The following is a 131,134-nucleotide window of genomic DNA, read 5'->3' as shown; positions in this document are numbered from 1 at the left end:
TGTCTGTGTGTGTCAGACGACTTCCGCGTCAGACTCGCTGGCGAAGGCTTCCGCACCGGGCTCGCCAGCAAAGGCATCCATGTCGTGCCTCGCGGATGAGCACTGCTTCGGCTGGGCTGGTTCATACATACATACTGTCTGGGAGTCTTGTTAGTTTGAAATGATCCGCATATCATCTAAATATGGCTCGAAACAATAGGGTAATATTGCCCTGGACACTTCACTTGATTGTGAGATCTTCTCTTCTTCGAAAAGAGCTTCTGTGTCAGAAGGGGCGTTTCCCTTAGTACGGTGACGTCACGGACAGTAGATGCAGCCAATATGGCGACCACTTGGATGTCGAATGACACTTCCGCAACTTTGCACATGGATGACGCACTTTCCACTCATGTTTATTTTTTGTATCGACATTCAAGTGAATAATGTTATATGTATGTTTCATTTCAATATCTATTTTAGAGTGTTTATAGGGATGACACTTGACCTTTAAGTACATACAATAAGAAATGTATCGCTGTGTGAAGCAATAGACGTCTACACTTGTGCAAACTGCACCCACAACAATAAGATTCCAACCTGCAGCGACGTCGCACATTGAATCGAGCAAAGGTTTCGGATTATACAATACAACGTGAAAAACCTGAATGCTTGCTTCCAGCCAAAGCAGGAAGCATTAGAGGGTGTGAGGCAGCCCACACACAACACCAACACACTTTAACCTGAAGAAAGAAAAAAAAAGTTCAGCGGAATGGCTATTGTGTCCTAATCTACAAACTGGATTTCCAGCACTGGGAGAAGTACAGACAGTATGTGATTGACTGGAATCCAATGTCAGTATCATTTGTAACAGTGTGAAGTTCTTTCAACAGCCTGAAACTGGGACAAACTTACTTCAATTAAAGCATGTTTAATTACAGTGCTAGATGTGAATGGACCATTGTCGGCAATGGCAATTTAAAACGTGCATTTTACCCAGCAGCTGATCGGGGCAATCCAAAAGCGTACATATGCAAGACAAAGTTGGCGCGAGAGAAAAATTCGACAAATGGAAATATGAAGTCAATGCAAAATTCACAAAAGTGCAAAAGAAAAAGGCTGCAAAAGAGCATTTCAATCCAAAACCAACTGCAAGAGATTTTCACCACAAAACAGAAGAGAACTGTGGGGATGGGCGAGCCCTATGAGACCAGACCTTCTCTATTTTTTTTTTTCTTTTTTGTATGTATAAAATGTCTTAAAATGCTGTTTGTGTGGAATAATTTGGAACAGTGCATTTGAAATTCCCTTTAATTCTTTCACAAGGTTTAGAGTTTTTTTTCCCAAAAATGTTCCAATTATACTTAAAAAGATGATGACTTGGAAACGATGCCGACTGTTGTTTGTATCGACTAGAGAGAAAAATCTGGGAAAACATTTTCATTATCATTTGGAACATAGTGTATTTTCCTGGTCAGGCTCCAATACACATCTGTTGTTGTGTCATTTGTGAGGTATGTCCTGGTGAACCTCAGAGTTCGAATGACTCGGGAGTCGTACAAATCGGACTTCAGTTAAAAAAATAAGTGTAAGAAATGCCTCGGAGTCCGAACACACGTGTAAAGCGGAACTCATGTTGATCGGGTCAGGACCGCTGAACGCACACTGGGCGGAGCCTAGACAAGCCTCCGCCCACTTCGAGTCAAGCAGGAAGTCGTAGTGTGAGCGTGCACATTTCTGAGCACTTGTCAAGGTCTTCATTTTTCAATTTCCAGCACTTTTTTTTTTTTGCCATGGGCCCAAAGAAAGACAGTAGTCCTACCAGCAGCAAAGGGAAAAGGGAAGTTGTGTGAATCGCAGTGGATTTAAGAAAGAAGATAATGTCAAGTACAAAAATGGAGTGCATATTTGGTACGGCTCTTGCTAACTAGCATCGTATGGCTAACTCTGCTATTTCTACTATCCTAAAGAATAAAAATGTAATAAAAGGCAACTAGTGTTGCCAAAGGAGTGACTAGCATTACAAAGCAAAGGCCACAGGTCACAGAAGAAATGGAGAAGCTACTGGACAGATCACCTGGGTGACTTTGGCCTTACCACTTCTTCCTTTCCTCTCAAGTCTGTCCGATGCTATCACACCATGACCAAAAAGGTAAATGATACACACTGAAGTTGCTTTAAGTATACCCATTTTTTATTATTTAAATACATGGTGTACATGTTTCTACATAAACGGGAATTTACTATTTGGAGATTGCAAATGTATTAAAGTCATTTACATTATTTCCAATGGAAAAAATGTTTCGGTGGTTGAACAAATCCGACTGAAGACTTCACCAAGAATGAATTACGTTTGAACGACAAGGTTCCACTGTGTATAATATGCTGTGATGAACTTTTTCAGTTAAGACCTTTTTTTTTTAACATAAAAAAAAAAAAAAACGTGATGCATGGAGTTATGTATACTGTTACTCAAACCATTGCCTGTCCCGTCGCTAAAGGTTTTATTGTGGCACTTTGAATGTGGAATGGATCGACTCTCTTCATCTATCAGTCTTCTATAGCACTTTACTTGTGCTGGACGCTATCCAGCCTGATTTTGAGCAAAAAGCTGGAATTGCACACCATGGAGTGGTTGCCAGCCAATTACAGGGGCACACATCGTCAAACAAGCATTCACACTCACACATAAGGACAATTTAGAAACCTCTCTAAACCGAGAATGCATGATTTTGAATGTTGGAGCAAGTTAGAATTACCAGAGAACGTACCCGAACACAGCAAGAACTTGTAAACTCTGCTAAGGCAAGATTTGAGATTTGAGCCGCACACCTAGGATTTATTTGTAAGGCAGTACAAACCCTTTGGACACCGCGGTGCCCACGGATCAACTCAAAGTCCATGATTTATTGTGGGAACAAATACTTGCGAGATGATTATACCCTCATGTTTCAATGTTTCCCGAGTCAAATGTTTATGAGAATTAGACAGCTCTCTAGCAACAGCAATCAAGATGTTCTGCCTCATAAACCCAAGCGATATCCTGTTGTTTTTGCTTGATTTACAAAATTTACTTCCATCGCAAACATTATTAAATGTAATCTGACAGATTTCCTCAAATGTGATCAGTTTCGGTGCCTCAGGATCTGGGCCTTTATGCAACATGTTGGGAGAACGAATCAAGCCAGGCTGACCTTAATAGCACACTGGATGGTGTGGGCCGTGACGTCAGTGACTTTGCGATTACAGTAATATCACTTAGTTTATGACGCACGAGTGTAAACGTGGTAGTTTGCACAGACGTATCCACAGCAGTGCCTACTTCATAAGTGTCACCACAATTAGTTTTTTGGATTCTAATACATTTAGTAATGCTTACACTGCATGGAAATTGCCATAGACAGACGGGCTAACGAATAGTATTTATGTGGCTGTGTTTTAACAGTTTAAGCAATAGCCATTTGAACAGAAAAGCTACAGCAACTCATGTAGACAGACAATGTAACAATTACCACAGGCATATATTCTTTGTACTCTGTGAAAATGCTACTGCAGTTTACTTAAGTTCCATGATGTTGCGAAGGTCTTGTCATTTCTTTTTCCATGACTTTATTATTCTTCCCCCTCTGGTCAAGTGGCACACAACAGAAGGAGTTACAAAGATTTCATCACGATGCACACAGTTGAATTCTTTACAGTCTATTTAATTATGTTATTGCTGTACGTGTACCAATTCATTTATTGTATCAATGTATAATCCTAAAATTCAACTGGATCAATCTGTGCTTGGCAAGTTTGCTTTCCGGATGTAAATATATTGTTTTTTTGTTGTTGTTTTTTTTTTTAAAGGTAATCAATCAATCAATTTTATTGAGAGTGGTGGGAAATACACTGGCAGGCTTTATATGGAGGTGTGTATGGGTGTATTTCCCAGAAAAGTGCTCATAATTCCTCTTACTTCGCTTGATTTTTCAGTCAGCCTACAGCAGAAATCCCTGGCAAGGCTACTTTCTTCTTTTTCTCCGTCCCAACTTTAGTCACTCCTTTCTGTAGTGCCCCTAGTGGTTAGATTAGACATGTATGTATGTATTCGTATGGGTCTTTTACATATTTTCTAGGTGTAGCAATGTGCTAATTTCTACATTGGAATGTTTTGCATCAATAATAATAAATGTTAATACCTGAAAAACAACACACTAAATTTTTATTTTTTTGTCCCTCTTGGACTTGCCTGTTGGCTTTTGCATTAATTCAAACAAACATTAGCGACTTTTTGTTAGTGCAAATTCAATCTTTGGTAGAACATTCTGTCAACCCTTTCCAAGAGATCAAAGGACATGATTATCTATGTAAATGTGTACTGTGGGTGTGGCAGCAGTGCACACACGGTCCCGTGTGCATAAACGCGATGACAGTCATCACCGTTCAAAGGTTGTGGAAATACTTATCTAATTCTTGTTTGGAGCCCCGTAACCACGTTGGTGGACAAATCCAAAGAGCCGAACGCAACTCTTATTTGACGTACATGTTAAGCCAAAGAATGGGATCTCACAACCTGTCTACGACCCCTGAACTAGGATGTGAAACATTGGGAACAGATGGAGGACAAGTTATCGCCACACATCAAATATCAGCAAATGAGAGAAATAATTTATGATTTGAATAAAGTGACAACTGTTCCTGTCTCGCAATTTTTTGTGTGTGTCAAACATGCACACCACCCACGCCATTGCTTTTTTTAAATCCGTTTTTAGATTTTACATACATGGGTCTTGCCTATTTTTTCTAAACATGCCATACTGTGGGGAAAAAAAACACTAAAAAAAAAAAACCAAAGAAAAGTGGCAAATTGGCACCATCCTATATAATCTTAATCTTAACATGGGTATGAGTTTAAATCACTGTTACCACATTATTCTCAAAATACTTTAGTTTTCTCAAAATATACTTGCATCTCGTGTTATAGTTTACCGTAATTTCTGGCCTACAGAGCGCACCTGATTATAAGCCTTACCCAGTACATTTGTAAAGGAAATATCATTTGGTACATATATAAGCAGCACCTGTGAAAAAGCTGCAAGCGCCCACATTGAAACCCACGTTGAAACACGAGATATTTACAAAGAAAGACGGTACACAGAAAAAGTTTTCAAAGTTTTAATACCTTAGCTGAGCTTAACATAGCAGCAACACGGTAGCACAAACAGGGCTGTTTAAAAAAAAAAAAAAACATACGAGTAAAAAAATTAAAATAAACAGCCGCAGCACGCAACACGGTAGCACAGCACTAACAGAGTGAGTTAAAAAAAAACACATACGTAAATCACTGAGATGCGGCAGTAACACAGCAGCAACACGCTAGCACGACGCTAACGCAAGCGCTGCGCTAACAGGGCCGGTTTAAAAAAAAAAACATACCGGTAAAAATCACTGTAACACAGCAGCAACACGCTAGCGTGGCGCTAACAGGGCTGGGTTAAAAAAAAAAAAAAAATACCGGTAAAAGTCACTTCCTCGGTGGAATCCTTTTCCGCCCGAGTGCCCCCATGCGGCAATTAGAAAAAATGCACAAATTAGCCACAAGATGCAGGGTTTGAAAGCGTGTGAAAAAAATCGTGCCTTATAGGCCGGAAATTACGGTATTTCTCATCACAGAGCTCTTCATATATTCAAGATGATAATAAAAGTAAGAGTTCTTGTCTCTTTACACTCATATTATTTTTCCACCTCCCCTAAATTGTATGTTGAAGAAATCCAGTGGTTTTCTCTGCCAAATGGAAGCTACATGAACATGAAGTCACTCTATTTGCTTCCGTGTGGCATATCTGCGCTGTTTTAACAGATTAAACCTAACAATGCCACTGCAATGTGGCACGGCTACTTTCTCAGGTGCAACAATAGATACGTGCGCCACAAAAGTGGGTTAGTGTACGTGCGTGTGAAGGCCTGCTGCTCCTGATGATGATGTGTTGTGAAACAGAAACCACACAAAAGGCTGTGGGGGGAATACGTTCTCTCTCCTTCACTTGACAGTGCACGCATGTTGCTTTGTCCCGCAGAATCCGTCTGTGTGGAGGCGCTAAAAATAACCGCATAGTCTAACACAGGGCGGGGACGAGTGGGAGAACGCCAGCAATTATCTGTATTAAATTCTGCGGTTTTGTTCCTTTTCAGGACAGTCGACACGGGGCTTGTCGCTCACGGTGATTTCTTCGATGAAGCGGCCTTGTTTTGGTTCTGTGGCGGTTAAAGAAAATTGTATCCATGAAATCATGGATACATTTTTCTACTTGTGCTGTCCCATGGTTGTTTTAGAGTTTTGTTGGCAAAACGGTTTGGTAAAAATTTTCCTTTTTGGATGACTGATGATGTGTTGCATCTCATCATCTCGGATTGGTTCCAGGACCAGTCTCACAAAAGATATATTTTAGATTCAAATTGCAAGTTTCCACACTTCAATGTCATTTCCGCTGACATTTAATGCACTTTCCAAGCTTTCTCTGCAATGCCCTCATGCACTCCTGGAAGGCTCCGCTGCAACTCCGTCATCACAGCCCGTGAGTTGTCCTGGCACTATTTCTCACCTCTGTGCATTCATTTTATCGGCACTCGTCACTTGACTAGTGGGTAGCACATCTACCTCACACTTCTAACATCAATGTTTCTCTTGCCTTCCTGTGGGAGTTTTTTTTTTTTTTTTTTTTGGAGGGGGGGGATTACTCCGTCTTCCTCCCAAGTTCCCCAAAGATATATTTTTGTTTAAAGGTCCACTGTCATGTAATGCAAGATTTTTAGTATGTTATTAATGAAAAAAAAACAGCAGCCGGTATGGACCCATCCGTTTTTTCACCAGAAAATATGATTTTGATGTATATGACTTTTTGTCACACCCGTCATGAAAATCCTCTCAAGGGATTTGTTTTCAAGAAGAATTAGGAAGTGACGTACAGGGCAGTAGCGCACTCAAGCTGGCACGTATGTTTCTATTAGTTTTACCTGCGAGAAGGTCGCTTTTTGTTCCTTCGTGTTAGCCAAAATGCCGGCTGGTTGTATTGCTGGATATTGCTCGAACACTCGGGAGGATGGATTCGCTCTTCATAAGTTTTCCTAAGACCCGGTTCGTCGTGAAAAATGGATTGCAGAGGTGCAAAGGACGAGAGCTTTGTGGGTTCCAAATGACAGGTAGGTGTCTATCCAGGTACAAAAAAAAAAGAAAAAAATAGTTGGGGTTTGGGGACATAATCCGTAAGTCTTGGGTGCTAAATGTGTCGATGTGCCACCCTAGCCGAAGCCGTGATTGACGGACGCGCCGCCGCCGGGGTGGCTCGTCGTGGCACCGGGCTGCGGTGCTTCATTTCCGCTGCAGAGGTGGATCGGACTGGGAGGCGGTTTGGCCGGGGCGGCGTCGTCGCAGCCGCGGGCAGCGTTGTTTTTCGCCACCGTGGAAGTGGATCGGACGGGGAGGTGGTTTGGCCACGCTGTCGTCGTCGCTCATGGGCGCTGTTGTTTATCCTCGCCATGGAAGTGGATCGGATTGGGAGGCGGTTTGGCTGCGGCGTCGTCGTCGCTCGCGGGCGGCGTTATTTATCACCGTCGTGGAGGTGAATCGGACGGGGAAGGGGTTTTGCTGCACCAACGTCGTTGCTCGCGGGCGGCATTGTTTATCACCACCGTGGAAGTGCATCGGACGGGGAGGTGGTTTGGCCGCACTGTCGTCGCGGGCGGCATTGTTTATCTCCGCCACGGAGGTGGATCAAACAGGGAGGGGGCTCGGCCACATGCGATTTGCCCGTAATCTGGCTCAAAACAATCGGGTAATATTGCCCCAGTCACTTCACTTGTTTGTGAGATCTTCTCTTGTTCGAAAAGAGCTTCCATGTCTGAAGGGGCCTCGAAAAATTCCGAATAGCTCTGTTGTCCGTCTCCCATAGTAGGCGCCACAGTATGTTTTCAATGGCGATTGTCCCAGTGTGACGTCACGGACAGAAGATGCCGCCAATTTGGCTACCACATGAATGTCGAATGAGACTTGCGCAACTTTGCGCATGGATGACGCGCTCTCCGCTCATATTTATTTTTATGTATAGACATTGAAGTGAATAATGTTATATTATGTATATATATATATATTATATATATATATATATGTGTGTATGTATGTATGTATTTTTCATTACAATATCTATTTTAGAATATTCATAGGCATGACACTTGAGCTTCAATTAAAGACAGAATTATTGTTCTTTTACACAGTATTTTCCTCACTTCTCTCCTAAAGTGAGCTTGGATCGGCTTTAAGTCATCCACAACCCTAATGAGGACAAGCGCTACAGAAAATGGATTAATGGATGATGTATCATCCTTGCAAATGTCGCGTAGTTATTGTGTCTCAAGCCTCTCTCACAGTGGCTTCCCATAAATTGTCGCAAGAGTAGTGCTCGGGGATTTACAGGTTTGCGAGTCCTTTTGGGACAGAACTATATCGTAGTTTCCAATATATGCACGACTGCAAAACCTCAGAAGATTGCAAATTTAATCTACTTCAAGCACCCCAACCCCCCCGTACTGCATTGATACTGTACTTAACACAGCGAGCTGGTAAAAAGTCGGGGGGAAAAAAACAAGCTTTGAGATAAGTGTGTGAGGGCCTTGAGTTATGAGAAGATGTAATCTAAAGGTGTCAGATGACCTTGAGACATGTTATATAATAATGTTTTGAGGCTGTACATCTCTTTCTGTTGCCTACAAGACAGCCAGTGCATATTGTACATACTGTTACCCATGTGTGCAATCCCAAAGTGCATAGCTCTTGATTTCATTTCATAGGAATGCATTGGGCACCATCATGCTGGAGCTCAAATGCCAAACCTCTTTAGTATTAGGAAAGATTATTCCGATCAGCTCTTCGTGGTCATCACATTTTTCACAGATGTGTACCTAGATTACTACCGTAATTCCCGGCCTATAAGCCGTGACTTTTTTTTTAACACGCTTTCAACCCTGCGGCTTATCGGGTGTCGCGGCTCATTTGTGTATTTATTTTTCTAGCGGCCGCAAGGGGGCACTTGAGTGGAAAAGGGAAGAGTAAGACCAGTGGAATATATGTGCCAAAGAAGTGACTTTTACCAATGTTTTTTTTTTTTTTCAACCAGCCTTGTTAGCACTGCACTAGTGTTGCTGCTGTGTTCCTGCCGCATCTGTAATTTTTACCTCTGTGTATGTGTGTATATATATATATTTTTTTAATTTATTTATTTTTAACCGGCCCTGTTAGCGCTCTGCTAGCGTGTTGCTGCTGTATTACTGCCACGTGTCAGTGATTTTTACTGGTATGTTTTTTTTTAACCAGCCCTGTTAGCCTTGTGCCAGCATTAGCGCCGCGCCAGCGTGTTTCTGCTGTGTCACTGCCGCGTCACAGTGATTTAGGTATGTTTTTTTTTTTTTTTTTAACCGGCCCTGTTAGTGCTGTGCTCCCATGTCGCTAGTGTTTAGCTGCTGTGGCTGTTTTTTTTTTTTTTTTTTTTTTTACTGGTATGTTGGGGTTTTTTTTAATAGCCCTGTTCGTGCTACCGTGTTGTTGCTCTGTTAAGATAAGATAAGGTATTAAAACTTTGAAAATTCTTTCTGTGTACCGACTTTCTTTGTAAATATCTCGTGTTTCAATGTGGGTTTCAATGTGGGCACTTGCGGCTTTTACACAGGTGCGGTTTATATATGTACCAAATAGTATTTCCTTTACAAATGTACTGGGTGATAATATTTATAATCAGGTGCACTCTGTTGGCCAAAAAGTATGGTAATCTTGACTACAATCTGTAATTTCAATTTTCATTTTGCCGACTGTGGAATTTTTGACTCCATTAACCTAACAGTGGTGCATTGGCAGAGGAACCTGTAATAAAAATGTGTGAGGGTTTTGTTTTTGCCATTACAGACAACAATTTTATACATCTGCACAAAAATTATGTAAGAAAAAAAATGTTTTTTTATTTTTTTTTTTATTTTGCCAGGCCACTCATTGCTGACGTCACAGAAACGTGTATACATATTTATTGTATGATGACCACCTCATCATACTTTTTTTTTTTTTTAACAAAGTTTACAACGTCAATTGAGATAAGCAGCCCCATGTTGTTGTTGTTGTTGGTTGTTTTGCACACACTTGTCCTTCAGTCTTTGTAATATATTGTGAAGTAGTGTATAGTTGTAAATTGTTCCTTTCCTATGTACTGTGGGGGGGGGGGGACCCACAGAGGGAATGTAGGTTCTTTTTGATCTCTGCAAAGTAAGTCAGGGACAAAATGTTCCGACTGGATTTTTTCACTGGATTACAAGTGCCACTGGGCCCATCTGTTTCAGACCACCAACCTTGACCATTGACTCTCAACATAGAGTACTTTATACTGTATGTTGGGAAAACTGCTTGGGAAGAGAGATCCAGACAGGAAATGACTCACTCACAAGGCTTGGATTCATGATCTTGTGACTTGCTCAGAGCCATTTTCGTTTTCTTTTCATTGCCATCACGCAGCTTTTCCTCCCTCAAACTGCTTTCCGTGGAATATCCCACCCCACAACACCCCCTCACCTGTCTTTATTACCCTTTAATACCTTCCCTGCAACTTAAAATGTGCCTGAAGTCCGGCAGAAATACAAAAATCCCCCTTGTCGGATCTATTGCGGATTACCATGACCGAGGATCGACACAGACATTTCGCGTGAAAAGAAAAGTACATTTTTTTTATGGACACTGACACAATAAAAGGGACCAGGAATTTGGCTGAACAGGAGCACGAACGTCCCACAAAAGTCTGGATCCTCAAATTCTAAAGTCATTACTGGAGTAGTAGTATTGTTATTAATACCACCACCACCCCCACCATTACCTCCTCAAACGAGGATGACACAAAACAAGAGGTTGCTTTTAATCACCGTTGGTGTCATGAGCAAAACTTTGAAGGTGGAGCCCTCATGACGAGAATCCTGGAATGTTTTAGTGCATAAATGGAGCCACCTTCCTCTTTGGAAAAGTATTATTAGTTTTCTTATGTATTGTATCTTTGATGACTTTTACATTGATACAGCAATTTGATACAGTTGCAGTTAATTGTCTTTTTTTAAGTACACCGGAAATAACATTGAGTTTAGATAAAGGTGCATAATGAGAAAATCTTTTTCAGTTGCATTTGACTGTTGGATTAATCTAAGTAAAATTAAAAATACCATTTAAAGCTATCCAAATATTGTAATAATTTTAAAAAAATCTGTTGTAATGATAATAAGACAAATTACATTTCTAAGAAACTATTTTAATTTTTGCAGATCTGTTTCCTGATCACTGTGAACTCTTGTTGTCCAAAGATGAAACCTTTTCATTTTTATTTTTTACCCCGTCTGTTTCACTTTGATACCAGGAAGTTCTCCGAAAGACAGGACATTGCCTTTGTATTTGTATTCTGAAATTATGTCAGTCATACTTCACCAGCTTTGTTTTGATTTCAATCACTGACAGGTTTCGTTGATAAGAAAGTAAGAATAGTTCTGATTTAAATGAATACATTTGAGTGGGTGTGGGATGAATCCAAGTGAGTTCCTGTATTGACTTGTGTGGCAGAAACTGTGATGATCATCAATTTCCTTCGAAAGTGTTGCTTGAACTTGCCTTTATGCCCCGTCATGCATTATGCTTTGGGAACACAATGGTTAGATGGCCATGATAAGAAGTCGATCTGTGTAACATTTCATGGCCGAAGTAGCGAAAGGTAAAAAAGACACAGACTACGCATTAATGGATTACTTGGGTATATTTGTACCTCCACGTTTGCAAGTGTACATTATCCTACCCCAGTAATAGGCAATCAGGGAGCCGTGGCCGACTTGTGTGCCACAAAAAAACATGAGGGCTACCACAGGGAATTATCCGATTGCTCTTAATTTGTCTACATATTATTAGCGTTCATCTGAGATGACACGCTGTGGTGACCCCTTACGGAACAAGCCGAAAGAAATACATACCGTAATTTCTGGCCTATAAGGTGCGACTTTTTTTCCGCACGCTTTCAACGCTGCGGTTTATGCGGTCAAGCGGCTAATTTGTGCATTTTTTTCTAACGGCCGCAAGGAGGCACTCGAGCGGAAAAGGTAGACACCAAATATATGTGCCGAGGAACTGACTTTTACCGGTCTGCCCGTTAGCGCTGCGCCAGCGTGTTACTGCCGTGTCTCAGTGATTTTTACCAGTATGTTTTTTTTAACTGGCCCTGTTAGTATGGTGGTGCTAGCATTAAACTCTCTGTGTACCGTCTTTCTTTGTAAATATCTCGTGTTTTAATGTGGGTTTCAATGTGGGCACTTGCGGCTTTTACACAGCTGCGGCCTATGTATGTACCAAATGGTATTTCCTTTACAAATGTACTGGGTGAGGCTTATAACCAGGTGCGCTCTGTAGACCGGGAATTACGGTACACATATATATATATATATATATATATATATATATATATTATATATATATATATATATGTATATGTGTGTGTGTGTGTGTTCATCCATTCCATTGACGTATCGTCAAGTTTGTCTGGACTGTATCGCCCTTTATCATATAACATCTCAAATTGTCTGATGAAAATTGGCAACAACCCCGAATCGAATCAGCCCAAATTGGAAAGGAACAATGCAAAATCTCATTTATGGAGAAAAGAAGAGACCATAAATCCTTTCAAGATGGCCAGTCTCCAATGGATGTCACATTTGTCACAGGTTATGGTTCTTTACAATATTAATTGAGATGAAATAAGAGTCCATCCAGGTGATGGCCCGTTTACTCAGAGGATGCACAAAAATTAAATGCCTTTTGCGTTTAGATGGCAGAAGGTACAGTAAAGCTCAAGGTCATTAATGTAAAATCAGGATTTATCTTTATTATTATTATTTGCAAATGTACAACACCAAATATTTTTCAGACTTCAAAAATTACAACTTCCCAATTTTGTATGTTAAAGATTGTGCATGAGTCTTCCAGTGATGATCAGCTTCGTGTTCAATTAAACAGCCTGATATTTCACACAGTGAATTACCACCTTGAGACTGCAACCCTTTACTGGCTTAATCACCGAACTTCTTCAACTTCAGTTCTCTGCTGCCATCTCCTTGCTGAGAGGATATAATGCAAAAGCCTTCATATGAATGCATTTTATCTGGCAGCATCAAGGGAGCTATATGCCTGTGATTATTTTTATGGTTTGTCTACACGTGTTGCAACTTCCTTTGTATCCAGATATCTGTCGCTGAAAGGATAACTGCACCACAGAATTCTCAATTGTTACTCCATGTGCCTCAGCTTGCTCATTGCAGGTTAGGATGAAGGTTGTGGAGTATGGGGAGACTTTGGTTTTTCAATTATTTGCACAAATATTCCCATAAAAATGGCTTGGAGTGAAGTCATCAACGGACATAACAATACTGCCACCTAGCAGATGAAGTTACTCTCAACTTCTGTGTCTTGAAAACTGTTTTGTCTACAAATAATAAGTGATGATAAATGCACACACAACATTGAAAAAAAAATGTGTGAATCTCTGATATTTCTGTGGCTGTGAAGCACTATTAGATTTGTGCATCTGAAAAACACGTAAATCGTGGATAGTTGTGGGTTTTAAAAAAACGTGTAACTCATGGATATACAATATTTTGGTAATCTTTAGGTAAAAAAAAAGAATCAGTATATCTTCACAAGTGGGTACTGGGTAGTTCACAGACGTTGCAAACCTTGTCAACAATTCTCTTCAAGCATGTATAATGTAACCTATTTTGAAACTAATAATAAGACTAATGAAAAAACTAATAACATTTTGCAGTCACCAGGCTGATTGTTGATAATGATGCGGGTAGGAAAGTATTTACCAAACTTCGCTGACCCCTCGTAGATGTAAGCACAATATATGTTCGTGTTGAACCGACAGGTATGCACAATTCCGTGTACTGCGCCTTTAAGACGCTGTTCTCGCGCGAGGTGCGGGACGTGTTTTGTTTGGCCTCTCCCGCCGTCGGCGCGCGCACGTTGACGCACGTACACGCGCACGCTCCCGGCGTCCACGGAGTTTGCTTCCTGTGGAGTGGCGGAAGATCGTCTGGACACAGAGAAGCCATCAAGTGGACGTTTGGACGCCATGGGGAGTGAGTATCCTCTTGCGACTTGACTTAAACATGCCGTTTTCTGCAACGGCTTTATCATAGGGCAGAGAGCGTTTTTTTTCTGGGTTTTTTTTTGTCTCCGTTTAGTAAACGATCACAAAGTCCCGCTGCACGTTAGCATGGTAGCTACTGTTATAAGCTACCTGTGGTTTCTAAGATGCTTTTTTAACGCCCTTTTACACGTTCCTTGGAAGCTTGTACGGTGTTAGTCCAACCTGTTTGATAAAACAACTTATTTACGGCTTTTGACAGATAATTTACACCGGTGTGCTGTCGTTTGTCTATCGGTGAACGTCTAAATGCTAACTTGTTAGCCACTCATTCAAATATTATTGTTAGTGATGACGACGCTTAACTCCGCCGACGTTCCATTCTTCATTTTTTAAAATGTTCATCATCCCATAGCTGCCGTAAAACAACCAATGCCACTGCAGTCGCTCTTATACAGTGCTATAAAATATCGGTTGTTTTGTTTTTATCACGTTTGTCAGCATAGTTTTCCTTGTAGCTGAAAGCCCGCCCCTCATTCATTGCCACGTCTCACAGAGGACCAGCTCAAATCATCTGAGACATAACTGAAATGTTCACCTTTGCCTGATTTCAGTCAAATTCTTGGAAGTGATAAAGCCGTTCTGTGCAGTTTTGCCAGAAATTCAAAAACCTGAACGAAAGGTATGTATTGAGTCAAAGACCAGAAGGCTAAACTAAACTCTTCAGATTGTGTATTTTAAAACATATGGTGATCTTTGTTCAGATCCAGTTTAGGGAGAAGGTGCTATGGACTGCCATCACTCTCTTCATCTTCTTGGTTTGCTGCCAAGTGAGTTCCCCCTTTTTTCTTTGTTTATCCATGACTGCTACATTTTTGTCACATTTAGCAAAATACATTTTATGTTACAAATAATTTTGCTCCGGTCAACATTTTCCACCCTTTGTTTGAGCCAAGCATCCCATTTTCATTAAAACATATTGAATGAGTAAATAATTTTCAGACAAATTAAGTGACATTCTTTGGCATCATTTGATTACACAGTCTTCTTGTGCCCCATATGCTGACAGAATTATTGTATTATTATTATTATTATTGTTATTATAAACAAGCCAATGAGCTAGGATGAACCATTTTACCTTAATTAAGATCGCAATGTTCAACACTAGATGACATTAATTTAGAATGTTTGTTTTTGCATTTTTATTCTAGTTTGCATTGCATCATGCTGACAGGTGTTTTACTCACACAAGAGTAATAGTACCAAGACTTGTAAATATGATGTAGTGTAATTCTCTGCAAACTACAGCTTTTGTGTACAATCAATGAATTATTGCCATTTATTGTCATTATAAGACTTGTACACTATATCTAATGACAGTCATCATTTTCATACTGAAAAGGAATTAGAACTAGGAATAACCAATTGAAACTGCCATTTTGCTGATGTTTTCCTTCTAGATCCCTCTCTTTGGGATCATGTCATCAGACTCTGCGGATCCATTCTACTGGATGAGAGTGATTCTAGCCTCGAATCGCGGTACGTGCCTTTGATGACCTCACATGGACCAGATGATGATGTACTGTTGTCGAGTGTATGACTGTTTTTCTGTGTGTTTTCCCCCCAGGGACGTTGATGGAGCTGGGCATCTCTCCTATTGTTACCTCTGGCCTAATCATGCAACTGCTTGCTGGAGCTAAAATCATTGAAGTTGGAGACACGCCCAAAGACCGAGCCCTCTTCAATGGAGCGCAGAAATGTAATAATAAGCTCCCCCGTTGACACTTGTTGACTAACGTCATGACTGGCATATAATTCTTCTTGTCTTTTAGTGTTTGGAATGATCATCACCATTGGCCAGGCTATCGTTTACGTGATGACCGGCATGTATGGTGACCCCTCAGAGATGGGAGCTGGAATCTGTCTTCTCATTATCATTCAGGTTTGACTTACTTAAAGATGAGGATAGTCGGGTTTTTGTAGTTCTGACTCACATTGATGCGAGCTATTTTTTTTAGCGCACTTTCATATCGTACATAGAGTTGGGAACGATAAACAGGACCAGCTATCACGTGGCTTTGAATCAGCTACCTGAGGCTTTGTAGTTTTCATCTCGTAAAACAAGCACAAGCGCTCTTGATCTGTGTGCCATATGTAACGTTACGACCACAACTAAATGTAGCAGTGTTGGATACTAGTGACACAAAAGTGTAACTACATTTCTCCATCGTGTAAATATCAAAGAGCTATTCAGTAGTTAACCTACTCCCGTACGATAGCAACGTACCGTTCCCCCGGGTGTTGTAAACAATGAATGCGACATCACGTTCCGTATCTTATCTCATGTCCGCATTTGACACCGGGGCCGGCGGCTAAACGTGCGCCTTAGATTGTAAACCGGCAGACAACATGGTAGAGGTAGCTACGTCTTTGGCAATTTCCTTGTGCTGTAATTCAGGAAATCAATGCTGCAGGAAGACAGTGCGTGTGTGCGGTGACGCTCCTAGCTTGAATGGGAGGGTGTGCAAAAGCACTCACGGCTCTTTAAATATTTTTTGTGGAGAGAGTCTTGAAAATTCATTTTCTATTGGAGCAATTATTTTGATATTTAACCCTTTCCGGGCAGGGGTTGCAAATTTGCAACAAGTTTAAAAATATCAAAACTTTTAAGTCCAGAGTATCATTTTCTGAAAGTATCAGAATTTTCTCTCTGCAAAATTTTATTTGGTCCAGAAAATAAAATTCTATCTTGCCATAAAGCAACAATGGTCAGGGTGAAGTGGTCTTTTACTGTACGTGTTTGATGACAAGGTTAGACAAATGTCATTTTATAGAATTGGGTTTAGTCAAATCAAGGTTCTTCATGATTAGCACATGTGCAAAAGTTTTACAGTCACTCACATTTGAAAAATGTACAGGTGTGGTTCGTCATGCTTCCAGATAAAGTTGCGGGTGTGATCAGGGATGGAATCTCAAGACCTAAAAAATAACTTACTGGATTAATATAACATAACTGTAAATTAAAAAATAAAATAAAGAAATGCATAACTTAAATTTCAAACTCAGAAATGATCATTTCCAATTTCAAAGGATATGAGTAGAACATGATGTAAAATGGTATTTAACATTTTTCATCAATAGAAATTCTTGATCTGAAGAAAAGTTAAATGCACTGGCCTGTCAAGGAATAAACACGAACGGTCTATACCCGCAATGTTTTGAAGATGCTGAAAGTTTAGTTCAACATAATCAGCGTTAGTGGCAACAACCTAGCGATACATTGGAACAAACATTCCTGTTGGCAATCGTGATGTATTGTTGGGTGGTGGGGGGGGGGGGGGGGCACGTACCACGGGACTGCCGTAAATAGGAGGCCGGCTTGCCACGCCGTGACACTGCCTCACGATCGACGAAATGAGCACCCTTGGTGTAACTGAATTTCTTTTGACATGGCTCATTATGTTGACGACTTTCGACATAAATGCGCTCGCAGTACGTGAAGCAGCTCTGAACGTGCGCTTTCGGCCCAACTTCCGTACATGCTCAGTATGGTTAACTTGCATTTCCTGTTTCCGGGTGAATACTGGTTGTTTTGGAGCAGGCTTGTTTAGTTAACGTTTATGAAATAAACACGTAAATTAATGTCGAGACTGCACAAAATAAGCGACGTCTTTCAATATCTATTTTTTTCTACTCGTAACAAATTTTACGCGTGTGATTTTTCATGCTCGACTGCAGATTTGCTCGCACGCCTCCGTGCTCGTCAAATGTGAGTGACTGGGTTTTCTATTGCGTTTTATTGGACCAAATCGGGAATCTTATGTCTCCATATTGAATTGAATTGTTTCGCCCATGCGAATACCATTTTTTTATCAAATCACTACGTGTTTATCTAGATTTGTATCAAATCGGACTCTTGCCAGAGATTCCCACTGCTAATTATATCTTTATTTGCAGGCGAGGTGTGTTTTTGAAGGCAAAAGAGAGCGTTAACACTGCACGTCTCTTCTCCGTAGCTGTTTGTGGCTGGCCTCATTGTGCTGCTGCTGGATGAGTTGCTCCAAAAAGGTTACGGTCTTGGCTCGGGGATCTCGCTGTTCATCGCAACTAATATCTGCGAGACAATCGTCTGGAAGGCTTTCAGCCCAACCACTGTGAACACAGGCCGAGGTAAGAGTCCACACAAGAAGTACAGAGTGTGTGTGTGTGTGTGTGTTTATTTTATCAGATCGCTAATCGTACTTATATTTGGAATAATGTTTGCAGGCACTGAGTTCGAGGGAGCAATCATCGCTCTTTTTCATCTGCTGGCAACCAGGACTGACAAAGTGCGCGCTCTGAGAGAGGCTTTCTACAGACAGAACCTCCCCAACCTCATGAACCTCATCGCAACAGTTTTTGTTTTTGCCGTTGTTATATATTTTCAAGTGAGTTCTTCTTTTGTGTGCACGCCCATATGAAAAAGCTCCCAACGGGCAACTGTGACGGATGCGTGGCAAGTGTTCTCAAAAGATGTCTTCGTCGCTCGCCGCCTTTCACAGGGATTCAGAGTGGATCTGCCAATCAAGTCCGCTCGCTACCGTGGCCAATACAACACCTATCCCATCAAGCTCTTCTACACTTCCAACATTCCCATTATTCTGCAGTCTGCGCTTGTTTCCAATTTGTACGTCATATCTCAGATGCTTTCCACGCGCTTTAGTGGGAATTTCTTGGTCAATCTGCTCGGAACGTGGTCTGTAAGTACACATCTTTATTCTCAATCTTTTACATTTGGCATTTGATTTTCTGCCATTAAGAGATAATCGGAGTTGGTATATAACTCAAGAAATGTCAAATGGTGTCTGTGGTTTTTTTTTTTTTTTTTTTTTTTTTTTTTTAAACTGGAATTGTTGTTTTTGAAGGACGCGTCAAGTGGTGGTCCAGCTCGAGCTTATCCTGTAGGTGGTCTTTGTTACTACCTCTCGCCACCTGAGTCGTTTGGATCAGTTCTCGACGACCCGGTCCACGCGCTTATCTATATTACCTTCATGCTCGGCTCATGCGCCTTTTTCTCCAAAACCTGGATCGAAGTCTCTGGCTCCTCTGCAAAAGATGTAAGACCAAACGTCTTTTCAAGTCGATTCTCCAAGATGGCTGCATCTTTATTCTCCCCTTGCCTCGTAACAATTGTGACTTGTCTTTGTCTTGCAGGTGGCAAAACAGTTGAAAGAGCAGCAGATGGTGATGAGGGGACATAGAGAGACTTCTATGGTCCATGAACTAAACAGGTAAAATCTTCTTTGAAAGATCTTTTTGTTAAACTTCTGTAGGTAAAAATATATTTATCATCCCACTATCCACATATTACATTAATTACTGTAACTGAGATACTGTATTTGTAGTAGATGGCAGAGTTTTACTCATTGGTGTTCATTGAAATCTTCCTTCCTGCCCTCCCTTTGTTCCCTGAAGGTATATACCTACGGCAGCTGCTTTCGGCGGGCTGTGTATTGGTGGTTTATCGGTGATGGCCGACTTCCTCGGAGCGATCGGCTCAGGGACGGGCATCCTGCTGGCCGTCACCATCATCTATCAGTACTTTGAGATTTTTGTCAAAGAGCAGAGTGAAGTAGGCAGCCTTGGGGGATTCTTCTTCTAGGAATTCCCACATTTTAGTAACCTTCATTAGCGCCACCAACTTGTGTATTTTGACATCTTTTGTGAAGCACTCTTGTCATCAGCTTTCCGTGTTTAGGATGTTTTTGGCATCCAGCATTCCCACATCAAATAAGGTGTCGTGCAACAACAGAACTTTTCCTACCTCCGCTCATCTACCAACACAAAAGACTTGACGGTTTGCATTTTTTCACTCAATGTTGAAGCTCCACATTAATCACTCAAAGCCCGCCTTTATGGAGGGGTATTCGGTCTATTTCCTCCCAGCCGACATGCTAGAGCTTCAGTATGCGGGCGTACTTGGCTGGGACGGAGGTTGGTCCACTGACTCCTGTGTGCGTGAAAGCACACAAGCTTATACATTCTTGTTCCACTTTGCTTTTTACCCTAATATTAATCTTTTACTCTTAATGAAGGTCCCGACTAGACATGATGGATTCCAGTACTGTCCTTTCCCAATCAGTGCTCCTGTGGATGTTTTTAGTAGAACTTGTAAGTGAAGAACCAATGGATGTGACTCTTATATTTGTGTCTGACAGAATATTCAACTGCTTTTCTGACGACAGCCAATGAGTCATTCAAAAAAAAAAAAAAATGTCCGTGCCACTCTTTAAAAAATGGCAATTCCTGGAAGTTGCAGTTGCAGTATTAACTCTGGTCATGTTACTAATCATGTCTTTCATTTTAGTTCGATTTTTTTACTGTTTGCTTTTTTCCCCTCACCCTCGACAGATAATTTATTTTGTGTACATAGGTCATGTGTCGGAATTTGTTTTAAGTGTGAGATAGTCTTTTTGAAATATGTGAAAGATGAATGCATTTATAGAAAACGTGAGCAATAAAAAACTGTTTTGGTAAAATGCCCCGTTTTAAATTTATTTTCCTCATTTTTGCACACTTGATAATTATATAGAGGGGTGAGACCGACGTCAAGGCTGAGCATGCAGATTAATTGTCCGCCATATTGGAAGACAAACAAACAAACAAACCCCCAGGAAGTTCGTGTGCGTTGGTGTAATCAATCCGTTTATATATAGTTTCGTCACTGTTACTTCGCTTGGAATTTGATCTCCATGATCGAGTAAGGCATGCCAGGGCCTTCTGCCAAGTGTAAACATGTTGACACCCTGCTAGTCGAGATAAGATAATTAACTTTAGCTGTTGGCTACGGATATACTGTAAATATTTAGATACGATACACTCCTTTTGAGAAGTTCGTGCAGGAACGCTAAGTTAGTGGAGGGGATGAAGGCTTTCCAAGTGTGGACTGCAAGAAAACCGAAAAAGTAAAAATATTTTGAGGGTTTTTTCCCCTCAATATGCATTGATAACACGCGCTTTGAAAAATATAATAAACGTTGAGAAATGAACAAGTTACGACTTTGTTTCAATGTCTACGCTTTGCATTGGAAGGGAACGTCGACCTTCCCAACATGGCCTCCACGTTGGTACGTCGTCAGTTAATCATGAAGCGAGCACTAGCCCTACGTTGTAGCTATGTCTTCCTCTTCCGTCTTCCATCAATGGGCACCAGTCGGTGTTGGTTGCGAAACACATGAATGATGATAGACACGCTATGACATTGTCCTGTGACCGGGACATGTTTCTATGACACTGGCCTGCTGCACCAAATTAGGTTTCACATCTTCAGTTTGGGAAGAAATGACTACTGTCAGGCAAGAAGGTCAGCGCGCTGTGCTAGCTCAGCTAAGTCATTCAAACAGCTAGTACGGGAGTTAATTTTAACACACGTTGAAACCCGTAACCAAAACTGTAATAGCCTTGATTTTGGTATGAAGTCTTGAGAAAATGCGCTGTCACTTAAAGAAAGTTAGCAATGCTGTATTTGTGTTTATATATTTTCCTAACCTTGAGCCGGTAACATGTTAATTAATGTTCAGGTTTTTAAAAAAAAAATATCTAGTACATTATGCTGTAAGTGTATGTTCTTTCTTTGGCTCCACTGTTTTCGCCTAACGTGAACATGTTGTCGTTTTCACACAGGTAAAGACAAAATAATCTTTGTGACCAAAGAGGATCATGCAACACCCAGCAACGCCGAGCTTGTTGAGGAAGACCCCAATGATCCTTACGAGGAGCAAGGTGAGCAACCAAGAAAAGTTTAAAATAAATTCATCTTTTCACGATTCGCTCATCAATAATAATCACTGACATTTTTTAATTTAGGCATAATCATCTGAAAAAAACAAACAAGTAAAACATGGTAGTTTTTTGTTCCTTAACTAATGCTCTGTCGTGCCACAAGATCGCGTCATAGCGCTATCAAGACATCCTGCTGAGTATTGGGAGATTTCTCTATTCTAGTCTTCAGCGTAGTCTGTTTTTAACTCGTAGCCTCTCTATTTTACCAGGCTTGATCCTTCCCAGTGGGGAGATTAACTGGAACTGCCCCTGTCTGGGGGGGATGGCCAGTGGTCCCTGTGGGACCGACTTTAAGGAGGCCTTCTCCTGTTTCCACTACAGTAAAGAGGAGGTAAAGGGCTCAGAGTGCCTGGATCAGTTCAGAATGATGCAAGAGTGCATGCAACGCTATCCAGAACTCTACCCTCAAGAAGACGACAATGTCCCAGAAGAAAACTCATCGAAAGCAGAACCGACCACAGAAGACGCTACCCCTACTGATGCCGAGTCCACGTTGGATCCCGTTCAGGCATCAGATGGCGCACAAGCCAGTGCAGGGAGTACAATAGAAAGCTAGTAACTGCTATCAGTTTGAGAAAAGTCGAAGCTTATGATGTGCTCGTGTTGCTCACATTTTTAGTCTGTATTCCAAAACTGTTTCTAAAACACTTGAGATGGGCACAAAAGAAACTCAAGACCAGAGAACAAATGTTTCTTTATACTGACACTTTCATGTCCATTTCTTGTGGATATTATTGTCGGTTGCATTTCATGTACAATATTTGTTAAACACATTTTTATGTACTGTCCTGCTTGGAGCTAATGAAAAAAATGGCACTTAACTTGAAGGGTGTTACTGTGGGGCCAAGCTTTATCCTGAACGGACACAAGCCGTTTACCTCAACTGTTCCAATGGTTTGCAAACCACTTAAAATAAATGCTGTTGAATAATTTATTCGTGATCATTGACTGCATTGCTCCAAAAGTTGTCTGTCTACATGTAGTGATGCACCATTTGTGTTTAAATGTCGCTTCAAGCGTTATAATGCTCTGTGTTAGCCTTAAGATAGTGGCCATATGTAGTTGTGAAGTACACAACATATATTTCCTCTTCATTTTGTTTAATATGACAAACTTCAACTTTGAAATATTGCTTACTCATTGTCAAACCTCTTGTTGTGGAGTTAGCGGAGTTCACTGCCGTAGAGCGAGGAAACGTTTAATTTTTGCTCCCAAATCCGCTCCTCTGAATTAATCCCACAGAAGGTGCATTTAGTCAGTGAAACAAATTGTGGTGTTCACGCACGCCCATGCTTGTTGCCTGCTGTGACGAGACTGACTGTCGTGGCCGTTCCTAATTGGCTGCTCCGAGAACATTATTTTCAAATTTCCCTCTGCCGGCCGTGCATGTCAAAGAGGATTGTTTGACAGCTGTCAAGCTCCTTATTGCTCCCTCAACACGCCATGTGCATCTTTTCATGCTTCCCTAACTCTGTTATGATACTTGAATTCTATTTGACAGGGCCGAGCATACAGGATTTCCCTCAATGCATACTCTTGTAAAATGAGCATGAAGAAGTAAGGGTAAGCTGGCATTTTCTTTGACTATTTTTTGTTGTTGATGGTTTTATTTTGTTTCACTTAAGGCTTGGGTGGAAAGTTCTGCAAACTATTTTGTTTGTTATTCTGGTATTGTCTTCACCCTGAAGAACTACTTCATTTTTAATGTTTGGATAATATTCTTTACTTGTGTACAAGTGGTAATACACTAGTTTTCATCATCCACTTCCATTTTGGTGACCGAGCTCTGGGGTGTGTGCCGATGTAATTGGTGTACCAGGAAATTGTGCTGTGACCAAGGTTCTGTGTGTTCTAGGACACAAAATCCCGTGATTTTTTTTTTATAGTGCAATTTGTTTTTACTAGTTAATTTAATCTTTCTTAATGCATTAAATTCCATCCCTAGTTTCATCCATCCATTTTCTTTGCCACTTATCCTCACAGAGGTCACGGGGAGTGCTGGAGCCTATCCCAGCTGTCAATGGGCAGGAGGCGGGGTACACCCTGAATTGGATGCCAGCCAATCGCAGGGAACATTTAGACAGTCACAATCACACCAAGGGGCAATTTAGAGTGTCCAATTAACGTTGCTTGTTTTTTTTTTTTAATTTTGTGGGTGGGGGGATTTGGGAGGAAAGTGCCCGGAGCAAACCCACACAGCCACGGGGAGAACATGCAAACTCCACACAGGTGGGTCCGGGATTGAACCCGGGACCTCAGAACTGTGAGGCCACCGCTTTATCAAGCCGATCCACCGTATATGCCTAGTACTTTTTTATGCATGGGTTAATTTTTTTTTTTTTCTGAAAAACATCTTATTTTACCGGTTCACAGCACTTTAAGCTCGAAACACACAACATGAGGATCCATATTTAGTACTTTGTTCAAAGACACTGGCACCAGGGGTCATAGGTAAGTTTGTCCGCTGATGCAAGTGCCGCTTTAAACACTCTTTGCCATCAATAATTACCAAACATCCTTTTCTGTCATTGGTGGATGTTCAGGGGGCAAAGATGACCAAAAGGCCAATCGGATCGCTTCAGTTGTCTCCTTCAAATGTTCACCAGTAGTCCTCCTGCACTCCTTTTAAATTGAGGACTTGACAGGATGGCCACCTTAAAGGAGATATGCAGCGGTTTGCCACTGGACCCTTTGCCACCCAACCGAGGAAGAGACCCCAACGTGCCCCACGCACCTGTTCGGACCCCAAACCTCACAGCCCAAGAGCGGCGGGTAAGTACAGCAGATTCTGATCCCAACAATATGGCAAATCATAATGTGACCATGATGTTAACTAGAACCTAGTAGGGAATTTGGTATACTGCGACCACCATTAAGCGGTCTGGTCCAGAGTCAGCAAAGAGCCCCAAAGTCCACAATGCAAACTTTATTGAGCACTTTTTAAGGTAACAGCAACCTCGAAGCAGGACGTTGAAATATCCACGGGGCTTTCAATTTCGCCTCAGGCACGCAGGAGTCAACATCCACCAACCATCTCAGGGTCAGGTCGCACGTGCACTTATTGCAACATCACCGGTGACAAGTGGGCCGCACTACACTATTGATTATTCTCTCGGGTTTTTCACTGATTGACCACAACTCAAGCGAAGATTTAAGTCAATAATTTAGAGAGGCTAGTGACCTTTATCTTTTGATTTAAAATGTATACCTTTGCTTTTATTGCTCCCCCTTCCAGCTGGCACTGAGGAACGCCCTGCGCTATTTCCCCCCGGCCCATCATACGACACTCGCGCCTGAATTTGCACAAGAGCTGCGGCAGTATGGGCACATCTACATGTACCGCTTTTGTCCCGCGTCGAGTCTGCGGTAAGGCAACAACGTCGGCATTCATCAGAGACGTCGATGAGCGTACGGTGGTCAAATTTAAAGATCACTACTTGTCAATCTCTGTTTTGTTCCAATTAAGAAATAGATTTTCACTGCATTTTAAGGTTCTGTGGGAGTTTTGAATTTTGTTTCTACATATAAAAAAACAGGCGGCACGGTGGATCAGCTGGTAAAGCGTTGGCCTCACAGTTCTCTGGTCCCGGGTTCACTCCCGGACCCACCTGTGCGGAGTTTGCGTGTTCTCCCTGTGCCTGCGTGGGATTTCTCCGGGTACTCCGGTTTCCTCCCACATCCCAAAAACATGCAACATTAATTGGACACTCTAAATTGCCCCTAGGTGTGATTGTGAGTGCAACTGTTTGTCTCTATGTGCTCTGCGATTGGCTGGCAACCGGTTCAGGGTGTACCCCGCCTCCTGCCCGTTGACAGCTGGGATAGACTCCGGCACTCGTCGCGACCCTTGTGAGGATAAGCGGCTAAGAAAATGGATGCGTGGATATAAAAAGACAGATTCAAATTGGCTTTCTGTAAAGTATTTTCCCTACATGTCCAATCAATCTGTGTAATATGAGTTTCACTTTATAAACTGAAACACTTAAGTAATTGAACTTTTTTTTTCTATATTGAAATAACTCTGTTCAAACCATGGTTTTTGACTTGTGGTTCCGGTGTATTACTACATAATGTTACAACTGCAAAATCCTTACCGGAATTAATGTTTTTTTCCCCCATCGTGCTGCATTTGTGGTGGTAACTGTATGGAAGTAAATATGTGGCACCAGGATTTAAATATGAAATGCCACAGAAAACAGGATTTGAATTTGAAATGTAAAGTGATCACATTTTCAATAGTTGGATTTCAGTGTAACTTTTCAATGTTAACAATTCAACTGGCTACAATTCGCTGTCTGAAATTCACCCTGTGTGCCACCAGGCAGGGTTACTTCAGGTCAGAACCAAACAGCCAGCCAATCACAGTTACGCTTTCTTAGTCACGTAACGTCAAATAGTAAGAAAGCGTAACTGGATTGGCTGGCTGTTTGGTTCTGACCTGAAGTAACCCTGCCTGGTGGCACAGACAGCGAATTTTAGACAGTGAATTGTACCCAGTTGAATTGTTAACATTGAAAAGTTAAACTAAAATCCAACTATTGAAAATGTGATCACTTTACATTTCAAATTCAAATCCGGTTCTCTGTGGCATTTCAAATTCAAATCCTGGTGGCATTCATTTACTTCCATATTAACTGTCTTTTTGGGTTGCTCTGTTCCTCAGAGCGCACCCAATACACGAGTTCCCTTGCCGCACACGCCAAGCCGCCGCCATCATGCTTATGATCATGAACAACCTGGACCCAGCTGTGGCCCAGGTGAGCTTCTTCCAGATCTTGAATTTATTTGATTGCTCCCCTTTGGACCAATCTAAGAGGCCTCCGTGTTTTAGTTTCCCCAGGAGCTGGTCACCTACGGAGGAAATGGACAAGTGTTCAGTAACTGGGCTCAGGTACAATTAGAAACTTTGTTCATGACGTAGACAAGTTAACACATTTGGGACAACGGCCTCTTAAAACAAGTGATTTTATCACCTCAACCACAGTTTCTGTGCAACGTTTTCGAAATAGGCTGTAATTTGCTGTATCTCACAGGTGGTAGAGCAAAATCTTGGGCAGACGTCCCAAAAGAAGGGTCTAAGGCACAGGTGTCAAACTCAAGGCCCGAGGGCCAGATTGAGCCCGCCGCATTGTTTTAAGTGGCCCGCGAAGCCAAATCATGTGTATCAAACTTCCATGATTTTTGTTCAAATCTGTACCAACATTTCCAATTGTCACATCATAAATGATAACCTTGAGATATTTTCTGTGGTGCCAAACAACAATAGGTGAAAAACCCATTACCTTTGATTTCGAATTCCAAAAGTAATTCATAAATTTCACCTATCAATATGATGAGGTGGGTAAAGATTTTAAAGGTTTCAGTTATAATGGCCCTCTGAGCGAAACTGTAACTACAATGTGGCCCACGGCAAAATTGAGTTTGACAACCCAGGTCTAAGGAATATACATGTATCCCTGAAAAATTCACATGCATATCTGAATAAATAAAAGTCACTGATGGTGTAGTGGTACAAATGCTTGACTGGTGCAGGCAGCGTGGGTTCAATTCCCGCTCAGTCATGGTGTTGCTATGTGCCCTGAAACTGACTAGTGACCAGTTCAGGGTGGCGTCTGCCTTTCACCCGAAGTTGGCTGGGATAGGCTCGAGCACTACCGCGACGCTTGTGAGGATAAGCGGCTTGGGAAAATACACGCGAGGTCAGCATTAACTACATGCGAGGCCAATATTTTCCAACCTTTATTGAGGCAAGGCGTAGATTTATATTTGAAAACTCCCATGAAACGCTTCCCCCAAGATAATTCCACCAAAAATAGATTTGGGATACAACGCAGGAGTAATTCTGAGTTTGGACTTATACTGTATACTTTTTGAAAGGCGTCATTTTGCATCGTTACAGTTCCGTCTGGTGATGAATTACCTGAGCGAGATGACGGAGGAGCAGACGCTGGTCATGTACAGTGGCCACCCCCTGGGTCTGTTCCCCAGCCTGCCCTCCTCCCCCCGCGCCATCATCACCAACGGCTTGGTGAGCCAGCAACTCACCGCACTCAACTCAGACGATTCTCATCGCATTTTAATTCGGAGACTGGCACGTTTTATTGTTTCATTTAGGTCATTCCGAACTACTCCTCCAGGGAGCAATATGAAAGGATGTTTGCTCTCGGCGTGTCAATGTAAGTGGAAAAAAATGCTTTTTGGGATTTGTGTGGATACAGTCAAATGTCGGCCTATTTTATTTTTATCTGAGAGCCTATTTTGATATTTCTAGGTATGGTCAAATGACAGCCGGAAGTTACTGCTATATTGGACCTCAAGGGATTGTTCATGGCACTATGGTATGAAATTTCAAATTAATTTTTGCTTCAATTTTATCACTCTGTTGTTACATGTAATTAGGTTAAAACACATACCCGGCCTACAGAGCGCACCTGGTTATAAGCCTCACCCAGTACATTTGTAAAGGAAATACCATTTGGTACTTAGGTAGGCCGCAGCCGTGTAAAAGCCGCAAGTTCCCACATTGAAACCGACATTGAAACACGAGATATTTACAAACACGGTACACAGAGTCTAACGCTAGCGCCACCTCGCTAACGCTAATGCTAATGCTAGCACCGCGCTAACAGGGCCGGATAAAAAAAAAAAAAAAATACTGGTAAAAATCACAGAGACATGACAGTAACGCGCTAGCACAGCGCTAACAGGGCCGGACCAGTAAAAGTCACTTCCTGGGCACATATATTCCACCGGTCTCACTCTTACCTTTTCCGCTCGAGTGCTCCCTTGCGGGGTTTAGAAAAAATGCACAAATTAGCCGCATCACCGCATAAACCATAGGGTTGAAAGCATGTGAAAAAAGTCGCAGCTTATAGGTCGGAAATTACGGTACTCACCACTCTTGCGTGCAGTGGTTAAAAAAACAAAAAAACAAAACGACATTATTCCTTTAATTTGATTTGCAAAAAAACACAGCACCCAAGGAAAAACAACCTACGAGTGTAAATCAGAGGTGTGACTCGAGTCACATGACTTGGACCCACGTCAGGAATTTGATGAATTACCAGAGATGCAAACTCGTGATTTCAATTGGACTCAAACTCATTGATTTGAAATGACTTGTCACTTTTACCAGTCTTTTACTTATTCTTTGCCTCTTTTTGACATGATAATATTACGTTGTGTTCTGACTCCAATACCACAGTTGGATAAAAGTGTGCCTTTATACCAAGATGACAATCTTCGATCCTCATTTCTAAATTAATACCTTGTGTTTTTGATATTCACAAGAAGTACCAAGTTCAAACTGAAACTTTTTTATTTGTATTTGTGTTTGTTTATTGATAAGAAAATGCATTTTCTTGATGTATGCACAAGGTAAATTTAAGAAAAATACTGTTAATTATCTGAAAGAGAGAGCCAACTGGTCCTTCGCTCTTTAAACAAAATAGGTTGTATCTAATTACTTGTTTGTTCAATAGAATTGTCAGTAGGATGGGGTTATTATTGATGGCAGCCCTACTTGATGCAAAAATGTTACTTGTGACATTTCTGACAGCAAATGTAACTTCATCTCATCACGGTCTCCTTTCCCGTTCAGCTGACTGTTCTGAATGCCGGTCGGCGGTACCTGGGCTCCGGCGACCTGAGGGGACGCGTCTTCGTGACTTCCGGCCTCGGGGGCATGAGCGGCGCTCAAGCGAAAGCCGCTGTCATCGCCGGCTGCGTCGGCGTCATCGCGGAGGTGATGCGGCGACGACCTCAAATGTGAGCTGTGTGTGGCCGAATGACGGCTGAATTTGTCCGTGTTAGGTGGACGAGGCTCCTCTCAAAAAGAGACACGAGCAAGGCTGGCTGATGGAGGTCACCGCGGACGTCGATCGCTGCATTGAACGCATCAGGTGACAAACGGACTCCCTCTCCGTAATTATTCAATGCTTATTTTAAGAGCATACTTGTTTTGAACATCCATCCATTTTCTTAGCTGTTTATCCTCACGAGGGTCGCGGGGCATGCTGGAGCCTATCCCGGCTGTCGACGGGCAGGAGGCAGGGTACACCCTAAACTGGCCAATCGCAGGGCACATAGAGACAGACAGCTGCACTCACAATCACATCTAGGGGGAATTTAGAGTGTCCAATTAATGTTTTGAAGATAACACAGTAATTACGATATTGTTACTTGGCTTCAGGCGTAATTATGCTTTAGAATCCCAATTTGTGCGACGATCAGAGTCATAGTCAGTCAGTTTATAGTGCCAATCAAGCAATGCATATTTAACATAAAAAATTACAAGACAAATACAATTAGCATGTGTAATAAATTTGAGGGGGAAAAAATTCAATATTTAATTTATGTGAACCATGCCTGTAGTAAACATATGATTGTTTTATACATTTAGTAATTTTAGTTTTGTCAATGGGGAGTTTATAGCAACACAGATACAACAGAAACTATATTAATGGCCCTAACATAGAATATAATAATATAGTTGGTTCGTACTTTCAGTGGAAAATACTGGAAATCAAACATTCTACTGTGATTCATTTATTTATTTATTTTTAATGTAGCATTCAATTATGATTGTCATGAAATAGAAGCACTTGTGTATTCTGTGTGTACATAAGTACAAAAGCGGGAGCCTTGAGTCGAAGAGTTGATAGTAGTTAAAATAAACCACAACGTAGAGTACTGGCTGTGTATGATGTACACATGCTGAAAACAAAATGTCTGCGTGCAAAAGGCAATTGTGAAATTGTATTTTTAAAGACAAGCCTGTTTACTATCATTCTTATGAGAGTGAACAGGGAGGCTATTTTATGAAATACACAATGCTAATATGTTGTAAAACCCAATTCTGGTGTTTTCTAGAGAAACCAGACGTTCAAAGACTCCACTCAGTTTGGGTTACCACGGCAATGTTGTTGACTTATGGTGAGTGCACGGCGAAATTTGCATCTTTTACGCAGTCGAGAAACGTTTGTATTTGCATTCTTGATCAGGGAGCGGCTGCTGTTGGAGTACCAGAGGACGGGTGAGCTCCTGGTGGATTTGGGCTCGGACCAAACCTCGCTCCACAACCCCTTCAACGGAGGCTACTACCCGGTGCAGCTCGGCTTCCGCCAGGCCAACCAGCTCATGTCCACCGATCCCAGTCGCTTCCGCAGCTTGGTCAAAGAAAGGTGCCGTCGGCGGTCGCACGAAAACAGTCGTATCCTCGCATCAAAGGACGTTGCCGCGACTTTAATAACGCATTATTCGCTCCGCCTTAGCCTCCGGAGACACGTGAACGCAATCAACAAGCTGTCAGATGCCGGCATGTTCTTTTGGGACTATGGCAACGCTTTTCTGCTGGAGGCGCAAAGAGCCGGTACGCAGTAACTTTGAATAGGCTTGTGTTTACAGTAACGTGCAGTGCTCGCCAAAAAAAAAAAATAAATTAAAGAGTGATGTTTGGGCTTTGGCCAAAATTTGCTGCAGGTGTCTGAGCCATCAATCGATGAATACATTTTTCAAGGACAGCCCCATGGATGACTTTCTGTGACTCTTCCAATCTCTTTGTGTCTATTGTTGATGAAACTCTAAGCTCTGAGGCCACTTCCATGTGAGAAAAATGTCATGTCCATTAATTTTTAGGTGCTCTCTTGGTCTCATGATGTCAAAATGTAGCCACAACGATGAGGCGCAAAAATATTTCAATTCTTATCGAACTAGGGAATTTATTGGTCGATAGGCACTGAAACATTGAACAGTTAGACACTTTAAAGTGTGAGTTTATAGTTTGTTTTTTTTTTTTTTCTTTCATTTTGGTTCAGGCTGCAATTTCACCCAAAAGCAGAATATCGTTGACTTTTTGACATGGGAAATTGATAATAATTAAGTAATTCCCGGCCTACAGAGCACACTTGGTTATAAACGCTACTGTGACTTTTTTTTTTTTTTCACACGCTTTCAACCCTCCGGGTGATGCGGCGCTATCATTAGCGCAGCGCTAGCGTGAAACTCTTTCTGTGTACCGAGGCTTGTAACCACGTGCGCTAACTCTAGCGCCGCATCACTGCATAAACCGCGGGTTTGAAAGCGTGTGGAAAAAAAAGTCACGGCTTGTAGACCGGAAATTACGGTATACTTGTTGTTTTCATAGGGGCTGAGGTTGAAAAGGTTGGTGGTGGCGAGACAGAATTCCGCTACCCATCCTACGTCCAACACATTATGGGGTAAGGCAACTCCATTTTATTCATATTACTCCACAGGGAGCCTCCACTATTTACGTGGGATTGGGACCTGGCCGGAACACAAATAATGAAAATCTGCTGTTAATTGACCCACTTTATATGTGTGTGTGTGTGTATATATATAATATACATTTTTCCCCTCAAACACCCCAAATTCTTGAACAAGCATGGAAAAGTTTTAAAAAAGTGAAATTGGCAAAAAATCTGCCAATACGTGAATATGCTGGTGCCACTGCGTATCAACTCCAAACAGAAGTTATCTCAAGGCACTTTACATGTGGAGGGCAAAAAACACGTTAAGAACCCAAGTGAACCTCCCATGAACCCAGTCAGTGGAAACACGGTTCGAAACCCAAGCGCTCAGACCTGAGTCCTGCTTGTTCTCTCGTGAGCAATCATTTGATGTATCCTCCTCTCAGAGACATTTTCTCCCTGGGGTTCGGTCCATTTCGCTGGGTGTGCACATCCGGCGACCCCCAGGACCTCGCCACAACGGACCACATCGCCGCCTCGGTCCTGGAGCACTTGAGCGCCGGTGTGACTGACAGAGTCAGACAGCAGTACGACGACAACATCCTCTGGATCCGGGAGGCGGGAAAGCACAAAATGGTTTGTGAATACAGTCTCACAAATCAGCCCTCATGATACCCGAGCTGATTTGTTTGTTTTATGGGCAGGTTGTGGGATCCCAGGCCAGAATTCTCTACTCAGACCAGAAAGGAAGAGTAACCATTGCTTTGGCCATAAACCAAGCCGTTGCTGAAGGAAAAGTTTCAGTAAGACGCTGGAATCATCTTAAAAATGAATTATTTGATAAGAGTTTGGTCAGTTTGGGGGAATTGATCAATCATGTCTTATTAGGTCAAGTAAGGCAATATTATTTTATTAAGTAAACAATTTTACATTTACAGTTTTTCTTGACCTTGACTTTGCCCATCTGTTAAATTTCCAACTCAAATGTGATTTTTGAACACGAATGTTTGTCCAACCCCCCACCTGCCGCTATGTTATGTGGACCTTTCGTCAGAAGTGATTGGACTTGTGTGCGCGTGTGTGTGTGTGTGTCAGGCTCCAGTGGTGATTAGCAGAGACCACCATGATGTGAGCGGTACCGACAGCCCCTTCAGGGAGACCTCCAACGTCTATGATGGCTCTGCGTTCTGCGCAGGTACAGAACGAACATGTGCGCTTTGTCTGGTTAACTGTGTTACAAATGATTACGACTTATTGTACCTATCTGCACTCCTTGAGTTGCACATTCTTCATTAAAATGACCACTTGTTTGATTTCTAGATATGGCGGTCCAGAACTTTGTCGGTGATGCGTTCCGGGGTGCGACCTGGGTAGCCCTGCACAACGGTGGCGGTGTGGGCTGGTAAGGCTTGGTCACTTATCGTTTGGTTTGTACAAATGCTATTAACTATTAGTCCAGGCTAGGATGGTGTGCATTAAAAAAAAAAACGTGATAAATCCAATACGTTTTTTTTTAAATATGTTACCAACCCCCGGCACAGTGACTCAGCTGGTAAAGCGTTGGCCTCACAGTTCTTAGGACCCGGGTTCGGTCCCGGCCCTGCCTGTGTGGAGTTTGCACGTTCTCCCCATACCCGCATGAGTTTTTTTCCGGGCACTCCGGTTTCCTCCCACATCCCAAAAACATGCGACATCAATTGGACACTAAATTTGCCCCTAGGTGTGACTGTGAGCGTGGCTGTTTGACTCTATGTGCCCTGTGATTGGCTGTCAACCAGTTCAGGGTGTGCCCGGCCTCCTGCCCGTTGACAGCTGGGATAGGCTCCAGCACTCCCCGTGACCCTCGTGAGGGTAAGTGGCAAAGAAAATGGATAGATGAATGTTAGAAAGGTTTATTATTGCCTATAGATTCCACGACATGGTGGCAATGATGTAAATGAAGCCGGTTTACTCTTAATAGATCCTTGGCATGAAGAGGCCACAAGATGGCGCCAAAGCAATACTTGTGCATTAGACAGAACTTTAGCCTGATCACAAAAAGAGAATGGCAGTTTTTCAACAAATAACAGGATAGTGAGATATTCTCAAACAAAAATTTGCCAAGAAATGAATTTGCTTGTTGTATATTTTGTATTACTGTTCTTGAGATGCAACAATAAAACAATACAATATTATTTTTATCTGTATTTTTCAGTATTGAATTTGAAACATTTAAAAAAAATAAGAAAATGCTTTAAAAGAATGTTTTCTTCAGTCGTTACCATTTCAATAATAAATTAAAAATATTTATTCCCCAATATTAAATTTGGAAATGTAACCATTTTTCAAATTATTTTTCAGCTATTAGTCCACATTTGTTTTGTTTTTTTTCTTTTTTCCAAAATAAGACATGATTTCTTGTTATGTTCAGCATTTATTAATTTATTTTAACTTTTATGGGCACCTTTTAATGCATTGAGCCTATTAAACAATATTTAATGGCTTATAAATGACCCAGGGGTCGAACTTTGGACACCCCTGTTTTTTGTCCAAATGTTGTAATGTTACCGTGTTGGTAACTTTACAACCTTTACAACAATACCTTCTCCACCATCAGGGGTGAGGTAATGAACGGAGGATTTGGACTTCTTTTGGACGGCTCCGAGGAGGCAGCGAAGCGAGCCTCATTGATGCTCAACTGGGACGTCTCCAATGGGGTGAGACGATGCACAAAAGCGCTCTTGACAGGTATGACGCGCATCTGATGCTATTGACTTTTTTTTTTTTTTTTTTTGCTGTTTCGGAAGGTGGCGCGTCGTAGCTGGTGTGGAAATTCCAATGCCTACGAGACAATCCAGCGCACCATGGAGGAAAATGCACGTCTTCGGGTCACCCTGCCCTTTCCTGTACACGATGATCACGTGCTGGACCGGGCGCTGCAGGGCTAACATCTAAGCACTACAATGAGAACACCACAAATGTGATTACCTGTCCACATACAAATTAAGCATGATGCAAGAAAAGTGTCAACATAGCTTTATTCACAATATTAGAATAAATCATATCCATTCATCCATTTTCTAAAGCATTTGTCGTTGTTAGGTGAGCTGACGCTTTTCTATTCAGAGTTTGGGTGAGAGTTGTTGTAAACTCCACTCAGGAAGTCCTGAGCCGAGATCCGAACATTGAACTTCAGAACTGTGTGGCGCCAAACTTTTGGAAACGAATAACGGCTTCTCGGTAACTGACAAATAGTTTTGAAAAAAAGAGAAAAAAGGTTCATGTGTTGTTATTCTGGGATGTAGCAATTAGAAATCAAGTTGGTCACCCCGACTTTATTAAAACAGGAAAAGTTTAGTTTAATTTCATGACAGACAATCAGGGCAGGGGGACAGAATAGTGTCTTTGTATATTGTCATGGGATGCCAATATTTTTGCCCATGGCTGTGATATAGTAATTGCTTTAATATTTTTGTGTGTGTTTGCTCTCGTGTCCAACCGTGCATATTGGTGCGTCGATGGTCCTTTAAGAAACCGGCCGCATCCGATCCTCGTGATGTCATTGAATTGGAGCCGTTGACGTCCTGCGGGGAGAGGCAGATCCTGTGCGCCGTCAGAATCAGGAACATTATCATGGACCACTTTTCAGCCATTCAATAACTGACTGTGATTATGTTCCTCTTTACTTTCCGTGGATGTATCTAGTTTTTGTTTTTGCCTTTGCGCGTGCCTACTCCCCCCCCCCACCCTTTTTTTTTTTTTTTGCGATAACTCAAGGGAGATTTACTTGAAGTATGTCACATCGAGTTTCAAGTTGCTGAGGGCGTACAGAGGTGAAGTGGGATGACTCATGTAGTGCACCGGGGCGAACACGGACAACAACAACAAGCAAGAGGACGCGCAGAAGATGAGCACGCAGCCCGGGACGGCCTCCCCCCTCCTGGGATGTGACTCCAGCTGCAGCGGCAGCAGCAGCAGCCGCCGCCTCTCCGACCCGCAGCCCATTGCTCACATGACCCAGGTGAAGTTGAAGAGGAACGCGGTGACTGACGACTATAAGGTCACCTCGCAGGTACTCGGCCTCGGAATCAACGGCAAAGTGCTGGAATGCTTCTGCAAGAAGACCGGACACAAGTGCGCCCTCAAGGTGTGTGCACTACTGCAATGTAACTCACATTGTTGGCTCGTGAAGTGGATGATATGTAATTGACCCCTCCGTACAGGGCACTTAACCACGCCCCCTGAAGTGACGTCACGCCACGTGCGCTCACGTAAGACAAACAGTAAAAATGGCAAATACAATACAATACAATACATTCTGAACTGAGACAGACTCCACGCTTCTGATTTCATTCAAATATAATATAAATATAAAAATAATATAAATATATTATAGATTATAAATACAATACATTCTTAACTGAAAGAGACGCCATGCTTCTGATTTCATTCAATCATTCACACGTAGCAATGTTATGCTAGCGCAGAACGTCTCATTCATTTATACGAGACGTGTATTAAAAATCAAATTTAGGGCATATCTTCGTGCAAACACCGTCTGGTTAAGCTTCTGGCTGCGAGCCAGCAAGAAAGCGACACGTTTGTGCAGTCCGATCATCGCTAAATATCGCTCAACAAAGAATAAGTGTGTCAATCGTTCGCACGTAGCAATGTTATGCCAGCGGAGAACATCTCATTCATTTATACGAGACGTGTATTAAAATTCAGATTTAGGGAACATCTTCGTGCAAACACAGTCTGGTTAAGCTTCTGGCTGTGAGCCAGCAAGAAATCAATACGTTTGTGCAGTCCGATCATCGCTAAATATCGCTCAACAAAGAATAAGTGTGTCAATCGTTCACACGCAGCAGTGTTATGCCAGCGAAGAACTTCAAATTCATTTATACGAGACATGTATTGAAAATCAAATATAGGGCATACCTTCGTGCAAACATATGTGTTCCGGTTGATATTAGATGGATTTAGTTGATGATGCGGACTTCCACAAAGTTTGACCCATCGAAGGCATTTTTCGTACTGGGTCTTCGGTTTTGGAAAGGGTACGAATCGAACTCCACCAACTAGCCTTTCAGGATACCTGTCGTCACTATTACAAAGTCCGTGACTACACCTCTTAACCATATTTTTTGTTAAATAACCCAAATACGTGATAAAACGCTAACTAAACCTATACTGGACCATTCAATGTTGTCAGAGAAAATGGCGGGAGCAAAAACGGGCTTTGGTCTATGCAGATCTCTGGCCTCTGATTGGTCAGTGACGCGGATTGCGCAATATCCACGGAGGGGTCAATGGTGCAATGTTTACCTGCAGGATTTTCTTTGTCCTAAGAGCAAATATTGCCATGTAATTACACACTCATTACAATGGATAATGAAATTGCTATTTTGCTTGATTGCTTTCAAACGCAGCAGAGGGGGGAAAAAATACACGCAAGAGTAGATTTGAACCCTGAACTTCAGAACTATGTGGCAGAAGGGGTGACCAAACTTTTGGAAAAACTCTGTTGCCTTAAGGGATAATGAATGGACTACAGTGAAGTTCCGCATACTCCGGGCTCAGCACTCTCAGATATTTGATGGTGCAGTAATTAAAAAATAATAATCATTCAATGCAATTATAATGGACATCAGTTGTCCACAGATTTTCGCTATCTGCGGTCTGGCTCAGTCCCCGGTACCTAAACCAAGTGCTTCTCCTGGAGTGTGTGTATATCTTTTCCCAACTACAGCTGCACGTATATGTAGCATCAACAATACATAAGATCCACAATGGGGAAAAGATACCAAAAAAAAAACAAAAAAAAAAAAAACGACTTTACGACTTTCACCAGACATGACTAAGCTCGGTTGGGGTGAATTAAAGATGAATCTTTAAGAGTACCGTAATTGCCGACCTACAGAGCGCACCTGGTTATAAGCCTCACCCAGTACATTTGTAAAGGAAATACCATTTGGTACATAGGTAGGCCGCAGCCATGTAAAAGCCGCAAGTGCCCACGTTGAAACACGAGATATTTACAAAGACGGTACACAGAGAGTTTTCCCCAGCACCGCGCTAACGCTAGTGCCGCGCCGCGCTAACAGGCCCAGTTAAAAAGAACATACCAGTAAAAATCACTGAGACACGGCAGTAACACGCTAGCGCAGCGCTAACAGGGCTGGATCGGTAAAAGTCACTTCCTCGGCACACATATTCCACCGGTCTCACTCTTACCTTTTCCGCTCGAGTGCCCCCTTGCGGCCGTTAGAGAAAAAAAAGCACAAATTAGCCGCATCACTGCGTAAACCGCAGGGTTGAAAGCATGTGAAAAATGTTGCTGCGTATAGACTACAAATTACGATACGTGACATCATTTAGTCGGAGATGCTCTTGTGAACTTACTGTTCTCTCATATGTAATGTTGAGCAAAACAGTTTGTAAATAGGGAATCTTCCTCCTCCAGGTTGTCAGGAACAACACCTACAAAGAAATTTTGATTCCGAGATATTCTGGCTGTACAATATTAAAATACAGTATGTGGGCTTGCTGAAAGGGTTGAAGATTTTTGAGCTAATAAGTTTTTACAATGGAGACAGCAACACAGAATGTGGAACATGTCAAAATTCTGTGTATCCAATAAATAAAGCGGTAAATGTGAAAGACGTTACAAGACCTTGAGCACTTAATGTGTAATAATACGTCAGCGTTTCATTTTTATGCTACATTTTTTTTTTTTTTGCGATAACTGAGTGATTCTGACGAGGGCACAAGACGAACTTTAGAGTGATATTGATCCCGTTATGTCCTCGGTGGAGGCCGTTTCTCCACTCTGCTTAACGTCTACGCTTTTTGTCTAATCGTGCTTGTGTGTATCAGATCTTGTACGACACACCCAAAGCCCGCCGTGAGGTGGAGCTGCACGGAAGGGTTTCTGGTGGTCCGCACGTGGTCCGCATCCTCAGCCTGTACGAAAACATGTACAAGGGCAAGAAGTGTCTTCTCATCGTGATGGAGTGGTGAGCGGTTCTATCTTTCAGCAGTACGTTTAGCAGTTGAATGCAAGATTGAGGGGGTAGGGGAGGGGGGGGGGAGGCACCGCATCGTCGTATCGACGAATCGGTTCGATACCGTTAACTTGTTTTGGGTTGAATGTGTATGTTTTATTTCATGGCCTCGCAGTGTTTTTCATCCAAATATTGATTGTAGGTGATTGGGCACAATGGGGAATCCATTGTTTTTCCATAATGGGGGGGGGGGGGGGGGCTTCTCTATTGGTTGCCTCACCGCTCACCTTCTTTTGTTAATTGTACTTCAGCATGGAGGGAGGCGAGCTGTTCTGTCGCATCCAGGCCAGAGGGGACCGGGCTTTCACCGAGAGAGGTGGGTCGCCTCGCCTCCTCACGCGTACCCTGGCACGAGGACCACTTTGACACACTCGGCGCTCGACACCGCCTCTGCATTCTTTCCGTCCCGTTAGAGGCGTCGGGGATCATGCGCGACATCGGTTCCGCCGTCGAGTACATCCACCTCATGGACATCGCTCACAGGGATGTCAAAGTAAGAGCATTCAAAACATGCTTTCTTTTTTTTATTTTTCAAAGATTAAGATGATATTTTTGTCCCTGTGGCTTCAGCCTGAAAACGTGCTCTATAGCACCAAGGAGAGTAACGCGTCCCTCAAGCTGACGGACTTTGGCTTCGCAAAGGAGACCACTGCGCACAATTCCCTCCAAACTCCCTGTTACACTCCTTATTATGTCGGTGAGTGCATCACAGAAGGGCTCATTCTAGTATCAGGCTTCACTGCAAAATATGTATTGTAGAAATCCTCTTCTGAGGGATTAATAATGTTCTTGTTCAGGACTTAGTCTAAACTCTATTTTCATCACTTCTGACTAAAAATCAAGGTCCAGCTAATGATATCATGGAAACAACTTTTAGCTGATACCTTGGTGCCCTGAGATATGAGTTTGATTTTTTTCTGTGACCGCACATTCATATCTCAAATGGAAATTCCGATCATACGTTCATACCTACGCTCAAAACCAATGACAATTTGTGCAGTGGGTTTTTAATTAGGAAAACTACTACATCTATAATCATATGTTGATATTAAAAAACACATCATAATCAAATAATTATATAGAATGCGAAGAATAATGTAATTGTGCTACTCTATCTGGTGTGCATGCTCTACCCACCTAAGGTTAGTAGAATAGACACAGAGACAGTTGCAACTACTGTAAACTCAGTAAGATGCTGTAATATTAATCTTTTTTTCCACAGAGGATGAAGAAACTATGCCAGTCAGGATTCTTGTATTATCTGTCCACATGTGTTGCTCCACTGTTTGTGTTCAGTTTTCCATTTCTTAAAGAGTAATAACACTAAGATGCTGATGCTATTGGTTAGCCCATCGATTGCGTTTGTCATTGTTTGTTAGCATTAAGCTCAGGGGACTTTCCCAACTCAATTTGCGTTGTTGTAATTTTCTTTGTTTTTGTTTACCGCATTTTCTGCACTATAAGGCGCATAGAATAGACACTACAGCAGAGGTTGGGGTTACATTATGCATCCATTAGATGGGCTGCGCTAAAGGCTTAATACTGATCCATATTTAAGGCATACCTGATGATAAGGCGCACTGGCAGCTTTTGAGAAAATTAAAGGCTCTTAGGTGCGCCTTGTAGTGTGGAAAATCCGGTAATTTGAAAGTAAACTTCAACTGCGGATAAAAAAAAAAAAAAACTCTAAATCAACAGCTGATGTGTCGAAAAACTGTGTCTTCATATCTCAATGCACTACTCAATTTTTTTTTAATTGTAAATTATAGTTGTTTGTGATTAACTGAACCTGGACCACAGATTACAAAATATTCTCTCGGTCAAATGATTTCTATTGATATTTTCATTTTCCATAGGCGTGTATGTGAGTGTGAATGGTTGCTCGTTTGTTTGTGCCCTGCAATTGGTTGGCAACCAGTTAAGGGTTTATTTGGCCTCTCATCCAGTTTTTACTGGGATAAGATCCAGCATGCCCGAGACCCTTATGAGGATAAGGGGGAAGATGGATGGATGGATGGCGTTTCACTTTCCAATCTTTTTTGTTGTCCATGTGTTTATCTGCCACCAGGGGGACGTATTTGTGATAGCTTCTTATTCTCTGCAGTCTCCTTGCCATCTCAGTTGCTTGCAGAATTGTTGTAGTTTGTCCCATGCGCTTTATTTGTCTTTGTCCCATCAGCGCCAGAAGTCCTCGGCCCGGAGAAGTACGACAAGTCATGTGACATGTGGTCTCTGGGCGTCATCATGTACATTCTGTGAGTGTCACAGCTAGCTTGTCTTCACTATGTTAGCGCAAGGAATTCACTGAGGCCAATATTTTTGTTTTTCTTGCCAGGCTGTGTGGCTTCCCTCCTTTCTACTCCAACACGGGCCAGGCCGTCTCACCTGGGATGAAGCAGCGCATCAGACTCGGCCAATACAAATTCCCCAACCCTGAGTGGGCAGAGGTTTCGGAGGAGGGTCAGACTTTCGACTTGGAAAAATGATCACGATTCAGAATTAGCGCAGAATGTCCGGCTCTCATCTCCTGTCGGAGTTTTCACGCTATCCCCGTGTTTGCGAGGGTTCTCCTACTTTTGTCCCCTATTCTTAAAAACATGCATGTCAGGTTAATTGAAGACTCAAATACTGATATCACAACGATGCTGAAATGTTGTCTGTATTATCATCACATTGATTCCTTGCACTCTGTTTTTGTTTCACATCCACTTTTGCCGTTGTCGTCCGCAGCCAAGGAGCTGATCGTCCAGCTCCTGAAGACCGACCCCAATGAAAGGATGACCATCGGTCAGTTCATGAGCCACCCTTGGATAAGCGTACGTTGACATCGGCGCACGCCGGGTTATTGGGCGTTTCTGAGGCATTCTCAGAACTGTTTGTGTAAATCCGACAGCAGTCCACGGCGGTCCCGCTCACTCCTCTCTACACCCCTCGCGTTCTGATGGAGGAGAAGGAGCTGTGGGATGACGTCAAGGTGAGGGAGAATCTTTGCAAAAATGCGTCCACGGGGGGGGGGGAGGAAGTCAAGCTCAGATGCGGCTGTCTGCGTGTCCGTCAGGGGGAAATGACCAGCGCCTTGGCCACCATGCGCGTTGACTATGGCCAGGTGCGGATTAAAGACCTGGACACGTCCGACAATCCTCTGCTCAACAAAAGACGCAAGAGGCCTCCGCCGGCAGAAGATCAAGCCAATTGTAATAGTAATACACATATTCCTTTTTCGAATCAGGAGAAATGATTATAATTGTAAAACTATATTCTCACCTAAAAAAAATTATATCATTTTGGAGTCTGATAATTAGTGGTCAATAGAAGGCACTAGGGCACTGCCCCACCACGATACAATAAATGAAAATGCAAATATTTTAAAATATATCCATCCATCTATTTTCTTAGCCGCTGATCCTCACAAGGGTCGTGAGAGTGCTGGAGCCTATCCCAGCTGTCAACGGGCAGGAGGCGGGGTACACCCTGAACTGGTTGCCAGCCAATCACAGGGCACACGGTGACAGCCGCACTCCCAATCACACCTAGGGGCAATTTTAGAGTGTCCAATTAATGTTGCATGTTTCTGGAACGTGGGAGGAAAGCGGAGTGCCCGGAGGAAACCCACGCAGGCACGGGGAGAACATGCAAACGCCACACAGGCGGGTCCAGGCTTGAACCTGGGACTTCAGAACTGTGAGGCCAATGCTTTCCAGCTGATCCACCGTGCCACCACTTAAAAATATGTCTGTCTATATTTAGAAGAGAAGAGTAAATAGTGTATTTGTGATGAGGGAAGGCTTTTTCTTTTTTTTTTTTTTTTTTTTTTAAACACTTCAAGGTTTGACATGCACAATCTCGCCTCTTCCATGCAATAGACAGAGCAAAGGTCAGCGCAACATTCCAGCGCGCCGAGCAGGCCGACGCCACTTCGGACTGTCGGAGTTCGGTTTCTTTGCACCCTAAACGTCCGCATTCCGTGTTGCCATGTTCGCATTGCTTCTCTCGGTAAGAAGCGATACATCCAAAAATACAACCGAGCTGTTTTTGGGCTGATTCCGCCTCTCCCTGGTGTCACATGACAAATGCGAGACAATTTTAAGTCTTACAAATTTATCCTAGATATTGTCCGTCACGTCTGATCTTTGTTAAGAGTGGATTTGTCACGACGTTCGGTCGGGGCCGATAACCTCAAATAATGAACCTGTTCAATATTTATGACCAAACTTCCTCATATATGTGCATCATATACATGTATATATACATGTGTGTATGTATATATATATATATATATATATATATATATATATATATATATATATATATATATATATATATATATACATACACACAGTAAAGCCTCAGTTTTCAAACGAAAATTTCAGGATTTTTTTTTTGCTTCTGTTTTCGAACGAAAATCGGTTCTCGAACGCCCCCAACAAAACCCTGAAATAACATATTGCCAGACCAGTTGAGCAACGACGCGTTTTAATAACATAATGCGTGCAACGCAAGCAGCTGACCCACCCACGACAGGCTTTGTTATTGTCTAGTCGAACGCCCTCCGAAAACAACCCAGAAATGACATAACGTGCGCGGCGCAATCAGAGCACTTTTGTTATTCCGTATAACGCAGCCTCTGTACACAGATGTGTCCCGATAGTGACTGTTGTTTTTCTTCTCATCTCATTCTCATTATCTCGTATTAACCCCCAATCATGGCTTCAAAGAAATGCTCCCCCCCCCCTCGTCATTGTTTGTTTAAAGTTATTCTGCACTTTTATTAATAAAAAAAAGTTTACAAGGCTGGGGGCGGAGTCGCTACAGATACGGCAATGCACTCCCAGCTTAGTGTTCTCCACTACTAAAGCATACATTTTAAGCAAAAAGTCAATATATTTCTTAAATTCTTTTATTATATAAAGTATTTAAACTATACATGTATTTCTACTATACAGTTTATTATCAGGAAAAGATGCAAAATGCTTTAAAAAGCCATTTTTTCTTTTTAGGCTTGCAACGCATTATTTCTTTTTTCATTCATTGTAATGGGAAACATTGATTAGGTTTTCAAACAATTCACTTTTCCAACGGTTTAGATGATGTTATTGATTTTCACGGATGTAAAGCTATGATAGATAGATGGATGGATAGATAGATAGATAGATAGATAGATAGATAGATAGATAGATAGATAGATAGATAGATAGATAGATAGATAGATAGATAGATAGATAGATAGAGTAGTTTGTGTCCATGTGGACTCTGTTTGGCTGGCAACCAGTTCCAGTTTCTCGGTGAGGAGGAACAGCTGCAGGTAAGACTTCAAGGATTAAGTTGAAGCCAGCTACTGAGGTACCACAATAATCCATCCCATTCCGAAAGAGGCCGAGCATGTGGTGGAAAGAAGCACTAATGGACTCCAGAAGTCTCAGTCAGCTGTCCTGACATGTGTGGCAAGCAGAGCCACAGAATTTGTCAACCCCGGTTTTACTGCGCAGAATGTGTTGAACTGGAGTTGAATGCAAGGTTTATCCCAAACATCCAAATGAAACGGGGTGCACACATTTGGGGAACCCCCGCCCCCACACACTTCCAAACAAAGTCAGGAAAGATGTGATCATCAGATGTCACTGAAAGATTAACCTGTGCGATCATCCTCTGGTGTGAGGTCAAGGCTGAGGCGGGATGTTGACGCCGACTCCAGCAGAATTTGATCCCAGTCCCTCCCAATCCCAAGTGAACGTTGAAAAAACTAAATCCTGCCAAATCCAATTGTTTTAATTCTGAGTTCAAACACACAAATGGATCCCAATCCTGAGCCGAAACTTTACAGACCCCACCCTACCGCATCAACTCTTTTTTTTTTTTGGGGTGGGGGGTGGGGGGTGGGGGGAGTCCCAGTCAATCCTGTCTCCTTTTTCCTCCTCAGCATAAAACATCTCTTAAATAAATTGAATTAGCGAAAGAATCTAAATCTAAATTCTTCTTTTCTTCTTTCCACTTGTCCTGTTAGGGGTCGCCACAGCGTGTCATCAACTCATCATAAATTTGCATACCTCGCTTTTATAGAGCCACTGTTAGTATCTTCATTTTTTTAGGTGAATTCGGGGTTAACTGTTCCCACCGCATGAAAGCTGAGGCAAAGGGAATTATTGAATGTTTGCTTGCAAAAAAAAAAAAAAAAGGCTCATAAACGCACACCATGGAATTAAAATCCAGCAATAACTTCATTTTATTGGGATTATTTTTATTACTTAGTTTTTAACGGAGCCTGAGACACGGGTCTAGTTTTAGTCTCTTGTTTGTTTTTATTGTTTTTAATTTTATTGTTTTAAAATAATTGTGTGTTCGATTGCGTTACGTTTGACATTTTTATGGGCAGCGCATTCTTTCAGCTGCAGTCAATTTTTAAGTGCTGATACAGTGAAGAAAATAAGTATTTGAACACCTTGGTATATTGCAAGTTCTCCCACTTAAAAATCATGGAGGGGTCTGAAATTTTCATCGTAGGTGCACACAAATAAATCATTTAAAAAATCATACATTGTGATTTCTGGATTTTTCTTTTGAGATGATCTCTCTCGGAGTGGACATGCACCTACGATGAAATTTTCAGACCCCTCCATGACTTCTAAGTGGGAGATCTTGCAATATAGCAGGGGGTTCAAATACTTATTTTCTTCACTGTAAATAAAAATGAGTTGAGTCGAGAATAGTATTATTGTAATTTATTTATTTTTGTTTTCTTGTTAGTAGTACACCTTCCTTTTACATCAGACACAAGGCATAAGCGTAGAAGATAATAACTTTACAAAAAATATAATTAATAAGGTCTGATGAACCTATATTTGGCCTGTTTCAATATTCTTTTTGTATGTTACTTTTATTTTTTTTTTTAAATCAGGCCAGCAGAAGAAGTACTGTCCTTCATTTTGTTTCCTTTTTTACATAATATTTTTCTTGCTTTTTTTATAAACAGGTTAATTTGTCTCACAATATAACAAATAATTCAACTTAATACATCTGCTAGCTTGCATTTCGTATTCATTAAAAATGAAAGGTGCAAAATGTTCTGCCGCCATGATGACTGCACAGATGCGCCTCGGGCCGGCGTCTCAAAGTTCACAACAGGGCGCCAAATATGTGGCGAATGTCACGAGGGAACGTCGCCGCCCAATCAATTCCGTGCACCGCCGAACGCAAACTTTTCTGATGATGACTCACATTTATCTGATGACATTTTGCAAGATTCCAAGAAGAAGCTCAACAAATACTTTTTGATGTTCACTTTAACTATCGAGAATGCATTCAGGTCGATCGAGGGGATCAAGATTCCGCCGGTGTCGATCAAGAGTGTTTAGTACCCAAAGATGGTGTTTTTCTTGGCTAAAACGCACATTGTAGCGCATCGGAAGCGTACAAATTTTTCTTCACATCAAGGAAGTGAAAGTCTGTTTGTTTTTGAGTCCGTGTCTTTTGTGCCAAACTGTACATGGACACCACGTTTGGAATGCGGGCAGGCCGGTCGAGCGCCTGTGATGCAACAGCGCTGTCAAGAAAGGGTTTGTTACAATTACCAGAAGGGACGTCGCTGTTTTGAAAGCAGCTCCTGGCCTGCGTTGAGAAAGCCGTCACGGAGGTCCACATGATCAACAAATTGGTTGTCGCTAACTAAATCTGAACGGGCCTGTTCTGGTCCGAAGTTCACACCGTCCGTTTTGGTCCGTTTTCTTCCCAAAAGCAATATTTGTGTGGAGTTTGCATGTTCTCCCCATGCCTGCGTGGGTTTCTTCCCACATCCCAAAAACATGCAACATTCATTGGAGACTCCAAATTGCCCCAAGGTGTGATTGTGAGTGCGGCTGTTTGCCTCTATGTGCCCTGTGATTGGCTGGCAACCAGTTCAGGGTGTACCCCGCCTCCTGCCGGTTGACAGCTGCGATTGGCTCCAGTACTCCCACGACCCTTGTGAGGATGAATGAAAATGGTTGAATGGATGCCTCAATACGCACACTTCACTATTGAGTTCTTGAATTGTATTTCCATGTTACTAATAACTCCCTGTCATGACTGTAGGTCAGGGTTGTCAAACTCATTTTTCTCGCGGGCCACATTGCGTTATGACTGTGAAACAATACAAATATTTAATCGTCTCATTGTATTTCATCAATTTATGATCTACTACTACTACTACTAGGAATCCGAAATCAAGTGTAATGTGTTTTTCAACTATTCACGTTTGGTAACACCAAAATGCTTGCAATATCTCAGCTTTATCATTTATGACGCATGACAATTTGAAATTTTTTGCAAAACTTTTTACAAGCATAATTGAAGTTGACACTCTAGATTTGGCTTCGGGGGCCTTATAAAATCCTGTGGTGGGCCGGATCTAGCCCCCAGGCCTCGAGTTTGACACCTGTGCTGTAGGTGCTTGCTCCAAAAGGTCCAAACTACCATCCCTTGTGACCTCCATCTTGCCAATTTTAATAAAAATGGTCCGAACGACCCTCATGACCACACAGCTCCCGTAGCTACCACTAACATCTCCGCATAAGTGCACGAGATCCTTGTTTTGTTGTTGTTGGTAAATTTGAAACTTTTCCTCTTGTACAAATGCCAATTATGCAATTTTCGTCAGGATGATTATCCACGTCTTGTTGTTTGGACGTGGGCGTGTCGTGGACGTGCAAGTGAGTTCATTTTGGGTGAAGCTGCAGTGACATCCACATGACACATTGACACCGTCAGAGAGGAATTTATTCAGTATTGTGAGAGGTATTTGGAATTGTGTAATTATTAAAGTTCCCTTCTTTCTCCGCAGTGGGGTCAACAATTTCTTGACCCCACGCTGAACTTTGCAAAGTCATGAAAAGCCTCCAATCAAACCATTTTATTTTATGAAATAATTGGTAGATAAATTAGAATTCAGTGAATCAGGAATAATATCATTTAAAAGCTGTGAACGATTTGGGGGTGAAAATAAATAGATGATTCGACATATTCATTTGACAGGTTGTGTTTTATTAAACAATTGCTGGGTTCATGATGATAAAATAAATGCTATAAATCATCATCTGTTCCGCAGAGGTATGATGTCTGATTGGCTGGCAACCAGTTCAGGGTGTCCCCCGCCTCCTGCCCGTTGACAGCTGGGATAGGCTCCAGCACTCCCCGCGACCCTGGTGAGGATAAGCGACTAAGAAGATGGATGGGCCGGATTTATTTTGATTTTTTTTTCAATCCGGCCCATCCATCGCTCCCTTTTTCCAATCAAACCTTTGTCGGTCGGTGGCTCCCAAAGTCGGCGATGAGGGCAACACGAGGACTGCCGAACCAAAACAAGAGAACGTGCGCGCGCGCTCCCGCGAGTGGGCGTGCGTGCGCGCGCGCGCTCGCTCGCTCGCTCTCTCGCACTTCATTCATCGCGGGCCGACCGAGCGAAGCAAGCGGTCGTGCCTCTCCTCTCCTCGCCCTCTCCCTGCACCCCCAGCGGGGACCTCCGCTCTTCCCATCTCCACGCGTGGAAGTCGAGCGCCCAACCCGGACTATGAGGGGTTCCTCCCGCCCGAGAAACACAAGGGACGGGGCAGGTAAGCCGGAGCTCTTTTTTGAATTATTATTATTATTTTTTTTTCTTTTTTTTTGGGGTGACCTCTTTTGTAGCCCTGAAATTCTTTAGTTTTGTTGTTGTTGTTAAATGTGTGCATGTTATTGCGGGCTGTGGGTTTCGGAAGGGCAGCTGTGCTACTTTGGCTAGCAGCGGGCTCAATGAAGTAAACAAGCGTGTGTCACGTAGGCATGCTTCCGGACAGCTGCGGGAAAACACGGAAGGCAAAATGTCATATGCATAATTTCTTTCTTTTTTTTTTTTTTTTTTAACCTTCTTTTGTCACATCTTGAGAGTTTGCCCGTCAGGAGGCCCTTTGTTGTTGTGGAGAAGCTGCCGGAAAGCTTTTAAATGTCGCTTCATACATTTTCTTTAGTTAGTGTACTACTTACAGTGCGACTTTTCTGACATTCGTCACTTATTCGCCAAAATGCAGAGGTTAAACTTACGTGTCATTACATTTTAGTCGCGATACAAGGTGTCACAGAAATATCCATCCATCCATTTTCTTTACCGCTTATCCTCACGAGGGTCGCGGTTAGTGCTGGAGCCTATCCCAGCTGTCAACGGGCAGGAGGCAGGTACGCCCTGAACTGGTTGCCAGCCAATCGCAGGGCACATCGTGACAGACAAACAGAAGCACTCACAATCACACCTATGGGCAATTTAGAGTCTCCAATCAATGTTGCATGTTTTTCGAATGTGGGAGGAAACCGCAGTGCCCGGAGAAAACAAACACAGGCACGGGGACACCACGCAAACTCCACACACCTGTGTCGGAGATTGAACCCGGGACCTCAGAACTGTGATGCCAACGCTTTACCAGCTGCTCCACCCTGCCGCCCATAAGAAATACTTCAAACCCAAACTACCAACTAGAAGGCTTTTTTTCCTTTATTGCGGAGCAGCATGTCTATAAAAAGGTGTTGTGTCTTGCATCTTCATTCATGTTTACAGAAGAGGTGAGCATTGTGGGCGCGTCCCCATGGCAACGACTTGAGCATCCGACAGTTCCTCAGCGGAACTGGTCGACCCCCCCCCTCCCCCCTCGCTAAGAACTGTTTTGAAAACAACAAAGAAGGTGGCGACAATGTAGCTAGCGTCAGAGGATCCTTCGGGGATTGGAGTAGTAATAATACTGTAATAGGTCAGATTTATGTAAATAAACGTTCATCTTGCAATTCTGAGATCTGGGGTTCGCAGTTCACCCCCCTGCGGCCTTCCACCTTTGGTTTGGGATTTCAGTTGGAGGTCAGGAGTGGGATGACAAGTCAGGATTCGGCTTTGGGCGGCACATAGAGGTCACGAGGTCGTGGGGTCGCGTTGACTTTTTGTGTTGTCCTCCCGCGCTCGCGTGGTCCCCTGGTTTCTTCCCACAGGAAACGGAATCATCTGTTTCAACCTCTTTTGCTAATCCTTTGAAACGTTTGTAGGTTAAGTGCGTTTATGGCTTTTTAATCATTATTCCTTGAAGGTTTTATTTGTTTTGAGACTTGCCTGGCAACGCGTCTTAATTGCTCTCAGAGGCTTTCAAAGGCTTTTAAAACTTCTTCAAATGTCGTGCTCCTCATTTCTTCTCATGAGATTCCCTTTCCTGCTTATGATGATGAGAATTTACAGCTTCTCTCCTCGTGCCTGTACACCTAAAAGGTGAAGACATGTCTGTTTGTTTCATTATTGACGCTGCGTGTGTTTGATTCCACCATAAATGCGACCCGTATCTGCGCCAGCCCTCGTATAATCCAACGACTCAGTTCTAACACAAGCAAGACTGCATTATGTAATTGATATTCCCTCGAGGTCTTGCTGCAAAATAGACGAACTTTGCGGTCATGTCAGTACGCCGGAGGGATTTGCTCCTTGCGCTAAATCCTCACCAAGACGCCATGACGGTGTTTCCAAGTACGTGTTGGACAGATGTACCGTCAAGCTGTGCTGCTGTGCGACAACACGTGCGGGGTGGCACCGTGGCCCGTTCACCTTAATCTGCTCCGACTGGCACTGTGCCCTCCCCCCTTTTTTTTTTTTTTCTTGCTGTTGATGCTTACACCCTGGCAGACGGTGGCGGTAAAGGCACACAGCCGGTTTTGTCACATATGCGCAGCGGAGGGAGGGAAAGAGGCACTAATATGAAGTAACGTGATGTTGCATTTCTGCACGTGTGCGGTAAACTTGTGTCACACGGCTCGTCTGTCGGGTCTTTCTATTCAAATCTGCCCTGGTTCTGTCTTTGTGTGTCTTTCGTGGCTTTTATGAATCACGCCAATAAATCATCCCTCGGCCTCCCCCCTCCCTCCCCTCCCTGGTGGAGTCTGAGCAGGATCTGGGGGAAAGTTCACCCGCTCGCTCTGAATCTCATTACAGGCTCCAGGCAGAGCGAGATCTGCGCACGCGTGCACCGTGTTATTATGACAGCGTTTATTTTTATTAGCTACGTGTGCCAGCGTTTCGTGCCGCATTAATCGTGGTCGTGCGGTAATGGAGCAGATCGAAGCCCAATCGTTTTGGTTGTCAGCGTTACGTTCTTGAAAGTGATCTGCCCCAATTCTGTTGACATTCCTTTCCCCAAACGCCGTCGTTGCCACACACCGGATGACGCGTCGATGTTTCTGACAGTAGAGTTGGCGTCGTCATGCTTCCTGCATGGCCTTTTGGAACAGGAAATAGCAAAGGAGATATTCAAGCTATCGTCTGTTCTGAAGGGCTCGAGTGGTGAAGTGTTAACAATCGATGTCACACCCAACCAACGCATGTCGTTCAAACTAAAGAGTCACGGCCCACATATTTTTTGGGTCATGTAGTGTAGAGATAAAGAAATAACATAAACGATGAAGCTCTGATCAGAAAGCTAAAATTACACACAATTTGCATTTCTTTGGGGAAAAAAATTGCAAAATGACCCGCTCATGTCCGGAACCGATGGTCAAGTCGCTAATGCAGTCAGTGACTTGTGTTGTCATCTCCACGGTAACGAGTGTAATCATGTCACATTTGAGTTGACAAGATAAAGCCCGTCTTGTCTCTGCAATGCAGCCCACTTTTTTTTTTTTTTAAATACTTAATTAGGCGACAAATATTTACAGTTCTAGGTCAAAAGAGTCATAAAATATAAATACCACGATCTAAAAATAAACCAGCTTTCAGATATACTGTGCAGGATTCACATATACTGTGTCACGACCCATCGATACGGAGGTCGGACCCAAATGCAGGAGTCGGGAAACGCAGAGGTAATTCGGGAAAAAAGTTTATTGTTCCAATGTCGGGGTTCGGGCAGGCAGTCAGGTGCAGCAGGGGGAGTCAGGACGTCGGGCGTAGAGAGCAGGTCTGCGGGCAGGCAGGAGTCGGTACACGGGAGATCGATCAAAGAAATTTGGGTAATAACAGCGGAAGTAGAAGTTGGAACAGTGCGAATCGGTTGAGAAACAAGGAAATTATGGCAAAATATGTATATATACAATATGTTTTGATACAAAATGTGGAAAAAAAATTAAGTTCAGGATTTTATTTTGAAATTGCAGTTCGGCTTGAGTGAGCTAAACAGATAAAAGTAGCAACGGTGCGATTCCATTGAGAAATGAGCCAAATAGCCAAATTTGTAAAGTTTTAGGAATTTCAGACTTTTATTTTGAAATTTCGGGAAATTTGGGAAATAAGAGTTGTTCATAGGTTAGGTTACAGGAGCTGAACACGTAGAAGCTGCAACGGTGCGAATCAGTCAAGAAATAAAAAAGCTACAGCCAATTTTGTGAATTAAAAAAAAAACAAAACTGAAGTTCGAGCTTTTATTTTGAAATTTCGTGAAATTTGGGAGATAAGAGTTGTTAATAATGTCGTCTTGAAGGAGCTGAACCTATAAAAGTTGTAATAGTGTGAATTGGTCGAGAAATAAGGACGTTATGGCATAATATGTGTAAAAACAATATGTATTTATCCAAAATATATAAAAAATGGAAGTTCAGGATTTTATTTTGAAATTGCATGAAATTTGGGAAATGGTACTTGTTCACAGGTCGGCTTGAGTGAGCTAAGCAGATAAAAGTGGCAACGGTGCGATTCCGTTGAGATGTGATGTTATAGCTAAATTTGTAACATTTTGAGAATTTCAGACTTTTATTTTGAAATTTCACAAAACTTTGATAGTAACAGTTGTCCATAGGTCGACTTGAAGGAGCTGAACCTGTAGAAGTTGGAACAGTTCGAATCGGGCGAGAAACAAAGGAAGTTAAGGAAAAATATGTATGCATACAATATGTATTTATACCAAATGTAAAAAAATTGAAGTTCAGGATTTTATTTTGAAATTGCGTGAAATTTGGAAAACGGTACCTGTTCACAGGTCGGCTTGAGTGAGCTAAGCAGATAAAAGTAGCAATGGTGCGATTCCGTTACGAAATGAAGTTAAAGACAAATTTGTAAAATTTTAGGAATTTTAGTTTTATTTTGAAATTTTGTGAAATTTGGGAAATAAGAGTTGTGCGTAGGTTGGATTACAAGAGCTGAACACCACAAGCCGCAAAAGGTGCGAATTACTCGAGAAATAAAAGATACACCCAATTTTGTAAAAAAAAATAAATAAAAAAGTGAAAAACGGAAGTTTGGGCTTTTATTTTGAAATTACGTGAAATTTGGGAAGTGGTATTTGTTCATAGATCTGCTTGAGAGAGTTGAATAGATAAGTAGCAACGATGTGGTTCTGTTGAGAAATAGGCACGTTATAGTCTAATTTGTAAATTGTTAAGAATTAATTACTTTTATTTTGAAATTTCGTGAAATCTGGGAAATGGTACTTGTTCACAGTGAGCTTGACTGAGCCAAACAGAAAAATAACAACGGTGCGAAGAAATATGGAAGTTAAAGACAAATTTGTTCACATTTTTTTATGCAGGCTTTTATTTTGAAATTTGTGAAGTAAGAGTTGTTGACAGGTCGTCTCAAAAGAGCTGAACAACAACCACTGAGAAATTTGGAAACTGGCTAAAAATGGAGGATGCCTGTTATTGTGGGGGGGAAATGCGCGTATTTTCGTGTTGCACGGTGTAAAATGGGAATAATGTGGAGAATATAGAAAAAAAAACCAGGAAGTGCAATGGTTCGAATTAGTGAAGAAATGTGGAAGCAAGGGAGAAGGCGGCAGAATCATGAAGGAGAATGGACCCACATTTCAACACCGGAAAATGTGGGTAACCACGTTGCAACACTGAAAATCGGATTCAAAAATGAAGGAGGTGAAAAACGTAATAATAAATGGAAAATTCACACAATTCGACAAATGTTGTGCAACTAAAGGCCTTCAACTAATTAACACAGTACTGCCTCTTTATTGTTTTCCGTTTTTTAATACATTGACACCGATGCTTTCCCTCTTTACGTGTCTGTTATTCCATTTCGACCTAAATGTGTTGTGCACTGCGCACACGTTCATGCAACAAACATGTGAACCTGGTCAACTGCTCCACCTGCTGGTCTTTTTCTGTCACTACACATGTTTCTTTTCATCATTGAGTACGTTTCACATTACAGTCACAAAAACCTTAAATTATCCCTTCATAAATAAGATGTTTTTTTTTTTTTGGTGTAAAATACTGACTTTAAAAATAGTTAAAAACTACATAATTGTAATGTCTAACTTCTTTTGTTGGGCGACTCTTCAATAAATGAATAATAGCGAGTAAAAAAAAAAAGCTGCTGGTGTTTTTATCTGAGTGCTGCCAGCCGCCAGCCACGCGCGTGTTGCTGCGTTGCTCCGCCGCGCCGATTGGCTGCCGCGCTTCCGGTCTGTTGTCTGATTGGTCAAGATGAGCGCTCGCACTCGCTGTACATGTGCTTTGCACGCGAAGGCTGTTTTTCTGCGAAATGTTTGGACCCCCGCCCCCAGTTGCGTCTCTCGCTCGCGGCCCGGGACTTTACGGTAACACCTATTGTACCCGCAGAACCCTTTTTGTATTTGTTTTTAATCGCAAGCACAAAAATATTAGTCCGTTAAGATATGATGTTCGATGTTTGTATCGGCCGACATCTTAAAGAGCGCAAAAGTTTTTTGGGGGGCGATTCCTCGATTGTGATTGCGCGCGCTATTCCAGCCATTACGGTAGGGGCGACCTGCCGTTCCTCAGCTGATACCCGACGTCCTCCCACCGGCAGCCTTCAAAGATCACAGACCCGAAGCGAGCTCTTGTTAAGTCCCTCCAGGTCGTCATCGGCAGCAGCGTCGCGCGTCATGTTAGACAACGAGGAGTATCTGGTGGACGCCCGCCCGCGGGAGCTGACTCAGAACCCGCTGAGGAAGATCTGGTTGCCGGGCAAGAGCGGCCACATAGCGCAGAGACGCGGTAAGACGCAGCAGATGCGCCCCGAAGGATCGCCTCCACTTTTTTTTTGGGATGACTGTTTTTGCCTTGACTTTCGCTGCAGGCGATGACGTGCTTGCTCCTTAAGTAACCGGGCCGAATTGGAATCGGTCCACAACACGAGTGGTTGTTGTTGTTAACACCCCCCCCCCCCCCAACTGCTCTGCTCTCTGGATGGCTCTGTTCAGGTCCGCCTTTGTTTTTGCTGAGTCAAGCACTGCGCGTTGTGCTGCTGGTTCAGCTTCAGCACTGCTGCATCAGTCGCTGGAACCAGTCCACTCTCAGCTCACTTTCTCCTTTATGATTTTTTTTCTCTCCCCCCACCCGCCTCGCAGAACCTCTGGGCGAGCACTCGCAATTCAATTAGACTACTTATGATGAAGACTGGACACATATGACTTCCGTCCAAAGAGTTTGCCAATAAGGGACAGAGAGGAACAAATAAGAGATCAAATTCAATCCCAATGGGGAAAACATGTCAGCGTCTTTTCAGTGGACAAATTATGTTGGTGTTGCCCCCCGCCTTTAAGTTAATGTCAGATTATTTTGCCATGAGTACGTGAGCTCGAGCACCTACGTCGTAAAATCACGTGACTTTTATTTACCTTGCCATATCGCCGGTCAAGCTAAGCATTGCGCAATCCTGAGTCGGTTGGAGACGACACGGAAATAGTCTTGTCCGATAGCGTCAAACATTTAGTACGTGGTGAAATTAGATAAACTCGGCATAGAGGACCCGTATTTCATGCCGAAATCGATGTTTTCGCCGATTAAAAAAAAATTGGACTGTTAATTCGCTTCCACTTGTCTTGGAGAACTGGATCTACAGATGGATCTGCTGAGTAAATCGTCGAGATTTACACGTAAAAGTTTGAAAGCGTAGAAAAGTCTGGACACATATGAATACTTTGTTGCTGGATCTGTTCTTAATCGGGATTAAATCCCACATAGTGACGGCTTGTGAACGCGGAAGCGTGTTCGGCCACACGTTAACCCTTGCAGGAATCCATCGATCTTTTCAGCTAGTATTCAATACAAATACCAATATTTAAATAAATGACCAAAAAATCGATCTTTTCTGGTCTTTTCAGCTGGTATTCCATAGAATGAACTCTTTGAATATCTGTCTCGTCTGTCGTGACAACCAAAAGCACGACAGGTCTCGGGTATTGTAAATATTCTCCTCCGGTTCAATGTCGAGCACCCCTGTTTGACCGGCAATATGGCAACGTGAAAATGGTGACGTCGCGTGCACGAGCTCTATAACGGTGTACCCGAATGCTAAAAAAAAAGTCTATTATAGTTACGCGCCCGATCCTATTCTCAATCAATCCGAGCAAGTTTGACATTCTTCAACTTTTTTCGTGGTTATTATCAACACGTCCTTGTTTAACTTTCTTGTCAGGGGACTCCCGAGTTCCTCTATTACTTTCACATTGACGTTGGCGACTCCTCAAGTGAGCAAATGTCTGCGTTTGCGTGTGTTGACAGTATGTATGACCAACTGCCCGACCCTCATCGTGACCGTCGGCCTACCGGCGCGAGGGAAGACCTACATCTCCAAGAAGCTAACGCGCTACTTGAACTGGATCGGCGTGCCCACCAAAGGTACCCGCCCCCTCCAGCTAATGCAAAACACCCCATTTATTGCGTTGTAAGTGTAAATATTTTTGGGTTTGTGTGTGTGACAGAGTTCAACGTGGGCCAGTACCGCAGGGAGTGTGTGAAGATCTACAAATCCTTTGAGTTTTTCAGTCCGGATAATGAAGAAGGTTTGAAAATCAGACGGTACGTTAGTTCACCGATGAAATGTTCAGTCATTTCTCTGTCACCCTTTTTCCAACCCCCTCCTGCAACCGACATGAAACAACCCCCATTCGTCTATAGAAAGGCTGCCTTTGTCTCATACGGTTCAATGCCATGTTTGTAGCAGCACACACGGCGTTATTTCAAGTCTGGGCTAAAGACAATCTGTTCTCAGCAAGGGGTTTAAAACACAATGCAGGAAATAAACGCATTTATGGGATGGACAGTCGGACACGTTTGGAAGTAAGCTAAGTGTGCAGGCGCATGTGTGTGTTGCAGTAACTGTGCAATGGCAGCTCTTAACGACGTCCGCCAGTACCTGAGCGTGGAAGGAGGGCAAGTGGCCGTGAGTCTTGTCCTCCGTTTTAAAATAAAACACGACTCACTCTCTCGCGCTTGCGTGCCAATTTGTCGACGTTTGTGCTTTGAGTTCAGGTTTTCGACGCCACCAACACGACGAGAGAACGACGGGGCGCCATCGTCAAGTTTGCCGAGCAAAATGGCTTCAAGGTAATCGCGGCAGCGGAGCGGCCGGTTCCGCGAAGTCACCGCGAGAGCCGAACGGTCACGCTGTTGTCGTGCGTGCAGGTGTTCTTTGTGGAGTCTGTGTGTGAAGACCCAGACGTCATCGCGCAAAACATCGTGGTGAGTTGTCTTGTTGTTGCCCTCCTTCAAATTCCAACAAACCCGACATCCTCTAAAAGTGCGTGCGTGTGTGTGTTCGCCGCCGGGCTAGCAAGTGAAACTCGGCAACCCAGATTACATCCACTGTGACACTCAGGAGGCCATCGAAGACTTCATGAAGAGGATCAAGTGTTACGAGTCGTCCTACCAGCCTCTGGACGAGGTTCTTGACAGGTCAGCTGACGCATTGCACAATCTAATCAGCTACTGTTTAGGATCCATCCATTTTCTTTGCCGCTTATCCTCATGAGGGTTGCGGAAGTGCTGGAGCCTATCCCAGATGTCAACGGGCAGGAGGCGGGGTCACAATCACACCCAGGGGCACTTTCGAGTGTCCAATTAATTACTTGTTGCATGTTTGTGGGATGTGGAAGGAAAGCGGAGTGCCCGGAGAAAACCCACGCAGGCACGGGGAAAACATGCAAACTCCACACAGGCGGGTACGGGATTGAACCCGGGACCTCAGAACTGTGAGGCCAGTGCTTTTATCAGCTGATCCACCGTGCCGCCACTGTTTAGCATATCAAATTAACTTTCAATGATGTCACAAAAATAATTTGAGCCCATCAGAAAAGCTTTAACTGTACATTTCACCGGGAAAATGACAATGAAAATGTGTAATCCTTGGCAGACGTCCGCACTGTCTCCGTTGTTAAAAAGACGCACACCATTCACAACATTCGGTGTATTTGCATAATGTTTTCGAATGTAAGGTCACTTTATTTAGCTTTTTAATGGAAGATAAATATTATTGTATTGCGAGGAAATACGATTTTATATGAAATGTACTCACTGTATTTTATAACCTATTAATTGACAACATGAGCTGAAGTGAGTTCGCCTGCAAGTGAGCGTCTGGGTGTGAGCTGTGGGCTACAACAGCTCTTTGTAAGTGTTGTTGTTTTGTATTTTGGTTCAATAGACGTCTGAAAGTGAAACGGGAACAACGGCTCTCCTTGCCTATGCGAAGGGTTTCTCGCACCTTGATTGTTTCCCCCTTTCTCTCGAATACTATTCAGTGTCGATGAAAAGTGAAGATTTTCACTTACTCAAAGTTTGAGTCGGATGCCATGAAGTTCTGTTGGTGTACCAAATGAAGTGTCCTCTCGTCCGTCAGGGACATGCCCTACATCAAGATCATGGACGTGGGCCGGCGGTACCTGGTGAACCGCGTGCAGGATCACATCCAGAGCCGGATCGTGTACTACCTGATGAACATCCACATCACGCCGCGCTCCATCTACCTGAGCCGGCACGGCGAAAGCGACCTCAACATCAAGGGACGCATCGGAGGTGACTCGGCCTTGTCGGCGCGGGGCAAAGAGGTGCTCCACCCTGGACAAAGTCGCGGGTCTTCACTGCACTCGGTGGTTCCTACAGTTCTCTTTTGTTGTTTGTTTTTTTTTGCTAGTATGCCAATTGTCTGAGGAAGTACATCCAGGAGCAGAACATCAAGGATCTGAAGGTGTGGACCAGCCAGATGAAGAGAACCATCCAGACAGCCGAGTGTCTGGGGGTGCCGTACGAACAGTGGAAATCTCTCAACGAGATCGACGCCGTGAGTGGAGCCTTGTGAGCTCGACCAAAGATTTCAAGGCGCCTTGACTCTGAACGTCTCGTCCCAAAGGGGGTCTGCGAGGAAATGATGTATGAAGAGATCCAAGAACATTACCCTCTGGAATTTGCGCTGAGAGACCAGGACAAATACCGCTACCGTTACCCTAAAGGAGAGGTCAGACCACGGTTCACCTGCCGCGCACGTGTTAGATTTAAGAAAAAAGTTGTTACAATACCTCAAGCTGTGTTCTTGTTGTGTTCTCTCAGTCATACGAAGACCTGGTGCAGCGTCTGGAGCCCGTCATCATGGAGCTGGAGAGGCAGGAGAATGTTCTGGTCATTTGTCACCAGGCCGTCATGCGCTGTCTTCTCGCATACTTCCTGGACAAGACGGCAGGTACGACAGCATTACGTACAAATGATGACATCGTTTACCAAGATAATGATGCTCACTTTTGTATTGTTGTGATTAATAATAAAAAAATAAAAAATAAAATCATTGACGTGATGATTAAAACCAAATCGACATTTTTTCACTTCCATTTTATGTTAAGCTCTTTAGAAAACTAAAGGCTCAGTTAAAATTTTTTATCTTTCTCCTCCCGGAAATTAGAATCATGACGCGTGTTGAACAAAATTCAAACCCCTAGTTATCAACTCGACGACACGACCCAAAAGGAAAGTGCAGATCTTCACTTGTGACATAGATAAGCTCAAGAAATTCTCTTGACCTGATTTCAGGCCTTTAGGCAGAAAAACATCTGGAAGTAATGAATGCGTGGATGTTTTTCAATTCATATTTCATTTTTAGTGAAACACTATTGTAGCGATAGCCATCCGTACATTTTCTCAGCCGCTTATCCTCACGTGGGTTGCGAGGAGTGCCGGAGTCTATCCCAGCTGTCAAAGGGCAGGAGGCTGGGTACATCCTGAACTGGAGACAGACAGACACACTCACAATCACACCTTGGGGCAATTTAGGGGGTCCAATTAATGTCGCATGTTTTTGGGATGTGGGAGGAAAACCAGAGTGTCCGGAAAAAACCCACGGGGAGAACATGCAAACTGCACACAGGCGGGTTCGGGATGGAACCCAGGACCTCAGAACTGTGAGGCCAACGCTTTTTACCTGATCCACTGTGCCACCCTAACCCTAACCCTAAGTGGCGACTTTTAAGGTTTCCATTTAAGTCTTCAAAACTGGATTTTGCATTTGGGTCACGTTTTTGCTTAACCTTGTATTTTACACCAAGGTAAGGCCTTGGGTTAGGGGGTTAAGATTCTTGTATTAGAGCTTATAGGAATTTGCACATGTACCTAATATTTTTGCATGTAACTATTAATTGACGTTCCCCCCCCCCCCCCCATGTTTCTGAAGTGCACTTTTGTTTGTTGTTCTACAGTCGAGTTGCCTTATCTTAAGTGCCCGTTGCACACCGTTTTGAAACTGACCCCCTTGGCTTACGGTAACTTCTCTCCCTCCTCCTCCTCGCCTTCGTTAAATAGACGTGACACTGATGACGAGTTTTTGTTTGTTCAGGATGCAAAGTGGAGTCCATCTATTTAGGCGTGGACGCCGTCAATACACACCGAGAGCGGCCGGAGGTACGGTAGCGGACTACCACAACCGATCAGGAGTGGTTCGCCCCCACTTTGTTCTACCCAGATTCATCTCACCCAGGAGGACATCTCGGTCTCCGCACACGCGCCTCCGTCCTTTCCTGTCACACCTTGACATATGCTTTACTAACGTCAAACTACAATATCTGTATTGCACTTAAATGTTATACCAGGAAGCCATTCAAGTGTTATTTTTTTGAAATACATTAATTTATGTGTAACCTCTCAATTTATGTTCAGTGTTGTCTTCATTGTGAATGTAGACTGAAGATGTTTCATCAGCGTATCTCCAATTACGATTAGTGTTAATGTCCATTAACTTTACTTGTTTTGTTTTTTTTACTGAATCTGCAACATAATAAAAAATAATCCCATGTCAGATGAACAATTGAGTCAATAGAAGAGTGTCGGATGGCGGACTGTGATGGTTTTATGCGTCTCCTGTACTGTGGCTCTTGCAGAATGTGAGCGTACAGCGCAGCACAGAAGCCGCTCTGAAAACCGTTCCGGCGCACTTCTGACACCCTCGCGCGCGCTTCCTGCGTGACTCCCTGACTCACGACGACGCTCAGCGACATGAAGACGTTTGAGAGGAGCAAACTGTTTCGCGCTCCTTCTCGATGGGGGAAACTTTCCGAACGGACATCTCGTCTTTTTATTACGCTGTTGTAGACGAAGCATCCCGCCGCACTGTCAGAAGCGCTCACTTAATGTGTTGCTATTTTATAACGCTGGTGTGAGAGAGCAAGAACACTACAATTATTGTTATATATATTTTTTTTAAATATGGGCTTCAGTGATTTAACCTCTGGTTGATTACCATATTTTTTGCAAATAGTGGCCAGGAATGTGTTTATTTAAATTATGACTTATACAAAGGTGCCCCACCCCCACAAAAAAAGTAAAACAGACATAAGGGTGCACATTGTCAGAAGAGTGATTGAAAAGTCACCTTCAACTCCACACCGTATTGACTTAAATATGGACACCACATTTGAATTCATGCGCAAGATGATCACATAATGTACTGTCGGTGCTGCTGTTTTGGTTGGCAAAAGAGTTCAAATAGGTTCAGTAGCTAGTGATGGATTACATACAATATTTGTCCACTAGAAATGTACTACTACAGTACAACTGAAGGGTAGTACGTATTATTACATACCACGAGAGAGCCCACATACTGCCAGTGGTAATATTACTCTGTGACGACGAATCATGATGTCAACTTTCATTCTAATATGCCACCGCCACCTGGAGCCTATGAAAAAGGAGCAGCCGACACGTCCATTCCCGTATGACATTGGAGTGACAGCCGCTATTTGAGGAAATATGGTACTGTGTCATAAACTATGTAAATTGTCATTTGCATGTTGTTTAAGTTACCCAAAGCAGTGGTGACGGTGTCACATTGGTGCTTTTTTCAGGTTTCTCCTACTTTTCAAAGAGCCTTTTGAACACGTAGGATCTGTCCAGAAAATTCCAAATGTGGAAATGAATCTGGAAAAAAAAAAAAAATCATTCTTGGGGTAACATAATCTGAAAAAAACAATTATTCATGGGCATGGGTAGTCACAGATTTTAGGAATGAACACAGAATGGGGGTGGGGGGGAGGAAATATTGCACTTTTTGTTTTGTTGTTTCAAGACATTATCAATACCACACAATTGACCAGTTATCAATACCCTATCCCCACACTCCAAATACTTATTTACACTATGATTTGTGCCCGTAAGCACAAATCTTCACATTTGTCAAGTGATTTTAAGTGTAACGTATGTTTGTATTCTATTACATATTGGTTTTTGTACACAACTGTTGTGAAAAGTGTACTTGCCTTGCTGCTCCTTTCCAGTTTTACAAATGTCAATAAAGTTTCTTTGCTTGGTAGCTGTTGTCTTTCCCATTCGTCCACATTTTCCATAATGTTTGTCGACATTAGGGTCACCGCTGAGTCGGAGCCTACCCTAGCCGACCGACTTCATATGAAAAGGCGGGGTATGCCCTGGACTGGTCGCCAGACAATCTCAGAGCACATAAACAACCGTTCACACTTCACAGAAACTCTGCGTATGAAATAATTGCAAGGCAAAATTCCAACCCCAGACTTCAGAAGTGGGATGTACGTGCTAACTTCAAAGTCCAAAGCGCTGCCCCGTCACCAAAAAGAAAATAAGACATTCAAAATCATCTTCACCGCCAGCAAGTATATTTATTATTTTTGGATGATTTCAATCTACATTAGATGGGGCTCTGTAATAAAATATCAATTGACTGCCACGGGGCCATAACAAAAAGCATAGCACAATAAAATATATATTAAAAACAAACACTTTCAACCATCAAAGGGAAAACAAATCCGGTCTGTGCACGTCAACGTGGATTAGAATTGTACCAATGAGCAGCACAGTTCAGTACATTTGTACATTATTTATAGTTGTCATCTTGGCTGATGTCTTCTCCTACATCAACTTGTGGAATGTTTTCTTTGCATCTCAGAACTGCAAAACAAAAACATTTTTGTTAGATGTGTTTTGTGACTAACTAAAGCCCGGTATGTTGAAAGCTGACATTTTTGAGGAACTCCTCAGCGACGATACGAGCTCTGGCGTTGACGGACAATTTCATCTCGCTGATCTCCTTGTCGATCTCCTCCATGAAGTGAATGACGAAGTCGACCAGCTTGTGCTTGTACATCTGCTCCGTGTGGAAGTTGGTGATCAGGAAGCTGATGTCGTAACCCTGTAAGCACGTCGCAGGAAATAGTAATGACAAAGTTATTCATGATAACGAGTGTTACAAACAACTTAACATGATTTCAAAGTACATCAAAGTATACCAAATTCTTTGGTACTACAACAGATAGAATTTTTATTCTTAATCACAGTTTCATCAAGAACAGCAAGTAAGGAAAAGGCATTTTGTGTGCTGGAATGTCAAACCAAATTGTGTACATTCAATAAAAATACACTAACTAAAAAACACACATCCTCATGGAACAAGAAAAAAAAATCTGTTCATTTTTGAACAAGGAGTGGTTTCACACATTTAGCTAACACCATCTGAGAACGGGGACAAATTTGACAATTTGTTAACACTACTCTATGAGATGTCAACTTTACAATATATTAGTTTCACTTCACAAGGACTAAGAATAGTTTTCAAACATGATGAAATTTTAATTTAACATTTATTTGTCACATTTTAATTTACGAAAGTACAGCCCCCCCCCCCCCCCCCCAATGTCATATTGCCCATAATGTTTCAGTGGCTTACAGCAATTACCCTTTTTAGGAACAAAATATTATAATTTTTTTTTCATGAGCACACAAGAGCTGAGTTTTTCTTTCTTTAGGTGGAAATTGGTGTAAAAAGTGCAAGACCCATCGAGGAAAATGCTCTTGAGTAGTGGGTAAAAAGTGAAGTTGAGTAGTCAGCAGCACGACGAGCTCTCCGCTCACCTCCACTGGTTTCCTCCTTAGGATGAAGAAGTTCTCTGCCCTCATCATCATGAAGCGCATGAATTTGTGGCACAGGATCTTCTCGATCTCGTCGGCCTGGTGGATACGGCGCCAACGAGCGTGTTACCATGTGGGAGCAGAGCTGCTTTAACGCTGAAAATGACAGCGGTCACGCTTACCTGTTTGACGGCAATGCTGACCCGGACCGAGTTGATGGAGCCCTCGATGAGGACTTTCTCTTTGTCATTGCGGCTGATGACGACGGGCTGGAGGAGAAGCTCTTTGCTACTCCTGAATGTGGACACCACATAGACACACTTGAGTAATTCAACACACTTCTATGGAAGGGGCCGCCGGAGAGAAAACGACAGCCGACCCACTCACCGTACTTCCACTTCGGGCTTGTTGTGTCTCTCCACCACCTGAGAGGAGAAGTTCTCCAGGCAGAGGGCAGCCTGCAGCGTGGCTCGCACCGCATTCAAATAGGGCCGCAAGGTGGCCGTCTGATAACAACCAAATGTTTACTCTTGAGTCCACGATCAACCCGTTTGTTGGGTGAAGAACCACGCTTTGCTACATACATTTGCAAACAGTGTGCAAAATGTTTATGAATTTCATTCTTTATGAGTCCATGTACGTAACTCCAAAAAACTGCATCTCAAATTCATGCCATACAAAAGCAGACTCTCTTTTGCTACCCTCATAACCAGTGGCGGAGTTCAGGCGAGTGACTAAACAGTGTTGTCAAATTAGAAACTGGTTTTTGTGTGCTTCTGGGTCATTTTGGTTCACTGACGAACCTGTCGAACTAATCCCACAGACCACAAAGCCTGAAGGAGAACAGAATAAAGTTTAGCGACCTGAGATAATTGAGACTTAGTGGTTGTTTTGTATGTTTTGTCTTTTTTTTTGGGGGGGGGGGGAGACATATGTATATTACCATATTAATTAGTTTTTTTTTTTGGGGGGGGGACATATGTATATTACCATATTAGTTTTTAGGGCATTTGCTTTAATCAGTCCCAACTTTCATCTGGCTTCTTATCATTACTTAGTTTTTACGTAACAGTGCACCGTGGAGGCGACAGAGCTCTTTTGAGTGCTCAACTGACAGCTGGCTGTATCGTCAGCTGTTAGCTTTTGCTTGCCCGTATACCAGTTCACGGTCACAGTCGCGTTCCTTTATCGCAGTACCAAGAGTCATCGCTTCCGAAGGTTTATGGTTTACTCCTTTTTGATGAAATGCTCAACACACGTACTGCACTACAGCGCTGACTAGCTGGAGTTAACGTTTAAGCTAACTCACTGCCTAGCATGTCTGAATGGAAGCAGTAGATACATTTCTATATCTAGTTAGAATTAAGAAAGCATCTATCGAACACACGTATAGATTTTAAGTGTGGAGGTGTGCTATAAGCCACTGAGGACCATAGATGTGGAATGAGGCTCACCATTATTGATGTGTCAGGAAAGCAGGCAGCTAAAGGGGGAAGTAGCTGCTTTTTGATCAAGCTACTTCCGCCAAGCCACCGGAAATGAACCTATTCAAAACGAAGAGCAGGGAAGTGACGACGCCTACGTTTAGGGCCTTACAAGTGTCTATAAAAAAAAAAAAAAAAATCATAACTACTTCAGTTTTTTTACAAGTTAGACTACGTCGTAAAGCGAGGACCGCTTTGTATTTCTAAAATATAGTCATTGCTACAATGTTACAAATATATAAGGTTTGAGAAAAACAACTGCTCGTAACTTGAAATTTAAAAAAAAAAAATGCACAGAAGAGCTCACCAACACCAGAAGACCCGGAAAACCATGGACAACAACTGTGGTGGGTAAAGGCAAAATTCTTTCCCTGGAGAAGAATAAAACCTTCCTTCACAACATATCTGTGACTACTCTCATGTGTCCGTGTCATTTCATTCTCAGAGCAGTGACTTGACACACACATCTGTATACAGATGCACATATATTCTCACTGTAGATTAATTTATATACATCTACTGTGACATACATAACCTTTGACCGGACTGGAAATGTCCTTACCCCAGGAAACACAAAAATGTAATAGAACAGTAGATATATTCAAGAGTTTTATTATTTGCTGTTGAAATTACCAATTGACAATTTTATTGGAATTGCAGTGATTTTTTTTTCTACAAGAAGGAATAATACCACAGCAGAAAGATGGATATTTTGTCAAACTGGACATTTCCTTTCCACCCATCAGCCTTTGACTTGTCTATACACCGGAACACAATCTATTAAAAATATGAAGTACTTGGCCAACCTGAGCTACAAGCAGATAAGTGAAAAGCGTAATGTGTGGGTGAAGCATATTTAGGCATTTGGGAGCACTGAACGACAAAAACACAAATAACAGTGAAAGGAGCGATCCAACGATGATTATTAGCAGAAGTGAAAGGCAGTTATGTCTATGGTGGAGGAGGCCGTACAATCAACGTGTTCAACAGAGGAATTTAAACAATGAAAAGTGACGAGAAGTATATATTATCCTCACAGAAAAGGCATGTATTTAGTGGCAGATGTTGCCCAAAATCAGTCATCCCTCTACATTTAGACCATATGAAGGCAAGAAAGTGCAAAACAAAACGTTTCAGATTGGCTTGAGATGTAACATCTGCCGATTCAAATATATGTAATTTACTTGCGTTTATATAGGTTACCGCATAATTCAAGACGATTACTTTTGACACACTATAGCAAGAGAACAGAAACAGCTTATGCGCTTCTTGAAACGCTGACTAAGCTTAGCCAACATCACAAATTGCTAAGCATAACCAGTCCAGTTATTTTCCCGATTGTTTTAAACATGGCAGCGTCGTCCGGTCCGACAAGTTGAATAGCTCACCGTGGCGGGGTGCCAGAGAGGGGCGCTGTTCTTCTCTTGTGTGATCTTTGGACACCAAGTTTGTCAGAGAATCGTTTAAAGTGAGAGAAGGTGGCGGTACATCCGCGGATCGTGAGTGGCTTCTTATTGCGTGAGGGATGACATGGAGGAGGAAGACTTGCAGGGAAGGCTGTTCCCTGGGAGCAAAGTGCGGGTGACCGGTCCCGCTGAAAGCCAAGAGAGGAGATGCTCCCGGGTGCCCCTCAGCAGCTGCAGCTTTCCGCTGAAGGTTTCGCTCTGTCGTTTCGATCCAGTTTTATGGGCTCCGGGAAGTCGTTGTATGGCTCCACCTCTGTTTCCTATGAGAGAGGACGATAAGATCGTTGGGAGTGATGCAATGATTGCCATTTAAACCAATCACAAACCCCCCAAAATTCAAGACCTTAACTAGAAAATGTTGAAATCCTTGAAATGTTGGCCTCTCAAAAGTAAATTTTCTTCTTCTTTTCCTTTCGGCTTGTCCCATTAGGAGTTGCTACAGTGTGTCATCTTTTTCCATCTAACCCAATCTCCGGCATCTTCCTCTCGAACACCAACTGCCCTCATGTCTTCCCTCACAGCATCAATAATTATTTTTAACATAATAATAAAGCAGAGTCTTTGTTTCACCATTTTTTACTTTGCGTAAAGGCCCAGACAACTTAGCTCCAAGGATCACTGGGAGACACAAACCCCTTCATCATGATAAGGTGACGGCTCAAGCAGGGGATCAATCAATTTATGTTTTTGTATTTTCTTTCAATGATAATTTGAAAGCCCTTTTCTTTTCAAATAAATGGTTGGGAAATAAAAGTAAATAAAGACGATTGATCGATCAATAAAAAAAAGTTAGTGGCAACCCTCATCATTGGTTAAAAAAAAAAAAAAGAAAAATTGATAAAAAAAAAAAAAAAAGCTCAAAAGTAAAAAAATACACAGTGGACTTGACTTTCATCATTTCCCCGCGTATATTGAACTGAAATGCCATTTATTGGTTTCAGCCCACAAGAAACACCTATTTTTTTACACCTTTACAATGACAACACATAATGCTGATAAATTCTACATATAAAAAAATAATAATACTGTATAGACTATAAGTTACAACTAGGTCACAGAGAAACACACACTGTAGTATCTGTTAGCTTCAGAAGTCAAATATCCATGTTAACTGGGAGGGTTGGCAGTGAATGAGTTAAGTTATGTGAGACAAATGGCTGCCATGTTGTGGAATTTGGTAAATTAAAACTCTGAATGAGCCTTCCATATGGATCTAAAATCCTCTGTTACAAATACAGTCAGCAAAACCCCAAAAGTACATACATACATACATATAAGTACAGATCTTTTCGACTGCCCACACTGCTCTTCTCACCAATAAGCTGCCATCTTTTGAGCCGCTCCCCCACTGCCACAAAAAAAGTCAATTTCTCCAGAATTCATTTTCTAAATTCTTGCTGTGTTGTACTTAGATTGAAGTGGCCATTACAATCGGACTCTGCATTTTGACAGCCAGTCATTTTTGTCTAAACTGTTCACATTGCTCCTTTAAAGGGTGTGGGAGAGTGACCGACATCAGGAGCTGAAGTCAGTCGGGTCGGCCAATTACCAGACGAGACAGTTAGTTCAGACTGTATTCATTTTGTACTTGTTTGTTCGCCTTCAATAAATTGTTCAAAGTCCATCAGTGACTGTTGCATTCCTTTTCCCCGCCATTCTGATCAAGCAGCGCTGTAATGCTGGTAATTCATCGTAAGTCAAGGTACCACTGTACTTTAGTAGATTCTTCAAGTATCTGTACTTTACTTGAGTATTTTTGACAACTTTATACTTTTCCTCCCTAAATTTGAAAACCAGTATTTACACTTCTTCATTGTGAAAAATCAATGTCTTTAAAACATTTAAAACAAGAAATAAAAGGTAAAGAAATTACATAAACAGTGGCTGAGATCTTGCCAAATTGATTGAGATCTGTGAGATGGAGGACTGTGAACCACGGAACATTAACGACAACACCAGCAGATGGGAAGCATAACATCTCCCTCATATGTCCACATTTGGTCAGTTCTACATATTTACACATATTTACACTATTGGTCAGGTTACAGATCAATCGTGAGTGTTCTCTTTTGACGATGCAAAGCTAATGATCAAAGAAACGTGGAGTTATTTTTGGGTGGTTTCCTGAAACTGGAAATGTGAAGAGTCCGTGCGACATCAGCGGTGTTTGACGCTAGTCTCTATAAGAATGATTTACGGTGACTGTGTTGTGTCCAGGCTGGGCTCAAATACGGTCTCGCGGGTCTTGTGTTTACATGTTCTTCCCGTGATTGGGTAGGTTTTCTCTAGGTACTCTGGTTTGCTCCCACACTCCAAAAACAAGTATAGTAGGTTAGTTGAAGACTCTACATTGCTCGTAGCTGTGACTGTGAATGATTGTTGCATTATATGTGAGCTGTAAATGGGTGGTGGCCCAGCCCAATTCTAAAAACCACAAGCCCCTGGTGTTATAAAACTGTCTAATCTAAAAACAAAACAAAAACATAAATATCCATCCATCCATTTTCTTAGCCGCTTATCCTCACAAAGGTCGCGGGGAGTGCTGGAGCCTATCCCAGCTGTCAACGGGCAGGAGGCAGTGTACACCCTGAACTGGTTGCCAGCCAATCGCAGGGCACACAGAGACAAACATCTGCATGCACAATCACACCTAGGGGCAATTTAGAGTGTCCAGTTAATGTTGCATGTTATTGGGATGTGGGAGGAAACCGGAGTGTCTGGAGAAAACCCACATAGGCACGGGGGGAACATGCAAACTCCACACAGGCGGGTCCGGGATTGAAGCTGGGACCTCAGAACTGTGAGGCCAATGCTATATCTCCTGAGCCACCGTGCTGCTTGCTAGCTAGCTACCTACCTACCTACGTACCATGTATAGTTTTAAGTTATTAGACCACTTGGCATTTTTTTAATCAGTTCACTACATTAGCAAAGGTATGGGTATTGTTTCAATAGCACAAAAGTTGCTATGGGTGGTACAGTGACCAAAGGTTTACAGCATCTGTCTCACATTGCTGGGGACCACGGTTCAAATCCCCGCCCCGTCTGTGTAGAGTTTTTTCCAGGCACTAAGGTTTCCTCCCACAGCCAAAAAACATGCACAGTAGGTTAATTGAAGACACTAAATTTCTCATAGGTGCCGATGTGAGTGTGAATGGTTATTTATATGTGCCCAGCAGATGGCTGCAAACTAGTTCAGGGTGTACCCTGCCTCCTGCCCAAAAGATAGCTGGGAAAGGCTCCGGCACTCTAGTGACCCCTGTGAGGATAACCAGCTCAAAAATGGATGGTTGGAAACATTGCTATGCTAGCTCGCATTTAACAACATGGAATACAACAGGATTTTTATCTTCAGAAGCAAGACTGGCATGGCAGATTATTGACAGTAAAACAGTTTTTCAATTCATATATTTTTAAAAATGTATTGAAGTACATTTAAGAGTCTGTACATTACTTTGACTTTGGTATAGGAGTGAAATCAGTACTTTCACTAGTCTCTTGGCATCTCTGGCAAAAAACCACACTTGAAAGCGCGACACTCACCTGCTTGAGGGCGTTGCGTGCGATGGTTTGGAATGCTTGCTCTACGTTTATGGCTTCTTTGGCGCTGGTCTCAAAGTAGGGAATGTTGTTCTTACTCTGGCACCAAGCCTGAGCCCTTTTGGTGGTTACCTATAAGTGAAGAAGAAGAAGAAGAAATGCATTTAAGTAAGGGACTAACATTTGAGTGCGTCATAATTACGGGGGAAAGCAGCTCAAAAATAGTACATGGAACCCGTTTCAGTTTTAATCCTTTTTATGTTCTAAACTTGGGAGACAGCTGTTTTCCCACAGTTATGTTGACATAACTGTGGCCTTCTGGTGGCTCCCTAGACCTATATTTACCATTTAGCTAGAATTAAGGTTGGCAACTACTTGCTCATTCTTAAGTGATGCAGCAGACGGGTTGCAGAGTGGTTGAAAATTTATATTAAATTAGTGGTGACTTTGCATAACAAGTTAAGAGAATGAATTTGGGAAATGAAATTTATAAACATTTTGATTTGCCGTAATCAGACAGCCATAAAAAATAAACCAAAAACAAAATACTCGTTTATTCCCAAAAGTTCCAGGTCATTCCAATGGAACGTTTATAACTTTGACAATTTCCAAAATTTTGAACCCCGATGCAGCAGCTCTTCCTGAATCTAGATCCACATGCGGTGCATAATATATGTCCAAACACGTACCACAGTCTGAGAAACAATGAAGTATAACATGACACGCCGACCTGTCTGTTCTCCAAGTCGATCTTGTTGCCGAGCACCACGAAGGGGAAGTTCTCAGGATCCCGAGGGCTGGCCTGGATCAAAAACTCATCCCTCCAGCTGTCCAGGGTCTTGAAAGTATTAGGTGAGGTCACATCAAACACCAGCACGCAGCAGTCTGCTCCACGGTAGAATGCCACACCCAACGACTGAAACCTCTCCTGGCCTGCTGTATCCCAGATCTGAGAAATCAAATGGATCCCGACGAGTCAATCACTGCAGGGAGCGACAGGAAATAAGAGTGCAAGTGTAGCGGCGACAAACCTGCATGGTAACAAGCCGGTCATCCACCATCACTTCCTTGGTCAGAAAGTCTGCGCCTATAGTAGCTTTGTACTGGTTACTGAATTTCTTGTTCACATACTGGTTCATGAGGGAGGTCTTTCCAACACTGGTGGAACGCAGACAGCGGATGATGGAGAAAGCAACAGAAGATCAAACACAGTTAGGATCATACGTTGGAACTTGATTATTTTTATCAAGATGGAGCAAGTAGCAACTCAAGAAGCCCTTGAAATATCAGTCTCTATCTTGGTATATTTATTTTTTAATGTGTGTGTGTGTGTGTGTGTGTGTTGGGTCAGACGGGGCCGTGCATTGTGCAGAAGTGATGAGCTCACAATCTGAGATCTTTTGTGTGCTCCAATATTGTCACATCAAAATGCACCGTCCTTCAACAACAGAAGTTTCAGTTTTGGGCACAGATTTTATTTTGATTACAGGTCAAATTATGGGGGTTCAAAAAGATTGACTTTGGTCTCTAGTTCAATAAAGGGGTCAACAATTTTCATACTGGAGATCATGTTTTGTGAGCGAACTGAACAAGTCCTAACAAGGCCTGAAGCTCTCCAATACTTCTAGAATGGAAAACAGTCAATACGGAGTTAATGTTTTCTCATGGCGCTGCATAACGTTTTGTTACATAAGGACAGCCAGTATTCAAGGTAACTAACTCAACAAAGAATGTGACTAGACTTTACGCCAATTTGAATGGTGATATCAGTGTCGGGCGATCATGAGCATTTTATGCTGATCGGTTGCTTGGATGTGACGTGTTACGTGCCATTCCAAACGCTCGATTACATGGAGCACCATTATGCCCGGCGCTGATTTCTCTGATTTATCCTCATCTGATGAAGAAATAGCAGTATCGCTTAATCGGGAAGACGGAGGAATACTTCCATACAGAGCGGCGGAGCCGTGAGCTCGCTCCCCGCCAAGCCCCTGAGCTCACTCGCAGGGGAGCTCAGCTCACGGCTGTGGCGCTTGGCGGCATTATTTACAGCCACAGGTTCAAATATGTATGGAAGTATTTCTTTGTCTTCCTGATAAACTGATACTGCTATTTCTTCATCAGATGTGGATAAATCCGAAAAATCAGCGCTGGCCATAATGGTGTCCCATGTAATTGAGCCTTTGGAAAACCACGTAACACGTCACATCCGTCCATGAAGGTCATGTGACTCGCGAAAATGGCAGCACCCCTGAAAATTTGTAATCGACGATAAAAATCTACTCAAAACACTATTAAATGAGAGAGGATTTAACATCACATTGTCAAGATAGAGTACATATTGCATGGCCTATTGGATAGATTATTAATGCAAACCACTGGCATTCCCCTTTAATCCCATCTAATGGAAGACCATTATTTTGTTCTATCTGTCACTAAACATCAGTGCCATAAATAGATAAACAAGGATACATTATTTATTGTAAATATCTATTGAGCAATGAAGTATACAGGTATAAACAATAAATGAACAATTAACTCATTGCTCCAGCTTGGGATCAGATCGGTGATCGGTTATCGTTTTTTTTACACTCACCGATCGGCCCCAAAAATCCTCATTGTGTGAGGCTTAAATCTGACAACAATTATACTGATAAAATTAAAGCACTGCTCACCCAGAATCTCCCAGGATGATAACTTTCAAGAGAACTTTCTTCCTGGAGGCCATTCTTCAAAGAGCTATATAATATAAAACACACACAGAAAATAGGTTTGCTATGTGCTGTATGAGGGAAAATCATGTTACAAGACAAGCTGTAAACATGTGTATGTGTGTGTCTGTGTGTTTGTGTGAGAGAGACAGTTGATACACTTGGACAAATAAGATGTGAAAAACAGTCATGTGCTCACTGCTTTGTGAGTCGTTGGACAAATCACGAGAAGCAACGCTCCTCCTCCGCTCGCACGTTACTACAACCACTTCTTCATGGCATAATATTGTTGTTATTCATTTAAATTACAACATATGTGATGAGATTTCTGGCAACAGTCGTTCTTCTTTGCGTGTGCACGCTGCCTAGCCGTCATTAAAAGAGATGCTTGTTGTGAATAGTCATGAAAAAAAGAATTGTGTAAGTAATGGCATTTACGCTTTAGGCAAGCTGCACTTTTTAAAAGAAAAAGAAAAAAAAATGCACCCAGAACAGAGTAAACCATTTAGAGACTGAGTCTGATAAACACTGAAATATCTTTAATCTCTCATTTAGACTTCAGCATTCACCTCACATTCCTTGACATCAGTTAATCTCTAGTCCAACAAGAATATTGACTTTACTTTTTATCGAGGGAAAAAGCTAGCACCTCAAATATCTGAATAAAGGTTCAAGGGGGGAAGAAAAAAAAAAAAAATCAAACAGAAAGGTGTTTGTGTTCCCACCTTTATCACAAAATTTATCGCTGCACAAATATCCTCCGCAGATTAAATCGTGGCTTTCCTACCACCACTTTTCCAAATCCGACCGCCAGACATCAGCAAATTTGAAGAGACTTCAGCAGAGTGAACAAGTAAAAGCTGAGGTTGCCTGCTTGTTTTTGTTTGTTAAAATCAATAATAAAGATTAATGGGAACCTAAAAAATGTTATCTTTTTTTCAATTACTTGACAGTGGCACCAAAACAATTAAGGAATGTTCTTGAAGTGGACTTCTGCTCGAAGGAGTTAGTTCAACAGTGGTTTACTTTTTTCTGCTTTTATGGGTTGCCACACCAGAATATGTTGATGATATTACCAAATACAGGTACATCTATAAACAAATCAGAATGTATTCATTCTGAATTATTGGGAAGATATACCTAAATAAATTGTGCAACAGAAGCCTCCAGATGATTACAGTTGTGATTTATTCTCAAATTTGTAGCAGAACTGTGTGAGACTTCAGGCTACGTCCAGATTACATTTCCAAGCTAATAAATCACAGCTCTAGTCACCTGCAGGCTTCTGTTGCACAATTTATGTCATCTAAATAAATTATACTACTATAATTTAATGAGATATACCTGTGCAGTGGCCTTGAGATGCCAGTTTAATTTGCGCCGTGACAACACGGAATACTTGTACTATATATCAAATCATCCACCACCACCCGCTTGAAATGAATGAAAATTGATTTTATCACTTGCCCCCAACATTTTTTTTCCTCATGAGGAAAATAGTACTCCACAATATTGTAAAAACAGACTAACATAATGTAAATACTTCAGCAGTTTGCACAACCAAGCGCCGGCAGTCATGCTGACACATTCAAAGAAGAATACGACTCGGTAAGAAGCTGTAATACAAGTCCTTTTCCATAGAGGATAAAGAATATATGATCTGCCTACGGGTGTTGCTCCACTGATTGTGTTCAAATATTCGTTGTTTCTAAAAAGGCAACTATCAAAGCGGACATTGGCATGTCAATAATGTTTTGCATTGTTTGTTAACATTAAGCTTAGCAGCCATTCCTTAAAGTTTTCTTTAAATACACACTTAACTTTTTAAATTTAATTACGCATCTAATTTAAGCTTTTGACTCATTTATTGAAATGAACGTGAATATACCACTTTTCACGCTTTTATCACAGTTAATTTTATGATACTTTGTATCCTGTGAGGATAATTGGACTTGTGTCACACATTAATGTAGACCTGACTTGAAACAGTCTTTGTGCTACTTTCCTAAATGTACAATAATTTCCAGAATTATATACACTAGTCGACTTCAGATTTACACTTAGAAGATAAAGTGCTTATAGAACTGGGGGCAAATTGTTGCTGAAAGTTAAATAGCCATACCGGGAATTGGGTTAAATATTCAATCTGCTTTGTATCTTGAGCACAAGCGTTAACTGTGTAATTTCTGCCAGCATGTGAGCTTCACATCGTTTAGTCATTATGCTAAGAATCCATCCATCAACCGTGACAAATGCATAAGCAGTTTCTTGTGCAAATGGCCAATTCAGAAATGTGCAAGCAAATCGATAGGAGCTTCTTGTACAGTAAATACAGAGTCCATATTTGAAAATGACTGCACCCAAAACACGACGGTTGCCAGGTGTCGCCCTCCAAATGGGTGCATTATTGTGTAACTTTACATGTCATCTACTACACTGAGTTAGCAGCGTGTATTGACGTGACTTTTGTGAGTCACAGCAGAGTAGGAATATCGTGACATGGACAGAAAAACAAGTCTTCTTGGCAAGAGAATAACACACCTGTATCTGGAGTTAAAACGAATCAAAATAAAGTATGTAGCAAGTATTCGTGCACTAATGTTATCCCCATTTTATGTAGTTATGATTCTTCGGATTTTACGGAACATCTTAAAGATTATTCGGCTTGGTCTTGCAGTTTTTCTTTCTTGATCAGGAGCGGCCCAGAGTAGCTCCAGCGCGGCCTTGTTTTTTTTTCCCCCCGTTTTTTTGACAACCGGCTCCTCATCCCCGTGAGTCCCAGCAGAGCAGACACGATTATAATCATCACGCATTTCACAACAGTAAAATAAAGCACACTCACTTTTCGTTTGCAAAGCACACCGTTGATCTTCTCGCCGGTTGGCTGACGAGCGAGCTGCTGTTGGTCGCTGACAGCTAACTGGACGCTACGTTAGCTAGCTCGCAGCCACCAAAACCTTGGCCGACCTGGATGTTGTTAATGGGACACAACTAACAATTTTTGGCAACAACTACGACTAAAGTGAATCATAAACGGAAGCGGCAACCAGTTGTCACTCGGGAAAATTGGCACTTTGTTCGAAGGCTAAACTAGCCGCGAGTCCGGTATGTGCTCCGCTCGGCTCTGGTGTCTTCTGTTCCCCTTTCACTTCCTTCTCCGAAACCCCGCCCACACCTACGTCACCACTAATGACGCCAAACTCTGACTTTACATCTACGTTCTTCCCTTAAATTTATATACTTTACCTGTTCTCGCTGTAAGAACCTTCGTACGATATTTTTCCAACGATATATTTACACGTAAAAAAAAATCTGAAGTAAGGTGAAAGAAGTTTCACTGAAAATTCCTCATCGAGGTTGCCCAGTCTGTTCTTTGTAAAAATGAATTATGATGCGCCTTCTGTGACTCCCATATTCTTCCAACCTTTACAGAAATATACACACTTATAATATAATAGCTTCTGTAGCGTGGAGCTTTGCAAAAAATAATTTTTGGTTTCGTAAGTGTGACACCTCACGCCTCAGTTAAAAAAACCAACCCATATAAGTAGTCTCTCTTTCTAAATGTTATACTGTATTCATAAATTTAAACATGATGTATTAATGAAATAAATTATATTGTTTTTAATGTCAATCTGTCTTGCTATCAACAAAAAGGGTAACCAAATCGCATATAAGTATTATAGCAATGGTTTGGCGTTATAATCTTCAGATGTAAATTATGTCGCAGTTGTTTCCATTTCTTTTTCAGATTAGCACTCCATGACGTGATGGAGAAACTCCAAGTACAAAGTACCTATTTTCATTCTTCCTTTTTGTTAACACTGCCAACTGTTCCAAAAGACTCCTCCATTATGTCATACTTGGCCTGTTATGCTGGTGCCGTTTTTAGAGTCGAATTATAACATTGTAAATTATTGTGACGCTTGCGATTGCATGAAAAACAAACAGAGATGTCATCATCGCCCACTTGGTGGCGGTGTCCACTAGTTTAGATTACATAAACACATTTCCTTCGATGTAATTTTCTCAATAAAATCAAGACCTTTTGCTTGATTTTAGGGTCTTCCAGAAAAAAAATTAACGAATAATGTGCGACATTATCGCAAAATAAATTACAAAAGCAATGTGATAAATCCACAAATGGACTGTCTATCACTAATGATAAATCATGATAATGTGTGAGTACACAAAATGTTGTACATACAAGATAGGTTGAACGAAAACTCACTTGTTTTGTTGTGGGGAGGAATGAAAGTATCTAGGGAGTACAACCATCAGAGCAGAGCTGAGAATTCATATTCATGGGCAGGGTGGCAATTTTTTGCCTTATTGAGATAAAAGTCTACTAACAGGCCACAATCAAGGAAATAACAATTCTTTTTCGTTTAACGCATAAAACAAAAGGCAAAAAATATGTGCCCTCTCGTGGGCAGCGTCCCAAAACTGGGACGGGTATGTTATCAGTTCTGTGAAGTGGTACATACTAGAGATATGTTTATTAATTCATTGTTATTCTAGAATGACACTTACGCATTGATAATACTGATGGATTAGCATTTTGAAGACAAACTTGACTGCATACTGACCTTTCTCCATTTCTTCTCTTGGAAAACTCTCCATGTGTACTTGAGGCAGCCATGTTGGGTCAGGAAGGTAAGGGAAATAACTCCGTGCTCACTTTGACCGATGGGTTATCCTCTCCTGATACCAAATTATGGCTTCAGATTAAAACACTTAAATATTTTGATATACTGAAGGATATAATGCGTGGAAAATCATGATGTCCCAAAAATGGGACGCTGCCCACGAAGGGGTTTAAAGACAAACACACATTTGCATGAGGTCAGCCGTCACTCATGTCGCAGCCCTCGCTGTTGTAGTTTATCTGGAAGGTGTTTGAGTTAAGGAATGCGTTCTGGGCATGTTCTTCAACAACAAACTCCTCCGAGCACAGCATTTTATGTCCCAGCCGAGGGTCATGCTGGAACACAAAAGGAGAATCGGATTCCCCAAAGTGATACCGTACTGTTTGATGAATATTCCAGGGGAATTCAGGGGGTCAAGTCCACCATCTCATTGATGAATCTCTTGATTAGAGTATGTCTTGTTCTGAATATGTTAGTCTAGATGTAGATGGGAATAGGAAATATCTTTGTATCACATGAGGCTTCAGAATCTCGACTAAATCTTTTCCTCCACTTCACTTGAGAGTCTTATGTGTGTGTCTTCTGTTTATGGCTACTGTTTGCACACTTTGTTAGCACGCGTGTGCCTCTGTCCGACTGGCCTCGACTTTGGTGTTTTTAGAGAAATTCCTGTCTTCCCTCACCTATTGAAGGGCCACCTTTATGACCTCCACGGAACTCCATTTGTAAACACAAACACTGCCACACAAAAGAAGACGACGGAGAAGATGACACAAAAGACGAATAGCACCACATTCTTGAAGCAACTGCTGCATTTCTTCATCCCCAGTATATGTAGGCATTACAAAGACGTGATTCATTGAAAAAGAGTTACTTTAAACGAAGACTATGTCGGAGTGGTGATTAACTAACATCTACTAATCTGTAAAAATGCATTGAAAATGTTTGGGATATTTGTGTTTGTTTGAATTGCTGTGAGCTGCTGAAAAGAGTGACCAAATTAGTGAGATGCATAGTGTGTGCGTGTGTCAGGGGGAGGGGGCATTAGTGCGTGTCAGACAGCAAAGAGCGCCGCAGTTATCTAGGAATCTGAGCCAAAGCAGAGAGAGAGCAGGAGAAAGAGGATGACCAAGACTGAGATGCACTGAGAAGAGGAAGAAAAAAGAGTGATGACAGAATCGATTGCTGCACACAGGACACAGGCTGACTACAAAAGAAAGATCTAAAATCAAAAGATAATCCAGTAATCACTGAAGAGCCACTTCCTGAAATGTGACAAGAGTGGAAAGTTAGCAGGGGTCAAGAAAGACTGGAAAAGCATCTCCAAGTTGGACAAGCATCCCTTTTGGCCTCCAGGCAAGATCTCCATTTGTTCACTATTCCTCTTGGCTCACTGGGCATGCTTGCTCTGCTCTCTCTGTGTGTGGGAGCTTTGCTCCCCTGTCAGGCATCTCTCGACTGCACACAGCCTCCCTGCAGGGACAATCTGGTGGCAGCACCCATCCCACCTGCTTCCGCAGTGCGAACCGGCACATGTGAGGGTCAACAAGCCTGCAGGAAGGGAGTCTCTCAGTCAGTCATCTCAGATGCCCCTTGGAAGGTAGAGCAGAGGCCACACTTTCCTCAGATTCAGACACAGGTGAGTGACAGCTTCTATTTGTTTAAGACTATAAATGAAGTGTTTGTGACACAATGAACCAGACCTGGAGTTCCTGAATCCACAGTCATACGGCAGACAGGCCTTTTCCAGAGTCGCCAAATGTTTGATTTTGATTTAGGCTGCAACTGTGTCCGCCATTGCAAGGTTAATGCAATAAAAACACTTAAATTACAAATATTGAAGCCCTCATTTAGTCATGATTATGAGTATGACTGTCACACAGTGATGTCCTTGACAACATTTTGAAAAGATGGAAATGAAAACAAATTTGGACAAATTGGTCAGTAGCTCCTTCCACACGGGACAGTGGGCCCGCTAAATTTGGTGGCACCTTAAAGCCGTGAAAGGATAAAATTAGTTGTGCTTCAGAAATGTCCTCATTGTGTGCTTGAGCTGAGCAGAGGCGACAACAGGTGGATGAGGGACGGCACGGTTGATGTAAGCGTAAGAGACGAGACTGACACAAAACCTTCGCCGCTGGGGTTTGAATGTCACTTGGCACTCACGCGTACACTTTGCTGAGATATTCATAACAAATGACATATACTTTCCACGTAAAGCGAATGTACGGCGGCTGTCTTTGCAGGGCGGTGGTGTGAAGGAGCGTCTGGTTCAGCTGCAGCGCTGCATGCTTTCCCTCCAGGAAACAGGGGGGGCTTGGATCGGCCAGGACGGCAATTCCCTGGGGGCTATCCTGGCGCTAATGGCGGCCGTGCTGACAGAGTGTGACCTCCACTGTCACAGTCAAGCCCTCGGGGTGATGGCTAAACGACTGGGTTAGCACCGTGCATTTATATCAGCACTCCTCCCTCCTCTATAACACACATCAACGGGGGAACGAACACACATGTTGGTGCACTCCCACATACCCACATAGTAAACAGAACCCCAATGAGACCTGCTAAGTGTTGGTCATAGGCGAGTGCAGGGGAATTTCATTGTGCGGAAAAGGATGGAAACAAAAGTCCACCTGGGCACAGATACCGATTTTATGGCTAGTGACATGAAGGACGTTTTAAAAAAAGCAATTGCAGAAGGAGAAGCCATGAAGCTATTTTCCATATGTGACAAATGCGATGCAACATGCTGATAACCGAATGTATCTCTGGGTTGACAGAGGGTGCAGCTGTGGGAAGAGAGAGGGAGAAAGACCTGCTTCTTTTCCTCAAGAGCATTACACATCATCCTCCTACAGGTGACACCTTTCAAGCACAAGTTACAACCAAGACTCAAATGCACACGAGAGACTCAGTCCGAGTTATGATGTTCAGCATAGACACAAATTTAATTCCATGTGGTATTGTAGGTCTCCAAAAACTAGTATGAAAAGCTAGTTCAGGAAACTCAAAGCCAAGATTCCAGATCAAAAAACAATGATGAGAACCTGACGACATCATGCCATCGGCACATATTTAGCAATTTAACCGTCCCATCACATTGATTGCATATAATATCCAGAGGCTGTTATTTACTGTATAGTGCCATGAAAATATGTGGATCACCATTAGATCGGTGTTGCACCAATGCTTACATCTGTCCAAAGAAAAGACCGTCTTTCCAAAAGCGTTTCAGGTAAAGAGAAGTAATGACAAAATTCATGATTTTCATTGGACGGTGAGAGCATTTCAATGTTCTCTGCTCTGATTTGTCCTTGGCGATGCCATAGCATCTTGTGGCGGCCAACCCTGCACAGCGATGTGGGGTCTTTCAATTAATGTGGAGCAGAATTCACCCTGCGGTGTATTTTTGGGGTGCGGGAACTGAAATGGGATGTGGTTTCTTTCGGCTTGTCCCTTTCGGGGGTCGCCACAGTGTGTCATCTCAGATGAACGCACATATTTGTCTGGCACAAGTTTTACGCCGGATGCCCTTCCTGTACTTGAACATAATGTTCATGGCTCACGCACACTTTGGCAACAATGTTCGCAAGCTTTGCTATTTCATCCAAAGTTACATTATAATTGTAAATATAGCAATATATTATTGTAAAACGTCTGCTTCATCAATAGAATTTGCATTCCTTGGTAGCGGCTGATAGTCGCTTGCTTAAAACCTATAAAGGCAGAGTTGCCGCTGAGCTGAGTTAAGTGGGTACCAACCACCAAGTGGGCAAGTATTTAAATAATTAGTAATTATCAATGCCACAAGAACATGGACATTTAACTTGGTCATTTTGTAAAAAAAAATGTGCCATTGACAGCCTTTTGCATTTAATCAACAAACCGCAGATATCAAACTTAACTGCAGACCATGCCCAGATTCATTGTGACCTACGTTATACATACAGCAACGGCTGGGTTGCAGGCGGCGTCGCGCTTGTTCATCCGGGTACTTGACCGCCATTGTTCCAGACAAGCAGTCAGCTGTCCATCGTCATCATGCCAGATTTTTGTTGCGTCTACGGATGCGGCAATCGCGGAAATGGAGACATTGGGAAGCGATTTTCCCTGTTCCAAAGAATAGATTGCATAAAGGAGAAGATACAATGGAGTTGTCGAAGAAAACGGCAACAAAAGTGGCTTGCAAATATACGACGTGCAGATCTTAACGAAGCTCAAGTACACAAGGCAAATGGTTATTTGAAAGTCTGTTCTGATCATTTTGTAAGCAGCAAGCATGTCTTTTTAGTGTCCGGATATTCTACTTCAGGGAAGTCTTTCAGATCCTTTGAAAGTACATCGTTGTGAAGAGCATACAGATCGATATCTTCACAGAGTTTGATCTTCTGTACATATGAAGAGTTTGTTTTCAAAACGAGACATAGGCATTTTTTTCAGATTTACGAAACTCGCGCCAAAATTATCCAGCTCCGAATGGATAATTTTGGCGCGAGTTTCGTAAATCTGAAAAAAAAAATGTCTATGTCTCGTTTTGAAAACAAACTCTTCATATCTAGCTATGGGGACATCATCAGGTGGATTAAAGTAGCCAGGAAACATCCGCTGCTCGCCGCTTACACATGGGTCTGTGGACGTTGCCGTGGTGATGTCGTCTGCAACGCCTACCTTGTCTGTAGAAATGGGGGCGATTATCACGTGATTGCAACCCAAGAATATAAAAGCTTGGATAATGATGGCATGGGACTTTTAACTAGCCCCTCAGTAGATCAGAGACCTCCACTAAGGACAAATTGTAAAAACCCTTCTTCTTAGTCGGTTAGCCACGTACTAACCGGTTAATGGGGAGTGACAAATGGAAGGGTTGAGCAATTATGATTCTTGAGGATGAATTATTCCCATGATGCTTTGATCAAGCAGAGAAATTACAGTCTTGTAAACACATCTTGATCCAAATCTCTGCCAAAACGTAATGGGCTCTTCCTTGGCTCATCCAGTAGTAGTAGTCGTAGTAGCTTTACTTCACTCTCTAGTCAAAAGGACTGCTAAAAATGGTTGTGTGGATATCGTTGGACATTGTTGATTAGCATTATTGGTGTCATAATCGTTTTCCTTTCTGTCTTCTGAGTTTCATATTGGTATAAGCATCTCCCTGCATTTACACTCAAATGTCTCACAGAACACAAAGACTAATTCAACCAAACGGTGTGCTAGCACATTTACAGAATAGGTAAAAGCCACATACCACGTGAGTATTGTTAAATGCAGCGACGATTTGACGAATTCATGGAATGAAATTGAACTCCGCTTGTCAGTCGCACCGTTGCAAAGGTTGCATCCTCAGGACTGCACAGAGATTTACAGACTGGGGATCAAAGAGAACGGTATCTACACCATTCAGCCTGACCTGCACAGACCAGCACTGGAGGTATTTCACATCCACCGCACACATTAAACACACATGCGGACCCCCGTTGGACAGTGCTTCTTTTAGACTGGAGCTTTGGAATATCAAAGTCTTTGTTTTGGCTCAGGCTAAATGTGACATGGCGACGACGGGAGGCGGGTGGACAGTGATCCAGAATCGTCAGGACGGCTCAGTGGACTTCAACAGGACGTGGCAGGAATACAGGGAGGGCTTTGGCAATCCGCAAGGGGAACACTGGCTGGGCAATGCTGTCCTGCACACGCTCACATCCACTGGCCAACACCAGCTTCGGATAGAGCTGGAGGACTGGCACCAACAGAGACGCCACGCCACCTATAACAACTTCAAAGTAGCCTCAGAGGCACAGAGGTGAAGTTAGTCTTTGTTTCTGCAACGACCCCACTGCCCATCCACCACACACACAACCATCCACTGCAACATGTCGGACCTTCCTAGTCCCTCCTTTAAGGCTGTTAAGACAAAATTTTTCCAATCCGTCTTGGTCCCCTGAGTACCAACAGCACCAAGTGCCAGTTTGCCAGATGCTTTAAATTAAGTCAAGTGGCACAAAATTCGGCTCAGGTAGAGATACCGTACATCAGAAACATGCTGGACAAACTTTATCTCCAATAATGTGGGAACCTTAGCTACATAGTCACATCCACAATAATAAGCCTTTCCAATTGTTAAAAGCCTAATAAATACCTCTGACATCTTAATATGATACTGCTCTTGTGTTGGTAGCCTGAAATGACCGCGCTCTCTGTTTCCACCAGGTACCGCCTGACATCTCGTGAGTACTCCGGTGACGCAGGCAACGCACTGAGCTACAGCAAACGCTACAACCACGACGGCAGATCTTTCAGCACCACTGACAGAGATCACGACCGCTACGCTGCTGGAAACTGCGGTCATTACTACGGCGCAGGCTGGTGGTTTGACGCTTGCCTGGCCGCCAACCTGAACGGCCACTACTACCGGGGTCGTTACAGCGGCGTGACTAACGGTATCTACTGGGGGACGTGGTACATCCTCACTGATGGGCGAACTGGTGAACGGTACTCATTCAAGAGAGTAGAGATGAAGATAAGACCACGGGAGTTTGCTGGCTCATCATAAAAATGGGAAAAAAATACTCAAATGAGCTGCAAAGTAGATATACAAATTGTATTGTCAATCAATTGTTTGTTACAGTCATTGAACGGACCTAACCATTTTACTGAGACTAAACAAAATGCTCAGGTTGACCCCCCCCCCAAAAAAAGCCAAATATACAGTATATACTTTTCTGTTTGATAAACACTGCCACCGCATTTCACAGAAATAAATGAATGACATTTGAATACTTTAAATAAATTACAGAGTGTAAATTAAAAATTGCCCACTGTGGTATTTGAACAAACGGGCCTCTTCCAACTCGCCAGCATGTCATTCATGCATCACGGAGATGACAAGCATTCTACAACCTTGCTAATAGACCTCTGTGGCCTGCCTGCAACTGTGTTAACATGCATCTCGGCATTAGCACCAAACACAGACACCTTTTCTTTTTGCATAAGCCATTTTTCACACAACAATTGTCACACACTTCCACAATGTCTGTAAAATGTCTACACAACCTTTACTAAATGCCACATTTTGAGAGTAATAACAGTTAAAAATTGTTCCCAGTAATAATGCAACCTCTTATTAATCACACTGGAGGAAGATGGGATATTTTCATCGCATAACTATCGAGCTGATTTTTGACATAAGATTCTCCAGCTCTGTTAGTGCTGCTGGTCTCTAGGCAGCCACCCTGACCAGTTTTGCTTTTAGTTTTTCATCAGTGTTGGAGGACCTGGAAGAACTTGGTCACTTTTGTGCCATATTTTCTCCACTTCTGTGTTCCATGATATATTTCACGTCTCAGAAATTATTTTGTACCTTTCTCCTGACTGCTTTGAACAATGAGATCACTCTGATACTGTAGAACTCTTTGCTGACAATGACGTGCTGGAAGTCTACAAGACTACAAAAATGATAAAAATGTGAGGAAAAGCTTACTAGGACATCTGAACTTATTTTGGAATATAAATGGTGGCAGGTGTCTACTGACCTGTGTATAACAGAGCCCCAGGTGTAAGAGGGTGTGAACACTTGTACAACCACATCTACAACTACGTGGGGACGTGTGTGTGTGTGTGTGTGTGTGTGGGTGTGGGTGTTTGAGTGTTTGAATAGCTGCGCCAATTTTAGCGGCGTTCACGATGAGCTATCAGTCTCTTCATCCAGACGGGAGTCTATTGTTAACTACTGAGGCGGCTCGACGGACTCTGATCGAAACACAAAGGCACACTCTTGAGACCAACGTCTGACCTGGCTCACTATACAAGCACACCCACACACATGCACGCCTGCAGTGGGCATAATTAATACATCCATTTCCTGAACAATTAGTTTTAGTGACAATTGTATAGGCATGTTGCAAAGCATAGTACAACACAGTAAAGAACAGAATAGTACCGTAAAGTATGTTTGAGGGTAACTCCAAAGGGACAAGCTACTCCCGACCTCATGGTACATTGACAAATTTTTTCCTCTGAAAGTTCTTAGTAGCAAAGAGGCCCCGTAGCTCAGTGGTTAGAGCACTGGTTTGGTAAACGGGGGGTTGTGGGTTCGTATCCCACGGGGGCCTCCACTCCTTGAGAAGGGTTACGTCAGGAAAGGCATCCAGTGTAAAAATTGTGCCAAACATATATGAGCGTTCATCTGAGATGACACGCTGTGGCATCCCCGAAAGGGACAAGCTGAAAGAAGAAGAAGAACAACAACAAAGTTCTTAGTAGTGTAAGGTACTTTTCCTCATAAAACTAGCACCAGAGAATACACTGGAGGGCAGTTATTGTGTGCTTTGGTCTTCTAATCCACCCACAACCTTTCATTTATCCTGTTAAAAGTCACAGGTGAACCGATGCCAACGCCATCTGAATTTGTGTGTGCCCAACCAGTCACATATCAATGAACAACCACCCACACTTACAACTATGGGCAATTTAGCATCTACAATTAAATGACCATGGATATTTTGCAGTTGGAGTACCTACCCGAACATGAAAATTGTATACTTGCATTTATAACTGGTCTACAAATGATAAATTCAACTGGACTAATGATGATTAAAAACAAAATCATCAAAATACAACATGATACATACAGTGAAGAAAATAAGTATTTGAACACCCTGCTATATTGCAAGTTCTCCCACTTATAAATCATGGAGGGGTCTGAAATTTTAATTGTAGGTGCATGTCCACTGTGAGAGAGATAATCTAAAAAGGAAAATCCTGAAATCACAATGTATGATTTTTTTTCATGATTTATTTGTGTGATACAGCTGCAAATAATTATTTGAATACCCGAGAGAACCAATGTCAATATTTGGTACAGTAGCCTTTGTTTGCAATTACATAGTTCAAACATTTCCTGTAGTTATTATAGTTGTTGTTGTAGTTGTAGTTGTTGTTGTAGTTGTTTGCACACAATGCAGGAGGGATTTTGGCCCAGTCCTCCACACAGATCTTCTGTAGATCAGACAAGTTTCTGGGCTGTCGCTGAGAAACACAGAGTTTCAGCTCCCTCCAAAGATTTTCTATTGGGTTTAGGTCTGGAGACTGGCAAGGCCACGCCAGAACCTTGATATGGTTCATACGGAGCCACTCCTTGGTTTTCCTGACTGTGTGCTTCGGGTCATTGTCATGTTGAAAGACCCTGCCATGACAAATCTACAATGCTCCGACTGAGGGAAAAAGGTTGTTCCCCAAAATCTCACAATATACGGCCGCGGTCATCCTCTTCTTAATACAGTGCAGTCGTTCTGTCCCATGTGCAGACAAACAACCCAAAAGCATGATGCTACCACCCCCATGCTTCACAGTAGGGATGGTGTTCTTGGGATGGAACTCATCACTCGTCTTCCTCCAAACACGGTTAGTGGAATTATGACCAAAAAGTTCCAAGTTCAAGGTGATAACTTGCCTGGGGCTCCACTCCGATTGAGACTGACCGTCATGTTTGGCTTCTTCCATTTTCTAAATGATTGCGCCAGCTGTGGACCTTTTTTCACCAAGCTGCTTGGCAATTTCTCCGTAGCCCTTTCCAGCCATGTGGAGTTGTAAAATTTTGTCTGTGGTGTCTTTGGACAGCTCTTTGGTCTTGGCCATGTTACAAGTTTGAGTCTTCCTGATTTGTATGGCGTCGACAGGTGTCTTTATGCAGCTCACAACCTCACACAGGTGCATCTGATTCAGGATGACACATGGAGTGGAGGTGGATGTTTAAAGGCGGACTAACAGGTCTTGGAGGGTCAGAATTCTTGCTGATAGACAGGTGTTCAAATACTCATTTGTAGCTGTATCACACAAATAAATCGTTAAAAAAATCATACATTAGGATTTCAGGATTTTTCTTTTTAGATTATCTCTCTCACAGTGGACATGCACCTATGATGAAAATTTCAGACCCCTCCATGATTTCTAAGTGAGAGAACTTCCAATATAGGAGGTTGTTCAAAAACTTAGTTTCTTCACTCTATCTTGTTTAATTGGGTTTGGTTTTTACGCTCCTGCTGCAAACAATACGGATGGGAAAATATGCTGCCCCCTCGTGGCCTGAGAGCATACAGGAGAATCGTACTGATGATAAACTGCTATTGATTAGCCCTGAATTGACAAATTTAGCCTCTTGACGACCTAATTCATGCTTAAAGTGCTTTAGACGCTGATAACTATTGAAACTACTGATTATGCAAAAACTTACAATGAGCAGTAAATCATAAAAGAATACATTATGTCCACGTCATCAATGATGTGCTGATTAATGGTGTCTATCATCTCTCATTTTGACTGTCATGCGTTTTTTCTCCTCAAATCGCCTGCTGAGGGTTTTTTATCTTACCCTCAACTTTTCATTGTGTACCCGTTATTTTGTGGTGTCGTTAGATATTAATCAGTCCTCCTATCCTCTCCTCTTATCCTTTCTGTATCCATCTGTCTTGTTGACAAGGGAGGAACAGCGGTTCACAGTTGTGTCACCACAGTATCCTGGCACGGTGTCTGGAGTGGGGTGATAGTGGTGCTGTTGTGAGCTGTGAGGGGTACCGGCGTCCTCAGTTGCCCCAAAGCCGGAAGCCCAAGCTGGGCAGCGGTTAGCTTGCACATCCCTCTGAGAAGCTCTGAGCTCCCTTAAGGGAAGTTCCCCCCGTGACTTGTGTCATTTGTTAATGTCTCGATAACCGAAACAGATATCAGAGTGAAAACAGAGACCTTCCGCATCTTCGTACCACTTGTGGCCTTCTAATAAAGTAACTGACAGTGACCTCTGCCCCCTGGAGCAAATATTTGCAGAAACTGTCTTCTGGAATTGTCACTTAAAGCATGGGCCTCTTTTAAGTAGCAGTCTGGAAGAAAGTCCATTGATCATAAATGATTAAAAAAAAAAAAAACTTTGGTGAGGTTCACATATCCCTTCAACATGATATTTAGTACTCCGCAAGATTATCCCTTACTGGATATGAATGCATCCTTCCATAGAATAAATTACCTTTTTTTTTTAATTAATCATATGATGTCATTCTGATTTGCAGAGATATACTGCCAATATATACAACTAAACATTCGGTGGAAGTCTTTGCAAATCTGACCGCACGTCAAATTCTTGTCCTCCCTCAAGGTCTATGTACAATCAAATAGATTTGTGATGAGCAAAATGACTAAATAATCAATCAAAGTATCAATATTGAGATGGATCATGGCATATGGGGACAGATCTCCTCCAGATTCACAAATCAGCTCTCGGAGGGCCCAACAATTCCTCACCACGACTGCTTTGATACCACGAAAACACAACGGCCAGAAGTACAGCAGATGGCAGTGTTGTGTCACGCAGGCACAATAAGAATGCAGTACAATACAATACAATGTACTTTAAAAGCTGCACTAATTTCAATTAGTGGAAAATTGTTGTCAGCAAAAAAAGAAAGAAGCATCGGATGAAGCAGAAACATAAACAACAGAAAAACAAAGTGAATCACTTATAACTATATTTGTAATTGATATAATTAACACATTAAAAATAAATGAGTCTGGTGAAAAGGGTCTCATTTGGGCGTACTATAAATAGAGTTAAATGTCGTTTCCATTTGTGGCTCTGGTCAATGCACATTATTCCAAGAATCCCGACAGGTTGTAGTGTCTATTTTGAACACAGGGGGCAGCATATAGAAGGTCAAAGGTCAAAAGGACAACGTGTCTAAAGTGAGAGCTGTTCAAAACATTTAAAGACCGACGACACAATATTGTTTTGTAGGTGCAGTTTACCATATTATAAGTTTAAATATCAGTTTATTTACATTAGAAGCACGCTGACCTGACCCCTTGCAATAGGATAAAGAGGGTGATGAACTTAGTGGCCCTGTAGGAGCGGCGGGAAAATCGTATGGTTTAATGTGCTCTTGGGGTGATAAGGGTGCTCATGTGTTCTGTTGGAGGGGAGCAGGCGGTGGGGTGGGTGTTGGGGTGTGAGGCTCAGCAGCAGGAAGCGGGAGCAAGTGAAGTTTCAAAAAGGTGTGCAAGTGGAAGAGGCCGTTAGAGGCCTCCCTCCCCTGACCACAGGTTCAAGATGGAGGCAGCATGTACCTGCTTGCGTGAGACCTACAAGGCAACAAAGCCAGCAAGGCAGCGTTCCGTTTGAAACCGGAATTCAACAGAACAAGTGTATCCTGATGTGGTGAAGGGTTGGGGTGAGTGGGGCGGGGGGGAGGAGGGAAGGCAGAGAGGGAGAGCACAGATGGCACCGCATTGCAGGCCTCACTCCACCTCGTGTCATTTCTATATTTGCACAAGAAGGCCAAAGATGGTGCATGGAAGGGGAAGGAGACGCTGAAGGGTGAAATGATACATTCCTGAAGCAATTAAATAAACAAAAATGTGTTTTTTTTTAACTCTACAACATTCACATGAACTTATGATTTACAATTGTTGTCGCCAGATGATGGCACACTCCCATTCCACAATTCAATCAACACTGACCAGACACTTCATTAGGTACACCTAAACAATCTATTTAACATCAGTTTCAAAAAGTCTGCCTTTACAATTTGTGATTGATACTCACGGGGGGGATATTCATTTAACAATATGTTGATTGTTGCGGATGCCATTTGAAGTGTGGTGTAGAACTGTAACGCATCACACTGTGAGCCATTTTGCAGGTTGCAACATATGGTTATGCGGTATGTAACGATTAAAGCCATACTGCACAAAGTGAAGAGAAGTTCTTGTGCAAACTGATTTTCCATTTTAAAGGGCCCCAGTTTTTATGAGTGAAGTATACGGGAAAACCCATTGCGAGATTCACGGTCCAAAGCAAAGGAATAACTCGCCGTGAGAACAATAGAGGAAAGGTCAGAGGCAGCTCGGCATAATGCACGCAGCAAATTTCATGAACGATGAAGCAAGCGCAAGGTGTAAATGTGCCCTCATCGCGTTGTGGGACTCACCTCCCTTTTGGTGACACATCACAAGTGATCTTAATGAAGGTTTCTGGATGAAGATTTGTGCTCCAAACTTTCTGCATGGGGTGAGTGACAAGTCCTCTAAAATAAAATTATAAAAACACATTGTAAATGCAAGCTCAAAAGAAATATAGCAACATATGTCACATTGATTGAAATTCTGAGATAAGGAAAAAGACAACATAAAGATCGAGAGAGATCCCAAAATATTGAAAGTGGTGTGGGTGGGTGTGTGTGTTTAAGTGTGTGTGTGTGTGTGTGTGTGTGTGTGTAGGTGTGTGTGTGTGTGTGTGTGTGTGTGTGTGTGTGTGTGTCAGACAATGAAACGCAGGCACGGTGGCTTGCGTCTGAGAATGATCTTAAGCAAAGTAGCAGACATTGCACCGCAAGAGGAGGAAAATCAGGATTTCAAGACCGGGGATCAGTGTCAGATTTGATACAGTTTGGAAAAAGATGAAACAATGGTTGTATACTGTATATATCACACACAAAAATACTGTACAAAGATGTAGGGACAGCAGGGTTTAGAGAGGATTTTGTTTTTGCGATGAAGCAAATGTAGGTTTTCCTGCAATGTTTATGTGATGGCAATGTACAGCAGAATTTGCTGAATTTGAATATTCAATCCACCTTTTTACACCTTTGTGACAATTTAAAATGTTGATGCAGTTGCATAAATCACCTTAGTATTACACCTTACATTATTGTTGACAAGTGTTAGGTGCTTTGTTGATAATTTTAATATTAACAGTGCTTCTTATTTCTACACCTGTATGATCATTGAAAATATAAAATGTTAATGAAATCTGCCTGTAAAGTTGCTGAAGGTAACAATAACAGCAATACTTTGTCACCAGAGAGGTTTTCCATATTTTTACAAAAATAATTTTGTTCAGAAAAATGCACATTTGAATTACAACTCAAAATTCCCATTGGATTGCATATTTCATATAGCTAACATTTTATTCCAAACTAAAAAAAAAATCACTTTGTACAGAACAATGCCATTTACGACTTGGGACGTTAAGTTGTAGGGCTAAAGAAATGCATCTTAAGATGAACACAACTTTTTCATTTATAGCTTGAAACTGTGAAACTACGCTCACTGGTCCTCTGCTGACAAGATCGGGCAGACAGACACACTCACAAAACACACACTTGCACACACATAGTATCCCCACAGGAAATGAATTAGACAAAATAAAGTTGCAAAGTCTGAAATTGGTGAAAAGACTTGAGGGTTGAGGGTGGAGGGGGGGAGAGCTGTTTTGAATTCTTTAACTCCCCGGACAGCATTGACTGACAGGTTGTTAGTGACAAGGTGTTGTAAACGCTCACTTCTTGCTGGTCTCCGCTCAGGAAGTGAAGTATTAAACCTTTTGACCTCTAATTACTCATTAGAGATCATTTTCAAGACATCTCACAGTGACGGGGAAAGCTTAGGGCCGTCTCATGGATGTTTCTTTTAAACATCTAGTGCAATATGTGCAAATAAATTGCAACACGTCGATTTTAAACAGTGAAGTACACTTTGTATATATATTAATTACAAAAACTCCAATTGTAATAAAATTGGGGCCTTGTTTGAAATGTAAATAAAACAGACTACAATTGCTCCTTCAATCCTTTCAATGAATATTCAATTGAAAACAGTGCAACGAGAAGATATTTAATATTCAAACTAAAGAATGCTATTGTTTTATAATAAATATTCGCTCATTTTGAAATGGATGCCGGCAACACATTCCAAAAAAGCTGGGACCAGGGCAACAAATGATTAGAAAAGTTGAGGAACGCACAAAAAGACCGGTTTGAAACATTTTACAGGTGAGGGTCACAAGTGGGTATAAAAGGAGCGTTTTTTTTTTTAACCTGTCCTGTTCAGCTGCACGGCCATGCAGTGTTCTGTATGCCTTTTATGCTTCGACAGTTTTTCTATGCAACAGGGGAGCAAAAAAAAAAATCTTTGTAATAATTCAGATTATTTTGAAAATGCAACCAGACAGAAAAAAAAGTTTTAGGGGACAGACAGAAGGACAGAGACAATGAGGAAATGGAAATATATGGTCTATATATTTGAGTACAAGTAATGGTACAACAGTCAAATCGTGTTCTTACTTGTGGAATGGGGGTCGGGAGGGTGGGGATTAGGGGGCTGGCACTTGGTGGGACATGCAACAAGCTACCAGTAGAACAAGAAGGGCAGGACAAGACAGTATGTGGAAAATGAGCAAGGCAGTGCTACTGACAGGTGGTGTGGTGGGTTGCTTTTTAAACTGTCATGTCTATTCAAGGCGCTTATCCTCACTAGGGTTGCACACATGGATGGACAACCATTCACGCTGACATTACACACACTCACTCTGCATTAGTGAATGAACACCATATCACATGCATGTTTGTCAAGTGATGTTGGGAGTTGCTGAGCCGGCACATTTAGGAACAGCGGACCCGGCCCCCTCCACCCGTCCAGCGGGGCACCCAGCCAGGTGGCTACCACCCACTCCCCTGGATCTAGGGCGTTCCCCCAGCCCAACCAAAGGGAGGGCCACGGGTACCGTACCACCAACCCTCACACCCATTTTCCCTCCCCCCTACGTAATCTGCCCCATCTCCTGAAAAAAGTCACAGCCCGCTAAAAAGATGCCCATGTTAAGTGCCAAGGAATCACGGGAAAGGGCGCCAGGAGAGAATAGAGGAAGGCAGGGACCCAGTTGGACTCTGCTCCCTCTGGCCGGACAACCAAAGGGGGAAGGGCACAGGTCCCAGGAGTCAAGCTAAGAGAAATGTGAGTACCCAACAGCCAACCTATTACTATGATTACCAGCTCCCCGACTGGCAACCAATATCTCTTTACCGTGATGGTGTGTGGTAGGGTGTTATGTATTAAAACTATGAAAACTGAAATTACCCTTGTGGGTAAAAGTGGCTCAAATAACGGCATGGCGGCCCACAGAGCAGGTCGGAGTGACGCAACACCTGCCCGAGTGTCCTCCTCAGCCTGACAGTGCTCTCCCCCCACTGATGGGTGTATGTTGCCTTCAAACTGGAGGACCGGCAGGGCAGAGAAGGGGGGGGGTGGGGGGGGGGGGGCGACCAGACCAGAGACCAGAACAGATATGCCAGTCCCCAGCACGGTGTCCACCTCGTCATACTTGGTGCCAACCCGCCAGGGGACCCTCAATGATGTGTAAATTTATATGTATACTGCGAGTAATAAAAATGTGGAGGTATAGGCCAAGAATCTGGTGGGCATGGCCAGGCCCAACCGCCTAGAAGATGCCAAAGAAAAGGAGGGATAGCCCCTCCCAACCTTAAACCTAACCATCCCCCAGCAACCATAACAGGGCAATGAACACGGAATAACATTTCTCCAAGTGCCATTGCAAACAATTTAGGGATTTCGCCATCTTTGGCCCATAATTTCATCAAAAGATTCAGAGAATCTAGATAAATCTCTGCATGTAAGCGGCAAGACTGAAAAGCAAAATTGAATACTTGTGACCTTTGATCCCAAAGGTGGCACTTCATTAAAAGCAGGCATCATGCCACGTAGGCTCAGGAATTTTCAGAAAAGCAATGTCTGTGAACACAGTTCATCACTACATCTCCAAATGCTCATTAAAACTCTACCATGCAAAACATAAGCCATTTATAAACAACACTCAGAAATACAAAGAAAAAAGGACCATCTAGATTTTTATCAGCCCAAAGTTTAAAAGTCAGCATCTGGGTTGCTCTGTGGATGCATCGGTGTCCATGGCAGGGAAGGCATCATTCATGCTGAAATGCACATACAGGTTTTGGAGCAACATATTCTGTCATTCAAACGACATTTTTTACAGAGACCTTCCTGCTTGTTTCAGCAAGTCAATGCCAAGCCACATTCTACAAGTGTCACAATATTGTGCCTTCATAATAAAAGAGTGCAAGTACTAGACTGGCCTGCTAACTGTCCAGACTTGTCTCCCATTGAAAATTTGTGCCACATTATGAAGCACAAAAATCTAAAGTGGAGCACTGGACTGTTGAACATCTGAAGCTGTACATTAAGCGAGAATGGGGAACAATTACAATTACAAAGCTTCGACGAAGTCCTCATTGAGTGTTTTTTAAAAGGAAAATTATGTAATACAGTGATAAACGTGCCCCTGTCACAGCTTTTTTTTTTAAAGTGTTGCATCAAATTCAAAATGAGTAGATATGTACAAAAAAGAAAACAACGAGGTTTATCATTTTGAACATTAAACATCTTGTCTTTGTAGTGTATTCAAGTGAATAATGTTAAAAAAATATTTGCAAATCTTATTCTAATTTCGTGTACAGTACTACACAACATCCCAACTTCATTTGAATTGAGGTTTATCTCAAAACTGGTTTCACGTTATCCTAGATCTTTCCCACTACCAAAGGGAAATGTACCCCATTGTACATTAAGGAGTACGGAGGCTTCTGCCTGTGGTGGTGTAGCTGTGATTTTTAGAATTTTTGGTCCTGGAAAATTGACTAGATTATGCAATCATCTTCATGTCATATTAGGTCATTTACAATAAAACGATGTCACGTAAAGGGAGTGACCAACATGTGAAGAAGAAGAAGGACAATCATTTTGATTCAAGTCCCTGTATTATACTTGTTGGATTTACATTCAACTTCTCTCCCCTAGGTGACGCTGCCCACTAGATTATTGAAAGCTCAAACTTTGTGCCTGAATTGGCCTACGTGATCCACAAGCATCTCATTTTACAGTCATGGGGCCTTTATTAACGGGCTAAATTCCTATATGAACTATAATAACTTCATGTGTAAACAGAGGGCAACTTCATGAGTTCAGTTAAAAACAACATAAAATGTAACACTATTTCTGAAGGTGACAAGCAGCTTAGGATTCTTAAGATGTTTGAGAAAATGACATTAGAAATCTTGATTAACATCGTGCACGACGGTTTCACGTGTATGCAGGCTGTAAGATCAAATCAGTATTTGCGTGTTTTAGGTCAAAAAGGAATTTGCACCGATGCACACATACATGATTACATTTCAGGACAAGGAAAACAGATTATAATGGAGCTCAAACCCAGCCAGGGCTGCATGAAGAATAAATTCGGAGGCGCATATGTGTTATTGTTGTGTGGGCCTGCATGTATGAGTGCATGTCAGCAAAGGTCATCTTGCAAGGTTTGAATATGGGAAAAAATGTGAAACGCTCTGTCACTGCATCGGAGGAGGAGAAACACTCCTGAGTGGCTTGACTTTACGTTTGACCTTTGAGGGAAGGAGAACTAATCCTTGAATATAATAAGACTGTAAGATATGGAAAATGAGTGCTCCGTTATCTGCGTTACCCTGGAGACCAGCAACAGCAGCAGCAGCAGGAGCAGCAGCAGCAGCACCCTGGTCTGCTACAGTCGTCAATTTTTGAAAGCATCCAGCTTGTAGTGGCAAATACTGTATTTTTATGGTCACCCCCCACCCACCCACCGACACACATAAGCTGTCTCTAGCACCGAAGTGCACAAATCTTCAAATTTGTGGACAATTTATTTTTATTGCTAAGGATTTGAATGCTTTCGAAATGTTTTTCTTGACTATTAAAATCCTTCCAAACTAATTTCCCTCATGAATCAGTACAAGATGAAACAATGCAGTGAGCAAGATTGTGCAATCTTCAGTAATAATTGTCCCAATATCCAAACTGCCTGTTTGCAGCAGAACGGGTGAAGCTTAAAACTTATTACAGTTCAAATGTTATATCTGCTCAGTAATATTCAAATATATTTTTCTCAAGCAGCGCGGAAGCGGCTGTGTCTATTTAACCCTTATCCAGTAAAATCCGACTTGAAAGAAATAATATTCGCGATGCCACAACAAAGAAGCGCAGCCTCAGATGGCTGCCACCGATAACCTAAAAATAAAAAAGGGGGGAAAAGAAGCCCACCGCACACAATAAAAGAGTTTGCACATGTAGAGCGTTAAATGTGCAAATAAAAAGCTGACACGCTTCTCCCTCCTTGCATCTATCTGTGTGTCTATCTATCAATCATCCGTGCAGATCTGGACCAGCAAATGATGCATTCCCTGCATTAGATGTATTTGTTGTGCCAATTTGAAAAGGCGGCGATAATCTGGGAGCGAGAGATAAGAAATACCATTTATTCTGCGCCACTTGGGAGCCTATTTCCCGGGCCGATCAACCCCCCCATTCTCCGCGACACCTCCAGCAGCCCGCTGATAACGATTAGGCTATTTATTATCTTCACAAAGAACAAAGATTAGCCTGCACCGATGAAAAATTACCCCGGGATGGGTTCGAATCTGAGGGACCTAAGGATCCGAACGGCATTGCATTTCTCACTTGGCTTCCCACTACGAGCTGCACAGGCACACAATTAATTGCAATTCATAATTAATAAGTAATAATAATACAGTGCGTTTTAAGATATAGACCACGGCGTAAAAAAAATAACAACAAACCCGACATGGCCTCGTTTTCATTATAAGCTAAAGCCACTTCCGTTTCTTTGCATAATAAGATTGTCGGTGTCGAGACTTCTTTCTCCTTGGATCGCGTGAGGGGGGAAAAGAAGCAGGGACACACACACACACACGCACACAAAAAAGGGAGAGGAGGGATTGAATTAATGTCAAATCCTAAAATGGAAGTGGATGTTTGTCACCGATAAGGTTTTATCATCAGGCCGAATCAAAAGGGCTCACACGAGAAGCATGTGTCTGTTCACATTATCATGCTGATGAGCTCTAATACCATACACCGCAAAGCACTCTGCTCCCTTTCCTCCGTTTACGTCAGCCCATTTGGCTTTTTTCCGACTCAGTAAATAGTAAATAATCTCCACATTGGAGATGAATAAATATGACAAGCGTTGAAGTGTAAACCAATTAGGTCTTTGTGTATCAAATTTATTTCTATACTTGTTTTTTTTTTTTTTTTTTTTTTTTGCTGCTGGCCAATAAGTTTCTATGCGATATGTGTTATTTATTTCCCTTCCAACCGGCTCTGGCTTCTGCATACCAGATGGAAAAAGGTCCACTCCACAGTGTGACGGTGCATGGCACCTGTGGTTATCGCGTGGCACCCAAAAATCTGAAGCAGGATGACTCTAATGCGCATTTATGTACTTACTACACAAATATGGGCAATTTTAAAAAGAGATTTGGTATCTAGATTTCCTGCAGAAAGAAGTACTACAAGTGACGTAGTTACAGTCAAAAATGGCACAGCAACTCACCGCTGTGCATATTGTGGAGTGTAAATTCCAATGTTTGGCTAATATACAATTTTACAATTTGGGGTAAAAACATCGCCGTGTTACTTGTCTATTCAATGTAAAAAAAAAAAAAAGAAATTAAGTATACAAAAATATATATTTTGTCTGCAAATTCTAACAGGAATATTCAGTTGGGCGATTATTCGTACAATCGTGTTTGTGTGTGTGTGTGTGTGTGTGTTTTACAGGCTTGGGGGGGGAAAAAGAAAAAAAATTACAAATGAGTCATTAAAACGCAACACCCAACTAACTATGTGTCACGTGGAGATAATGATGCTCGTGTATCATAATGTATAGTAATTGCATTTATCACAAGTGTGTCCCAGCAAGGGAGCAACAAGAAAAGTTGATGAGTGCGTGGAACATGATGACTTTCAAAGTGCAATCAAGAAAAAGTCTTCCTCTGATGGGTGTGTTTCACATGGCAAATGGCCTCACCTCATCTCATCTCAACATCTCATCTCATTCTAATCGATGGAGTGAACTCGAGTTTGCCCACTGGAGTTTCCTCGAAATGAAATCAAAGAAAGTGGATTTGATGTATAAGTAAAGATGCCAGAGAGTAAATAAAATTTCCTGGAGTTCATCTGGTGGGCAACCCCCCGTCTATGTCTCTTTCTTTTCCTCTCCATCTCTACTGCTTTCTTGCTGTTAAGAAAAAATAAAGTCTTGAATCGCCCCCCCCCCCTTCACCCCCACCTCTGATGCAATGACGTCACCAAACGGCGTCAGGAAGTCGGGAGCATGGACTTGCAGGGCTGCGCGCGCTCCCTCTCCAATTATTGGCTGTCAATCACGCGCCAGGACGGAAAACGATCAACACTCACGCACGCGCAAATAACACAACGGGCCCAATAATGAGCCAGGTTGAAATTGTCATCATTCCTTTTCGGTGAAATACAAAAATGAAGCTGCATTGTTTTGGGCTGGATTTTATATTTTCTAAAAATGGGCGAAAAAACGCACAGGGTAAAGTTTCTGAATACTCTTTTATAGAAATGCACTAATAGTTGCGTCAAGTCATGAGAGCTCTTAATAATCAAGCATGCAATTGGAGATGAGTAATATTCTGTAAAATATCTTGACGAATTCTGGCCCCGCCTCCGTCTTCTAACTCGGTCTCCCATTGGCCGAGACGATGGCTTCCCCGGCGACTCCGCCCACAGCTCGACAATGGTTGCGGCCGGCTGTCAGGCAGGCGGGTGCAGTTACGTGTTGCTTCAAGTCCCAGTGGACGGACCGAGTCTTCCTTCTCCTGACAAACACCCGGACGAAAGCAGCACAACCGCACACGGACGCGGCACCTGAAGAACGCCGAGGACAAAAGAACAAAGTTTGTTCATGTGAGTACACTCCAAAGCGAATACTGATCGTGCAGTTTTTTTTTTTAAATTATTTATAGTTAATATTCGCATTTTTTAAAAATGCAGGTTTGGACTCCATGTGCAAGAGTTGAATTTTATTCGGATGACAGCCAACAAAACTAGTGCTTCACTGCAAATGGCCATTGTGAACATCTTTTGAAGGAGAACGTTGTAGGACGTTTTCTCAACATTTGTGCGCCCCCCCCCTCCTTGGATGTATTTGGCTATCCGTTAAATACTAATAATTACAATAATAATAGTAGTAGTAATAATAATAACACTCAGCGAAGTCCACCAAACCACGCGGAAGATGGATGTGGCTGCCGATCAGCCTCGCTGGATGCACCCCCACGCCGTGCTGAACGGCCAGCACCCGGACTCGCACCATCCCGGCCTGGCCCACAACTACATGGAGCCTTCGACCCAGCTGCTGCCCCCGGACGAGGTGGATGTCTTCTTTAACCATCTGGACTCTCAGGGAAACCCGTACTACCACAACCCTGCCAGGGCCAGAATGCCCTACAGCCAGGCGCACGGTAGGTTGCACCCGGGTACATTTGCATTTGTGACTTGGGTGCTTAGAGAACCCCCCCCCCACACACACACACACAAAAAAAAAAATCAATCAAACAAAAAATAATAATAATCCTGTCAGCATGCATCGCATATTAATAGTTTAAATGAAGAAATGTACAAAGGTGTAATAAATTCATATACGTGTAGATGTGGAAGTTTGGTCTGCATGAGGTAATATTTGAGCCCAATTGTTGTGGGTTTTAGCATCAAACAGCATAGGAATGTCGGGGCCTGCATGTTGTCACCTCCGCTCTCGCTTCTTGCAGCTCGCCTGACGGGGACACAGGTGTGCCGGCCTCATCTTCTCCACAGCCCCGGGATCTCCTGGCTGGACGGAAGCAAAGCGGCTCTGTCGGCCCACCATCATCACCACAACGCCTGGGCCGTGAGTCCCTTCAGCAAGCCGAGCCTGCACCACCCGGGATCGGCGTCCCCCGGAGGCCTGTCGGCGGTCTACCCGTGCAGCAGCACGTCGAACACGGCCTCCGCGACCTCGCTCACCCCGCCGACCCACTCCAGCCCGCATCTGTACACTTTCCCCCCGACTCCGCCGAAGGACGTCTCGCCAGACCCGGGGGCCGCCTCGCCGAGAATGGACGAGAAGGAATGTATCAAATACCAGGTTTCGTTTTCGGAAGGGATGAAGATGGAGGGTTCCAACCCGATGAGAAGCAGCCTGGCCCCCCAGGGCGCGTCCACCCACCACCCCATCCCGACGTATCCCGCCTACTCGCTGCCTGCGGCTCACGAGTACAGCGGCAGCCTGTTCCACCCCGGCAGCCTTCTCGGAGCCTCGGCCGGCTTCAGCGCCAAGAGCAAAGGCAAGACTCGCTCCTGCACGGGTGAGTTGCCTGGATTTGCATGCAAAACAGGACGTCGTCAAATAACCATTAAAAAAAAAACAAAAAACAAAAAAAAAAACCCCAAAAAAACGAGGACTGTACTACTACCGCCGATACTATTACTTTTGCACGTGTGAAAATATGGAAAATGTACCACTGCAGTTAATATTATTCACAGGTTTCAATTGCCGTCGTTTGAATTTAAAAACGTAAATATGTCTGGCGCGTCATTATTTGACATTTTGTAACATTTTCTATTATGGGTATCTTGTGAACAATGTCGTATTTTTTAAACCCGGTTAATGCAGCGAAAATGAAGCTTATTAAATGATATGGTTTAAAAATAAATAGCTTAATAAAACAGACATTTGTTCATGGGCAAAAATGACTGCCGAAAGCCAAAGAAGATTGTTGTGCTATTTCAGCCCCATTATTTATCATTTGTAATAGCCCATAAAATCAATTTGAGACAGTCAAATATAACCTGATTTATTAATTTAAATGATTCTGGATTTTAAATGCTGCCAGTCTTTGACAGTAAAATAAATGTGTCATTTCCAAAATGAGAAAATAACAATAACAAAAATGCTTATCAAGCATGAGGCTGTAATCATAGCTCAACACTGGCAATAATCCTCTTTTGTTAGCCGTGACTCTGTAATTACTTCTGAGCTGGCTTCATCTCAACTGCATCCGAGACCTGGTACACACATGCCGTCACAAAACGTAAAATATTTCGCTTAAATGAGCAAATGTTCTATTATATCATCGCACGTTGTCCCTGGTTATTATTTGTGTAACAGTTATTTTAATCAATTTGAAGGGCACCAAACATTTTCTTCATGCGTGACAAACACCAGCATTATTAATCGTGTCATTTATTCAATCATTTGTATTTGTTATTTATAAATGTTTACGTTAATGGTGGGTGGGAAAAAAAAGGTACAATACATCACAATGATTTTTTTTTAATTCGTCCCATTAGTCCATAACCACAACAAATAATGTTTGATCTTGGACGGAAGGTGCAGTTTGAGTTTTAGCACTGTGATGGGGGCTGGGGTGGGGGGGGAAGCTGAACAAAAAAGCCCCTTTAGTGCATGTTGTATATTTTTGGTATCAACTTTCATCTCCAATGAATTGCCTGCAGAGGGCCGAGAGTGCGTGAACTGCGGGGCCACGTCCACGCCTCTGTGGAGACGGGACAGCACCGGACACTACCTGTGCAACGCCTGCGGGTTGTACCACAAGATGAACGGCCAGAACCGACCGCTCATCAAGCCCAAACGCAGGCTGGTGAGTCCCCGCTGTGCTCGTGTGCCTTTCGGGAGTCGTAGATATAACTAGCGCTCTGTTGAGAGGGGGAGGGAGAACACAATTCCAGGAAAGTTATATTTTCCCAAAGAGTTTCCAGGAATTGTGTCTGGGGTTCACCTCTTGCTCCTCCAGCTCAAGATGTCAGCCGAGCGGGACCTTCGGGCTTGTTCCACCTATCATTATTACTGCTACTTCTGATACTCTGGCTGATAGCGGTCCTCAAAATATTACAACACACAGGGGAGCCACTTTTAATATGACTTCACGACCTAATCTTGCAGTGGTTTTCTGAGAAGGCCAGCGCTGAGGGTCCGGAGCTTTGGACAAGGCGACACACTTGTTTGAGAAAAATAAATAAACTATATGTCAAAAGCAACAAGGCAGCATTCGTGAATTAAACCAGTGCTGAAAATGATAAAGTATCAAATAACGGGGCCAAGCGTGTGATAGACTAGTGATTCCCAGAGTTTGGTACGATGATGCTACGCAAAGACCCACAGAATTAAATGTTCAAAATGTGCATTACAGTGTAGTGGCTTGACCTTTTATTCAAATTATTTATGTGCTGTTCAGTTGTATTTAACTTTTAAGTACATTTGCATGTGTTTTTTTCCCATACTGTTTGTTTTATAAGACTTATTTAGGTATCAATTTACATTGAATCATTTAATCTTTATTGAAGCAAGTTTTTATTTTTTATCTTCCTATATTCAAGTGCGGCCTTGGCCTTACTGTTGATGAAAACTCGGCCTCTCTACACTATTTACAGTATGTAATGTTGGTGATGATGGTAATATGAAGAGGGTCAAGTATTTTAAAGGTGGTAATTGGTGGTGATAGATCATAACATTTTAGAGAAAAGCTACAGCCAATCCAGCAAGAATGACAACTATTTGAAATTCAAATTGATTGCATGAAAAAAGTATATTCAAGCGAGGTTAGAGCAGTTAAGTGCGACAGCCATTTGCTTATTCACTTGCTTTGATCAGGATTGTTTGTGTGGCTGTGTACATGTAGACTTTTTTTTTTTTTCATCCTAAATAAATTCCATACACCGTAAATCCATGTAAGCAAACACCTTTGTGATTAATGTAAAATACATGACTTCAACATGTTTAATCCATAATAGCGTATAGGGCCATATATCAGGCCCGGTTTCCGTACGGCTCGGCAGTGACTCTTGTGTTCGGTGGCAGCAGCCTTTCAGTTGTTTCCTATCCGGATATCTGACCGGTCCAGATAAAGCGGCGGGCTTAGCGTCTGTTTCCTCCCGCGACCTCCTAAATAGACTCAGACCTCATTTTTCGAGTGGTCAAGCACTCTCGTGTTATCCGTGGCGCAAAAAGCACCGTTTGGAACAAATCGAGAGGATTAGGAAAGTTGCGGAAACACAATGCGCATTGTTGTGGGGGTTTTCAAAATGTTTACTTCCCCATACATAGTGCACGTCCAACTGAACGCGCGTATTCATAATTAATGGGAATAGTTTAGCAAATAAAAAAGGAGGGGAGAAGAGTTATAGCCATGTGAATAAGTACTTGAAAAAGTAAGTGCTGGCTCCTAGTCCTAACAACAAAAGATCATTTATTATTAATTATGAGTATTTTAGATCCTTTCTGAAAAAGATATTGCCTCCAACAGTAAATAATAACTTTAGAATCTTAGTTCCAGTTGAGTGTTGTGAAAATGTTTTTTTTACCCCGCTGCACTGCGGGAATACAAATAATAACTTGAACAAAATTACCATGACCCCAAACAAGTGAAAACGACCCCAATCTGGACCACTTAAGTTTACAGCAACTCCTTTAACGTTGTCATTAACGCGCAGCTCGATTCCCTGCTCAGTAAGAAGCATTTATGCAACACTTTTTTCTTGTTCCAAACCAAAATACAATGAATTTCTCCTTAGCTCTTGCCTCACTTTCACAAGTTTCATGGACATCTGTGAGTGAGTGAAGCAGTTTAATCCTGCAAACAAACATAGACATAAGTATTAACAATATAAAAGGCTAAATGGATGGAAGATTACATTAACATGCTCAGCAAAAATCATTCTATGAAGAGATCACACACGGTGTTGAATTGCTCTTTGCCTGCGTGCGCACTACCAGAGGTCCAACTAATGTCTCTTTGCAGTCGGCAGCCAGACGAGCAGGCACCTGTTGCGCTAACTGTCAGACGACCACCACAACGCTCTGGCGGCGCAACGCTAATGGAGATCCTGTGTGCAACGCCTGCGGCCTCTATTACAAGCTGCATAATGTAAGTCTCAGAGTGCCGATCGCCAGGTTGGGCCCGCACAAAGCCGACAGGGTCCAGTAGTCGGAAAGTGAGCGGGGAAGGTTTCACTGATTGTTGAGGCAGCGAGAGGAGAGTGAGAGTCCGTTGACCCGCGCTCACACACACACTGCTTAGACTTGAAGCTGCTCTGTGCCTTTGTGCTTTATTGTTTCCATGGTTATCCCCCGGAGAGCTGCAATGGTGCGACTGCTATTGAGTGAAACCACAAAACCAGGATCCATATGAATAGCATTAAGACGGGCCGACGTCTAAATTCGAAACAGCTAATCGGGGTGCATATTGTCATGGGATGAGCGACGTGATGTTTGTTCAAAGGTAACACTTGGGCCCGCCGCACACCGAGGGATGCCGTCAAATGCGACCGAAGGGGAGAATCGTTAAAAAAATGCAGTCGGGCGACAGACCCTCACATATTTAAATGGACTCCAACGTTTTAGCTTTAATTTAACCACAAACAAGATGACACAGTTGTCAAGAAAGAGGCTGGCTGCTCTGGATCTATAATAAAAATACAAGAGAGGAAACGGGTGAGAACCTTTGAAGTTCTGGGTAACATTCAGTGATTGCAAAAGACTCTCCGCGCTTCGCTTTTTTAACTACCATAGTTACATATAAAATGATAAATGATATGGTATCAATGATGTCACGTAATACCTGGAAAAGTTTTTTGTTGTGAAAGCCGATGTGATACAAAATGGCAATTTTCGGATGTCACTTCTATTAGCGACCTTTCAATACTGCTCCTCGGCGATTCAAATTTGGAATTGCAGCAAAAATAGTGGTTGACGGTCACTGGCTAGCCACTCCATTCACGATATAAAACCACAGCAGAACCACACACATTCCACAACAGTTCAGTAGCTGTCGGCCACACCACTCGGCAATAACAGTATTTTCCTCCGAATCATTCATTTGAATTTGTAGCTTGTTTTTTTTTTGTGCCCCCCCCCACGTACCAAATACATAAATTTGGTAAATGTACATTTTTGAAAAACCACAAAGACCCAAAAAATCAGAAGCATCTAAACTTCTTACACAAGTTACCTGTCTTGTAACACCATTTCTGAAAATAAACATTGCTTGAGTATTTATGTGAAGAGAAAAATTTAAACAAAGGCTGCACTGAACTCGTAATATTAGGTCACTTGTGCTAACGAGGGGTTCTGGTTGGCCCACTATAATTACATATGAGGGGATTACATATGTTGTGTCATGGTGGTGACACAGATGCTATTTTACTTAATGTAATATGTTAAATAGCCACGTTTGAATGAATCTGAAATTCTATTTGTTTGCTTTGGTTCTGTTTTGTTTTCATTTTGATGTGTGAAAAATATTGTCAATAAAGTATCCTTTTTTTTCTGACAGGAAAAGGAAGGGATTTATTTGTGTGGATGACACACCTGTTGATGTAGTTTTTAATCTCGAGTCTTCCTAGTGGGGATATTTATCGTACTTTTACCCCGGAAGTGTAATCCCGACACTAACAGAACCTCCCCTCTTACTAAACATCACAGGTGAACCGACCCCTGACCATGAAAAAAGAGGGAATACAGACACGAAACCGGAAAATGTCCAGCAAGTCCAAAAAGATCAAGCGGGGCAGCGAGAGCTACGAGGAGTTTACCAAAAGTCTGCATGACAAGAACTCGACCTTCAGCTCCCTGGCAGGGCACATGTCCATGGGCCACTTGCCGCCTTTCAGCCACGCCGGACACATGCTTCCCACTCCCACCCCCATACACCCGACCTTTGGCCACCCGCACCACTCCAACATGGTGACGGCCATGGGCTGAGGGCGTCGCTGCGTAAAGACATTCGAGGGTCTTGCGATTGATTATGCAAACGGTATGTTGGACGAAATGAGGCCAATCTAGAGGTACTTAACCCTGAATGGAGGCAGACAGACGTTGTACTTCCTGTCAGGCCAACACAAATACACAAACACACACACGTACACAAAATAACAACTATCTCTTTGCTCCTAACCGTTTTACTTCTACTGACTGACAACATGACTGCACTGTGCTTCAGTTTGTGCCGATATGTTTATAGTAACTGTGAATATTGTACAGAAGAATCTCTTTCATTACATTCAACAACAAAAAAATATGCTGGAATTGTCTTTTGCCCTGAAAGGAAAAAAAAAAGCACGCAAACAAAAAAGCTTTATCATTTATAATTTGACACTGTTAATTGTAATTATTGTTATTATAATTATTGTTATTCAGATAATTTATTTTCACTGCTTTGTTCCTCGATTATGAATACCATTGTCCCAGTTACGACATATTATATTTTTAGCTAAAGCGCTTTCTTCTAACTTGGTCATCATTTATACTCATGAAATAAAGAGATCAACTACGAACGTATCTGCTGCGTCCATCTGGCATTTAAGTCTCCATAGTTGCAACCATGTGCTTCAGATAAAAGTTAAGACATTTTCTTTTTCTTCCAGATATAAGATCGTATCGAGCCAAAGTGTACCAGTTGTTTAAAAACAAGGGAAACTGTGGGTCATCTATCGACACATTTACACTTAATCAAAATGAGTCATAATCCCGCGGCATCAAAGAAACCACCAAATTCCAGGTTGTCAACGGGCAAAAAGTTCCATTTTACACCGTAGTGCGGTTTAAAAAAAAAAAAAAACAAGCAAACACAAACAAGGCAAATTACACTACTGTAAACAATTCTATTGGGATGCTTGTGAGGTAACACAGCCCCCCCCCAAGTGCAGCGGCCGGTCGCCCCTCATGTTTTCCCCAAACCTTGAACCTGGAAGCACTTACTCCGTCTTTCTTCTGGGCCCTCCCACATTGCTCTTGGAATTATTCATAGAAACTTTTAAAATGTCACGTCCTCTCCGAGAACACGACAAAGCAAAACAAGGAGGCTCTTCCCATAAAGATTTAGAAAGAATGGAAAGAGTAACTTTGGGACTGGGTGGCCACTGTAAATCAGCTCCGAAGCAAATTACACATTTCCAACTTTGTACACACATCCTCCCTGTTCATTCCAATTGTTTTTGAAGCTAACTCAATTATTGGACTCCAAGACAAAGCCAGAAGTGAGTTCAGAGGAGTGAACTCGAGATGAAATGATAACAAATGAAAGAGGGGTATCTTTATTTGTCTGTAAAAAATATACTCCATGTCAAGAAGATTCTAAACTACATATATTGTTTTAAGGCAACGTCACGTAGAATTTGGCCGAGAGACCTTAGGAACCCGGAGACTTCAGAAAGATGAAGACCAAGACAGAACGGACACACAAGTCTTGAATTGCAAAATAATGTTGAGGACAGGCCAGAGGTTCGGAAAGTTTCAGGTCACAAAGCAGAGTAACCTAAATCCTGAATTTCAAGGCAAGGTCCAGGACAAGCCAAAGCTCGAGAAAGAAAGCGCTGAATCTGTCTCTGTCTTGAATCTTAAATTAGGAAGCAGAATTTTTTTCTCATACAAAGACAGTTGTATGCTTGACTGTATTTTGTCCTGATCTTGGTACAGATGCTGCATCCATTTCTACTTAATTTTAACTGTGTTTGATGACTACGCACAGTCTCTGATGACATTGATCGACAATTAAAAGGAAAGCACCCGTCTGAAAACGTCCTGCCTGTTCATTGCGGGACTGCTACATCCACTTCAGAGCCTTTCAGCATTTTCTCAGGTTCGAGTGTCAAGTAAATGGATTATAACTCTTCTCTCTTTTGGACCAGAGTCAGGCAATAGGTGAGGTAAGAAGGATGCACAAGGTATATCGAGGAACGTGTCCAGGCACAGGTAGCTGTGGTTCTGACAATAATATATAATATAATGACCTCGGAGCACGTCATTCATAGCAGCATCGAGCCCATCTGATGGCTACAAACTTTATCTTAGGAGAGAGAGAAGAAAAGTGAAAAGTGCTGTTGGAAAGAAAATCCAGAACTCTCAGCTTGTGTGTTTTCCGGCTGTATGTTTCTTTGAACTGCTTTTGTTGGGTGAAAGTTAGATTAAACTGTATCTCATCATATACTTTAACGTATTCTTGAAGAAAAATGGGTATCATCTTTGACAACGGCACCCTAGAAACCCCTCCCTTGCTCTCATTCTCACATTCTTTTCCTTGGGTGCTCCAATCCCAAGTCTGAAGTGGCTGCTTCATATCCAGCAGCAGAATCGAAAGCACAAGTGAACGAACGTATCTGAACAAACTAGGCCGACTTTCAGTGGCATTTGGGTGTGATTCTCAAAGATTATATCTTTGCATGGATCTGAATACAGTAATACCAAAACTCAAAACAACAGGGAGGGCGACAGAAAGAAAGCAGTATGAGGAGTGCACCACAGAACGTTAAGAATACTCTTAACTTGAAACTCCACGTAGACCAGTGACATACACTCGAGTCTCTCTCTCAGCAGGCAAACACGAGAGTGAAAAAAAAAAAAAAAAAAATCAGCGAGAGAGTTCTAATTTCCACCAAAGTGATGACAGCCGTAATTCCAAAGTTAGAGCTACAGACAGCTCAGGAAATGCCATCACCATAAAAGTTCTGCTCAGATCAATACTGACTGGACTGGAGCAGCTGTATGCCTCCTCAAAAATGTGTGTACAGTACATGAAAATACCGTCACAGAAGAAGTTGACACACAGCATTTTCACTGGAAAGTGGGACACTCTCCAAAGAACGGAGCCACAATTACTGACAAGTCCCTTTCAGGGTGCTTTTCTTCACCTGTCTGGGGCAGACAAATTCATCCCTCTTGTCTCCGAACAATCACCTCTTTTCTCCTGCCGCTCGCACTACTGACAGGAGGAGGGAGCGTCGCTTAGAGAGGGAGGCAGTGCACAGGACTGCGCGAGGCCAATGTCCTGTGTGTGAGCCCCTGGGACTGGGCGTCTTGGCCCACTATCTTATAACACTGTTGACAAAAAGCCCAAAGCTCAATCTGCAGGAAATCTGAGCGGGGGCATTGCTAGGCCGGTAAGGAGATGTACCTGCACCGATCCTGGATTCATATCAATGCTTGTTTTTAGGCAGCATAGTTCACTATAGCTTTGTGATTCATTTATACGCCATCTGTCAAATGTTTTAAATGGTACAAAAAACACAGTACACTACTTCACATTTGAGTTTCAATCATGAAAAGCACATAACTCAATTTGCAAGGAATTTTCTGCCACTGAGATTAAATGGAAAACTGTGAAAACAATTTTTTTGGGGGGGTTATTTACAAAGGAAATAATTACCCCAGTAATTGCTCATAACCCCAATAATCTTAAATCAGACCAAACATAAATCAAACAAGCTGCAGTGGTAGAGTTAAAAAAAAAAAAAAGGGGGGGGTGGCACTAGAAACTGTGAGGACGAGTTGATAAGACTCACCATTTCAATGTCACAATGTGAATGAAATGGAAGGACCACACAAAAAAAAAAAAAACACATTTCCTCACACAGAGCTCGTGTTTTTGTTGTAAACGGCCACATGCCAAGTAGACGGAAAACTAAATGTTAGATGCCCTCTGTTTTTGTCCATTGTGTAGTCTGTTGCAGTCTTTGTCAAGCTGCTTGCCAAGTTAACAGTGCGTCGATATTACCGCGGGTTTAAAAAAAAAAAACCGAATTCTTATTATGGCCAATTGAACTGAACTGTACACATTGGTGGAGTCACGGCTCTAAACACGCTGTTAATAAAACGAGTGAGCAACAACCAGACACATGGAAGCCTGTGCCTGGATTATTTTACTAAGTGACTAACTAGCCCCAGACTATTTTTAAGAATAATATGCATTTTATTCTCATTAATAAAAGATGGAATTTAACCCTCAAACTGCATATGTTGGTACTGAGTGTATGTCTAAACTTTGTTATACAAATTTGAGACGGGAAAATGCTAAATACTAACTGGTTAGCAATCGCGATTAGCATTAGCTCATTAGAGATGACCATTTGAGGTCAAAAAACAAAATTCAGCTCAGTCATACTCATATGAGATGTACATGATACATCCTACATTGTCTTAAAAATTACTTACAGTCTGTAAGTAATTCCCTCTAAGCTGCGCACCTGTGCAATTGTGCACTTGTAGCACACAAAAACCACAGCCTGACTTTTTTCTAACAAGCTGCTGCTTGGCCACAACTTCCTTGTTTACCTGCCACCGCCCACCTCCCGCTCTTAAAGGGGTACACTCATAATTACAAAGCCCGCCCACCACCGGTGCTTTCGTAGTCTGGGCAACGTATGGCAAAGACGACCTAGACATGCTGCTTATGTTTACTCTCGATAATAATGGCAAAAGTTAAAAAAGCAAAAAAAATAAATGATGTTACTTTAATGAATGTCGGAGTATGTGAATAATATTAATAATAATAATAATAATGATGAGATTTTCTCTTTTTTGAGTAAAAAAAGGTCTGGTCTGAAGCCAAAGTGGAAAGTACAGGATGAGATGGTGTATAATGTTAAAATTCCACCTTTGTGCAGCCCGATAGAGGATGAAAGCACAGACAATACAGTGCACAAAAAGCTAATTCTGTATTTTAAGAATAGGAGACCTCATAACATTAACCTGAAAACCGTCATTCAGCTTTCAACATGCATTGCTAAAGATATTCTGCAAGCAATAATTCAGTTTTACACCAAGAAAAACAGACGGGGATATCATTGTGGGTTAAAAATAGATAAATGAAACCAAGTTGGAGGCGACATGTCAAATTTACAGTTAATAGTTGGCTTGGTTTGGTTTAGCAATGTATTTTTTTTGTTTGTTGACATATTCATTGCAAGTTTGCAAAAACACAAATAAAATTGTTCTTAAAATCTTCTGATGGTAATGTAAATGCTGAAATCTGAATTTTTTAATGAGGCATGTAACTTCAACGGATAACACCGATCTGACCACAGTGCATAGTTGCTCACAGTGGTCAAAGGGGGCGCTCACGGGCTTAGCGTGTTTGCTCAGACACGTCAAAAATTAGAGGGAACGTTGCTTACAGATACTCATTCATCGTTTTTGCCAAAGTTGATCACTAGGCCAACACTGCATCTGTCTGCAATAAATGTCCCTGTGAAACAAGGGTTACAGCTCGAACTTAATTTTTTTTCTGTGGAAATTTTGTGTCAACCAATTTTTGTCGACAAAGCCGAGTTGTCATTTTTTGCCTCAGCCCCAGTAGGCTGTCAAACACATTGACAACACAAGCACATTTGCATACAAATCTATAAATGTATGATTTTTGATGACAAGTATCATCCTTTGACATCCTCCTTTTCACCTTGAGCTGACTGCCTTTGTGACAACTACATGACTTATCGTCCAGCACCATCAAGCAACTTTTCATTTCCTCTCCCTTTTATTACATCTGTATTTACTATACCGCGTATCTATTTCACAAACTGTTTTTCACCATAACCCATCCATATCTCTGACATGGCATGTACTTTATACATCAGGTGTTTTGTTTGCAGAAGTATAAAATCCTAATCACGGTTTTATGACGTTTGACCATAATGGTAGACGAGCCATCTCTCATATTGTGCCACGGTAGAAACAGCGACGTGTGAAAATGAGACAACTTTCTCACACGTAGGCGGGGCAAAGGGGCAAACGATGGAAAAGGAGGCCACCGGAAACTGGAGACACGGACGCGAGTGCTAAGAAGCGAAAGACTGGTGATAAAAGAAAAGACAGACACGGATCCTCACTTGTAGCCTCGCCTGCTGCTGTAAATAAATCACTGGAAGCCCCCTCCCCACCTTCATCTGTCCACACCAGATTCTTCACATCTTTCATTTCAAGGCCATTGTGGCGCTGACCACAACAACCACCAACACCCTCTTGTATTGTCCTCTTTACGGCGGCGATAGAAAGAGGATGTTTTGTCACCTGCAGCAGAGACCGTTGCTTCAGACAAATAAATGGAGGTGTTCACAACTGCTCCAAGTCAAGAAGCCTCTACTCAAAGTAAGTTTCCTACTTTAAAACCCTCACACTACTTTGAAACATTACGATAAAACCCAGGCCCTACTTCAAAACCTTAACCCTACTTTGAAACCCGAAGCCAATGGACAGCTAATCCATTGTGCTCTGCATGGGTGGATTCACACACACACTGGTGTTAGATGTCCAGTATACAGTTCTTCATTAAACTGCAGGATTTTCTACGAAATTATCATGAGAGGATTTTTAATCATACCACCAGTTGAGAAACAGGCAAAGTCAACAGACCTAGCAAGATGGTTTTGTTCTCTCTGGGTCTTGTTCGGACACATGAAATTCAATATCAAACAATGCATGAACAATAACAAAAAAAAACCTCTTACCATTAATTTTATTAAACTGTCTGATATATTTTCAACCAGTCATTCACCTTGTAATGGAAAGTGAAATGATATCCTCCGCCTTAGCTCCTCTAAACTTGATCTTTTGTGAAAGACACATGATCAAACTTCCGGTTTACATCCTCACATTGTACTTTTTATTATTTCAGAAGACACTTCCTTCCACGAACCATCGCCCCGAGCTAGATATCGAGACAATGCAGCACCAAACTGAAGAAGCGGCAGCACAATCGCCGTGGATTGAGTGACACTCTTTGTGGTCCTGAAGCCTCGTCATCATCCTTTACGCAGCACCCACCCCGTCAAATGACATACCACATTTCTCAAATAGTAGCCTGGGGGATTAATTTACACAACCGGAGAGAGGTATGAAGCATTTATTTGAAGTGAGATATTTTTTGAGAGGGGGCCTTTATTTGTATGAAAGCTTGTTAATGGGTAGAGCTCGACATGCTGCTAACTGTTAAATGGTAGATGAAGAATTGCTTCTTTAAAGGCCTTTTTTTCCTTTTTTTTTTTTTTACCCAAAGTGGGTATTATTTGGGTATGTTATCCACTGTATATTACAAAGGAGGACATACACTGAATAGAAAGTATTTAGACACCCTTACATTTTTTTTAGTCTTTGTTACATTGCAGTCATTTTGTAAAATCCATCCATCCATTTTCTTCACTGCTTATCCTCACAAAGGTCGCAGGAGCCTATCCCAGCTGTCAACGGGCAGGAGGCAGGGTACACCTTGAACTGGTGGCCGACCAATCGCAGGGCACATGGAGACAAAGAGCCGCACACATAATCACACCTAAGGGGCAATTTAGAGTCTCCAATTAATGTTGCATGTTTTTGGGATGTGGGATGAAACCGGAGTGCCAGGAGAAAACCCCACGCAGCCACGGGGAGAAAATGCAAACTCCACACAGCCGGGCCGGGATCGAACCCGGGTCCTCAGAACTGTGAGGCCGACACTTTCCAGCGGATCCACCGTGCCACCATTTTTTAAAATCATTTCAATTATTTTTTCCCCATCTTTCATGTATACGCAGCACCCGATATTGAACATACTTGTTGACATTTTTGCAGACTAATAACTGAAATATCACACAGCCATAAATATTCTGAATCTTTGCTATGACACTCATATATTTAATTTGTGTTCTGTCAATTTCTTCTGATCATCCTTGAGATGGTCCTATGCCTTCATTGGGGTCCAGCTGTCCAACCCGAAGATCACTGTGGCTGAGCTCCAAAGATGCAATTGGGAGTTTTAGAAAGTCAACCTTCACTCAAACCCTCCACCAGTCAGGGCTTCACGGCAAAGTGGCCCAACGGAAGATTCTCCTCAGAGCAAAACATCAAATCCCCCAGTTTGGAGTCCCAATTCCCCAAAAAGGCTCAAAATACTGAGCAAAGGGTCTCAATACTTATGGCTGTGTGATATTTTAGTTTTTCTTAAACCAGCAAAAATATCAACAATTCAATTTTTTTTTGTCACTACAGGGTGCTGTGTGTACATTAATGAGGTACAAAAATGAACTTACTATAACAAAGAGTAAAAATTTCTTATCCCGTCTGTATAGTGTATCAAAATAACTGGAAAACAAAACCATATCGCTGCATCTGGAATGATGCTGACCTGATCGGACTCTGTGAGCAGGCATGCACGGACTGCAGATTACATCAGAGATAAAGACACACTTACCTAGTTGGCAGGGTCCTGTACATTTCTAGACCGGGACATCAGACTGGAGTCAGCCCACACACTCTTGAGGATACAAAGATGTCGGAGGCCTCAATTGTGACAGGGAAAGGAGAAGAATTCACCTTCTGCCTGCTTGACTTTATGTAGATCGTAACACTAATATGGTAAGATCATGATTAGGTAGGGATAGCCTACCTGTAGTACCGAGTGGGGATTGTACTTACTAAAATTAAATTAAAATTTCTTTTACCCAGTTAGACATTCAGTATTTCAAAAGCTGTTTTCCATTGAACTGAAGAGGAGTTATGGGACACACACCATAAAAAATAACTTCAGAAAATATTCTGGAATTATACAAAGCGAAATTTTATTTTGTAAAGAGCAAAAAAATAAATAAAAACACGTTAGATTAAACGGTTGTCAGTAGCTGTTTTGTCAAGAAAAAAAAAGACCGAAATAAAAGAGAATCTAGTCGATTTTCTGACTATTACTGAGGTGCCTTTCAGCAAGGCACCAAACCCCTCTCGCTCAAGAGTTGCAGAACGGTTTGCATGACTCTTAATTCTGAAATACAGTACATCCTCTGTGATGTGTACAACACAAAATGTACAGCTGTCAATTATATTCTCATTTAACGGATTATAATTCTTAAATTATATTCCAAATGAATAACTACCATTATAAAATGTTTACTTGACTTAGGTATACCCAATACTGTCTCATCCAAATGGCAGAAATTGTGATGAAATGCATCCTGGACGGATATCGTCAGGGTTTACAACAGACCCCAATGACCACATCAGTAGCCCGCGGACCAGTTCTAAAAATAGCTCACTCAGAAAAGGACAATATAATTCTGAAAGAATATTGTGGAAAAGATCATTTCAGAGTGAGACACTTTCAGAGATTTATGTTGCATATTGATATATGTTGTTATACTGTGGTTGACAGTTATTGCGATAAGTCATTAAAAAGATCAGTGTCTCCACATAAATATTATTTCAGAGTTGTCTATCGAACTGCTAGCCACATTAATCAGTACCAGAGAAGTAGCGTTTGGTTTCCAAAAGGTTGCTGACTTGTGCTCTAATAAAACCACTCTTACTCTGCTCTGTGCACTTTGTTTGCATCCACTTGGGTGCAGGATGTCTTGAAAATGTTGAGCGATGGAGTTTTAAAGTTTCTCTTCCTTAGCTCCGTGCCACATTCACATACTCAACCCCCCATTAGACTTGACTCAGGAGTAACCTACACCAACTATGATGTTATACTTGTTTATGGTCTAACGTGTTCTGTAATCCATCCTGGAGTGATGCATCTTCGGTAAAACTACTAAGCAGACTCTGGTCGTCCCCACATTATAAAAGAACTTGTGGAGATGCGAGTGAGGCCTGATTGCCAGCCTCCCGCGGGGCACATACAAACACGGACGACCAACCATTAAAAGTCACATTCACACCTAAGAACAATTTAGAGTCTTCAGTGAACCTAACATCGACATTTTTGGTACGTGGAACGAAGCTGTAGTACCCACAGGCAACCCCACAAAGACCAGAGACGAGATTTGAACTGTGAGGCAGACTCCACCGAGGTGAACACATCAATAATAAGTCTCTATTATCTTTTATGTTGTCGTATTTCTTTGCAGAAATGTGTGTGACTGTTTTAGTGCATCACATGCATGTGTATGTGTTGAGATTAATACTCCATTGTGAATGATGGTGGGGGAGAGGTGGGGGGGGCGCGCGTCAGGGGATCATGTGACAAGAGTCAGACTGAACCCGGCGCCTACACGCTTCTCAGGGGTCACGCTGGGGTCGTCATGTGGTTAATGTGCCCACTGCCTCACGCGTGTACACACAAACCAAGTACAGTAGACCAGACCACAATGCCCTCACGTCATTTTCATGACCCCACGTCCATAATGTGCTCGTAAGATCACAATTATTACACATAAACCCCACTCATTTGACTCAATTAACTAACGTCGGCCTCGACAATAAGCCACTTTGGCCACGCCCTCTCTCGTGCTCTGCTCTCCTTGCCAGGTAACCTGAGAGTTCCAAGTTCTGTCCTCTGCCATTAATGACATCAACACAGTTTGAACATCACGGCAAGGAGACGTCAGGGACGTGAAGAACCAATGGGACGGAAGCAGTGTTATGAGAGGCATCATGAAGGCATCAGAGGAGGAAGCCAAGGAGAGGTGCTAGCTCAGGTTTCACTGTGTTTTCATACCCCATCCCCATTACAGTAATGCGCCCAGACCACTTAACTGAAGCATAAAAGGTCTGTGATACGCACAATAAACAGCTTTACACAATGAATTAGAGTAAAAGAGGCAGACTGTTAAATGTACTGACCCAAACTACTCACGGCGCTTCTCTACACGCGCAGCAAAGTACGTCGACTAACTTCATTAGCCATTCCTCTTAGCGAGCACAGCCAATTGAAACCTAATTACCACACCGGAGTCAAATTAAAAGCTTTTGCTCGCTATGATTGCAATCCATCTCCTAACAAATGAACAGCACCACTTCCGCTGTGTTAGTGCTTCGAGTTTGCACAGGAACATATTCATCATCGCCATCTTTGAAACGCTCCAGCAGCTGCTTTCAGACCAACGGCATAATATACCAATCACACATTTAAGACATGTAATAGGGAAAGAATAATATCGATTCCAATGTCACCTTTTAGCTGAATGGTCACAGATTTTCCATAGACTCTAACTAAAAGTTAATGGGCGATTTTGCTTTCAGTGTGTGTCGTGCTTAGGGTTGGGCATTGAGAATCAAGAACCGGGACTAAGATTCCAGCTCTCTGCGAATTGTTCTAATCTGTAAAAAAAAAAAAAAAAAGAAAGAAAAAAATCAGTTCCCAGGTTTTTAGGATTTACTTTAGTCTTCAAAGCAACATAAGAGGTGATGACAGACACAAAAATCTAATTTAAATTATGTTACCATACGCAAAAGAAAGTAGAAACAGTCGCATTACAATCTTAACATTGAGCTAAACTAGCAACTTTACATCACAACGAACCAGGAAAACATTCACAAAAATGAAATATTCCTAACATCCACCGCAAATGTTCACAGACCTCAGGATCTGTGTGCCCGTGCCCTGATCAAACTCCTCAGAACTGCTTCAGACCAGCTCCGGCAAACGTTAGGCACGGCATCAAGATCAGCAGGCTCAAGTTTAAGCCGACATTTTGACAACAAATTGTCACGTGCAACGAATGCGTGTTAAAGGCCACACACCCTGGCAAGGCCAGTTTGTTGCAGACACGTGGAGCAAGGGTTGCGATTGTACGGAAATGGAGATGCGAGAGTTTTTGCAGACACGCCATCTCTGAAAAAAGAGCCCTAACAGAGTTGGACAGCCTTCTGTTATTCCCGCAAATGATATCAAAAGAATCTAGGTCCATCATGGTAAACAGAGACCTTACTGAATGTGTTATTCCCCTTTTCTGCTCTGCTGTAATTGCACTTAGCAATTAATAATGGCAGGTATCCGTTACATATCAGATGTTTGGGCCAGCGCTTAATCCAATGATGTCCTCCTTTAAGAGATAATGGAGGCCAGACAGCAAGGTTATCGTCATGGTGTGACCACTGAGTGCGACACAAGAGATTGCAGATCACATATTCTCCTTTTTTTTTTGTCCACGGACGCTCTCCTTTGCGGTGGAATTTCTTCCAGGAAATGGGCACCGTCATGTTATACCGGGAAGAAAACTGATTGCTTTGGACCAAATTCCCTTGTACGTCAAAGATGGTCAATGTAAAGCCGGTTTAGGAAGAGATTCCATCAGTTTTAGCAGTGGTCATCAATAACCCTCCAGCGTGAAATACAACCAATACTCATACTGTCCATGTTAAGTGAACTCTCCTTTGGATTGGGAACGCTGCACCCTTGAAAGAAAAATGGTTATCACATGGAGGGCAAAGTGCTCTTCATTTGAAAGTCTTTATCACCAGTCAGTTGTGGCCAAATACATTTGAATCGACAATTGGTCAGTGCTGCTCAGTCTGTAAGTCCTAATAGCATGAATGTCCTTCTGGCTCCGTCAACGTCTGTCTATGCTAATCTACTTAGACACAATGAAACAGACCCAGAGGGACGGCACGGGACCTGTACAAAACAAATTACAGCTATTTCATTACACTTTGTGCAAGGTGAGACCTCTTTAGAAAAGGAATTGTATTTTGTTTTATTTAATTTAGTAATTGCGCATGCACCATCGCTTTCTAATGGGAATGTACGGATGTAGCTGTCAACTCTGGGCTCAAAGAAGAGGCGAGACGTTTTCAGAGAGGCGCTTCACTTTATGCGCAGATAGGCACAGTTAGAGACCGTGTGCATATCTATAACTTATTTTCTTATTTCTGCAGCTTTGCTCTGTCATCAAATTTGTCTTGCCATTCAGTTTCCCTACTCTATGTCCTGAAGCTCTGCTTGTTTTATACTGTCTTTATTAGAGCCCGATTTTACAATATGTGACATTGACTTAACAGAGTTTAGTTTTGTGAATAAGATTGCCTAACAGTACATGTCATTTTCAGAGGATAAGAGTTGTAACAAAAATATTGCCTTTATTTGTGATTGACATTGTCAGAGAGGTATTCCTTTCCTTTCCTGTTCAGCCTGTATATGCTACCCTTGGGTCAAATTCTTCAAAACTTTAATTTTGACTACCATAACTATGCAGATGACACAGTTATATTTAGCAGTGTCTCCAGATGACTACAGTTCAATTGAGGTATTGTGCCACTGTCTGAATCAGATAAATAACTGGATGAGCCAAATTTTTCTTCAATTAAATCACAACAAAACTGAGACAATTGTTTTTGCCTATAAAGAAAAGAGAATTGCTGTGAGTAAACACCTGGACTGTCTATCTTATAAAACCAAAGACCAAATCCGAAACCTTGGTGGTCTAATTGATTCCTACCTGACTTTCAACAATCATATCAAATCAATCACAAAAACTGCCTTCTACCAACTGAAGAACATATCTAGAGTGAAGTCTTGGATGTGTCAAGCAGACCAGGAAAAGCTCATCCATGCTTTTATCTCAAGTAGACTTGACTACTGTAATGGTCTTCTGACTGGACTCCCCAAAAAGAGCATTAAACAGCTGCAGCTCATTCAGAATGCTGCAGCTCGCGTTCTGACCAAAACAAAGCGGTCAGAGCACATAACTCCAATCCCAAAGTCCTTGCACTGGCTTCCAGTCAGTTTTAGAATAAATTTTAAAAGTTCTGCTACTGGTCTATAAGTCACTAAATGATTTAGGTCCTGAATACATGAAAGAAATGCTTCCGGAATACAAACCCAGGAGAGCTCTGAGATCGACTGACTCAAGGTCAAATAGTGGAGCAAACGAAGAGTCCAAAGCAAACATGGTGAAGCAGCATTTAGCTATTATGCTGCACACAAATGGAAGGGAGGTCAGCCCCAAGTATGAATGTTTTTGAATCCAGGTCGAAAACTCTTCTTTTTTCTCATGCTTTTTAGAATATATTCACTTTTTGATCATATTATTTGCACTGTATGCAGTTTTAACTGTCTTTTTTTACATTTTGTTCGTCATTTTTATTATTTTTATCCCATTTTAAATGTTTTATCTCTTTGTTTTCAAATGTCTTTAATCATGTAAAGCATGCTGAGTTACCTCGTGTATGAATTGCGCGATACAAATAAATTTGCTTTGCTTTAGAATATTTGTATTATTTTGTTGCCAGACTCTACTGCATCATTCTCAAATATTGCCTTCCTTGTATCAAAAACTGCATCCCAGCGTCTCTCCTTCCTTCTTAATCAGTTTCCATACAGTGTGTCACATGACTGGCTGTCTTTGTGTGGAAGCAGTTTTATGCAACACCTTACTTGGCCTGTTACGCGAGTACTTACTTTACATTTTGTCATGCCAACAAAGCTTTCTGGTCTACGCTGGCTCATTTTACACCATGTTAAACTTAACATATAGGAAAGCTATAAGAACGGACCAGAACCATGAACGTAGGTAAGAGAGAGGATTAGTTATGTCACCACACTTCCTTTCCTAATGTTGTCCTCCAAAATTAGATCTTATCAATGAGATCCAATACAGGAGAGTGCTGAAAAAGGAAAACTTTATGAAGATAATATTGCTAATTTGCTTTGGGAATTTGCTTTGGTTTGCAAATATTCTTTGATTTGCATAATGTAAATGGAACAAAATCCATCATAGGAAAAAGTGAAAAACAAATGTCGTATATGAATACATAAAGGGGTAATCATAATTTTACAAAAGTCATAATTTGGGACATCCAGTCGGGGCCTTGAGGGAAGTCACTAGGATTTTTATTGGCATCATGCTCCCCCTTCTGCCTGTTTAAGAGTCCCAATCCATTGTGGCCCTCGACAACTATGAGATTTCTGAGGTGGGAACTGAGTTCATTTTGCCCTTTTGTGGACATTAAAAAAAATCTGATTTGAAATGTGACACAAAATGACTCCAATTTATTTTTCTCAGTTCCACATTGTGTGGAAACAACTACAGTGGTCCTTCAAGGTAAGAAAAAAAAAAAAAAAATCTCTCAGCATCAGGGGTGTCAAACTCATTTTTGTCGCGGGCAACATTGTAATTATGATTTTCCTCAGAGGCCCGTTATGACTGTGAAACCATAAAAATCTTTAAACATCTCATCATATTTATATTTTAAATTTTGGTCTAGATTTTAGCAAGAATCATGGACGTTAACATGTGATTTGCCTTTGCGGGCCACATAAAATTATGTGGTGGACCAGATTTGGCCCCCGGGCCTTGAGTTTGACACCTCTGCTCTACGTGAACGGATGAGACGAATGGGAACTGATGAAGAGCGCTACAAGGTCATTTTGAGGGACAAACACAAAGACCAAGTCGCAAAGCATGAGAAAAGTTGAAAGGAATTGTCGTCGCCGTGTTGTAAACTTTTATATTTCCCAACTTAAGTTGCGTTACAAGGTGTCACCGCTCTGAATTTTTTTTTTCTCCTTCTTAAAAGTGATATTTACACTGTATTGTGGGACAGAACAGAACATACAGTGGCCATAATGGGACAAAATTTGGAAAGTGCTCCAGAGGCTTTTCAGGTCTGGTCGAGTTAGTAGTGACTAAAAATCCTGATATCACTTGATGCTATCTACAATCGTGGTCTTGTCGAACAGTACCTACTGGTTGTCTAGCTCTTCTGTGTTTGTTTGGCACATATGCCCCCCACTGTTGTCCACGCAGCTGCAAATAATCCAAAGCCGTCTGAGCGGGACCACATGTGCTGAACTCGAGGCCGAGCGCTTTGAGGGTTCGTGACGCAGATCTTTGCGCTCGGCTTGTGACAACGGTGTCAAAAGAGCCGCTGCTTTGTCCTTGCAACGCGATACAGGCCGCAGACAAAGAACGAGGTCCCAGTTTATACATAATGATTGATCTCTGGTCGAACAAATGAATCTTATTTAAAGAGGTCTTTAAAATATGAATCAGCAGGGACGGAGCCCTTTTAACCCTGAACTGGGATTTATTGTATATTCCTCAGTATTCTGCAGTTGTAAAAAAAAAAAATGGAGGAGAGATGACTCAATTTATGGATTCACAATATATTTTTGAAATAAATGTTTTTGTAAGTCACCTGACAAATCACAGCACAGTGTACTTGCTAGAATTCAACTACTAATGATAATAACGACCATGTGACCATGTTATTCGTCTCCCATTGGCAAAATGATGGTACTGATAAAATAAAACATACGGGTCACATGTTTTGAAAGACGCGTTTTTTATTTTTGGCAGCATCACCAAATGAGTGAATGACTCACGATTGTGAGGTTTCAGGTTCAAATCTCATGCTGGGCCTTCCTGGGTGGTGTTTGCCTGCTCTCCGTTGTACATATGAGGGTTTACGGATACTACAGTTACTCCAGTTCTCTTCCAAACTCCAAAAACATGCATTTTAGGTTTATTCAGGATTCATAATTGTCCGTCAGTTAGTTATTTATCCTTATGAGACGCACTAAGATGGCGACCAATCAGGGGTGTAATTCAACTCTCACCCAAAACTCCAATTGACCCTAATGAGGAAAAGCTGTAGAAAATAGAAACAGAAAATGAATAGAAAGCAACGGATGTCCTGGATGCAGCAGCGTTGTTGTTGTTCTCATACAAGGTACATTTCCTCAAGCAACTCGCCTGTCAGTGGACAGAGAATTAAATTCCATTTTTGCTTTCAATTTGCATTATTCTCTCCGGCTTAGAAGTGGCCATGCGTCGAGTTGCTGTCGTTCCAGCTTGAAGTAGCAAGAAGAATATCTATTCAAGTGCCGTTGCGTGGACACCTGTCAGGCCCGTGTGCGCACAGGAAGCGCATCATGCAAAAAGCTGCCGAGATAACGGAACAGCCATCGCTTATCTGTTTTTCTTCTTTTGGGAAAATCTGATTACAGGGCAACACAGAGTTTCTGGTTTTGCATAAGCTAAATTTAGTTTTGTATCTGCAAGATTTTGCGCCCCATTGATATTACATTTGCTTTTGACTATTAATGAATCACATCGGGAATTTGGATATCACACGTAGCTGCCGCATTAAATAAAGAACACGTTCAGAACGTTTAGACAAGAAAACGTTTGCAGTTCGTCACGAGACATTGAAATGAAAACATTACACCTAACTTGCCGGCTACTAACTGTTATGAATATTCTGAGCTCCTTTATCATTCAGCCAATTCAAACATGGCTAAGTGGCTAAAAATAAAATAAATAAAAAGAAGAAAATACTTTCCACACGATTATAAAAACCCACTTTTTAGAAACATCCAGCCCCAGAGACAGAATTGATAAGCAAATTATGATTTGCTTTTTTTAAAATGTTCTGAATTCAAAATTCGAGCATACACTAAATGTACCATTTAGGCTTAGGGAGAGATTCATTTTACATTTACAATTATTGTTGAATCAATTCAACGTTTAATTTGCCGGATGAAATCATTACAAATCATTCAAATGGTTTCGCATTTAGCCGAATCCCTTTGATTACAATAAAGGAAGACCTGTAATTCTTTCAAAGGAAAAGTCACCCCTGCGTGGCTTCACTTCCACTGGGATGACTCGAGCTTAGTTTTCAACAATGCGGGTTAAACCGCACACAGTCTGGAACAAATCCTTGGTGCGCGCACGCACACACGCACGCACACACACTTAACACTTGGCCTCTAGCTGGGCGAGCGCTACCACACACTGAGACTCACATGAAACGAGAGAAGGATATAAAGAGGAGAGATGGAGGGAGAAGTGCTGTGACATTCAATCAGGTTCGGGATTATCTGACGACGATCGTGCTCGTCTTTGTATTTTCCTCTCGTATCTGACGGCCACTTTACCTTTTCCCACATCATAAATGATTAGCGCCGGTCGTGGTGTCCCGTCCTCTCATTGGCTCTTGGTCCGGTGACGTCCCGGCTGTGCCACGGAGAAATAACCAGTCGTCAATACAAATGAACCTACAGAGTGGAAGGGGAGGGGGGGGAGAAAGCAATTACAATCTGCTCCTTAATCCCCAGCAGTTTCAAAAAGTCCAAGATTTAGCTTGTCTTTGCTCACCTTGTGTGTGTGTGTGTGTGTGTGTGTGTGTGTGTGTGTGTGTGTGTGCGTGTGAGAGAGAGAGAGAGAGAGAGAGAGAGAGAGAAGGAGAGACCACTAATCAGGATACAGGGGACAGGGATCACGTCTACCTTTCGCAGATCAGGATAACGTGTTTAATTAATCCAATGGCACACGCTCGAATCTCCATTCAGCGAGAAGGGAACGGTCCAAAAGCCCCGTTTCATTTCTTTTTGTAAAACAGGGAAGACAAAACAAGAAAGAGAGGGATGAAGGGTGCTGAGTCGGTGTCAGGAGTAAAGTGATGCGATAGAAGGAGGAAAAAAAGAACGGAGAAGAAGAGAAAGAGGAGGAAGAAGAAGAAGAAGAAGAAGTGGGCAGGTGTTGGCCCTGGATTACTCCCCACCTCCTTCAAGCAGAGGAATTAGACATGGCGGTAGGCGAGGGAGGCTGATAGTTTTAACAGAATGGAGTCCAGATAAGGAGCAGAGAGGGCCCGGTGGAGGGAGAAGTTAATTACCTGAGCAGAGGGCATGCAGCGAGAGGTGATTGGAATGAGGGATGGGGAGATAGCTCACATGGCTTCCCCTCCGCAGCCCCGGATGCATACAGAAAAAGACATTAAATGGAGCCGGGCTTGTTGGTCCTCCCAACACCACGCAGCACCTTGGAATATTAAACAGGAATCAAAGAGAAACGCGTGCGCCCACCAAGCTTCGTGCGGCACAAACGACAAATAAACAAATAAATCATTGACTCCCCCGAATGCTGTTTAGATACATTGGCACTTGCTATTGAAAGTAGACTTGTCAGATTATCCATCAATTCATTTTCAACACTGAAATTGTCAGGGCCTTTTAATTGTATGTGTTATTCTTGGGATAATATTACACTGATATTAAACTAATGATAATAATTAATTGTGTCAAACCAATTTATTGTGAATATTTTGTTTTTCTTCCCCTCGCTCGGCTACCTTCTGATGAGATCTACTGGAGAGCTGTTTGGACGAGTCGGCACTTCACAGCGTCGGAGTCGAGCAATAAACATTGAATTAACACCAAATTAAGTTTTTTGTGTTTTTGCTGACGTCAACCAAGGAGTTTTTTTGATTTATGTAAATAAAGCCAAGAGGCCTTTTGTCGAACATGAAATATGTCAGCGAGTGATTATGGTTTCGTGAGACTTAAAGCTACTCTGACATTCTGGGGGCTTTTTATTTTCGCAAAAGTATACCCCTAATACACATATATACGCATATCTTTGTATAAGTTTTCAAGGTTTTTTGGGACTGCGGGAGAAGGTCGGAGTACCCAGTGGAAGTCCACACCAACACGAAAAGAGAATACAAACTCTGAGATGAGATTCGAACACCAGAATTGTCATCCTGACATGCTAACCCCTGTGCTGGCTAGTGGAAGATTGTGTTCATTTCCTTTAAGTGAACCTGAGCACTCAATTCAGTTTCTTTGCACGATAACATATGATTAACCCTCAAAATATAGCCATCGATCCATTTTCTGAGTCGCTTAGCCTCACAAAGGTCACGGGAGCGCGGGACCCTATCGTAGGTTTTTTCCGACAGGAAGACGGGGTACACCCAGAACTGGTTTCCAGCCAAATTGCCCCAAAATGTAACCCATTCATGGGCAAGGTGACAATTTTTTGCCTTATTGCGATAAAAGTCTCCTAACAGGCCACAGTCAAGGAAATAACACTTCTTTTTCGTTTATGGTTAAGTTATATGATAACTTGAGGCAGCCATGTTGGGTCAGGAAGGAAAGGCAAATAACTCCGTGCTAACTTTGACCGACGAGTTATCCTCTCCTGACACCAAATTATGGCTTCAGATTAAAACACTTAAATATTTTGATATACTTTAGGCTATAATGAGTGAAAATCATGATGTCCCAAAAATGGCACGCTGCCCACGAATGGGATTAATGGATGTGAAAATGGCCAAATTCAAGTTTTCACACCAAGCGTAATGTTATCCGACATTCTTTGGCCAATAAATCTTTATACATATTTGAATCGGCTTTATTAAAAAGACAACATTCGCTTGGTATAAGTCATATTTACAAAATGTCCCGTATCATTTATGGAATAATTGTATTCCATCCATCCATTTTCTTTGCCGCTTATCCTCACGAGGGTTGCAGGGAGTGCTGCAGCCTATCCCAGCTGTCAATGGGCAGGAGGCGGGGTACACCCTTAACTGGTTGTCAACCAATCGCAGAATAATTGTATTGTATGCTTGTAAATTTGTAAACTTGTATTTTATTGAACGATATTCAATCCTTCTTGTTCATTTGGTCAATAACAGGACTGAAGTGGAAACATTAGCCACCACAACACACGTCTTTTGAATGTAATTAAAAAAAACAACTATATATATATATATATATATATATATAGTGAATATCAGGCTGGCCAAAGAGGAATGCAGGATGCGAGAAGGAAAGGACACGAGGGGGGGAAAAGGCAAAGCAGCGTTCCATTATTAGAGCAAACTTCAGAGCTAAATTACCGAGGCGCCGCCGAGATAGCGATCAGAGCGCGGCCATGCACCCTGAGTCTGTTAACGCAGCGCTCGCTACATTTACATCACCATCATTACAAGTCTTATCACTCACATCATTCAAAGCAGCACATGAAGTGCATAGAAAAGCTGAAATGGAGCACATTAGTTCACATCATGAGGGGTGAGCTTCTGGTCAGGTCCAAAGCTGTTAAGTGCGACAGCAGTACAGACAAAAATAAAATAAAATAATAATAATAGACGTTCTAAGAGTCCCCCTCTTGTGTCGGAACTGGTGGAGCCGAGAACCTTCTGTGATTGGTCCCCGCAGACCGGCCCCGCGGCTCATTCGCTGGCTGGACTGTAATTTTGTTAAGGGCACGGGTTGCTTCCTGTGCTGGCTAAACATGTCTGTGCAAATGAGGTTTGGGATGCCTAGGGGGAGCGGGTCGAATGAAAGGGTGGTGGTGGTGGGGGTGGGGGGGTGGGGGAGGGGGGGCTTCTGGTAATGGAGCCAGTCGAACAGGGGAAAGGAGGGAGGACAGGGACGTGGAATGAGGAAGCCGGGCCGAGGTAATGGAGGTTCAATGAAGTGGAGATACAGCGGCATCAAAGTTGCATTAGCTTTGATTAACGGGCCTGCTTTGAGTTTCAGCCCGAACATTTCCAGACGTCAAAGAAAGCTGACCCCGGCGAGCTGAGGGCTGTGTTCTCGCTGACCCCCCGGGTCAATAGCGAGCCTAATGTCTCACACGAAGCAGAACAAAAACAAACCCAGCACAGCCGTCAACATTTCAGAGAGCTCTGACTCAAAAAGGGGAGATGCGCATCCTTAACCTATCCAATAAAAACACCATCGTCAGTGGAACTTCCAAGCTCGAACACAATCTTGTTTATCCGGACTTGTAAACATTTGTTTCTGACAGGAAACAGAAATCATTTCTTTCTGTTGCCATCATTAATCCTTTATGAAGGCCTGTTTGCTGCACACTCAGCGACGTAACAGAAGGCGACTGAACTGTCGCGCAGCATGTGACGTTCTGCAAGTAGTTTTCATGAGCGGCCGTCAGTTTGCAATAAGTTTTGCTATTCCTATGCGCCTGTGGATAAAAAGCGAAGCGTGGAGAGTCTCTATTGCCCGAAATGCATGAATGCATTTTTTTCCCTCTCTTTATATTATTAAAATATAGCTTCAGGGACCAGAAAAATCTGCTTGCTCCTTGACATTCACGCTATAATAAATAAATACATAAATCATTTTTACAATTTTTATTATTATAAGAAGTATTTCTATTATTAGTATTATCAAACAAAAGTTATATTTACGCAGCTCTTTTCAACGCACTCAAAGACGCTTTGGAGTTTACTGTATACAATATACAATAAAAAAAAGGTAGTCCAGTATGTGGTGCTTCAAAAATGTTTTTTTCTCAATAAGAACACCAGCGGTGCAGTTTTTCCATTGCAGTGAGTTAATATGTGGGTTGGGGTCAGTCACCACATGTGCGGCAGTGAGTCACCGACTGTAATTTCGTTGCGATTGTTGCGTTTGGCTGCGTCGCTTCGTCTGCGGCCGGCCGGACTGTAGGAGCAATTGTTTAAATAAGCAATTTAAAGCTAGCCACTGTTAATATTTAAAGTTGAGTCGTGTAACAGATTTTTTATTTTTTTTTACTTATTCATGAATGAATTACCACGCATTGCGTATTTTGACTTCCATTAAGGTGCCACTCCAAATCACGTTACGACCAAACAATGACAGTTAGCCTTCCCCGGGAACCAGGTATTCCCTTGGGAACCCTGCTGTTCCCCCCCCCCCCACAAACCCCTCCCCTCTTCAGGCCACCAGCCCCTCCACAGGCTCCAGTGGCCCCTTGCAGGCTCCTAATTGGATTGGTCACAAGTTAACTCCATTAAAGCGGAGCAGCGAGGCACTTGATGCGCTCGAGTTGTTGGCAGTAATTTGCTCCTATTAGCAGCTTTTACTGAGAATCAGAGCCGGCGCGTAAACACCCATCTAAGTCGTATTTTGGGGTGTGGTTGCTTGCTGTGTTTGTTTGTGCAATAATCTCCATAAAAGGGTGTTTGTTTCAGCCGGTGGATTCAATTTGAGGAGTCAAATCAAATTCCGGGAACGCAGGAGTCGCGCAGGGCAGCGGGCGTCGGAGGGTGGATGTCTCGTCTCGGGTTACCCCAGAAGCGCTGCGGTAATGGCAGCAGGAGGCCGGAGTGTACCGTCGTCGCAATAATATCATTTGGATGCAGCAAAGAATACATGATATGAAGCAAACAGCACCAAGAAGGCCATACTGTGATACCACCTAGCAGTGTGGCTCAGTTTTGTTCGCAACACGGTTGTTGTGCTAGTGTTCAGCTCGTATCATTATATAATGAATAGTGTGGCAACAGCGGCACGGTGGATCAGCTGGTAAAGCATTGGCCTCACAGTTCTGAGGACCAGGGTTCGATCCCGGCCCAGCGTGTGTGGGTTTTCTCCGGGCACTCCGGTTTCCTCCCACATCCCAAAAACATGCAACATTAATTGGTCACTCTAAATTGCCCCTGGGTGTGATTGGGTGTGACTGTTGGTGTCTATGTGCCCTTCGATCGGCTGCTAACCACTTCAGATTGTGCCCCGCCTCCTCCCCGTTGACAGTTGGGATAGGCTGCAGCACTCCCCGCGACCCTCGTGAGGATAAGCAGCAAAGAAAATGGATGGATGTGTAGTGTGTCAACACAGCGAAGAAAGAACATGGAAGGATCCAGGATGCTTTCAAGAGGAAATATGGTATGCAATGCTTTTTATTTTTCTGTGTTGTAATGCCCTTGATGTGAAAACGAAATAAATGGACATCACTTCGAAAACAGAGTAATTTTTGGCCAAAACTCTAAAGAGATGAGTAAATAAGTTTAATGTTACACGAATGTTTTATTTTTTTCCCCCTCAGAGTGACAAATGACATTCACCAGGAATGAAAAGGCATTTTATGTGTTGGAATATGCAGCATGTTGCCTATCCTGAGGACAGAAAAAAAAAAAAAAATTGAAATCAATTTGAACGTCAAAAAGGAAAACGTGGATGCCGCAGGCGATGTGAATATCCTCTGTGAAACTTTGGGAAATCGGTTAGGAAATCTATAGATGGATGGAATTTTGAGCGATCTTTTATTCCTCGAAATCAAACTGCCTCTGACATGCAGTCAACTCAGACTTGAATTCATATTTCTAATGATGTCAAACATTTCGGGACAGACTGTCCTTTCCGCGGAAAGAACCCAGGGTTTGCGAGAACTAAACCAGGCAGTAACACTCTTCCAAGAGTGAAGTATCGTGGTGGAGGTTCTTTTCTGACTTTTTTTTAAAACGGACTTTTGTCCATTTTATTGCAAGTAGTAATAATTTGGCCTTAGCTTTTATCCAGGAACATAAAGTAGACAGGGGAGGCAGCTCCAGGTCTCCACAGGAAGCAATAAGCTCACCCACGATAACAATCTGAGTGAAGCGAAACAGGGGGTGGATGCACGGGGGCGGGGGACGGGAGAAGCTGACAGTGGAGCATTTCAGTCTTATCCCGCTGCACTTCAGGCTGGTTATTTTTCCAGTTTAACCCCAAGAAAATGCCTGTCAACTACTTGCTCGACTGGAATTGGATGAAAAAAAGGTGCCTGAGATGAGAAGACGGGCAAAACATCCCGGCAGTCCCTCTGCAAGAGAGTGGGATGATCTGTGCGCACGAGGTGACAATGCCATCCCAACTCTATCTTTCAGCCAGAGGAACAAAATTGCCTCAAGGGAAATATAAAAGAAACTGTCTGGACTCTTGTGCTCACGTTAAGTCAACCTCAGTTTGACTACCTCCCTCTCTACGGGATCGCTGAAGAAAAGGAAAATGGTTTCCTGTCATTCAATCTTCATTCATACAAAGAAAAACACCGTTTCTGACAATCGCTACGCGTTGTTCACTTTGTTATGGGAATACCAGATCAGTACACAAGTGTTTTAGTCAGCCTTCTGGTGGCGTGCTGTGTAATGGCTGTTGATTGGTCGCCAGCTAACAAAGACTCCAGTGCAGCAACATTTTCAAAATGGGAAAATGTGCCTTTTGTCTTCCTCTTGGAACAAATAGAAAGAACGCAAAATG

General features: G+C 42.3%; 9 protein-coding genes across 16 annotated transcripts; 7 read left to right on the top strand and 2 right to left on the bottom strand.

Annotated features, from left to right (window-relative positions):
* The first annotated feature begins 13,995 nt into the window (after nucleotides 1–13,995).
* Nucleotides 13,996–20,673, top strand: sec61a1a (SEC61 translocon subunit alpha 1a). Its single transcript, XM_061831949.1, has 12 exons — nucleotides 13,996–14,151; nucleotides 14,774–14,841; nucleotides 14,924–14,989; nucleotides 15,620–15,698; nucleotides 15,787–15,918; nucleotides 15,992–16,101; nucleotides 18,176–18,329; nucleotides 18,426–18,586; nucleotides 18,701–18,898; nucleotides 19,064–19,255; nucleotides 19,353–19,429; nucleotides 19,614–20,673. The coding sequence occupies exons 1-12, from the start codon at nucleotides 14,145–14,147 to the stop codon at nucleotides 19,798–19,800; spliced, it is 1,431 nt and encodes a 476-aa protein (XP_061687933.1). The 5' UTR covers nucleotides 13,996–14,144; the 3' UTR covers nucleotides 19,801–20,673.
* A 636-nt stretch (nucleotides 20,674–21,309) lies between these two features.
* Nucleotides 21,310–22,910, top strand: chchd4b (coiled-coil-helix-coiled-coil-helix domain containing 4b). 2 transcript variants are annotated; one of them, XM_061831953.1, is made up of 3 exons: nucleotides 21,310–21,501; nucleotides 21,822–21,920; nucleotides 22,190–22,910. In XM_061831953.1, exons 1-3 carry the CDS (start codon nucleotides 21,426–21,428, stop codon nucleotides 22,534–22,536), a joined length of 522 nt encoding a protein of 173 aa, XP_061687937.1. In that variant the 5' UTR covers nucleotides 21,310–21,425; the 3' UTR covers nucleotides 22,537–22,910. The 2 variants fall into 2 exon arrangements, with proteins under 2 accessions (XP_061687937.1, XP_061687938.1); XM_061831954.1 differs by lacking the exon at nucleotides 21,310–21,501 and adding an exon at nucleotides 21,686–21,752.
* A 133-nt stretch (nucleotides 22,911–23,043) lies between these two features.
* On the top strand, nucleotides 23,044–35,257 carry uroc1 (urocanate hydratase 1). Of its 3 annotated transcripts, XR_009796755.1 has the most exons (22): nucleotides 23,044–23,543; nucleotides 24,354–24,431; nucleotides 24,524–24,752; nucleotides 25,216–25,346; nucleotides 26,644–26,737; nucleotides 26,812–26,871; nucleotides 27,880–28,008; nucleotides 28,095–28,156; nucleotides 28,252–28,318; nucleotides 29,581–29,724; nucleotides 29,793–29,881; nucleotides 30,852–30,914; nucleotides 30,983–31,162; nucleotides 31,253–31,350; nucleotides 32,125–32,197; nucleotides 32,635–32,824; nucleotides 32,893–32,991; nucleotides 33,284–33,383; nucleotides 33,509–33,590; nucleotides 33,909–34,039; nucleotides 34,785–34,884; nucleotides 34,975–35,003. XR_009796755.1 is itself a non-coding variant. In XM_061831947.1 (21 exons), the coding sequence occupies exons 3-21, from the start codon at nucleotides 24,627–24,629 to the stop codon at nucleotides 35,113–35,115; spliced, it is 2,028 nt and encodes a 675-aa protein (XP_061687931.1). In that variant the 5' UTR covers nucleotides 23,044–23,543; nucleotides 24,354–24,431; nucleotides 24,524–24,626; the 3' UTR covers nucleotides 35,116–35,257. The 3 variants fall into 3 exon arrangements, 2 of the variants coding, with proteins under 2 accessions (XP_061687931.1, XP_061687932.1); XM_061831947.1 differs by lacking the exon at nucleotides 33,909–34,039 and having other exon boundaries at nucleotides 34,975–35,257; XM_061831948.1 differs by lacking the exons at nucleotides 24,354–24,431; nucleotides 24,524–24,752; nucleotides 25,216–25,346; nucleotides 33,909–34,039 and having other exon boundaries at nucleotides 34,975–35,257.
* Nucleotides 35,258–36,074: 817 nt separating this feature from the next.
* LOC133507163 (MAP kinase-activated protein kinase 2-like) lies at nucleotides 36,075–43,012 on the top strand. 2 transcript variants are annotated; one of them, XM_061831950.1, is made up of 11 exons: nucleotides 36,075–36,314; nucleotides 39,047–39,186; nucleotides 39,486–39,550; nucleotides 39,648–39,727; nucleotides 39,805–39,931; nucleotides 41,414–41,489; nucleotides 41,570–41,694; nucleotides 41,965–42,050; nucleotides 42,128–42,208; nucleotides 42,293–42,428; nucleotides 42,631–43,012. In XM_061831950.1, exons 1-11 carry the CDS (start codon nucleotides 36,075–36,077, stop codon nucleotides 42,741–42,743), a joined length of 1,269 nt encoding a protein of 422 aa, XP_061687934.1. In that variant the 3' UTR covers nucleotides 42,744–43,012. The 2 variants fall into 2 exon arrangements, with proteins under 2 accessions (XP_061687934.1, XP_061687935.1); XM_061831951.1 differs by lacking the exon at nucleotides 42,631–43,012 and having other exon boundaries at nucleotides 42,293–42,614.
* Nucleotides 43,013–48,606: 5,594 nt separating this feature from the next.
* pfkfb4b (6-phosphofructo-2-kinase/fructose-2,6-biphosphatase 4b) lies at nucleotides 48,607–62,761 on the top strand. Of its 4 annotated transcripts, XM_061832475.1 has the most exons (15): nucleotides 53,448–54,743; nucleotides 54,916–55,164; nucleotides 56,674–56,790; nucleotides 56,874–56,970; nucleotides 57,268–57,334; nucleotides 57,424–57,498; nucleotides 57,577–57,633; nucleotides 57,725–57,846; nucleotides 58,790–58,997; nucleotides 59,084–59,230; nucleotides 59,300–59,404; nucleotides 59,497–59,626; nucleotides 60,633–60,695; nucleotides 60,770–60,834; nucleotides 61,311–62,761. In XM_061832475.1, exons 1-15 carry the CDS (start codon nucleotides 54,689–54,691, stop codon nucleotides 61,368–61,370), a joined length of 1,617 nt encoding a protein of 538 aa, XP_061688459.1. In that variant the 5' UTR covers nucleotides 53,448–54,688; the 3' UTR covers nucleotides 61,371–62,761. The 4 variants fall into 4 exon arrangements, with proteins under 4 accessions (XP_061688460.1, XP_061688459.1, XP_061688462.1 ...); XM_061832476.1 differs by lacking the exons at nucleotides 53,448–54,743; nucleotides 54,916–55,164 and adding an exon at nucleotides 48,607–48,815 and having other exon boundaries at nucleotides 61,311–62,758; XM_061832478.1 differs by lacking the exon at nucleotides 61,311–62,761 and adding an exon at nucleotides 60,896–61,296 and having other exon boundaries at nucleotides 53,458–55,164.
* A 273-nt stretch (nucleotides 62,762–63,034) lies between these two features.
* arpc4 (actin related protein 2/3 complex, subunit 4) lies at nucleotides 63,035–65,914 on the bottom strand. Its single transcript, XM_061832200.1, has 6 exons — nucleotides 65,760–65,914; nucleotides 64,693–64,811; nucleotides 64,488–64,599; nucleotides 64,309–64,404; nucleotides 63,419–63,589; nucleotides 63,035–63,348 (listed from the first exon to the last, which is right to left on the bottom strand). Exons 1-6 carry the CDS (start codon nucleotides 65,760–65,762, stop codon nucleotides 63,343–63,345), a joined length of 507 nt encoding a protein of 168 aa, XP_061688184.1. The 5' UTR covers nucleotides 65,763–65,914; the 3' UTR covers nucleotides 63,035–63,342.
* A 471-nt stretch (nucleotides 65,915–66,385) lies between these two features.
* LOC133507950 (ras-related protein rab7-like) lies at nucleotides 66,386–76,690 on the bottom strand. Its single transcript, XM_061833559.1, has 6 exons — nucleotides 76,349–76,690; nucleotides 73,471–73,534; nucleotides 71,827–71,953; nucleotides 71,526–71,744; nucleotides 70,799–70,927; nucleotides 66,386–67,515 (listed from the first exon to the last, which is right to left on the bottom strand). The coding sequence occupies exons 2-6, from the start codon at nucleotides 73,521–73,523 to the stop codon at nucleotides 67,420–67,422; spliced, it is 624 nt and encodes a 207-aa protein (XP_061689543.1). The 5' UTR covers nucleotides 73,524–73,534; nucleotides 76,349–76,690; the 3' UTR covers nucleotides 66,386–67,419.
* Nucleotides 76,691–78,922: 2,232 nt separating this feature from the next.
* On the top strand, nucleotides 78,923–84,932 carry si:ch211-157b11.8 (fibrinogen C domain-containing protein 1). The gene is made up of 7 exons (XM_061832285.1): nucleotides 78,923–78,983; nucleotides 79,436–79,794; nucleotides 80,402–80,591; nucleotides 80,933–81,010; nucleotides 83,468–83,580; nucleotides 83,687–83,949; nucleotides 84,357–84,932. The coding sequence occupies exons 1-7, from the start codon at nucleotides 78,923–78,925 to the stop codon at nucleotides 84,697–84,699; spliced, it is 1,407 nt and encodes a 468-aa protein (XP_061688269.1). The 3' UTR covers nucleotides 84,700–84,932.
* A 14,683-nt stretch (nucleotides 84,933–99,615) lies between these two features.
* On the top strand, nucleotides 99,616–107,270 carry gata2b (GATA binding protein 2b). Its single transcript, XM_061833281.1, has 6 exons — nucleotides 99,616–99,764; nucleotides 99,852–100,321; nucleotides 100,628–101,203; nucleotides 102,354–102,499; nucleotides 104,657–104,782; nucleotides 106,339–107,270. The coding sequence occupies exons 2-6, from the start codon at nucleotides 100,096–100,098 to the stop codon at nucleotides 106,615–106,617; spliced, it is 1,353 nt and encodes a 450-aa protein (XP_061689265.1). The 5' UTR covers nucleotides 99,616–99,764; nucleotides 99,852–100,095; the 3' UTR covers nucleotides 106,618–107,270.
* Nucleotides 107,271–131,134: the final 23,864 nt, after the last annotated feature.

This window comes from Syngnathoides biaculeatus, chromosome 10, assembly GCF_019802595.1.
Source record: "Syngnathoides biaculeatus isolate LvHL_M chromosome 10, ASM1980259v1, whole genome shotgun sequence".
Taxonomy (NCBI): Eukaryota; Metazoa; Chordata; class Actinopteri; order Syngnathiformes; family Syngnathidae; genus Syngnathoides; species Syngnathoides biaculeatus.
This window is presented reverse-complemented; position numbering and strand designations above follow the sequence as displayed.

Bases quoted from the DNA above. Each gene is read 5' to 3' on its own strand.
- sec61a1a (XM_061831949.1), top strand. The intron at 14,990-15,619 runs GTGAGTTCCCCC...TTTTCCTTCTAG, and splicing joins TCTTCTTGGTTTGCTGCCAA to ATCCCTCTCTTTGGGATCAT. The intron at 15,919-15,991 runs GTAATAATAAGC...CTTGTCTTTTAG, and splicing joins CTTCAATGGAGCGCAGAAAT to TGTTTGGAATGATCATCACC.
- chchd4b (XM_061831953.1), top strand. From the start codon at position 21,426: ATGACACTGGCCTGCTGCACCAAATTAGGTTTCACATCTTCAGTTTGG. The intron at 21,502-21,821 runs GTCAGCGCGCTG...GTTTTCACACAG, and splicing joins GACTACTGTCAGGCAAGAAG to GTAAAGACAAAATAATCTTT. The intron at 21,921-22,189 runs GTGAGCAACCAA...CTATTTTACCAG, and splicing joins TGATCCTTACGAGGAGCAAG to GCTTGATCCTTCCCAGTGGG.
- uroc1 (XM_061831947.1), top strand. From the start codon at position 24,627: ATGGCCACCTTAAAGGAGATATGCAGCGGTTTGCCACTGGACCCTTTG. The intron at 32,825-32,892 runs GTTTGTGAATAC...TTTTATGGGCAG, and splicing joins AGGCGGGAAAGCACAAAATG to GTTGTGGGATCCCAGGCCAG. The intron at 33,384-33,508 runs GTACAGAACGAA...TTTGATTTCTAG, and splicing joins TGGCTCTGCGTTCTGCGCAG to ATATGGCGGTCCAGAACTTT.
- LOC133507163 (XM_061831950.1), top strand. From the start codon at position 36,075: ATGAGCACGCAGCCCGGGACGGCCTCCCCCCTCCTGGGATGTGACTCC. The intron at 39,728-39,804 runs GTAAGAGCATTC...CTGTGGCTTCAG, and splicing joins TCGCTCACAGGGATGTCAAA to CCTGAAAACGTGCTCTATAG. The intron at 42,209-42,292 runs GTGAGGGAGAAT...CGTGTCCGTCAG, and splicing joins AGCTGTGGGATGACGTCAAG to GGGGAAATGACCAGCGCCTT.
- pfkfb4b (XM_061832478.1), top strand. From the start codon at position 54,822: ATGATGTTCGATGTTTGTATCGGCCGACATCTTAAAGAGCGCAAAAGT. The intron at 57,847-58,789 runs GTCAGCTGACGC...CTCGTCCGTCAG, and splicing joins CTGGACGAGGTTCTTGACAG to GGACATGCCCTACATCAAGA. The intron at 60,835-60,895 runs GTACGGTAGCGG...TGTTCTACCCAG, and splicing joins CACACCGAGAGCGGCCGGAG to ATTCATCTCACCCAGGAGGA.
- arpc4 (XM_061832200.1), bottom strand. The intron at 64,600-64,692 runs GTGAGTGGGTCG...GTCCACATTCAG, and splicing joins AAGCCCGAAGTGGAAGTACG to GAGTAGCAAAGAGCTTCTCC. The intron at 64,405-64,487 runs GTAAGCGTGACC...CGTATCCACCAG, and splicing joins TCAGCATTGCCGTCAAACAG to GCCGACGAGATCGAGAAGAT.
- LOC133507950 (XM_061833559.1), bottom strand. From the start codon at position 73,523: ATGGCCTCCAGGAAGAAAGTTCTCTTGAAAGTTATCATCCTGGGAGAT. The intron at 71,745-71,826 runs GTTTGTCGCCGC...TTGATTTCTCAG, and splicing joins ACCGGCTTGTTACCATGCAG to ATCTGGGATACAGCAGGCCA. The intron at 70,928-71,525 runs GTCGGCGTGTCA...CTTCACTTATAG, and splicing joins TCGACTTGGAGAACAGACAG to GTAACCACCAAAAGGGCTCA.
- si:ch211-157b11.8 (XM_061832285.1), top strand. From the start codon at position 78,923: ATGACACAAAAGACGAATAGCACCACATTCTTGAAGCAACTGCTGCAT. The intron at 78,984-79,435 runs GTATATGTAGGC...AAATGTGACAAG, and splicing joins GCTGCATTTCTTCATCCCCA to AGTGGAAAGTTAGCAGGGGT. The intron at 83,950-84,356 runs GTGAAGTTAGTC...TGTTTCCACCAG, and splicing joins GTAGCCTCAGAGGCACAGAG to GTACCGCCTGACATCTCGTG.
- gata2b (XM_061833281.1), top strand. From the start codon at position 100,096: ATGGATGTGGCTGCCGATCAGCCTCGCTGGATGCACCCCCACGCCGTG. The intron at 100,322-100,627 runs GTAGGTTGCACC...CGCTTCTTGCAG, and splicing joins GCCCTACAGCCAGGCGCACG to CTCGCCTGACGGGGACACAG. The intron at 104,783-106,338 runs GTAAGTCTCAGA...TAAACATCACAG, and splicing joins TCTATTACAAGCTGCATAAT to GTGAACCGACCCCTGACCAT.